This window comes from Coptis chinensis, chromosome 6, assembly GCF_015680905.1.
Source record: "Coptis chinensis isolate HL-2020 chromosome 6, ASM1568090v1, whole genome shotgun sequence".
Taxonomy (NCBI): Eukaryota; Viridiplantae; Streptophyta; class Magnoliopsida; order Ranunculales; family Ranunculaceae; genus Coptis; species Coptis chinensis.
The window spans coordinates 69,496,219-69,640,397 of NC_141461.1; the positions used below are offsets into that span (position 1 = coordinate 69,496,219).

Here is a 144,179-nt window from a genome sequence, read left to right on the forward strand (position 1 = left end):
CCTAAACTATCCTACATATGCCTCCTCTGCCGTGAACTTTTCCTCGACTGTCCTTGTCTTTGAACTCTCCGTCATCCATCTTTGTGATGAACTCACCCTTAATGCGATCAATATGAGCACAGAACTCATCAATCTGGCGTTGCAAATCGTCATAATCCACATGAGCACAGGAAAAGAAGTCTCTCTCTCTCAACACCAGAAGCGAATACCGAGGGAGCGCAAGCCATCATTTACATGAATGCTTGTCTCATATCTCATCGTGGGTCATCCCGAAATAATTATTCATTAATAATTTATGACATTTTCATAATAAACCAAAATAATAAAACAAAACCAATAAAAATAATTACCGAGATAGATGTCCAAGCTTAGGCTCTAACCGCATCGACGCGAAAGTGACATCAATAGAAGAAATGGGTCAAAATCATCCGCCACTCGGATCGCTCAAACTGAAAACCCAAGGCCACTCGACCGAGGGGATCCGGCTTTGAACAAATGTGTGCCGAGTCCGGCTGAAACGCCGTCCGGGACGGGCCGTGGAATTCATGTCTGACACCCAAATTGCTAACCGTATGAATGTTGCCTGTACGACCTACAGCTGGGAGCAAATGACCAATAGACACCCTAAACCAGTAACGGTAGTACTGCTCATAAGTTTGCAATGTAACTAGGTCAGAAGCCTGTAGCCAAGTCCAATGCACGTTACTCTTGATGACTTGCTCTAAGATCATGTCCTTAGCCTCTGATACATGGGTAGGCGGATCAGGAGGGATACCAAAGCATGGTGTGAGCTGTCTGTAACATCTATCCCTTAAATACCACTCTATATCACTCCCACAAGTGAATACCATCCTCCTATGAGAAATGAACAATGCATATCTACAGTCATTCGCGCCGATGTGCACAGATGTCCTCCAAGGCCTCCAAACAATAGAAGCCTGTGTGCTAAGCTCGATTTGGGTTCGGACAGAAGTTATGTTATGACTGATCTCACTGGTCAGACAAGCTCGACAAGGTCCGTGCCAAGCCCTTAGCCTAGGCCTCTCATCGGTATACTCTGTGAGGATAGGATTTGCAGCACGGAAATACTCATAAAACCATACCTCTAAGAGAATGACAAACCCTCCCATCTGAGGACTACTGACAACACCAGTCTGTCGAGAAGCCCTATCTAAACAACGCAACAAATGACAGTAAATGGCTCCACCAAAATCAATACCGCCCAACTCATGCAAGTGCTCAAAGTTAGCTAGATATCCCAAGAGAAGACACCCATCAAATCCATACAGAAAGCTCTTACATACTCATCAACATGTGCTTGACCATCATCGGAATCAAGTGACAAATAATCTATCAAAAACTGCAATCCTGAATCAGTAGTCAACGGTGTAATGTATGCAGCCTTGATACCAAAATCCTAACACCAGCACTGTCATATGACTCCTCGGTCAGACAAGGAAAGAAAATCATCATTTGGGCACAACTTTGGAATTCAATGCTACATCTCAACGGATTACCTAATCCTATACTCAAACCAGATATCATGCAAAAATCTAATGGAGTGAAGCCCAACTCTCCCTGAGGGAAGTGAAAAGTATGCGTACTATCCCACCATCTCTCAACTAAACCATTAATAACTCCCTGAATGTCAGTCTTATTGTAAGGGATGTCAACTAGATGAGCAAAGGGAGTCGCTAAAATTGCATCTCTAACATGGTCAAGTGCACCGACTTTCTTAATATCATCCCACTACGTCTTAAGCGCATGTGGAGTGCACCGAACCCGATACATAACACATCTCGATGCGCAAAAATGAAACTAAAATTAAAAAATAAAAATAAAAATATCGTATTGAACTACTAAAATTAACTACTACTACTACTAATTTATGAAATTAAAATACATACACATTGTTCAAGAACAACTCTTGAGACATGCCTATCATGAAACCTCTTAGACACCGGCTTAAGATGGTTTGAAATCAATAGCCTCCGCAGAAATTCAAAATCGACTTGCTAATATTGAAGCAAAGAATGGATCGTCGACCTCGGCTCCTTGATTTCCAAAACGGAAGTGGTTGGTTCATCATCTAGATCACCACTGGGATTATCCCAAACGATGCATTTTTCTTCTTCCTCACCCACCACCACTCCATCGTGTTTGGTTATTATAGATTTAATTAAAAAACGAACTAATTTTTTCCTATTAACTAGAGTGACCGAGTTGAAAAAAATTTGTAAAATGACAAAAGTCCGATCGTCGCGACATTATATAAAAAACATAGCACGACATTATTTAGGCTTGGCCAATACCAATCAATACCAAATAATGTCGCAGGTGGGTCTACAATGAATTTTGCGACCACGAATCTGCGACCACCTAGAGTTGGTCGAAATTTGCTACCAGATTCTGTGATTGCATTCTTCAAATTTAAAGAGTATGCTACCACCACCTAGAGATGTTCTAAGTATATAACACACACTACATACTTAATCGGGACGGGGTCGGATAGGAGACCCAATCTCCGTTCCTTCCCCATACCTGCTTGTGAGGAGTCGGAGATTTTCCATACCCGTTGCCATCCCTATTTAACCCCCGTAGGATCGGGACTCAATGGAGCCCCCTCCCAAAGAGTCCATGGATGAGAAACTCTTGGTTAAAAAAATATAATAATTGACCAGAAAGAAGATTCACCTTGAAGATTATTATTGCTAAAAGAAATTGAAGACAAGACCGAGAAAGTTGAAATCCTTCTTCTATTGGTAAATTGACAAACGTGCAATAAAATGGAGATCTTAACATTTTTCTTTGTTCCGTTTCAGTTGTCCTTCAAAGGACCCCTCCAATTCAGGTGAATTGTTATTCTATATATCGTTTTAAAACCATGTGTCGCTACTTTATAAGATGTGTGTAAGAACTTCGTCACCAAAACTCATGCTCCTATCTGTATAACATACAAAATTCAAAACAGACTTCGAGAAATAAAATATGAAAAAGAATAGTTCATGATAATGTAGGTGCAAACTTCTATATAAGGACTATTAAAAGTTATCATTGAAACGAAAAAAAATCAACTTCTACGTACTTTATCAGTTTATCTTATGGAGGTGCAAACGAAATCAACCTTTTTTTCCTTTTTCTTTTTTCGATGATAGAAATCCTCTTTTACAAATGTATCTTACATGTGCGCACTGATCTATTTTACAAATGCGCATGTCATTAAGCATCCAATTTGAAGCCCAGTTGGCAAGAAAAACAGACCGTAGTCATATACTTTGTCTTGAAATTATAATTTACTATTAACAGTTCAGCAGAAAAACAAATCAGCAAATTATTAATGTAATGCTCTAAATTTTAACTAGTGGTGAACATCAGTTGCCAATTGTTCCATTCATGCATGGATATAAAAATACATTACATGGATACCGTTCACAAAAAATAAAATAAAACAAAACAAAGCAAAACAGAGAACAAGTTAAGGTGTCAATTATGCCACTTAGTTGATTACCAAAAAAAAAAAATAATATCACCTAGTCACCTTCACCAAAGAAAATTTACATATAAAATATAGCCAAAGAAGTACAGATACATCGTTGCTCATGCATCTCTCTAAGTAGTTTGTTAACACTTAATTAACAGTTACTAAACAAACATTTATGATTTATAAAATTATTAGTTAAATATAAAACTTAAAAACATTATTCTAAAGTGATTTAATTTAACACATTATTCTAAAGTAAATTAAATATTTAAATATAAAATTTCAACATGTGCATGGTAACTGATATATTAAAGAAATGAAATACCATCATGTCTCTTTTGGAATAGAGAAATAGTTTTAGAAGGTAAGAAGTAGCCAGGAAACGGATTATGATTGTGGATTTGGAGTCACTCCTTATCCAACTAGCAATAGTAACACACAAGACAACAAAACAAGGGCACTTCCTTCTTCATTCATAGAACAATCCTGAGAACCTCACTTTTTTTCATTTCAACTTGGACCAAATACTGAACTACCTCTCTATATATCTCCTCTTTTCTCACTTGTTTTTCCACACTATCATTCAAACTGCAACTTCTAATTCAAACTTCAAACCTTCCCTCTTTAGAACATACTTCACTTCATCTCATGGCTACCCCTTATGAAGCTTCAACTATTGATCTTATAAGAGAACATTTACTTGGTGACTTTGCTTCCTTAGAAACTTTTCTCAATGAATTCTCTTTCTGTAATCCAAAAGTCTCTGAAAATAGCTTACTTGGCGAAGAGAAACGTGATCTTTTGCGATCTCAGTCTGCACCAATTTACTCTCAAGCATCACAGCAGTCTCTGTTTAAGGCTACTACTACTACTACAACAACAACAACAACAACAACAACATCTTCTTCTGATTCATCAGTTGTTACAGAACCAGAAGCTGAAACAAACAATTATTGGAATCATCAAAATGATTTCTTTCAAGTTTGTCCTAGTTATGAGAATGAGAAGTCTGCTAACAGCCTCCCTTCTTCAACTTCTAGTCTTCAAACTAGTTCTTTCAAGAAACGTCGACCTTCGTTAAAGAAACTATCTGTTCCTGATGTCAAGCCAATTGTGCAACAAGTTCAAGTATGTGCTGCATCGAAACCAGTAGATTCTGGGATTGACAAGAAGCATTATAGAGGTGTAAGACAACGTCCTTGGGGAAAATTTGCAGCAGAGATTCGAGACCCAAGTAGAAAAGGAGCTAGAGTTTGGTTAGGAACATTTGAAACTGCTATTGAAGCAGCCAGAGCTTATGATCGTGCTGCTTTCAAGATGCGTGGAAGTAAAGCTATTCTTAACTTTCCTCTTGAGATTGGAAACAATTCATATGAAGTGAACACACAACCAACAACGACAAGTAGTTATAGAAAGAGAAGCAGAGTTGAGCCAGAGATAGAAGAAGCTAAAATTGAAATTGTGGAGAAGAAGGTGATCAAGAAAGAGAAAATAATGGAAGATGAGAACAGTCTTGTTCCTCCTCCATTAACACCGTCGAGTTGGATGAATGTTTGGGAAGGTTTTGATAATGGTAATGGTGTGTTTGCCGTTCCTCCACTGTCCCCGTTATCTCCTCATCTACTTATGGTGATTTGAAGGTTTAAAATTGATTGGTTATGGATCATGTTACTTTGTGTTCTGTTCTTGAAATATTTGGAGTGGCCTAGTAAGAAATTTTTGGTCTAAAATGTACAGAGTTTATTTAAGTAAATGAATTCGTTCGTTCTTTCAAATGATTTTTTATGCATACTTCCCTCTAGTATATCTGAAATTTTTAGACTCCTAATAAATTCAACTGGAGTGTTATATATATCCAGAAAGTTCAAGGTTAAAATCCAAACACCCACAAGTGCTTGATACATGGAGTCATGGACTTGGGGACTTGGAGGATTCCAACTAGGTAAAACAAACGAATTTTCTCGCCCAACAGCGTCTAGGCAACAACCTCACTGTCGTGAGCTGCTAGGGCCATTTGATACCTAACTCAAACGGAGACATCCTACAAATTTGTTCGTTCATAGAGGCACCCTGTCACCCCAACGCCCAACGCCCAGGTAAGCCTAGGTTTTCGCATTTTGGCCTTAATTTGGCACAGCACCATGTTCCTCGCAAAATTCCAAGCCTCCTTGCTATGTTCAATGAAAACCAACTATTAATGATTATCTAGCATTAGCTATATACACCTGAAATGTGGTTTCAGCATTTTGTCTACACCTCAAACTGGTAGAAAAGTTCTTACTTCAGGGGAACAGACACGAACGATTATAATTAGCTGTGACTAATTGGGATTCATATATATAGGAGCACAATAATCTCATAAATCCAACAAACGGTCTGAGATCGACAAAGAGTGTGGTCATGTATGATGAATATATTCAAAGCCTTTGAGCAAGGGGAGTCTTTGCTCCTTAGCCGTAAGGAACAAACCTCGAGTTTAGCAATTCTTCAATGGCACTTCATGTCGTGCCCTTGCAAGAAAACATGGAAAGTTTCATATGTATTGAGATATTATTTTCATATAGTCTAATGTCATAAATATTTCATACTTCATTTGGTTTGATCGAAATAAACTTGTCCATCATTCTAACTTTAATGCTTTACCTATCTCGACCATTCTGTCCAATGCCAAACATTCCTTTCTACCAAAAGAACCCATTACTCCCATCAAATATTTCGTACCCTCACACCTAATTACAGATATGTACTCCATACGAAATGTTGTTGTTTCTGATGGAGGTTTCAATCCAATAACTCATGCAGCAGGCATTGGGTTTGCAATTAACAAATGGAATGAAAACTTATTGTTTGTAGGAAGCAAGCAATGCGTAGCAAATGGAGCCAAGGATGAAGGATCCGAAGCGGAGTTTCTTCCCACTTCTTGCCACAAGGTGGGCATTACAAAAAGCCTATCAGGAAGGAATTAAAAATATCTTAGTTTGCTGTGATTGTTGAAGTCTAGTCAAAAGTCTGAATGGTTGCACTGAAGATCTCCAGTCGGCAGCTTGAGTCTTATCCAGTTAGAGTTGCTGCAGTTGAAGAGTCTTTTGCTTTCTGTCAAGTAGTCTTTTGCCCTAGAGAGGTTGTCCCAGCACGCTCACTTGCTGGCTGATTTTGGGAAATCAAATATCGATATGGGTTGTAATAATTCTATTCCTATGTCTGTGTCTGTTACTCTTTCGTTTGATAGAGTCAAAGGCAAGTTGTATGAACTCTTTGCAGTATGTTAATAAATTTGGTTTGGTTTGTGGTAAAAAAAATGGAATTCAGTGCTTTGAAATTAAAGGAATTTCAAGCTAGTGAAGGTGTACTGTAGTGCTCGATCTAACAGTCTAGCTTCATGTAAATCATGAGATAAGTCGACCAAATCAGGGACATGATGAAAATTATGTAGACCAACTATAGGGATGAAAATTGGGATCTCATGTCTAACTTTGAATGTAGTGTTACTTGAGATCTTGAGTATGGGATAGAGCTGAGGGGTCGTTATAGGAGTTAATCATAGTATGGGCATTACGTTTGCATCAATGATTTACTGATCTCGTTTAAAAATAGACTTACCGATAAAAAAAAAAAAAAAAAATCGTAGTATGGGCATTGCGTTTTTGGGAGGTGTCTGGCTTCCCAATGCGTAACGTACTGTTGGTACATGTAAGTGAGTTTCTCTCTCACAGTTGTCATCTTTTTACATCTTAATCAATAAAAAAAATGTCTTAGTGTTTATCAAAATTTGATATTGAACACTACTCTTTTGTAATACTCTATCCATATACGTACGAGGTGATAAGTGGACAACAATATCTTGATGCACATTTAACAGAAAAAGATAAAAAAAAAATGAAGGAAATATTATTCGTGTAAAACAACATATTCATCGATCAGAGTCATGGGGCAAGGCTATGAAATGTATAAGTCAATGGGCAATGAACTCTTTGCAATTTGCTTTGGACGAGGGAGACACTTTCTTTGTCAATTACTCTATTGTACCTACGTCAGTATATTTCAAACTCTTGACCGGAAAAGTTTCCCATATATGACTGCGTTCTTCCATTTCATTGTATTCTATCCATTTCAATGACACAATAATGGAGCAATAATGTTGCGGCTGATTGTTTCGGATTGTTTAACGATTTCGTCACAATTTTTCAGCACTCTTGACTTTGATATTGACGATTTCAAATCAATAAAATTAATTAGCTCAATCATAGTTTAGCTGATTCAACACACACGTCTCTGGAATGCTTGTACGAAATGTGCGTCTAATATGACTATTGTTGACGTCTATAGTTCTAGACATAAAGGCCCGACCACGTGTGGTGGACTCAAACCATGAAATGGTCTTGTCATCTTGTGAAAACATAGTACAAAATATCACTATATATCGTGATATATCACAATATCTATTGAGATTTCAGTCATAGATATAAAAATGTTACGATATATATTTTTACTACATAATAAAGAGATTTTGCCAAGCTAGCTGGATAAGCTGTCATGGTGTCCGCACTTTTTGTCTCTCTCTGTTTTGTTTTTTTGTTATTTTTTTTGTTTTCTTCAGTTTTAATATTGGTTTTGTCTCTCCGCCCAGGTAACACGTACTTAATGCTAGTAGAGATATATGAGACTACAAGTATAAGTGATATTTCGACCATATTTGGAGATGTATTGTGATATTTGATGATATTTGATGATATTTTGTATAGGTAATAATTTTATTTAATATTTATTATTATATTTCAAATAAATACAAAAGATATATATGATATATTTATAATATCTTTGATATTTTTTGATATTTTGAATATATCCACAATATTTGCATGTGAAATAATGTAAAATATCGATAAAAAAAAATATATATCCACGTTACATATAAAAAAATTGAGTATCAATAAATATTCATATCCCGATATTTTGTACTATGTGTGAAAGTTCTACAATCTAAACGTCCAACTACATATTTTTCTTCGGATTTGGCTCAAGGATGTAGATGGGCGCCTACCAAAGTGATATGTACCCAGTGTCAGAGTATATGTATATCCTCAGTATTTTGGTTGACAGTATCCTTGTTTAGTTGACTGAGGCTTTAATTATCAAACATTTGGAAAAACCTTTAGCAGAAAAGAAAATAAATATAAACTCCAAACCAGTTTTTTTTCTTTTATTTACGTATTTCGTTCAGATATTGTTCACTCCATGCTAAAGCTTTGATGAAACGTAAAAATTAGAAAAATTAAGAGCATCTCTAGGTGGTGGTAGCATACTCTTCATATTTGAAGAATGCTACCACAGAAACTGGTCCCAAATTTCTACCAACTCTAGGTGGTCGCAAATTTCGACCGCAAAATTGATTGTAGGGCCACCACCACACGCCATTAGAAATCTTGGCGCCCGATCTCACTGGAAGATGTCGTCGCGCCCGTTAGTGCTGTCGTCATCGCAGCCGTCTAATAATGGCGCGTGTGGTCTAATTCCAAAACAACCCACGCGACATTAAGAGTGGCGCGCAACCATTCCAAAAGTAACCCACGCGACATTAGGAGTGGCGGCAACAAGATACACCGGCGTGGTCTTCCGGGTCAAAGTCAAAAAAGTGGGGCGACATTTGCAATGGCGCGCGACATTACTAATGTCGCTCCGCATCCGCATCCAAATTGCCAAATTTGCGAACAAAAATCTGAAACAAACAAAAGCGATGCGACCACAAATACTACCACCTAGAGATGGAATTTCGGCAAATTCCGACGCATTCCTTCAAATTTGAAGGATGCGACCAAATATAAAGCCACCTAGAGATGCTCTAAGGTATTTTATTTATTTTTATTCAATAGCCAAAAATATTCAAAAAATGCTCTAAAACAATCTCCAGTAGCTGCAGCTCACACAATTAATGGGCTCGATTTACCAGTAGGCGCCCAAAACCCGTATCCGGCCCAATAAGTTGCTCTACTGTCAAAAAAAACTTTCCTTGTCCTCAAAACAGAGAATAATTTCTCTCTAAAACTCAATTTTGGGTTGCAGAGAGTGAAAACTGCATTGATGGCTTCGGGGAAGGTAAGTTGTGACCTTTTAAATTAGTAAAGTATATATCTTTTTTTCAGTATTTGTTTTATAATCGAGTTTTATTCTCTTTTTTTTGCTGTAGGTTGATAATCGTAGTGCTTTTGGAACTAAAAGATCTCGTAATGACCGTAAGTAATTTTTTTTTTTTAGTTTTTGGTCAATTAGTTAATTTTTTGTGACATTGGAAGTATGTGCTTTTACTATAGTTGGCAGGAAAGACATGAAAGTGATGTTATTTAGAATGAGTTAATGTTGAAGGGGAATGTTTAGAGAGTATGAACAATATATTTACACATGGAAATGTGTACCCTTGTGTGAGTTGTGGGATGCAGTTGGACAAGCATTTGAAGAAGGCCAGACATGGTTTTTTGCAAGTGTCGTGGTATGCGTTTTTTTTTCAAGATCCTGCTGTCCGTTGACAATGCTTTGTGGGTCGTACATGTGGGCGTATATAGGATAGTCAAGAGAGAGGAGTAGAGAATGTAAGGTTTGACCATTCTTTCGTTGTATGGGGAAAGTATGTTGGTGTAGGGTATAGAATGTCCACTTAAAGAAAAACTTGGCAGATAACAAGCCAAAAATAAAAGAAGACTTGTGCTGGATTGAGTTTAGGCTAGATGATAACACATATTTGCGTCAGCTTTTTGATATGCAAATGATATGGATTGTCAAACTTTGTGGACGACTAACTTTAATAAAATGTGGTCCTCTTCCTCTCCGTTTCTATGCCTTTTCCTTGTTATCTAGTTAATAGGCAGCCACTCGAGGGAGAGATAACCAAAGGTGAGGCCAGGAGATGGTAAATTAGCAAAACATAGCCAAGGATCTAGGTGAAGTTAGAGCCTATCCTAGAGCTGACCTTGATTGACTCATAGAGCCAAAGCCTGCAGCCCAGGAAATGGTTTTCTACGCCGAGGTGCCTCTGTTTGTATGCCAGAGTTGTTTAAGATCTACTTTTCTTTGTTATGACGAAATGCAATTATATATCCTTTAACCCTTTCTGATCTGCACTTTGTTATGGATCCTTAACGGCCAAATTAGAAAAAAGGTTGCCAAGGCGCCTCTGTTTGTATGCTAGAGTTGTTTAAGATCTACTTTTCTTTGTTATCACGAAATGCAATTATATATCCTTTAACCCTTTCTGATCTGCACTTGGTTATGAATCCTTAATGGCCAAATTAGAAAAAAGGTTAAGCTTGTTTCAGTTATGTTTTTCTAGCCTCTGCTAAATATATCTCAATCCTCCTAGCTACATTTTGTCCTTGTTACTTTATTAGTATTTATTCCAGCCAATTCTGGCTGGAAAGCACGTGTTCGAAAAGTACGGATTCATAAAAAAAACTAGAAAAAACTTTAATTAGGAGTCCAGGATCAACCGAAAAGATTCAATAAAGAAATTGAAGGCCTGATGAAAATTGACTATAGTGATACTGGTCGTCATACAAAAGTTGCAACTACTATTTGAATTGGGCTCTTGGAGAAGGCTGCTAACTCATCAAATAGTTAGCATTACTCAATATTCTTTTGACTCCATTAGTATAGTTATGTTCCCCCTAAGTCACCACTTATTCAAAATGTAAGGAGATCCAACTGGCTATATATAATCCACATGCAAGTAATAGGATTGAAGTGCACAACATCTCTACCAAATTATAAGATCAAAAGAAATATAATTTGAAAAAGAAGACTATATTACACAGGAAGGAGAGAATGAGATAGTTGGGAGTTGCACATTACTTGGGTTGTACAAATTTGGGCAATTGATTAGATAAAGTATGACTGCATTGGAAGTATGTTTCTTTAACATATAATTAGTACATGGAATTAAAGTTATAGAGAGTAACAAAACCTGGGCTCTAAATAAAAACACAGGCACATGTCCACTGAATCTAATTGGAAGGCATAGAGACGCTCAACAAATTTGATGTAGTTCCTTGTATTTTCTGCATGCATCTCCTGCTTCAGAAATACATCTTCATATAGTTTTCATCTTATCTAGTCTTTTGGCATATTAGATTTACAGAAAGAATTTGAATATCTAATTATCTATGACTAAAGACAGATAACACGGATATTTCCACCCGTGCTAGTATTGTTGTCACTTCAGATTCATGGAGATATAGAGTTTGAATAGTTTTGTATCCCCCTCTGGAGATCTCTCTCTCTCCCCCCAACACCAAATAGTCAATGTTATTATCGCCTATTTCTACTTGTAATTTTATCTGTTGTGCATATTGTACTGCAATAAAATTGAGCTGTTCGTAAAAGAGAATACTAATAGTTTTTCATGCCAGCTTCACGAAGTGAAGGAGATTGGACCTGCCCGCAGTGTGGAAATGTGAACTTTGGGTTCAGAAATGTTTGTAATCGTGGAAAGTGTGGTGCTGCTCGGCCACAAAGAACTCCGGTATGACATAATGGCCCTTCTCTGTTGCTAGTTCTAGATATTGTAAAGGGATGTCAAGTCCAAAATGATAAATGATAACAGTGAATCTAACCATTAATGAGGGTGGCTTTAAGATTTAGCAGTCTGTCGATCTAGTGTTCCTAGCCTTTTCGTTCCCGAATAAGTACATATTATTTAAAGTTGTTCCTACTGAAGTTTCTTGAGTTTTGGGCTTCATCAAGATGCTTCCTTCCGATGATCACCTCAGGGTGTGTCATGGGGACTGTTTATAAAGCCCATAGTTCATTGTGTTGAAACTCTTTCTTAATTTTTCCATACTTCATCGTGTTGCACATCATGGACCGTTTGAAAGTGGAGAGACTCCACAGCTATATCTACAGATCATGTTATGTTTCTCTATCAATATCAGAGCTGTTTGTATTCAATGGACCTCTATTTTAGATTGTCACCCATCCGAGCATCCTATCACTCCATTAGCATGTTTGCTTGGAATTTTCACTGTTACTTTTGCTATTTCACATTTTGGTAATGGTATGATTTGGATATAGTACGTCGTGAATTATTATCAAGGACAGGAACCATAGTTATAATGCTTCTGTAGTTGTGTGTTCGTATTCAGTAACAGTAACAGTAGACACATATTATTGTCATCACTCATCACAATGCTGGCATCATAATTCTTCATCTTCCATAAGTACAGAGGCACATACTACCTAAAAGCATACTAAAATAGTGTGTCCATCTGATCTTTTGTTTTTAGTTTGTGTTTCAAGCATTAGGCTTATGAAAAATTGAATTAATGGTTTGTGAATCACTGATTGACTGATAAAGTAAGCAGTCTTTTGAAAAAAAAAGTCTAATTGTTAATGATAGCATTGAGATGATAATGATGTTTATGCATAAAAGTTTTGTGTAAACCCTGTGACAAAAATAAATGAAGAATTAAGCCTGTTTATTAGTTACATTATTTTAATTTTAGATAGTACGGGGTATGTTTTTATTAACAGATAAAGATTTTATCTGTGATATGTTTTTCGTTCAGAGCTTTTATATCACCCAAATTTGGGTGGATTCTCTTTCAGTTCCAAATAGGCCAGAAGTTTTTCAAATCGACACTAGTTGTTATAAAACTGGTTGTTTATCTATTATTATTTTTCAAAACTTGATAAAGACTATATAGCTTGGAAACCATTGATTTAAAAGAAAAACCATCTGGAGCACCATTTTCAGATGTGCTTTAAGCAAAATGTTTGTCTTCGTGATCAGGCTGGGTGAGTTTGACATGAAGCACCAGGAATATTTCCTGCAAAGTCGTCAGTGTGAGAAATAAGTTGTATTGCCTTTTGACAATTGACAAGTTTTCTCTCTTTATTATCTTGCACTCTACATAGAAGTATGGATATCAGTGTTGTGACTTGTGACCTTTCATTAGGAGAAAAGAGAGTAGGGGAGAGGAACCTTCTTGTTATGTGAGTTGGAGAGATGACTTTTTTAGAAAGGGCCACTTGTCAAGCCTTGGGAGGTTGCCAGGTTGGGCCCAAGGTCATGGCTTCCATTCCCACCTTCACTGTGGAAGAAGGGATGTAAGGGGTTAGACAATAAAGTACTGAGTATCAAAGAAATAAAAATTTGTCTAGCAAACCTGCTATTGCTCTACATAGAACAATACGTAACATCAAGAAGATTTATTCTGTCCAAAGTCCAAGCCTCAAATTTGTACCAAGACATCTTTCAGCAGGCTGGTTGGTTTTAGAAGTTCAAATCTTTCAAAATGTGCCATTACTTCTTAAAAAATTTAACTTAACATTACAAAGTTTGAATTATTGAAAATTGACATTGCAACTCTTGGATAAGATTGGTGTCCTTGGTCCGCTAGGCAACAGGTCGTTTGTGTTTTGGCCTTAGGAAATTCTGTGTTGAACATTTCCATTGTTTTAAATATCTTTTTCTCATACCTACTTTTATTGTCCCTCATTTGCTTTTGGGTTTTGTTCTCTTTCCTGAAAGATTGTTAACATGCATTTATGGTAACGCTTTGCCTCTTTGGCTCTCCTTGTCCAATGACATTTTGACCTTATCTTGGTGTGGTGCTACTACCCTTTTGTATGTAATTTAGTGTCTAGGGAAATTCTGCTGTATAGGTTTTTTGGTTTGGAGAAGATTAGTCGGAAACTAGAGCCTAGAAGGAACCTGAGTGCGTCTTATGACATCATCATGTTTTCAGTGGCCTAATATGTCATTTATCTAGGAGAAATATTTGAATGCAGTCAATGCACATATGAGGCCATTTAGAATGACAAGTTTTGATGGTTTTATGTTTTTTATGATTTCCTCTTCCCCGAGGGAGGGGCAGTAGTTTGTCTCGTGTGGTTTTTAATTCTTCTAGTAAGACTCCCAACCTATTGTACTCTGCACCTGTTTTTTTTACTATGGTCTTGCTTTGGCATTTTAAAAAATAGAAGTTCAATGTATTTCATTTTCAGTTTGAAAGATGCCGACTTTCCAATTTCTTTTGTAGCAGAGAATGGGATCCGTCCCTCCACCTGGGCCTTTTGATCATCCTCCTCCCTTTTATGTCGGGGGTGTCGCGGCTCCTCCTGTACCACAAGTAATGCCTAATGGCTATGGTCCCCCATATTCAGTCTCTGGGATGCGTTATAACTATGGAGCTGCAGTGCATGCTCCTGCACCCTATGGCTTTCTATCTTCTTATCCTGGACCCATTGGTGGTACTATCAACATATTTGAATCCAGTATTTATTTATACAATCGCATATTGCCTTTATATTTTTCTAATATTTGCTAATGAAGCAGGTGTCGGATATGGTCCAAGGCCTATGGATGGCTATGGGTTTGCATTTCAGGGGACTCCGTTACCGGTATGCTTTCAAACATCAACTTATACTGGGTTCATCTTTTATATATACTTTTTACTATTTAGGCTGTGTGCCGCTAAGCTGAATTATTAAGAAGCTATATTTTCTTTTAGTTCATAGGCCATTCCACATTGCACCATCTTAGTTCTTAGTTTAAACATGCATAATTGTCGTATAAGTTATTAGCAGTCAAAAGACAGATTCGGCAAATAACTATTTAGGAGCTAAGGCCACAACTAGTACATGCTATACGTTTATATGCAGATATGGTGTATTCAGTAGATATTTTTTGTCCTTTTGAAAGGATATTGTAGTTATACCTCAATAAACTTTGATTTAATGGAAGCACAATAACTCTTGTCGAATTCGGCAACAACCCTCCCCCCCCCCCACCACACCAAAAAAAAAACTCTTTCTCTGTTTTGAATTATGAAATTGATTTCTTTTATCTGCTTATTTATATTTTGGGCTGCTCACTGCCCATGTTGGAAAAGAATCTCTCGTACTTTTCGATGTAATCTGATATTTTGTTTTTGCTGTGTTAACCAAGATGTCAGGTCCATGGTCTGGAGGAGCTATAGCCGATAACAATGCTTCTCGGAAACGTCGTGGAGGTGATTAACTTAGTGTGTGTGTACTGGTGTGTGTTTGTGTGTTTTCTATACTTGAGTGTCCATTTTTCCATTACAGACATTTTATAATATCTGTTAACGAAGTAACATTGTCACGAGTATGTGGATTGGTGCCTGAAAAATTTATAAGTTACGTTGACACGGACACAGTGAAAACCCAAAATTTGAGTATATCACATACAATATGTCATGTCCGGCGCGGATATGTGGACACGTATCTGGCATGTACTATTTTAATATATTGCTTGTCCATGTAGCATAGAAAAATTTGTATGAGGTGTTGGACACATACGTTCTGGAAAAACCTCAAAGGCGACAATAGGGCTTGGCATGTATGCTATTAGTATTCTTTCACTTGTATTGCAGTCTTTTCATTGACTACACATTTTCAAGAGTTATGAAAGAGTAAAAAAAGCACATTTGGGACTTTGGAGCACTTTAACCCTACTTTTACGTAAATAGACTTAGGATCCTCTCTAACTCCTCACGTAAAGGATATGGTGGAGTGATTCCGTTTTTCGTATAGAGTGGCGTTCTTTTGTTGAGCAGCTTTTTGAGGAGGATATAAACAATAAATCTGGAGTCCAGACGTCTTCCTCTCTTTGTGGTGGGTCGGGGGAAAGTGTGGATTAATTGGTATTCGGTAGTGCCCTTTTAGATTGTTCTCAACAATTGTCTTATAAGTTACAGCGGTACCAATTTCGTCTTGGGAAGATATTTGGGTGGGATAGGCCTTTGAAGAAGCAATGCAGTGACATGTATATGTTAGCCAGTAGTAGAAACACAAAGGTGTTGGATTATGTGTAGAGAGCACGGAGTAGTATGGAATGTGAGTATGTGACACTCAGAAGGACTTGGAATGATTGAAAAGTTGAATCCTATGAATTGCTCATGGTTACCATTTTATCAAGAGGGAAGGAAGTTTGGCGAGTGTGATAGGAGGAGATGGTTTTGGGACAATAAAGAAGAGTTCTCAGTACGATCATTCTACCAAAATTGGGCAAGGAGTATGCTTTGCAAACACTTTTAAGTAGTGGAGTTGGTTCCTAGTTTTCCGTATGAGCAGATATGGATGTATACCATTCCATTCAAAGTGGCTTCCTTTTGCTGGCTTGCCTCCATGGGTAGAAGTTAAACCATCAACGTCTTTGAATGGTAGAGGTATGGAGTTCGAGAACATATATTCACTTTGTAAAGAGGAAGAAGAGAGTTTGGATCATATTCTTCTTGAATGATATCTGGGAGCTATTATTTTCAATTTTGGAGGACGCTTAATATCATTAGGGAGGCGCTTGGTAGTAAGTTAATCTGTGAGCCAAGTGAGCTCTTGACTTTGGGGTTTGGGGGGGGAAGAGAGAGAGATATAATCACATGGAAACATTACAATGAATGTGCCCGTCTTACCCCTTCTCTCTCTATTCCCAGAGCCTCGTTCGCAATTTCTTTTTTCTACTGTTATTTCTGTTTCGATTTTTTGTCTCGCTTGATATTATTTCCATACGTACTCTGCTCTTGCTATTTTCCTCCACAATCATCGCTGTCGATTACTTCTCCTTCTCGATCCTATTGTTTTTCTCCTTCTCCTTCGCCATCTCGTGATTTCTCTACTGCTTCGCTACACTGCATCACAGTATACTAGTACTAATAACTATCATTGCCTGCTAGCTCCACAACATGACTTGCAGAGCATCTCCCAAAGGCAATTGTTTGGATTGTGTGGAAAGAAAGGAATACGAGGATTTTGAGCAAGAAGAAAAGGAAATTCAGAGGTAGTGGATGGGATGAAGGAGGAGCTTTACAATGGGGCACATATTAAAGGGTGTGACCTACCAAGATTATATGTGTGTTGGGATACTCATGTAAGGTAATGAGGGTGTAATTGGGTATGGGGATACTTGTCGAAGGTCTAGTAGCTTCTTGCTACAAGACTTGTTGTAACTTATTGGAACTCTTGGATGCCAATGAAAAATATGACTTTATCGATAGAAACCATATAACTTATAAGTTTTAATATAATAAGTTGAAAAAGATTCAGTTTGCTGAAAATCAGGAATATTCCATACATTTAGGTTAATGTTTTTTTTGTTTTGTTTTGTTTTGATTATTTTCCCCTTCTTATAGATGAGAGTCAGTACATAGATCTAATCAAAGTTCGATTACATCAGCACCTAGAGATTAGCTATAGGACCAAAAATGAAGGAGAAAATGAAAGAAAAAAAAACAGAAAAGAGAAACCTAAATACATCAGAACAGAAGGCAAGTCTTCCACAACCAAAAAGCAAGTCATAGAACCAAAATAATCATCCTTTACCTTCTACAACTCGTACTGCTCAGCTGCCCCAACTTTCACAGAAAGGTTAGATTAATGCTTTGCATATGTCAGCCTGAAAGTATGAAAAACAATTTGAATGTCAAGTTGATTCTTTTGTGATTGTCCCGATTCTTCAATGTTTGTACAGTAGGGTCTCAGCTTCAAGGTGCTTCAGCGCTGGGTTTGAGGCATAATTATCAAGGCTATAATCTTAATATAAAAGGTCGTACTTGGTAAGATTATGTAAAATTCAAGGTTGTAGGTTCGAGGTGTAAGTGTTGAGGTTAATGCTTCAATAAACATGATTGAGGCTCGCTCTAGCATGGAGGCTTATTGATGTAGTATATAGCCTTACAGCGATCTCTTTCCACTATGACTTTTTTTTCTATGGTGTATATCAAAATTTAGAATTGTTTATTGCCAAGAAATGTGAATGATTAGTATCTTGTCAAGAAAAGTGAATGGGTTTCGAAAGGATTTTGGCTACATGATTTTAGTGAGCTGACATTAGAATGTATGCTGGAGAATACCTAGGCTTGGTAAACTTAGATTTTTAGTTCTCGAAACAGTTCCCCACCGGCCATTTCATCAGAACAAAAGGTTCCGTCTTTATCATTCTTAATTTTCATTTTTCTTTGTTCAACATAAGCCCACCTGTCCACCCCCCCTGAAAATCTTCTTTATATTCCTTATCCTTCTAGAATGACGGCATGACTATATTCATTTTCATGCATGTAGCTAACCAGCTGTTTTCTCCATTTTGCAGGACCAGATGGGTCGTCCGAAGGGGATTGGATGTGTCCGAAATGTGACAATGTTAATTTTGCATTTAGAACCACCTGCAATATGAAGAAATGTGGAACTCCCAGGCCTTCATCTGTATGTCTCTCTTATTTTAATTAGGTTCTTCATCTGTGTTATCAACCTAATCGTATAAACTATAAAGCTAAGTTACATTGACACGGACACGTGTGTCCATATCCGATACGGCGAAATATCAAAAAGTAAGGTATATCACACACAATATGTGTCCGTGTGTGTATGATACGGACACGCGGATATGTATCCGACACATATTATTTTTGAAATATGGTGTGTCCATGTAACATAGCTATAAAGTGAGTGTGAGTGGGTGAACAATCCATTAATAAAAAAGAAAAAGAAAATTAAAGGTGGAATCATAAATTGTCCATGTAAAGAAAGGGCTGGGTTTCTCCAAATATGACAAGCATAATCTCTCTAATACAGAACGCAACAGCCCAATATTTAGTAACTTCCCGAATGTGATATCATATCCACAAAAAATCACCCCATCTCAAGGCATCTAGAGTTCTAGGTATCTCATTGAATGAGACAATAAATTTCATGAGTACCTGGATCCCAACGCAGTCTATAATGAGTACCAATGTCTGACACATGTCTCGCCAATGTCCTTCTGAAACAGCACTTCATGATAACCTAGCCGAGTTGGTCAAAGTGCATGGCTCTTTCAAGGTGGTCTAAAGTTTGATTCTTTAAACAAAAAATCACACTGCCTTTGGAAAAAGAAAAGAAAGAAAGAATTGGATGATATTTCTTGGCAAAGGTTTTTGCACCCTCTAAAAAAAAAAGAAAAAAGAAAAAGTGAACAAATACATGCCAAACTTCATCAAGCACACATATAGTCGAGAACTCGAGATCATGGTTTTATGTGACTGGTCCTCTTGGGTGGGCAAAATAACAAATAAATGTCAACCTCTAGATCTGTTTTATATTGCTGCCTGTCTGAAATGCTGAAATCTTCTCCTAAAAGATGAAAAAGTTCTATTTTGTGGATCCCCTCAACCTCACTCTATATGAAAAGAAAATTTAAGAGTATTAGATCTTTAATATAAATGCTGTTGGATGTAGTTTTAGATTCATGTCTTCACTCTTCATATCTTCTGTAGGGTCCTAATTTATTTAAATTTATTATTTTCAATTTATTTATTTTCAATTAAGCTTTCTTTTACTTAATTTATTTATTATTTTAAATTTATTTATTTTCAATTAAGCTTTCTTTTGCTTCTTCTGTAGGGTCCTAATCAGTCATCAGGCCTCCCAGAAGGCAGCTGGACATGCAGCAAATGTGAGAATATCAATTACCCTTTCCGAACAGTCTGTAATAGGAAAGGATGTGGGAATGAGAAACCCACATCTGACCAGTAGACAGTAGTAGACGAGCGTAGTAGTTTCACCTTTGGCAATACATCTCCTCTAGTGCGTTTTATGATGCAGCGGTTGGAGGGTAGGGAATAGATATGAGATACATGGTATGATTGCTAGAGATGTATAAATTGTACTGTTACTGATGTACCTAGCAGTAGGCATCTTTACTAAAAATCACCAGATTTTTTGGCAGTGGATTTTTGTTGAGAATTGGTCTGATTCTGTTCGAACTGCATCACATTTTTCACATTTTATTTTGTAGAAACTCAAAACTCTTGCTTGATGGGAAGTTTGGCGGTTTGTGCACTACTCCCATCGGACTCCCATCAATCAATTTTGCCAGGGGGGATGGGATTAGATTTTCAGCTATTGTAATGGTGTTGTGACTTGGCAATGGCTGCAAAATTTAGCTCAAGTCCCCAGTTGACGTTTTTGCTAGCTGTAGGGCTATAGTTGCATTGTGAAGGGGGAAGGACTGAAGGCCTATTGGCTGTCTACATTGGGAACTCCAGTTGGCATAAAACAATTCCTCTCGAGTAGAATTCGTGCTGGATGTGTAGCGAAGTTTACAATTCTGAACTTTCCAGGTGGCGTCTATCAGTAGAGAATTTTCAACATTTCGTATGTGTCAGTTATAGATTCAGCTCGCATTGCTCGACGCCTCGACTTAATTGAGAAAAATGTAGTTGTCAGTCACTCTGCCCCATCAAACCTCATGAGTTACAGTATTCAGGGTAGCAGTATGCCAGTATCACACAAATCTTAAAAGTAAGTGAAATCTTTGTATGGTCATCTGTAATCTGTTACGCTTTTTTGCATATTTTCAATCTGAATCAATCAGTTGGTCGAACATGTAAAGCTTATTGGCTGGTTACCAGTACAAGTTTTTCTCCTCGTGTAGTTATCAGGTTTGTAACAATACCTTAATATACTCCGTTCAATTAGTGTATAAAACTATCAGACACCAAAATGATAAGATACCATGTAGTGTATAGACGAGTTATATTGGTTTTTAAACACCATTGTGCACCAAACGCTGTGATACTGTGATGTATGTATTTCAATAACAACGACATCATACGCAATAATTGGATGTACCATCTGTTCTCTCCAATTGCTCCGAAGAGGAAAGATCCGATTGACATGTTGCGAAACGGGAGAAAGTCAAACTTTTATTTATTTATTTTTCTTGTTATGTTTCCTAAATCAAATAATAAAATTACAATTGATTGATGATTGAGAATAGTGTAAAAGGTTTTAAATCAAAACCATAAAAACCACCACTACAAATCGAATTTTTGACATGAAAACAACATTTTCACGTAACCAACATATTAGGGAAGAAAAAAACATAAACGTAGTACATCAAGAATAGCACTCCAAATAGTGTATTGACGCCTAAATACAGCAAAGTACAAAGTTCATATATATATTCAAGAGCCTCCGAATCAATAAAGAGGTTAATACATCATCAAATAGCCTAAAAACAAAATAAAAGACATAATGTACTTGTTACGAAAATCGTACTAAAACAGAAAACGTTAAAACTTTAACGGTAATAACTATTTTGGCGGCAAATATATAACTAACATTTGAAAACTCATTTTTTTATTATCTCACTTTGGTTTTAACATTACAGGCATTTGCTGAGTATGGCCGGCGAAAGTCACATTTTGTTTTTTGTTTTGTTTCATTTGGAAAAATTCTGTAAATGGAGCCACTTGCTCGAATTTGGGTATATCTTTCTTTTTTAGCATTGGGTTTATCTAAAATATTTTTGTTTAATCTCATTCAATGCTTTTATTTGTCCATTCCAAGATCATGCATTAATTATTTTTTTCTTGGTTATATATTCTTGGATTCGCATATCTTTACCTTACTATTACAGCATATCCAACAGGCTGAGAGTTCATTCGATTCTCTTCTTGGGGATACAAGGATTTCGGTGTTGGTATTTAAGGTATGAACTTTCATCCCTCCGTTTTCTTTTATGGAATGTTTGAGGGTGGGGGAATTTATTGTTATTTGTTACACATTTCGAATTGTATTACTATATGAACACTCCAGGGTCTACTTTACAAGTTCAAGGTTACCAAGTTGTAAATATGAGATTAATCATTATGAGCCACTAAGGGAGTTTTCCTCATTGTTAATTTGTCACATTTAGTTCTTATAGCACAAGAGTCATAATAGCTTGTAAACATAACTGATAACTGATGTGGGTAGTTTGTCCTTACAAAATGTGTCTGACAGCAAGACTGAGTTTGTGACCAAACCATGGATATAGGAGGGACAGAAAGTTCCAATTAGGTACTTTTTGGAGTTTTGAAAATTACAAGTTAAAGATATTTTTTTACTTTTGCAGATCTTCTGCTTAGGTGTGGCTGAAGGACAGCCAAAATGGATGAACGGTCGATTGCACTTGAAGCTGTCAATAAGGAAGTTGTCGATCTGGTACGTAGTTTGAGTTTTTTTTTTTCATTTTCATTTTCTCCTTCTGGATAGGTTGGATGACTCTGACCTTTTGGTTGCTGCCTGTTGCAGTATATGAAGTAAAAACATGGTATATAGGCTTGAGACATAGACTAATCATGTTAGGAATCACATCAAGGATGTAAAGATTTATACTTTTTCTTTCCCGTCAGTTAATCCTTGATATACATGACAGCATATACTATACTTTAGTGGGGGGTATTGTGGATGTTACTCTTCTTTTGAAGAGTTAATGATGATTTTCTCATCAAACATGTTTTGGCAAATGACGTTTTTTTTATTCATTCGAGGTGTTAAAATTGAGAGGTTCTTGCAGGAAAACATCCCTCTCGAGGAAGTTTTTGACAATCTCAAATGTACAAGAGAAGGACTGAATACTGATGCAGTCCAAGAACGGTTGGAACTCTTTGGATATAACAAACTTGAAGAGAAAAAGGTGTGTTGAAACATTGTTTAGCTGACCTTGTTCTCCTTGCATTTCAAATTCCCCTTTGTAAATTTTGCAACTTCTAATTTGTAGTTATTATGTGGTTACTTTTAAAGGAAAGTAAGATACTCAAATTCTTGGGCTTTATGTGGAATCCTTTGTCATGGGTCATGGAAGCAGCAGCACTAATGGCCCTTATTCTTACTCAACCCGGGGTAAGTCTAGCTTTGCTGATGATTTCTGTATGTTGACGAATTTTGAGATTAGGATAGGAAACTCAGCTTCCTAACTTATTATTATATAACTCATTGTGCTGCAGGAAGAGGATCCTGATTACCATGACTTCGTTGGCATTTTAATTCTTCTTATTATCAATTCTACTATCAGTTTTATAGAGGAAAACAATGCTGGCAACGCTGCTGCTGCACTTATGGCTCGATTGGCTCCAAAAGCCAAGGTGTTTACCATCTTAAACCTTTTGCACAAAGCACTCCATTCTGATAACATCATCTATTCAGTTGACATTAATTCTCAATTATTATTATTATTATTATTATTATTTTCATATTTCCGTCTTGTTTGTTTGCTTGTTTGTTTTTTGCTGGACTTGTCTTATAGTTGCTGACTGTTTTAAACAGGCCTTACGTGATGGAAAATGGAGTGAGGAAGATGCATCTGTGTTGGTTCCTGGAGATATAATCAGTATCAAACTTGGAGATATTGTTCCTGCCGATGCACGTCTTCTTGAAGGAGACCCTTTAAAAATTGATCAGGTATTAAGTTTTACAAGTTATGGTTAATAAACTTAGCAAATACTGTTGAATCTAAGTCTCTAACTTCTAAGGGCTAGGGATGGTCATTTCTTTCGATCAATCCAAATTCAGGCCTTGGAGGTTAAATACAACAAAATCTTTTGTAGCTTTGATGTGGCAGCACATAGTAGGTTTAATGTTGCAATATCCTTGATAGTGAGCAGTGTATTGACACACTTTGTATTTCTTCAGACGACTTTAAATATGAAAACACTTTTCAATTTCAGATGTGAACTTAGATTTTGATGTTATAACTGAAAAATAGATAATAGTGGATTTCCTTTGTTATACAGATGTACTCATTAAATTGGTCTGGTTTATTTTTATATGTTTGCAGTTTTCAATGCTTTGACGTATAACATAGTATCTTATCGCTTTCAGTCTGCTCTTACTGGAGAATCACTGCCAGTGACCAAGCACCCTGGTGATGGGGTTTATTCAGGTTCAACGTGTAAGCAAGGTGAAATAGAAGCAGTTGTCATTGCAACTGGAGTTCATACTTTCTTTGGGAAAGCAGCTCATCTTGTGGAAAACACTACACATGTTGGGCATTTTCAGCAGGTATATTGGCTTGGATGGCATTTTGTGTCTAGGAACTTCTAGTCGAATGAGCCCTGCATATAATTTTTGTCAGGTAATAATTTAACTTAATGAATTGTAGGTTCTAAGATCAATCGGAAACTTCTGTATCTGTTCAATTGCTCTCGGGATGGTTGTAGAACTCATTGTAATATATGGGATTCAAAAGAGGAAATACCGTCCTGGTATTGATGCCCTTCTTGTGCTTCTCATTGGTGGAATCCCAATTGCTATGCCAACTGTTCTTTCTGTTACCATGGCAATTGGTTCACATCGTCTATCTCAGCAGGTTTGTGAAGATAGTCTTATCATTGATCAGAGTCCAAACACATTTTCATACTTATATCGTTATGAAGGTCTTGTCAATATATTTGCACGTTTTCTTTGCAGGGTGCTATAACAAAGAGAATGACTGCTATTGAAGAAATGGCGGGGATGGATGTACTATGCAGTGATAAAACCGGCACATTGACACTTAACAAGCTAACCGTGGACAAAAATATGATTGAGGTCCTACTTTTATCTTTCATTATTACTTACATAAACTCTAAAAGAACTGTGCCGTGTTCTTGAATTCTGGGATGATGCAATTTTTTCAGAACAGTCCTCTTATGCCTTTGTTGTGGGGAACTGTTATTACAATCTGCCTCAATTTAAAAAAAAGTTCCTACCAGATTGAGCACCAGAACGATATGTCTACTCTTAAACTATGCACCAACTTAGTAATCACAAAGTATTTTTTTCTTTTGAAAGATAGTTGTCCAGAATGGGAGATCTTACAAGTTGCACATGCTAACCAGTTAGCAGTTGCTGAACTAGTGTAAAAAGGATCCCTGCTTGCTTTGAGTAAAAAGCTTAAAAAAGAAAGACAGTTCAAAACTAAATAAAAACGAAATAAAGTATTAGTTACTAATAGTCTAAGGAGTTTGCTATCTCAATTTACAAATATTGTCGTAACGTTTTTTGAAGCTATGTCATCTCTGTGACTGTAGGTTTTTGCTAAAGGTGCTGACAAGGACTTGGTCGTGCTCTTGGCTGCTAGAGCTTCAAGATTAGAGAATCAAGACGCCATTGATACGGCAATTGTTCAAATGCTGGGAGACCCCAAGGAGGTACTGGAATTACATTCTTGCACGATATTCGAGAATGTTTTGCATATGTTTAGATGGCATGTTACAAAATTTCCTTTTCAAGCTAAAGGGTTGGATACAGTGATAACTATTCTACATTCTAGTTCGGTACTATTGCAAGATTAATGAAAATAGGTTTCTTATGCCTTGTTTTCTGCTCGGAAACAACTATTTTGTTTGTTAAAAGTATTTTCTGCAACATGAACATTAGATTTATTTCCTTCTGATTATGGAGTTACCTCGAGAATCACGAATGTTCATTTTATTGTCTATAAGGCACGAGCTGGAGTCAGAGAGGTTCATTTCCTCCCATTCAATCCAACAGACAAGAGGACTGCACTCACTTACTTTGATGATGCTGGTAAAATGCATAGAGTGAGCAAAGGTGCACCTGAGCAGGTAAAAGCCGTTCCATGCAAAAGATTCACACCAATTAATCTGAAATGTTTGGTTTCATTCGTTTTTCTACTTTGTAGATTCTCAATTTAGCAGCGGACAAATCCAACATAGAAAGGAGGGTCCATGCAATAATTGACAAATTTGCAGAGCGAGGACTTCGATCACTTGCTGTTGCTCGGCAGGTAATTAAACTTCTAATCAACTGTGGACTTTCTACTTAATGATTGATCAGATGCATTTTGTTCAAGTGGAATGTTTTTTTTATTTGTACTGTTTTTAGGTGGTACCTGCTGGTACCAAAGACAGCCCTGGAGGCCCCTGGGAATTTGTTGGTCTTCTCCCACTGTTTGATCCTCCTCGCCATGATAGTGCAGAAACAATTAGAAGAGCCTTAGACCTTGGAGTGAGCGTAAAAATGATCACAGGTCTGGATTGCTGCTAATTGATATTTCTTTAAATCATTCCTCCTCCCCCCCCCCACCACCACCACCACACACACACAGACACACATCTCTTTATGTCATTACTGTTTTGTGTTGCCTTAGTTTCTATAGAATTAATTTCCGACTTCCCTTCCCTTATCCATAATGCTTTAAACGCACACAGAAACTTTCTGAGGTAGCAACTATTACACAGGCCTTTGGCATGCTGCTTATGTCTTCCTCAAGCTGCGCATTGCATGTGTTTTCAATACCAAAACATACTCTCTTCTACTTTATAAAATCTGGTATTGGTTTTTGGTCAAATTTTCAAAGTATATTGCAAGTCTCTTCAAATATACCCATTCCATCAATAAAACTCTCTGTAGTTTAACCGTTACGGTATCTTGAAGCTTAAAATGTAAAACAGTAGAAAAGTTTCTCTTTCTAATAAAAATCTCTATCCTCTACTGATTCATGTTCCCTGTTACCTTTTTCGTTTAAATATTTTTCTTCCCTTCACGTACTCTATTTTGACTTGGCCAATCTTAACGTATAAATCAGGACCATGCTCTAGAATCTCAGAATTGCTTCCAGATGTTTGTATCTATCTCTTTTGCCAGGACAACTGGAATTTTGTATAATTTACATTCTCTATGGGAAAACTCTCTTTTTTCAGTTAATTTGCTAAAGACGACATTTTCCAAAAACATAAAGCATTTTCTGTTATACTTTTCTGAAACCGGTTGTAGTATACCGACTGCTGACTCACGCCATGAAACTGTCTAGAGATCGAATTTGTTGACCAGTTGCACTTCAAACTTCAAAGCCTCTGTTTACTTCATCTAATTGATCTGAATGACAAATTGCAGGTGACCAACTGGCAATTGCTAAAGAAACAGGAAGGCGGCTTGGAATGGGGACTAACATGTATCCTTCATCAGCTTTGCTTGGCGAACACAATGGCGAGTTTACTTCCGCTATGGAAGTTGACGAGCTCATTGAGAAAGCTGATGGTTTTGCGGGAGTCTTTCCTGGTAAGTGTTAGTGTTAGAGTCTGTAATCTCTAGAAATTTGATTTTCAGGTTGTGACCCTATGCTTCCTTTCAGAGAGTAAGTATGATATTGTAAAGAAACTTCAAGCTAGAAAGCACATATGTGGAATGACGGGTGATGGGGTTAATGATGCTCCTGCATTGAAGAAGGCTGACATAGGAATTGCAGTGGCCGATGCCACAGATGCAGCTCGAAGTGCCTCTGATATAGTTCTTACTGAGCCTGGCCTGAGTGTAATCATAAGTGCTGTTTTAACAAGTCGTGCTATTTTTCAAAGAATGAAGAATTATACGGTAACCACAAGCGTCTTCTTCTTCTTCTTTTCCTAATTCAGTTACTGCTGTTTTTGTTTCTTCTCTTTTTCCTTCTTTTGTTTAAGTTGTTTTTTTTCAAGGAAAACAAGTGTTTGTTTGTGTTTAAGTGATCGTAACATCTGATAGTTCTGTCTTTTGGTCAGATATATGCTGTTTCCATCACCATACGTATTGTGGTAAGCTTCAATTAAAGTCTTGTAGTGATAGAACTTCTATTAATACCTACCCTAATTAGTCACTTATGGTGGACACTTTGCTTTTGGTTAACAGTTGGGCTTCATGTTACTCAGCATTATCTGGCAATTTGATTTCCCACCTTTCATGGTTCTTGTCATCGCTGTTCTTAATGATGGTTAGTATTACTAAAACATGTTAATAAATATTTCTCCATGCATACCTTTACCTTTGTTTTGCCAAACTTATGTTTGCTTTTTCAGGTACTATAATGACTATTTCAAAAGATAGGGTCAAGCCTTCTCAATATCCTGACAGTTGGAAGCTGAGTGAAATTTTTGCAACTGGTGTTGTTATTGGGAGTTATCTTGCTCTGATGACGGTTCTGTTTTTCTATTTAGCTTATGAGACCGACTTCTTTACAGTAAATGCCCTCTTATTTCTCACTCTAACATAGCCCTTGAAGTTGATGAATTATGAATAACTATTAATTTTGTGAAGTATGTGGATTAAATTGGAGGCAATTGATGCTTAAAGGCTACCCCTGTGCACGAGGCTTTGCCAATGCAGGGTCTGGGGAGGGTCAGATGTACCCTTACTCTTGAAAGGGCAAAGTTTCTGCAATTGACCTTGATAATGATGTTTAAGCTTGTACCAATTTTTTTGGACTCGATCAGAAGCATTCAGTTGGATTCTGATGAGTGCATTATACATTTATTTTCTTTAATTATGTTTTTTCTTTTAAATATTTTTCGTTTTGGCAGAATGTATTTGGGGTAGATACTCTTCACATGAGTGAGGCTGTTCAGAAAAATGCTGACCTTATGAAACCAATAAATCGAAAGCTGGCATCTGCTGTGTATCTTCAAGTTAGCACCATTAGCCAGGCCTTGATCTTCGTCACTCGTTCTAGAGGGTGGTCTTTCATGGAACGGCCAGGGTTTCTGCTTTCCATTGCCTTCATCATTGCTCAACTGGTATTATTTAATTCCTTCTTTCAATTTTATAATCCGTAAAGCTGTGCATCAGAGATCAAATAATCAAAATGGTTTTGAACCATCTTGAAATCTTCTACTCAAGAATATATCAGACTTGGTTGCAACAAAATCACAGCCTTTAGAGGAACTTTAAAACCTCATAGTTTCAATTGGGTTTGTCTACAATCAAAGTCAAACCAGTTCTAGATAAATCGTCTAGATTTTATCTGTACTCTATACCAATATTGGACGAACAGCCGAACGAGACATGTCAGTTAAAATATAATTAAGGTAAAAAAACGGAGAACAGTCACAATCACATGTTTCAAATTTGTTTCTAATGAAAAAAGTTAAAATAAATGCTCTAGAATATGTTTAGAGTTTTCTTCTTTCTCCATAGTAATACCTTTTTACCCTCAAAAATTTCACAATTAAGTGGTTCCATCCATTGCGTTTTAATGTCCCTCAAGAGTCATTTTTATGGTTTTCTTTGCTTCAGATATTTGATTTATAGCTTAAGTATATTCCTTTTTGCAGCTTGCAACTGCATTATCTGCCCTTGTAACGTCGGAGTTTGCTAAAATCGGAAAGATAGGTTGGGCGTGGACAGGGGTCATTTGGTTATTTAATATCGCAACTTACTTGCTACTTGATCCTATCAAGTTTGGTGTTCGATATGCACTCAGTGGAAAAGCCTGGGGCCTGGTGATGGATCAAAGGGTATGTAACACTTAACATCCTCGTGGTTTCCATTCCCCTTTGAGAGAGAAGACAAACTTCTTAGATTTTGCGTCTGTATACTCATGAATGGCATGATCTTCCATGTAAAGTCTGTTATCTTTTTGTGTCTAAGAAAATCTCTCCTATTACTATTCTGATGGCCTTTGTCCTTCTTATTTGCTCAATCAGACTGCTTTCACAAACCAAAAGGACTTCGGTAGGGAAGCTCGAGAGGCTGCCTGGGCAACTGAACAGAGAACACTGCATGGCCTTCAATCTGCGGACACAAAGATGTTTGAGAAACATGCTTTTGGAGACATTAATATCATGGCCGAAGAAGCTAAAAGGCGTGCAGAGATTACAAGGTTGGAACTGTATAATACATTTATATATCTTGTTAATATACGTAGTGGTGTGATAGGGTTTTTTTTTCTGCATCACAATTAACACTTTGTTCTCCTGAACAGGTTGAGGGAGCTTCACACTCTTAAGGGCAAGGTTGAATCTTTCGCCAAACTGAGGGGTCTAGACATTGATACTACGAACAACCACTACACCGTCTGAGGCGTTTCAAATGAGCAATTCCTCTTTTGTTTAGTGTTAATTCTATAATTACTTATTATTTGTCAGGATTTATATTTTAAGACATTTAAAGTTGCTTATCAGTATCATTGTTATGACCTTTGTTTGTAACTCTGCATGGATTTGACTCTGTATTAGGCTGAATTGTTCTATAGAGCCATTGAAAAATCAGTGGGAATGATAAAGTAAGGATCTCCTACGCATGCTGTCCTCTTTTCAAGAAGCGCAAGGACAAATACTCTTCTGGATTGTCTTACCAGATAGTTCCCTGTTAAGACAGTAGTTTTATTGTACATGTAACCGGTTGAATTCCTGACTATCCATGTGTGGGAAATGGTTTTGTAAGACATTTGAAATTTGAATTCATCCTGCTTACTCAGTTGCTCCAATGGTGTTTAAGAACTTTTATTATGATATCATCATATCAAGCTTCTTATACCTCCAGAAAAAAAAATGATCTCACCACCTCTTAGCAGAACCCTCAATTACACCTGAGTCCTGACTAAAGCTTTTAGTAGTCTTATACTCTTATGTAGTTGATGGCACAAGCATGCTTGGTTCCTGATTTCTTGTTCATGCTTCTCTTTTTGGCTACCATTACATGCCTATGGAAATGGTGGAAGTGTCAATAGATTTCGTTGTCAAGTGTGATCTGCATGACTACACTAAAGGTAACTGGCACACCCGTGTCTTTAACATGGACTCTTACAAAACAACCTTAAACTGAGCGGCCTAGTTTTGGAACTTGGCCATTTTGATTGTGGTTCCATCACGTCCATGTTTCAATTTCTTTGTTTTTTTTTTTAACACAAACCGACTGCCATTCATTTATCATGAGATTACAAAGTGTTCATAGAGGTTACACTTGACAACACTAAAAAGTAAAGCAACAGAAGTAGGCACGAAAGTACGATTACAACTTAAGTCTATGTGACTTTTGCCACCTTCAGCAAGCAGGTGCGCATGCTTAGTGACATTTCTTGAGCAAAAGACGACTCTGCAAAAGGCAAAAGATCGACTGCATGGTACGCTGAATGAACTTCTTGATAGCATCCAACTCCCAAAATGAGCATTCAGATTGACCATTAACTGTAGTGACCATAGATTGACAATCGGATATGAGAACCACCTTCTCAATACGCAGTTGCGAATCTCTTTCTAAACCCACCCCACAAAAGAGCTAGATATTCGGCTTCCTCGGCTCCAAGGATTGCACATCCCTTGCTTCCTGCATACAGAATATCATGGGACCATTTACCAATGGTATAACCAATACCGCCTGTATTTGTTAAACTGTCAAAGCCACCATCAGTTGTGATGACGAGGTAAAGGTTGTGAGTTAGGTGTTCAGGGATGTAGTGTTGGAATCTTTTGTGTATTTCTAAATACTAGTGTGTGTACAAAGTGGAGGAGATGAACAAATGGTGTTCTCTCCACTTTAGTGCATAGTAGATAGTCCCACCTTGGTTATCCACCACATCGGGTAGGGTTCGGGCTTGGGCTTGGGCTTACTGTTGTGGGTAGTGGTTTGACCAATAGCCTAAACTTGTTTTGCCTTTTTCTTGAGCAGCAAGTTTCAGTGTTCTATTAGGAGTTGGTCTCTCTTCCTCCTAACCTCTATAAATAGGACTGTGAGTCCATAAAGAGGTGTGACTTGATTAGAAACTCAACTCAGAGAAACAGAAAACTCAAACCAGTCATTTTCTTCTTCTCTTCTTCCTGTCAGCCGCCAGAGAGAGTTATATTGCTGTTCTAGAGGGTAGTCTGTTCTAGTGCAAAGTCAGGCTCATTGTTAACCATTGAATCCCCGCGGAGGAAGACGCTACTATTGCCTTTCGCACCATTGGAAGGGGTGCAATCTTTCCTTAAGGGACTGACCTAATCCGCCTTGGTTATTCTCGATTCGCCATCACCGTCCTTGTTTCTTCATTGCTACTGTTCTTTCTGTTCTACTTTAGTTGCTGTGTTCATACAACTATTCTAACAATCTTAAGGAAAGAGTTTTGTAATATAACAAAGGAGAGTGCTTTAATACGACAATCAAAAGATAAGTCTTTTACTTTGAGTTATTGTTTGTGTTATTGGGTTATGACTTTAGAAATTTTCTAATAATTTCGTTTTTGGTAGGGAAACCAATTAAAGATTGAATATTTATTGATCTTTTGTGGTTTATCAAACCCTATATGGTTGTAGACCTTTCTCCTACGTTTGTGGGAGTCAAATATGAGATTTCTATCAAGAAAAACGTCAAAATTCTTTTTTTTGACAGCTGCGTCACTCGTTACGGAAACTGCTATAACTTTCAGCTCAGAGCTCGGTTTTGCAATCCACTTCTTGTGTTGGATAGCTGATTCAAAGAGCTTTCCAGTGGTATAAGGCTTGATACCCAATTCGTCCTGAGCTGGTTTAGAATTACAGTTTTTTTGAACTGTTTTTCTAGAATGAGGAAAATATGGTAATCCGGTTTTTCAATCGGTTAGGTATCGTATTCTTTCACTCTTTGCAATTCTTTTGGTTTAATTATATGGTGATATTCTTGCCTTGAGTTGCATGCTAGTTTTCTTAGGAGGGAAATCCCTAAGTTTAACCTAAGCTTAAACTTCTTTAATAACCTAGTCAACAAATTATGTGTTTATCACTGAGGAATTAATTGGTTTGGCTAGAAGTAGTTTGATATTAATTTTCTTTGTACATATGTAGATGTATGTAGATGGTCTAAGAGAGACTTTAAGATAGTTAATATCAACCACACTCAAATCTTGGATAGTAATTATAATGTATTCAATGCATAATTGCTTACATTTATTGAGTGAACGTATTGTTAGACGATGGTTATAATTGTACTGTTGTGAAAATACATGTTAGATGAAGTAACTTGTAGCTTACATCCAATATAACATATGTTAAAGTTGTGTGGCATGCTAGTTTTAGATATTAATCATCGTGGATTTACTTTAAACTTGATAATAGTTTATTGGTAAATTTTTCTAGTTGAAGACATTAATGGGTTGAGCCATTAGATGTTGTGGTAGTACTTGAGGTCTTGTTGATAGGGTATTCTATCTTACTTGAGCTCATGTAATAAGAGGAGGTGGAGTCCTCAGTTGTTTTGCATATTCAGTGGTATACTTTTTGTTATGAGGGGTACAGTTAAAGTTTACTTTTCCTGAACCTATGATATGATATTTACCATGTTTGGCATGAATGCATTATTTAACATTGACATGAAGTTTAACCATGTCATATATTAAGTAATGAGCATCGTTGTCTATGAGAGGAAACAATATGGGAAACAATCAATATCATCTTAAACCTAATTTAGTCAAGGAGATGTAAGGTAATGGTTTGTCTTCTTAGACAATATCTTCCAGTGACTATTTTAGACAAGGAGATGTAACGCTTGTGGATTGTCTTATTAGGCATTATCCTCCTATGACTATAAATAAATAGACAAGATGATGTACAAGTGCGTGGATTGTCTCTCTATGTAAGTTGGAATGTTGAATGATGAAAAAAAAAAGAATGATAATGATATTATCTTGGGTAAAAACCTTTTTCATCTAATTATTCTATTATTTAAAATTCATTTGAATCACTTGTGGATTTCCTTTCATATAGATAGCATGAACATAATATGAATATGTTTTATATGATCCATAATCATAGACTTGAGTAAAGTATATTCTTGTCATAAGAGTGCATATTATTGTTGTTGTTTCTTTTAGTGTTTGTAGTGGTATAATGTGTTTTGCATGTAAGTTTGATTAGGTTGAGTAACCATTAAACTGTGGGGGGTGGCGACCCATATGCATGACACTGTTTTACCATAGTTCATCTCACAAGATAATTGGAAAGACACTGAACTACAAAGTATGGAAATGTCTTGTGCCTATCCAAAAATGTTTCAAAATGTGGGGGGTGTCTTGCCAAGGCTATTGTGAATGAATCTAAAAGAAATATTTTTTTGAGACCTAAAACTATCTAGTATATGTTCATTGGTGAAACTCATAATAGTGATGTTTGTTTTAGTTGTCATGTGTAATAACAATTTTGTAGATACCACACTATTATTGGATGTCTTATATGCTAATTTTATTTGAGGTTGTGCTTTCTGAGAAATTGGCATAGAGTGGTTGAATGTTCATAATGAACTACATAAGATAATCCCATTATTTCTGCACAAGAAATTTGGAAGACTATCAATGAGTATTTCCACTATTCACGGTGATGATGTTTATATATTTCTTGAGGAAGATTCATTAACCTATAAGGAAGTTGTCTGTCTATGAGAAGTGTCCTTTTTGAAGGATACAACTCCTCTAAACTGGACTCTTGATTTATTGGGGGATATATAGGTTGAATTGGATCTTCAAGAGAAAACTAAAACATGATAGTTGTATTGCAAAATACAATGCTAATAATAATAGCCAAGGGGTTTCAATCAGAGACAAGATTTATACTATTTTGAAACCTTGCTCATATAACTAGAATTTCTTCTACAGAATTCTAAAGACTCTAGTTGAGTAGTTGTCTTGGAACTACAATACCAAGTAGTACCGGTGATGAAATTTGAAGGTATACAATTTAGTTAAATCTTTGTATGAGTTAATTCAAGTGCCTATAAATGGCATGAGCAATTCAACAACATATTAGTGTCATATGGATGTCAAAGTACCGTTGTTGATAAAAAAATGTGTACTTTCTTTAGAGCAAAGCAAGACATATGTGTTAATCTCTCTTTGTTTAGATGATTTAATATCATGAGTGCTAGCATTGATAATGTGTATGAGACAGAGAAATTCCTATTTGAAACAAATCATAAACCGTCATTGAAAATAATAGTTTATTATGTTGTTAAACTCATTTCTGTAACTACTATATTCAGTTGTCAAGATGTTGACGTTTGAATATGGTTGAAGGCCACAGCGTACCTTAAACCAGACCGGCCGGATGGTATAGGGAAATTTCGGGCACTACAGAATTGAATGACTGGTGAATATAGGAATTAAAACTCATGTTAGTCTCATTATATTGTTATAGCACATAGTAGAAATATTTTTCATTGAAAAATATGGGTATTATGATAGTAAGCATGTGTTAACACCTTTTGTGGCAAATATCCATCTTATGAAAAATAATCTCCTTGTATTTTCTTATACTAAATATGTCAATATCAATGGTAGCCAATTGTACTTGATGGATAATGTATGTGAGACATGACATTGCCTACATTAATGGCATACTGAGCTAATAACCCATTGTGTCCTTATAAGGAACTTTGATGTATATTGTCAGATTATCCAAGTACTATAGCAGAGCCATTGATTATGGACTGATATTTAGTAGATTTCCATCATTGTTAGAAGGGTAATATGTTATAAACTGGATCCAGTAATATATGTTTATGTGTTTACCTTTGGTGGAAATTGAGTGTCTTGGATATCATCCAAGCTAATCGCCTTAGAAAAGGTATGTGATGATGCTGAGTGGGTTAGCAACCTCTTGGCAAATCTTCCCATTAGCTCTAAACACCTCCCCGATGTGTATATGCTTTGCAAAACTGTCTCATTGCAATAGCTAAGACATGTTATCTTATGTGCAATGGGAAAAGAATACATGTAAGTTGAGATATAACTTAATCAAGCAGCTGCTAGAGATTATGTTAGGTTGGACTTAGTTTGGCCACATGTCTAACCGCACCACTTCTTTGGAGGCAAGTGGTTATACGTCGAGGGGGATGAGACTTTTGCCCAGATATAGGGCGACACTGACGGCAACCCTACCTATGTAATTGGAGATCCCATGAAGTAGGTTCAAAGGGAAAAACAAGTCACTTCATCGTCCTGCAGTACTATCGTCTTATTTATTTATGAGACGTCCCACCCTATGACGAGATAGTACTATAGTATACTTTGTATAACTAGAATTGCAATGAGTAAGGATGAGTTATAACTCTTATTGGAATCCATAGTCCATTTTATAATGAGATAGTGTATTTTAACTGCAATGTACACTTGATGGATATCCACCTATGTGAATGTAGAACTGGGTCGGTTCTTATGAGTATACGGGCAAGTACTCTAGAGCATTCATGGAACACAGGCAGCGCAAGGGCCAAAAAGTGCAACACCGCAGAACAGACATATAATGAAAGAGCAATGTGGGTGCATGTCCTCTATTTTACTACAAGAGAATGTTGGTTCAAAGATTTTTTAATCCACCACTTTCACGTATTATAAGATATGTTACCCTATGACTGGTTCAAGCCCGTAAAGCATATCTTATGCATTGTTTTTTCAATTCTCTCTGACATTTCGTTAACCTATTTCTTTTGTAATATCCTATTCCAAAATAGTGGGGGACTATTAGTATTTTGAAATAGTGGGGGATTGTTGGAATCTCTTGTGTATTTCTAAATACTAGTGTGTGTGTACAAAGTGGAGGAGATGAACAAATGGTGTTCTCTCCACTTTAGTGCATAGTAGATAGTCCCACATTGGCTATCCACCATATCGGGTAGGGTTCGGGCTTGGGCTTGGGCTTACTGTTGTGGGTAGTGGTTTGACTAATAGCCTAAACTTGTTTTGCCTTTTTCTTGAGCAGCAAGTTTCAGTGTTCTATTAGGAGTTGGTCTCTCTTCCTCCTAACCTCTATAAATAGGACTGTGAGTCCATAGAGAGGTGTGACTTGATCAGAAACTCAACTCAGAGAAACAGAAAACTCAAACCAGTCCTTTTCTTCTTCTTCTTCTTCACATCGGCCGCCCGAGAGAGTTATATTGCTTTGTTCTAGAGGGTAGTCCGTTCTAGTGCAAAGTCAGTCATTGTTAACCATTGAATCTTGTGAGGAAGACGCCATGTTGCCTTTCTCGCACCATTGGAAGGGGCGAAATCTTTTGTTAAGACTGACCTAATCCGCTGCCTTTGGTTATTCTCGCCATCTTTGTCCTTGTTTCTTCATTGCTCTTCGTTCATACGCTTTTACTTTAGTTGCGGTGTTCATACAACTATTCTAACATGTAGTACTTAGGTGAGGGTCGAGGCTTTTGTGTAAGGATAGATGTTTGTGCTTGTGCTAAGATTTGGAGAGGTGAGCAATGTTGTTTGGAGGTTTAATTGATGAGTTGATTACAGTTAAACTAAATAAAGTAGGTAATATAATGTTGCCAAAGACTGTCAAGTTGTGAATTTTGGTTTGTTTATCATGAGGTTCAGATATGATTTGTGGGAGGATGTCTCTAGAGGAGGTTGTGTGATGTGGTCTGAGAGACAGTGAGCTACTGAACCATATGTTAGCCAGCAAAGGGCAAGTTAACAAAGCATGATCACTAGATTCCGAGATCAATATTGCATCTTGGACAAGTTGCACCATTGAGAATATGATGAGTAGTTAATAAAAGTTTAGTTGGTAAAATAGATTGTAGAACTTGCCAGAGAAAGTGTTTAATCCGTAAAGGAGAATGCATTTTCCATATTAAGTTCCAAGTGTTAGAAGTTAAAGTGGTGAGAGTGGTGTTAGTAGTGTGTAGAGCATTGGTCATATACCAATTATAAGTGGATTTAACAGAGAACTTACCATTTTTTTTCAGTGGTCCAGATCCAATTATGTATTGTATTGTCATCAGAATGTGCAAGACTAATGTGGGTTATAGCATCAGCCACTTCAAGAGTAAATAAGGAATATATAAGATCAACATTCCAGGTGTTATGATTGATTAAATCATAAACATATATAAGAAGAAAGAGGTGCAGGGCCACAAGGTTTTTATAAGGAAGAGTGGGAATCCAATTATCTTCCCATATTTTGATGTTTCGTCGTCCATGGTTAACTACAGTACAGGAGAGTAATTTAATCTCATTCTTAATTTTGATAAGTTTTTTCCACCATGAAGAATCACTAGTTTTAGCTTTGACTTTCAAGAAATCTGTAAAAGGAAAATATTTAGATTTAAGCAATTGTACCCAAAATAAATTAGGCTCAGCTATGAGTTTCCAGCAAAGCTTGGCTAGTAGGGCTTTGTTTTGATAAAAAGAATTTTTAAAGCCTAGACCACCTAGACTTTTCTTGTTACAACATTTATCCCAGTTTAAAAAGTGAGCTTTAGGAGAACCTGAATTAGTTAGACCCCACCAATAGCTTGCAACTGGTCAATCTCATTACAGTCTTCTTTGGTGAAAAGATGTGTTTGCACAGTGTTGATGGGAATAGCAGCAGTGACACTTTTAATAAGGGTATTTCGGCCAGCTTTCGAAATCAATTTGTTTTTCCAGTTTCCTAATTTTGGGGGTATGTTCTGAAGGATTTTTTTTGGTTTGAAGATATGTGGTTTGATAGGATTAAAGTCCACGCCGAGATAGGTATTTTTTTTTTTTTTTTATGTATAGGTAGGTATTTTTTTTTTATTATGTATAGGTAGGTATTTTTTATTTATTATGTATAGGTATTTTCAGAATTTTAGCGATAATTTTTTGTATACGTTTAGGTAAGTTACGGCTAAAAATGAGAGAGGACTTATCAAAGTTAATTCTCTGTCCAGAAAGAGCACAGTAGTTGTTTAAACAAGAGAGAATGTTATGAATTTCATCTAGCTAGGCTGGTTTTAGCAAAAATGAAACAATCATTAGCAAACATTAAATTAGTCATAGAAGGAGAGTTTCAAGCAATTTTAATACCATGAAGCTTTTATTCGGTTAACAAATTATGAATAGATCTAGAAAGATATTCTGAGCATATAATAAAGAGGAAGGGAGATAGGAGATCTCCGTGTCGAATTCCTCTGGTAGAAGAGAAGTTATTGCCATTACATGTTGCCATTACAATTTCTCTGGTTCAATTTCTTTGTTGCACACATGATTGCCATTACAAGTTATTCTGTGGGATAGGGTCGATAGGCCATACAATTTTAGCCCAACAGACCAATATTTTCAACCCAATATAAAAGGAATTGCTGAAATGCTGGACCTTGGCTATTCCGAAAAGTTTGAATCAAAATCATACAGGCAATGAGGGGTCGAATTTGAGCAGAGCTTGAGTTTACTTTGAAAGTTCGTTTAGTATCTAAGCTAGATAAGTTCAGTTACTAACCCATAAAATAGCCAAGCTACTCGAGTTTAGCTCGTTTATATATTATACGAGCTGAACTTAAGTTTAAAGTTTGTTTATTAAACAAACTAAGCTGGCAAATAGGTCAATTTATTCCTTGTCCAAATTTCTTGAGGTCATTTATTATTCCTTTGTATTTGTAATAGGGATAAATTTCTGATTCGACCATGATAATGTTAATGTGTTTCCAATTCTAAGATTGTCAGTCAGTGCAAAAAATAGTTACTTGCAATTACCCGTAGTGCTTGCAATATGTGAACAAAGCGAAATTAAGGAGTCATCCAATTTTATGGTAGGGTTGGCACCGATGCAACTCTTTTAAACGGCTGAGATTCAATGATAGAAACCCAACACTCTTCATGGAGCTCAATAGAAAGAAAATGCCTTTCCCTCCTTCAAAAACCAAACACCAAAAACACCATTCCTCAAATCCACTCATTCATATTAAGAAACGGGATTGAAAATAATGTAAATATATTCACTAAGTTCATTTCCGCTTGTTGTTCTGTTCCCACTACTTGTTCATTTTCGGGTGTTCGATATGCGCGGAGAGTGTTTGATCAAAGAACTGAAAGAGATGATAGTTATCTTTGTAATTCTATGATTAAAGGGTATGTTGATGTTTATTTGTTTAAGGAGTCTATGACCCTTTATAGGGATTTAAAGAGGGGTACTTGTTTTTCTCCTGATAACTTTACTTTTCCGTCTTTGTTGAAGTCTTGTGGTTTGAATTTGGGTTTTAATGAAGGTTTTCAGCTTCATGGTGAAGTTATTAAGATGGGGTTTTGTTATAATTTGTTTATATCTACCACATTGGTTGATATGTATGTGAAATTTGGAAATATGGTGTCGTCTAGAAAAGTATTCGATGAAATGCCTTTTAGGAATCAAGTTTCTTGGACGGCGGTGGTTGTTGGGTATGCTAGATGTGGGGATACTTGTATGTCGAAGGAATTGTTTGATTGTATGCCAGAGAAGGATTCTGCTGCTTATAATGCTATGATTGATGCTTATGTTAAATCAGGAAATATGAGTTTTGCGAAGGAATTGTTTGATCAGATTCCGGAAAAAAACATTGTCTCTTGGAGTACTTTGATTGATGGTTATTGCAAAAATGGTGATCTTGGTGCTGCGAGGTTGTTTTTTGATGCAATGCCCGAAAAAAACCTGGTCTCGTGGAATACGATGATTAGTGGGTATTCCCAAAATAAGCAACCATGTCAAGCATTGGAGTTGTTTCGTGAAATGCAATCGAGTTCGATGTTCCAACCAGATAATGTGACAGTTGTAAGCATTCTTCCTGCAATTGCTGATTTAGGTGCTCTAGATTTTGGGTGTTGGGTTCATGGTTATGTCCAAAGGAAGGGACTCAATAGAGCTAGCAATGTTTGCACTGCACTAATAGACATGTTTGCCAAATGTGGCGAGACTGTGAAAGCAAAACAAGTTTTTGGTAGGATACACAATAGAGAAACACCTTCTTGGAATGCCATGATTAATGGGTTCGCCCTTAATGGACATGCTAAGGAAGCACTAGAGGTGTTTTCGGAGATGCTAAAAGAAGGTGTTAAGCCAAATGAGATAACAATGATAGGGGTATTGTCTGCTTGTAATCATGCTGGTCTAGTGGACGAAGGAAAGAAGTGGTTTAAATTAATGGAAAACTATGGGATCATCCCAAGGATTGAGCATTATGGTTGTATGGTGGATATCTTGGGCAGAGCAGGACGTGTAGAGGAAGCCGAAGAATTAATGATGAACATGCCTTATGAGCTGAATAGTATTGTCTTGAGTTCATTTCTGTTTGCTTGTGGATGTCGCGGGGATGTTATGAGAGCAGAGAAGTTTATAAGAAAGGCATTTGATATTGAACCGTGGAATGATGGGAACTACATCATGATGAGGAACTTATATGCTGGGGAGAAGAGATGGAAGGAAGTTGAAGAGATAAAAGGATTGATGAGGAAATATAGAGCCAAGAAAGAGGTTGGTTGTAGTGTTATTGAAGTTAATAACGGAGTTTGGGAGTTTGTAGCAGGAGACAGGGCGCATCCGCAGTGGGAGGGGATGCATCTGGTGTTAAGACAGTTGTGGTTACACATGAAAGGAGAAGTGACTTGTTCTGTTTCCAGTTCCAAACCTACCTGCCACTTCTGTTAATTCTTCTTCCAGACCTGAAACAGGATCTTCCTCTCCCGTCCTTTGTGGGCCCTCTTTTTGAGTCGATCTCTCATATGGTTGATGGTTCTTATGTAGAAAATAGAAAAGGAAAGAAAATACGATCCCCAATCCGAATCTGCACACTGAAAGGAATGTAGAACAATGTAGGGTGATAGTTTGTGAGTTTTTCCAGGAATTACTGAAAAAAAATGCAGTGTGTCGATCCTTTTTCCAGATTTCCATGGCATCAAGTTTTCCCTTTGAAACAATGCAATCTGCTGACACAGGCAAAATATCCATGGTGTTTTTTTGTTTTAGAGACGGAAGAAGGGGGCTTAATCGCTGATGAAAGACTACATTGTCTCATTTTGTGAACGGTGACAATCTCAAATGTACAAGAGAAGGACTGAATACTGATGCAGTTCAAGAACGGTTGGAACTCTTTGGATATAACAAACTTGAAGAGAAAAAGGTCTGTTGAGACATCGTTTAGCTGACCGTGTTCTCCTTGCATTTCAAATTCTCTTTTGTAAATTTTGCAACTTTTAATCTTTAGTTATTATGTGATTACTTTTACAGGAAAGTAAGATACTCAAATTCTTGGGCTTTATGTGGAATCCTTTGTCATGGGTCATGGAAGCAGCAGCACTAATGGTCCTTATTCTTACTCAACCAGGGGTAAGTCTAGCTTCGCTGATGATTTCTGTATGTTGATGAATTTTGAGATTACGATACGAACCTCAGCTTCCTAACTTACTGTTATTGTTCCTGCTGATGCACGTCTTCTTGAAGGAGACCCTTTAAAAACTGACCAGGTATTAAGTTTTACAAGTTATGGTTAATAAACTTAGCAAATACTGCTGAATCTAAGTCTCTAACTTCTAGGGACTAGGGATGGTCATTTCTTTCAATCAATCCAAATTCAGGTCACGGAGGTTAAATACAGCAAAATCTTTTGTAGGTTTGATGTGGTAGCATATGTTAGGTTTTATGTTGCAATATCCTTAATAGTGAGCAGTGTATTGACACACTTTGTATTTCATGGGACAACTTTAAATATGAAAACACTTTTGATTTTCAGATATGAACGTAGATTTTGATGTTATAACTGAAAAATAGATAATAGTGGATTTCTTTGCTATACAGATGTACTCAGTAAATTAGTCTGGTTTCTTTTTATATTTTTGCATTTTTCAATGCTTTGAAGTATAACATAGTCTACGTTATTATTGCAGTTTTGCATATGTTATCGCTTTCAGTCTGCTCTTACTAGAGAATCACTGCCAGTGACGAAGCACCCTAATAGTGGGGTTTATTAAGGTTCAACGTGTAAGCAAGGTGAAATAGAAGCAGTTGTCATTGCCACTGGAGTTCATACTTTCTTTTGGAAAGCAGCTCATCTTGTGAAAAACATTACACATGTTGGGAATTTTCAGCAGGTATATTGGCTTGGATGGCATTTTGTGTCTAGGAACTTCTAGTCGAATGAGCCCTTCACCTAATTTTTGACGAGTGATAGTTTAACTTAATGAATTGTAGGTTCTAAGATCAATCGGAAAGTTCTGTATCTGTTCAATTGCTCTTGGGATGCTTGTTGAACTCATTGTAATATATGGGATTCAAAAGAGGAAATACCGTCCTGGTATCGACACCCTTCTCGTGCTTCTCATTGGTGGAATCCCGATTGCTATGCCAACTGTTCTTTCTGTTACCATGGCAATTGGTTCGCATTGTCTATCTCAGCAGGTTTGTGAAGATAGTCTTATCATTGATCAGAGTCCAAACACATTTTCATACTTATATCGTTATGAAGGTCTTGTCAATATATTTGCACGTTTTCTTTGCAGGGTGCTATAACAAAGAGAATGACTGCTATTGAGGAAATGGCGGGGATGGATGTACTATGCAGTGATAAAACCGGCACATTGACACTTAACAAGCTAACCGTGGACAAAAATATGATTGAAGTCCTACTCTGAGTTTTCATTATTACTTACATAACCTCTAAATGAACTGTGTCATTGTTCTTGAATTCTGGGCTGATGAATGTTTTTCAGAACAGTCCTCTTATGCCTTTGTTGTGGGGAACTGTTATTACAATCTGCCCCAATTTTAAAAATGTTGCTCCCAGATTGAGCCCAGAATGGTATGTCTACTCTTCAACTATGCACCAACTTAGTGACCACAAAGTATTTTTTTCTTTAGAAAGATATTTGTTCAGAATGGGAGATCTTACAAGTTGCACATGCTAACCTGTTGCTGAACTAGTGAATGAATTTATTCCATATTAGTGGCACATGCTAACCACATGCTAACCCCTGCTTGCTTTTAGTAAAAGCTTCAAAAAGAAAGACAATTCAAGACTAAATAAAAATGAAATTAAGTATTAGTTAGTAATAGTCTAAGGAGTTTGCTATCTCAATTCACAAAAATTGTCTTAACGTTTTTTGAAGCTATGTCATCTCTGTCACCGTAGGTTTTTGCTAAAGGTGCTGACAAGGACTTGGTCGTGCTCTTGGCTGCTAGAGCTTCAAGATTAGAGAATCAAGACGCCATTGATACGGCAATTGTTCAAATGCTGGGAGACCACAAAGAGGTACTGGAATTGCAATTTTGCACAATATTTGAGAATGTTTTGCATATGTTTAGATGGCATGTTGTGAAATTTGCTTTTCGAGCTAAAGGGTTTGATACAGTAATTAGTGGGGTACTATTGCAAGATTAATGAAAATAGGTTTCTTGTGCCTTATTTTGCACTTCAACAAAGTTCTTTCTGCAACATGAACATTTAGATTTATTTCCTTCTGATTATGGAGTTACCTCGAGAATCCCGAATGTTCATTTTATTGTCTATAAGGTATGAGCTGGAGTCAGAGTGGTCATTTCCTCCCATTCAATCCAACAGACAAGAGGACTGCACTCCCTTACTTTGACGATTTGCATAGAGTGAGCAAAGGTACACCTGAGCAGGTAAAAGCCGTTCCATGCAAAAGATTCACACCAATTAATCTGAATATTATTTAAAATGATTGGTTTCATTCGTTTTTCTACTTTGTAGATTCTTAATTTAGCAGTGGACAAATCCGATATAGAAAGGAGGGTTTCATTCAATAATTGACAAATTTGCAGAGTGAGGACTACGATCCCTTGTGGTTGCTCGCCAGGTAATTAAACTTCTAATCAACTGTGGACTTTCTACGTAATGATTGATCGGATGCATTTTGTTCAAGTGGAATGCTTTTTCTACTTTTTTTAGGCGGTACCTGCTAGTACCAAAGACAGCCCTGGAGGCCCCTGGGAATTTGTTGACCTTCTTCCACTGTTTGATCCTCCTTGCCATGATAGCGCAGGAACAATTAGAAGAGCCTTAGACCTTGGAGTGAGCGTAAACATGATCAGAGGTGTGGATTGCTGCTAATTGATATTTCTTTAAATCGTTCTCTTTCTACTAAAAATCTCTATCCTCTACTGATTCATGTTCCCTGTTACCTTTTTCGTTTAAATATTTTTCTTCCCTTCACGTACTTTATTTTGACTTGGCCAATCTTAACGTATAAATCAGGACCATGCTCTAGAATCTCAGAATTGCTTCCAGATGTTTGTATCTATAATTTACATTCTCTAAGGTAAAATTCACTTTTTTCAGTTAATTTGCTAAAGATGGCATTTTCCAACCGGTTGTAGTAGACTGACTGCTGACTCACGCAACTTTCTAGAGATTGAATTCGTTGACCGGTTGCACTTCAAAGCCTCTGTTTATATGCAGGTGACCAACAGGCAAGCTATGAAGCACGGATACGTCTATATGGGTGAAATATCCGTGTCCGATATGTATCCGACACGGATACGCCCTGATACGCCTCGGATACGCGATTTGGAGTATCCGATTTTTTAATTTCCGATACGCGGGGGACACGCAGGAATAGTAATCTCACAAATTTTTTTTGGAACTTCAACAAAAAAAAACAAGTGAAATAAAATCCAAGATAAGAAGAGATGCAAGAGAATAAAGATGAAGTGAATTAAGATGTAGAAGATGACATAGTTGAAGTTGGACAACTTGATTGACAAATCCATTGTATTGTTTTGAATTTTTTTGTTGGCATTTGCTTGCAGTGTTATACACTTATACAAAGTTGCTGTTTAATGTGTTTGAATTGGTCATTTTATGAAGTAGAATTGCCATTTTAATTTGAATTTGGTGAAAAATGCTTAATTATATAATATTTATATATATATTATTCAAACGTATCCATGACGTATCCGTATCCTATATTTTTGAAAAATGTCGTGTCCGCGTGTCCGTATCCGTGCTTTCTAGCAGACAAGTGCTAAGGAAACAGGGAGGTGACTTGGAATGAGGACTAACATGTATCCTTCATTAGCTTTGCTTGGCGAACACAACGGTGAGTTTACTTCAGCTATGGAAGTCGACGAGCTCATATATGGCCTGGGATCAAGTTGGGGTGTTGCAAGAAGTAGAACCAAGATCTGAATGGTTAGCAGGAACAGGTCCGAGGATTGACTGCCAATGGACAATCCATACTACTGCAGCTTTCCAACGAACAGTTGAAGGAATTTAGTGCTAAATTATCTCAAGTGCTACATGATTGTGACTGGAGAATGCCAACTTTGCTGAAACAACTTCTAACAGAAAATAAAGTTGCAATTGAAACATTCCAAAAGCCTATTGCGCACATTGGAAGATCTCAAAGTTCAGATGCCTGATATAAAATGTTGTCTTTCTGTTTCTTCAACCCAAGTCAGGGGCAAGAGAGAAGTCGTTGGCTGGAATAAATGGATATGGAGATACTACATCCACCCTACAGATTCTGCTCTAGCATGGAAATTATATCCTAGATGTGCAGCTACTCAAACTAACATACGAAAAAGGGGATACACCTAACAATCAAGTACTTTGTGTGCAAAACTGCAGGTGAAGATGTTGAGCACCTACTATGGGAATGTCCTATGGGGTGTACAACATAGGTGTAGGAGTGGCCACAAACAAGTTAATTTGATGACAGTCTTACCATTTTAGAAGGTGTTAAAGGGGCAATACAATGAGGATGGACATGGCTTTGGGTGGAATTGTATTCGTTAGCTGCACTCAAGACCTCCAAATCAGGTGCAACGCTATGGATAGTCTGATCAAGATGGGAATGCAAAAAAAGTCTGCGCTGCCTAATAGTCTCATGCACTAGGAGACATATGATATTGTAGCAGATTTTGGTGTAAGAATGTAAGATTACATGTTGATGACACTTTTTTGTATGGAAGGACCCCCATGGTTATATAAATGGGAGGTCCGAGACCAGGTCTACGGACGTAGATTGAAGATCAAGCTCACAATGTCCAGAGGTGACCACCATGATATTGCTTTCCTCTGTAGCCTTATTTTACTAGAAATATGAAACTTTGCAATTATAAAACAATATATATATATATATATAACTCTACCCGTCAATTGAAGAAGCGTTTCTAGAGTGTCCACGTGTCATGACTAATTAAGAAAAAGTAGGAGATAAAATAGGAAACAAATATTTATCTTTATCTTTAGATATATATTATAGTTATACCCTCATAAACTCTATTACGAAATATAAAAAAGTAGGATATAAATAAGGTTTATATATATATTATAGCTCTACCCTCTTCAATTGAGGAAGCGTTTCTAAAGTGCCCACGTGTCATGACTAATTAAGAAAAAGTAGGAAATAAAATAGGATTTATCTTTATGTATATATTATAGCTCTATTCTCTTCAATTGAGGAAGCGTTTCTAGGGTGTCCACGTGTCATGGCTAATTAAGAAAAAGTATGAGATAAAATAGGAAACAAATATTTATCTTTATTTTTAGATATATATTATAGTTATACCCTTATAGAAACTCCAGTTTTTCCTAAACTCTGAGTTTCATAGACTTGCTCTCCAATTTTTCCTAAACACTATAGCTAATTACGAAAAAACAATAAACAATTCCATCTAGAGTTTCACAGAATCTCCAACTTTTCATAAACAATATAGCTAATTACGAAAAAAAATAGGAGACAAAAAATTGAATTGCTAAAAACAATAATTTTCACCGAAAACGATTTTCCTAAAACCCTTTCGATTTGATGCGTCATCCACTGTGTGATTTAGACATTTATTCAGTTAAGAATTAAAAAAATCACAATTTACGACCACAATAATTACAACATATTCCAATTCCTTAGATATATATTATAGTTATACCCTCACCAATCTATTTTTTGGAACACTTGCAGGGATTTCAGTTTTTTTTAAACTCTATTACTACTTATAAAAAACAATCTCATCTAAAGTTTCAGAGAGTCTCTAATTTTTCCTAAACACTATAACTAATTACGAAAAAATAATCTCATCTAGAGTTTCACAGAGTCTCCAATTTTTCCTAAACAATATAGCTAATTACGAAAAAAAAAATATGAGATAAAAAACTAAATTGCTAAAAACAATAGTTTCCACCGAAAATGATTTTCCTAAAACCCTTTCGATTTGATGCGCCATCCACAATGAGATTTAAACATTTATTCATAGTTAAGGATTCCAAAAATCACAATAATTATGACATATTCTAATTAAATTTATAAATTTATAAATTTTCAACAATATATATATATATATATATATATATATATATATATATATATATATATATATATATATATATATATATATATTTTTTAGAGAATTACCGATATATATATATATATCAAGAATTCTCTAAAAAGTAATTCTCTAAAAAGTAACTACTTAAGTTAACTTAAAATAAGTACGTATGTAAAATTTCACCTACAAAATGAATTCAAACCTAATTTTTTGTAGTTATGAACCATTCACTATAATGATTATCTTCCCAAAATTTCAGTTCATTTGGGAAGATAATTCTGCAGAATAATGAGATTCAATTAAAGTGAACGTTGGGCTTAAATAAATTATATACCAAACCAAAACAAATTACATGTGAAAAATTAAATTATACAAAAAATAACATCACAAAATATATAATAAAAAATAATAATAAAAAATAACGGCAAAGCAATAATGACAAATATTTTAAAACATATATAATACTAAATGAAACTAACGTCAAAGAACAATTAATGAGGAACTGAAAACTGGATGCAAATGCATCGAACTAACCTCAGATAATATTTAACGAGAAATCGGAAACTGGATGTAAATACAAGCATTAAACTAATCTTAAAAAATAATTAATAGAAAATCGGAATATCATCCATCGAACTAACCTCAGATAATATTTAACGAGAAATCGGAAACTGGACGTAAATGCAAGCATTAAACTAATCTTAAAAAATAATTAATAGAAAATCGGAATATGGATACAACTGTATTAAACTAACCTCAAAGAATAATTAACGGAAAATCAAAACTTGGAAGCAAATACATCAAACTAATATCAAAAAATAATTGTCGGGAAATCAGAAACTGGATGCAAATGCATTGAACTAACCTTCAAAGATTAAATTAACGGAAAATAAAAACTGGATACAACTGCATTGAACTAACCTCAAATAAAAATTAATTATAAATTGGAAACATGATACAAATGCATGGAACTAATCTTAAAGAATAATTAACGGGAAATCAGAAACTGGATGCAAATGCATTGAACTAACCTTCAAAGATTAAATTAACGGAAAATCGAAAACTGGATACAACTACATTGAACTAACCTCAAATAAAAATTAATTATAAATTGGAAACATGATACAAATACGTGGAACTAATCTTAAAGAATAATTAACAGGAAATCAGAAACCGGATGCAATTGCACTGAACTAATCTTAAAAAATAAACTGGATGCAAATGCATTGAACTAACCTCAAGAAATACTTAATGGGAAATTGGAAACTGGATGCAAATTCATTGAATTAACCTCAAACAATAATTAACATGAAATCGGAAGCTAGATGCAAATGCAACCTTATTAAATAATAAACGAGAAATCGAAAACTGTATGCAAATGCATTAAACTAATCTCACAGAATAATTAATCGGAAATCAGAAATGCAAATGTATTGAACTTATCTCAAAGAACAATTAACATGAAATTGAAAATTGGATGGAAATGTATTGAACTAACCACAAATAATTAACGAGAAATCAGAAATTAGATGCAACCGTATTGAACGTACTAACCTAAAAAAAATAACGGGAATCGGAAATTGGATTCAACTGCATTGAACTAACCTCAAAATTTAAATAACGGAAAATCAGAAACTGGATGCAAATGCATTGAACTAACCTCAAAACATAGTTGGATTATATGTTGTGTTTTGTATTTAAAATTGTGTTTATCTTATCTCTTTCTGTATGATTAGTAAGTCTTTGCTATTCAAGTAGCTTCAATATATACGAACTTCGCCTTATTAGGCAATCTCACAAAACTCCAGTCAAACTTCTATTATTAAACAACCAAATGAAGTTGAAGGATTTTATCAAATGTGAGTTTTTCTTTAATAGAGAGTGAGATTTTCACATTATAAAAAATTTGGATGAGTGACCAATACAATATTAATATATAATAGTTATGCATATTTGCAAATATTTTTTAGAATAATTAATATAACAACACCCGTTCGTAGATAATCTTTGTAGATTTCACATAATAAGTCATGCATAATTTAAAGAATAATTAACGGTAAATCGGGAACTGGATAATCTTTGATGATCCAATATAGTAAATCAAACATAATTTATTTTTTATGTCATGTTTGCAAGGACACTACAGATGGATCAATAGAAGTTTGTATTACACACCACATTGGATAATTAAAAGGAAATCGAAAACTAGATTCAAATACATAACTAAGCTAAAAAAGTAATTAACGGGAAATAGAAAATTTTATGCAAATGCAATAAACTAAACTCAAAAAGTAATTAACTAGAAATCGAAAACTGGATGCAATTGCATTAAACTAACGTTAGAGAATAAGTAACAGAAAATTAGAAATTGGATGCAAATTCTTGAAAAATATTTAATGAGAAATCTTAAACGGTATGCAAATATATTAAACAAACCTCAAATAATAATTAATGGGAAACCAAAAACTGGATGCAAATACATTGAATTAAACTCAAAAAATAATTAACAGAAAATCAAAAACCGAATGTAACTGCATTGAACTAACCTAATAGAATAATTGGTGGGAATCAGAAATTAAATGCAAATATGCATGGAAATAACCTCAAAGAATAGTTAACGGGAAATCAGAAACCGGATGTAATTGCATCGAACTAACCTTAAAGCATAAATAATAAATTGGATGCAAATACATTGAACTAACCTCAAGAAATAATTAACGAAAAATCAGAAACTGGATGCAAATTCATTGAACTAACCTCAAATAATAATTAACTGGAAATCGGGAACTAGATACAAATGCAATCTTATCAAATAATAAACGAAAATTGGAAACTGGACGAAATGCATTAAACTAATCTCACGAGAATAATTAATCGAAAATCGAACCGGATGCAAATGCATTGAACTTATCTCAAAGAACAATTAACATGAAATTGAAAATTGGATGCAAATGTATTGAACTAACCACAAATAATAATTAACGAGAAATCGGAAGCTGGATACAACTGCATTGAACTAACCTCAAAAATTAAATAACTGAAATTGGAAATTAGATACAACTGCATTCAACTAACCTCAAAATATAAATAACAGAAAATCAGAAACTGGATGCAGATGTATTGAATTAATCTCAAAGAATAATTAACGGGAGATTGAAACCTGGATGCAAATGCATTGAACTAATCTCAAAGACTAATTAACAAAACATAAAAAATTAGATGCAATTGTACTGAATTAACCTTAATGAATAACTAACAAGAAATTATAAAGTGGATGCAATTACACTGAACTAACCTCAAATAATAATTAACGGGAAATCGGAAACTTGATGCAACTGCATTGAACTAACCTCAAAGAATAATTAATGAGAAATTGGAAATTGAATCCAATGTACTACATTGAACTAACCTCAAAGAATAATTAATGGAAAATCATAAACTTGATGCAAATGCATTGAACTAATAACCCTAAAACATGTTTGTATTATATATAGGGGGAATAAATGTCTCGACAAATATAGTTTTGCATTTTAAGTAGTGTTTATCATAATTTTGTTCTTATGATTAAGAATGTCTTGCTATTCAAGTAGCTTCAATCAAACTTCTATTATTAAATCTAACAACAAAAAGAAGTCGATGAGTTTTATCAAAGTTTGATGCTTCCTTTTTATAAAGAGTGGTGCATTAAATTTGAATGACTGATTAATATAATTTTCATATCTCATAGCTATGCATAATTTCTAATATTTTTTTATAATAATTTAATATAACGGCACCCGTTCGTAGGACGGGTTCGAAAGCTAGTATATATATTATATAGCTCTACCCGTCAATTGAAGAAGCGTTTCTAGAGTGTCCACGTGTCATGACTAATTAAGAAAAAAGTAGGAGATAAAATAGGAAACAAATATTTATCTTTATCTTTAGATATATATTATAGTTATACCCTCATAAACTCTATTACTAAATATAAAAAAGTATGATATAAATAAGAAAACAATCCCATCTCGAGTTTCACAGACTAGCTCTCCAACTTTTCCTGAACATTATAGCTAATTACGAAAAAACAATCTCATTTAGAGTTTCACAGAATCTCCAACTTTTCCTAAACAATATAGTTAATTACGAAAAAAAATAGGAGACAAAAAATTAAATTGCTAAAAACAATAATTTCCACCGAAAACGATTTTCCTAAAACCCTTTCGATTTGATGCGTCATCCACTGTGTGATTTAGACATTTAATCAGTTAAAGATTCAAAAAATCACAATTACGACCACAATAATTACGACATATTCCAATTCCTTATATATATATTATAGTTACCCTCACCAATCTATTTTTTGGAACACTCGGAGGGACTCCAATTTTTTCTAAACTCTATTACTACTTATAAAAAAGTAGAATATAAATAAGAAAACAATCCCATCTAAAGTTTTAGAGAGTCTCTAACTTTTCCTAAACACTATAACTAATTACGAAAAAATAATCTCATCTAGAGTTTCACAGAGTCTCCAACTTTTCCTAAACAATATAGCTAATTACGAAAAAAAAAAAGAGACAAAAAACTAAATTGCTAAAAACAATAGTTTTCATCGAAAACGATTTTCCTAAAATCCTTTCGAGTTGATGTGCTATCCACAATGAGATTTAAACATTTCTTCATAGTTAAGGATTCCAAAAATCACAATAATTATGACATATATATATATATATATATCACAATTCTGGCGCATCAAAATGAATTATCTAAAAAGTAACTACTTGAGTTAACTTAAAATAAGTACGTACGTAAAACTTCACCTACAAAATAAATTCAAACCTAATTTTTTGTGGTTATGAAGCACTCACTATAACCAAACCAAAACAAATTACATGTGGAAAATTAAATTATACAAAAAATAACATCACAAAATATATAATAGAAAATGAAAAAAAAATAACGGCAAAGCAATAATAACAAATATTTTAAAACATATATAATACTGAATGAAAGTAACTTCAAAGAATAATTAATGGGGAACCGAAAACTGGATGCAAATGCATCGAACTAACCTCAGATAATATTTAACGAGAAATCGAAAACTGGATGTAAATGCAAGCATTAAACTAATCTTAAAAAATAATTAATAGAAAATCGGAATATAGATACAACTGCATTAAACTAACCTCAAAGAATAATTAACGGAAAATCAAAACTTGGAAGCAAATATATCAAACTAATATAAAAAAATAATTGTCAGGAAATCAGAAACTGGATGCAAATGCATTAAACTAACCCTCAAAGATTAAATTAACGGGAAATCGAAAACTGAATGCAACTGCATTGAACTAACCTCAAAGAAAAATTAATTATAAATTGGAAACATGATACAAATGCATGGAACTAATCTTAAAGAATAATTAACGGGAAATCAGAAACCGGATGCAATTGCACTAAACTAATCTTAAAAAATAAACTGGATGCAAATGCATTGATCTAACCTCAAGAAATACTTAACGGGAAATTGGAAATGGGATGCAAATTCATTGAATTAATCTCAAACAATAATTAACAGGAAATCGGAAACTAGATGCAAATGCAACCTTATCAAATAATAAATGAGAAATCGAAAACTGTATGCAAATGCATTAAACTAATCTCACAGAATAATTAATCGGAAATCAGAAACTGGATGCAAACGCATTGAATTTATCTCAAAGAACAATTAACATGAAATTGAAAATTGGATGCAAATGTATTGAACTAACCACAAATAATAATTAACGAGAAATCGGAAACTAGATGCAACCGCATTAAACGTACTAACTTAAAAAAAAATAACAGGAATCGGAAATTGGATTCAACTGCATTGAACTAACCTCAAAATATAAATAATGGAAAATCAGAAACTTGATGCAAATGCATTGAACTAACCTCAAAACATAGTTGGATTATATGTTGTGTTTTGCATTTAAAATTGTGTTTATCTTATCTCTTTCTGTTTGATTGGTAAGTCCTTGCTATTCAAGTAGCTTTAATATATACGAATCTTCGTCTTATTAGGCAATCTCACAAAACTTCAATCAAACTTCTATTATTAAACAACCAAATGAAGTTGAAGGGTTTTATCAAATGTGAGTTTTTCTTTAATAGAGAGTGAGGTTTTCATATTATAAGAAATTTGGATGAGTGATCAATATAATATTAATATATAATAGTTTTGTATATTTGCAAATATTTTTTAGAATAATTAATATAACAATACCCGTTCGTAGATAATCTTTGCAGATTTCACATAGTAAGTCATGCATAATTTAAAGAATAATTAACGGAAAATCGGGAACTGGATAATCTTTGATGATCCAATATAGTAAATCAAACAAAATTTATTTTTTATGTCATGTTTGCAAGGACACTACAGATGGATGAATAGAAATTTGTATTACACACCACATTGGATAATTAAACGGAATCGAAAACTAGATTCAAATACATAACTAAGCTAAAAAAGTAATTAATGGGAAATCGAAAATTTTATGCAAATACAATAAACTAAACTCAAAAAGTAATTAACTAGAAATCGAAAACTGGATGCAATTGCATTAAACTAACGTCAGAGAATAACTAACGAAAAATTAGAAATTGGATGCAAATCCTTGAAAAATATTTAATGGGAAATCTTAACGGTATGCAAATATATTAAACAAACCTCAAATAATAATTATTGGGAAACCAAAAACTGGATGCAAACGCATTGAATTAAACTCAAAAAATAATTAACATAAAATCAAAAACCAAATGTAACTGCATTGAACTAACCTCATAGAATAATTGGTGGGAAATCAGAAACTAAATGCAAATATGCATTGAAATAATCTTAAAGAATAGTTAACGGGAAATCAGAAACCGGATGTAATTGCATCGAGCTAACCTCAAAGCATAAATAATAAATTGGATACAAATGGATTGAACTAACCTCAAGAAATAATTAACGGAAAATCGGAAACTGGATGCAAATTTATTGAACTAACCTCAAACAATAATTAACTAGAAATCGGGAACTAGATACAAATGCAATCTTATCAAATAATAAACGAGAAATCGGAAACTAGAAACTGGATGCAAATGCATTAAACTAATCTCACAGAATAATTAATCGGAAATCAGAAACTGGATGCAAAATGCATTGAACTTATCTCAAAGAACAATTAACATTAAATTGAAAATTGGATGCAAATGTATTTAACTAACCACAAATAATAATTAATGAGAAATCGGAAGCTGGATGCAACTGCATTGAACTAATCTCAAAAATTAAATAACGGGAATTGGAAATTGGATACAATTGCATTCAACTAACCTCAAAATATAAATAACGGAAAATCAGAAACTTGATGCAGATGTATTGAACTAATCTCAAAAAGTAATTAACAGCGAGTAGTGACCGAGTAGCGATTTAACTGCACAGTTAATCATAAGCGAGTAGCGAGTAGGTGTAATCGGTCAGGGATTAATCGGAATTAATCGGACGATTTTTCATAACACTATATTTCTTTACTAATAATTATTAAATATATTTAACTTTGAAATACCAACATAATGAAGCCAATTAAGAACCCAATTAATCAATAGACAATTAAAACACTCAATCAACTAAAATAAATATGATTAAAATGTAGAACTTTACAGAATCGAGGGTTGGCAAATCGGCGAAATGTCGAGTTCAATGTTTAACATTGAAATAGTGAACACAATTACTAGGCTAATCGGGCCTAATCGGCCGAGTACTCGGGGACTTTTTGAGCCCGATTGTAATCGGGGATTAAATTGTTAGTCGGGTCGGCTAAACAGCGAGTAGCGAGTACTCATTGATTACTCGGGGAGTACTCAACGATTTAATAGCCCAGATGATTAAGAATGTCATGCTATTTAAGTAACTTCAATATTATCTTCGTCACATTGAGAATTCTCACAAAATTTCAATTAAACTTCTATTATTAAATCTAACAACAAAAAGAAGTCGATGAGTTTTATCAAGGTTTGATGCTTTCTTTTTATAGAGAGTGGTGCAAGAAATTTAAATGATTGATTAATATAATTTTCATATCTCATAGCTATTCATAGTTGCTAATATTTTTTACAATAATTTAATATAACGGCACCCGTTCGTAAGACGGGTTCGAAAGCTTTTATATATATATATATATCTCTTATGCCGAGTTTTCAGGGTTGAATATTTGATTTTTGATTTTGATTTTTTTTGGCATGAAAAAAACTTCAGATGAAATCCAAAGGAATTGGTTACTCAGTACCTCCAGTCAAAAAAAACAAAACTAACACTTTGTCAGCTGAAGCCGTGATGAATATGCAATTGTTATACAAGTATAACATATCCAAATTAACCACATCAGGTAAAAAACATCATAGATGGTGACACCCGTTCTATAGGAGAATTCAAACTTCTTGGTAGTCCTCACGCTGCCGGAGTTAAAATTATCTTTTCATTGCAGCTGTTTGTGCTCTAGAAATGCGTGGCCTCCAAAGAGGCGTGTTGCGTACATATAATCCAACTCCTAGGAGTACAAGACCTTAGGGATATAAATAAGGGAAAACCTTAGGAGAATAGATTCCTTACTTGAAAATCACTCCAAAAAACATACAAGCCATTCCATGCCTAGAAATGTTTCCTTCTTCCATGATCTAAAGAGAATCTCACATGTTTCTATTTATAAGACCACCCATGCTTACTCTATTTGGACCTTCACATCTTCTGTTCATTTCAAATGGGATTGCTAATGAGCTATATGAATAAAGGTCAGTAAGCGTTGTCTCCACGTCATTTTCTGTTATCATGTTATCTTTTCTCTATATTCCTAGACTGATTTTTCCCATATTAAAGCTGTTGATATTAATAAAGGTTATACTACATCTTCTAGGAAATTAAGCTCATGTTATATTCTGGCGTAAAAGTTTAATATATTTATTTATTCTATTAATAGGCTACCAGATTTGCATACAATGAGCACTTCTTTACCTCTCTTTTCTTTCTTTTATGTACAGGGGTACCCTCTGTGCAGGTGTTGAATTTGTTAACAGATACAGTCTACAAGCAATTTATTACGAAAGACATAAAGAATTTTGACGAATTCCACATTGCTATGCTTGATATCTTTATGTAAGCTATCGATGATGAAGTTTACTTTCTTTCTAATGTTGTTTCAGTTTACACTAGTAGTCTAGTATAATCATACGGATATCTAGTTAACTATTAAAATCTTGGAAATGACTATTGCGGAGACTCTAGAAAAGCCAAAAAGTCCGTCAATAAAACTGTACAGGCTGTTTCAGATTTTGTTGCCTCTTCTGATACTAGGAAATTTTACAAATTTTGTAATATTGAGCATCTGCCAATGTTTGTATTGATAATAACGATCTGGTGCCTATATGACTTGTGTAACCGTCTCATAAAAATTGAAATTGACGGTCGTTCTTGTTACTTACTAGACTAATTAGTTCATATTTTCCAAAACTGTTGGTGAGTTTCGCTAAAATCTCCGCATTTTTACCTAGGCGCTATGTTAATTTATATGTCTTAGATCCACTACAACCATACCTTACGGTTGATTTCCTACCATGGCAGCACATTCAACTCGGCATTACCTGGTATGCATTATGATGTACCTCAGCGCGAAGATGTGGAGGTAAGTTGGCTCTATTTCATTTTATTTTTTCAATTGGCATTTTTTATTTCGTTCGCTGTCAAGTAAACCAATTCGGATACCATTTGAAATCTGATCTGTTAAAAGATAATGTAGGAATGTTTTCGAAAATGGCAAGAGTCTACTGCAGAGCAGAAGAAAAAGGTCATAGAAGATTTCATGGTGAAATTTGTTAACCTTAGCAAATTAGACGATTACACCATGATAACAGGACTGGTAACACCTCCAGCTGCCATGGCCTTAAAGAGAGCTGGGGAGAATGTCCCACAACTTAATAAGATAAAGATTATTCCTGACGTTGTTTTTGTCCCAACTGCTACACTCTTGGCTCTAATTACAGTGAAGCTCACCAGAAGGCTATCACTAAGGAAGCACATTGCATAATAAGCAGCGGTTAGCAGAAGAGATCCGATCAATATTGTTCAAATTAATTTGCATAGTAAACATGCACTTTTCAGGTGTTTAATATCTACCGAAAATTGTATGCACTTGGTAGAAATGTATCAAAAAAGCAGATATCGTGCTCATGTCAAAAACGATATAATATATTTACCTTCAATTGTGATAGTATGCCGCGCCCGCGATGAGTGCGCAACCCTTTCGATGAATAGGTGCAATTAATGGGGCCACCTCCATGTAAAATGTCGCGTGGGGGCGTATTTTCGTTTTCTTTTTCAATATAGAGTTAACTAGTATTACTCTCTACTAGATGAGCCAATTAGGATTTTCCCTTACTAGATGAGGAAATTAGGATCTGCCCCCTAAATACACAAAAAAAAAAAAGTCAACTTGGATTTACCGTGTTTTTTTGTGTGTATTGGGGGGAGGCCCTAATTTCCCATCTAATGGGAGGAAATCCTAATTGGCTCATCTAGTGGGGGGTAATATTGGTTAACCATTCAATATAATCACTTAGATGAATAAAAACGCCTTCATTTTGTAAAGAGCAATGTTTTACAAAGCTATTTTTGGTTTTTAGTGTACAAAGCCAGGAAGGTGACCTATGGACTCAAAAGGTGGGGAACCCAGCGGAGTCCTAAATCAGTAACTAGACAGAATTACAGAAACACATTCCTTATAGCCCATTAAGAGCCAACTGGAGCTGAACAATAAGAAATTGGTCAAAAAGACCTACTCCGGGTTAAAGTCACTCTCTAGGGCAATCCGGTTTCGAAATTACTCAAAAAAGGCGCACTTGAAATGCAAATAACCCAAACAGTCATGATGTTTTGGGTGAAAAATAACTTATAAGGACAAATAGCCCAGATTTAAAAATAAGTTTTTTCGGGTATGCACATTCATTGTATGTGCATATATCTCTACACGTTGTTTATTTGTTTGTTTGTGCATATCTAAATTCTGGCAAAAAAGAAAATGGTTACATATCACATATTCCATATCTTGCATTGTATGCACATTGTCTGTGTGTACTTGAGACATACTCGACATGCCATTTGTACATTGTTTGCATACGCCAATAGGTATGCACACTTTGTACATTGTTTGCGTACGCCAATAGGTATGCACACTTAATCCGCATACCCCATTAGGTCAAGCCAACCGATTTGTTGCGCATATTTAATGTGTAGTTTACTGAATTATGCACACCAATTGTGCATACCTATTTTAGGCATGCAAACTGATTGTTTGGCACATTGTACATTGTTTGTGCATTACCCCAATAGGTATGCACATTGAATTTGCAAACCCCATTAGGTTATAATGTGAGAAACAATTCGCTTCCACGCGCTTAAAAGCGACAAATCTCATAAACACATCTCCACCAACATATCTACCATTTTTTCAACTATTGATTAACTCTAATTAATACAAATCTAAAGCAAAGATTTATCTCATTCTCTCTCCAAATAATCATTCAAATTTTTTTCCACAAATGTTTACTTGTTTTTGTTTCCAAAAAAGAAAAACATATATGGTGAGACCATGAGACTCCAAATATATTCTTCTATCCCTCATATTTATTTACGTCTTTTTTTTTTAGCTTTAATTTGGTGAAAAAGAAAGGGGTATTTAGACTTTGGTCCTAACCATAGTTGGTTTATTAGAGTTTGGTATAGAAAAGCTTGAATATTAGGGTATAGTCCTAGTTTTGGTTTTTGACCGCCAGTCAACTAAGGTGACCGTGGTCAATCTGCTTATATTTTTGAAATGACAATAATACCCCTCGAGTGCAACATCACGTGAATAACTAAAATAGCCGTTGGAATCTCGCTCAAATTGACTTAATTGCCACGTGTGACAAATCTAACTGACAAATAAATCAATGGCCAAAACAATAGATCCGTTGGTGATCCTCTGTATAAGAGAAACCAATCATCCTTTGCAATTCGAAAAAGGGCAAACAAGAAATTAAACAAACCATTCATCCTTTGCAAATCTCACTTAGAAGGAAATATAGGGGGAGCCTCTATCAGCACTTTTGTGGCGCCACAGGTACACTTTTCCTACCTCTCCACCTTACTTCAAAATTCTAATGGCTAACAAGTAGGACTAAATTCTAATTTATCAAGTAATAGTAGGGACCAAGTCCTAAAAGATGGCCTTATTTCTTGTATCAAAGTCTAACTTATATAATCTTGGTTTTCACAGATATGTTAGCTATGTTTCCAAGAAGACCACACAACTCGTAAGTGTCCATACCTGGAAAAGAGATGCAATATGGAAAACTGTAGAGACATTATGGATTTGGTCAAGTATGAAGATAAATCTGGCAAAGTACATGAGTTGTGGCTCCACTGTGATTGGGTTGGATATTTCAATAAGGTTCAACTAACTACTGCTGACAACCAGCTTCTTCTGCCCATTGAGAAAAAGGTCACACTTGTCATTAATTGTGATGTTTGTGGGCATGAGTGTTGTTGCGTTGTGGGGTACCCATAGGGTTTGTTTTGTCTTTGTCATTTTGTATTTTGAAGGAAACATGTCTGGCAGTAGGATACTATATCAGTTTGTCTACATTTTGTTGCAGACGTTTGCATTGCACTATTGTGTCACATGTTTCTTTATTTAGTTTAATTTAATTTAGAGTCCCCTTTAATTTATTGATTGCATTGCACTGTGGTTTCATATGTTTCCAAAGTCACAGAAGCAATATAATTTCCAATAATGTGGCCTTTCATACTTTACCAACATAGTTCTATAAAATGCGTCAAGCAGCTTCTCTCATACCATTTCTAATAGTTACTCTTACAAGCATACAATCAATCATGGATAGGGCAAAGGGCAATGGGAAGACATCAGAAGCAGTTGGTCGTGCAAAGAAGAAGAAGGAAAAAGAAGATAAACCAAGAAAACACAGTGCAAACAAGAAAGAAAATTCATCAAAAAAAGCAGCAACAGTTTCTCAGTTCACTATCACGATTAGGGGAATGATGAAGTTGACCAAATGAATTTTTTAGAGCACATGAAAGAGATATTATCTCAGGCAAATGATGAATGTGAGGAAGGTGTGTGTTTCTGATAGTGTTAGGAGTTCTTGAGATATAATGATGATGGTGTTAATATTTAGTATGTTAATGTTGATGGTGTTGGGAGTTCTTTATATCCGTTATTAGTATGTATGTTAATGTTCTTCAAGTGTTTTTAATTTCAAGTCCATATCCCAGTCTTGTCGTTGTTGCTTCATGTTTGTTAATCTACTTATCTAATCTATTATTGTTGTTGGTACTCCAAATTATAACATAACATTCACAAATTTACAAAACATAGGACAATTAAACTGAAAAATTTCATACCAATATAGCATTACAAATCGAAAAGTACATCTAATCCCAAAATATAGCATTACAAATCCAAAAGTACACCAGACCAATAGCTTAAGTACCAAAATGTAACTAAAACTAAAAACTGAAATGATAAAGAGTTTGTTTTCACATCAACATTCAGTCTTGGATTTGCTTTCACTGTGTCTGACTAAGTGGCTGCCACTGCAGCTCTCTGACTTAAATTTATTAGAGGTTTTGAAGGTGTTGGTACATTGTCATCTCCAAACATTAGCCTATATAAACCCCTTGTCCTCACTCCTGTGCCTGGTGTTGGTCCTCTTGGCCTTCTACTTCCTCCTATGGATTCTTCATCTTGTGGTGGTGGTGCTTGTTGCATTGGAGGTAGGTGTGTTGCTCTTCCTCCTCTTAGCCTTGTGCTCCTTGCTCTAACTTCTCCTTCTGGTGCTTGTTGTTGTTGTTTCATGTTGAACTTTTATTGCTAGTGCTATTCCTCCTCTTGGCCTTGTGCTCCTTTCTCTAACTCCTCCTTCTGTTGCTGCTGCTTCTGCTTCATGTTCAACTTCTGTTGCTGGTGCTCTTCCTCCTCTTGGCCTTGTGCTCCTTGCTCTAACTCCTCCTTCTAGTGCTCTTGATGCTTCATGTTGAACTTTTGCTTCTAGTGCTCTTCCTCCTCTTGGCCTTCTTCCACCTCCTCCTTCAACTACTTGTGGTGCTTCATGTTCCACTTGTTGTGGTGCATGTTACGCTTGTTCTTGTTGTAGTGGAGCACTCTTTCTTTTCCTCCCTCCTCTCTTATTGGCTTCTTCAAGTGGAAGCATGTTGCTCTGGTGCTTGTTGTTAAGATGCTTCTTGTTGAGATGTTGCTTCATTATGGTCTTGTCCACCTTCAACTAAATCATTACTCATTAGTTAACTACCATTACTAACTTTAATTACTCATTAGTTAACTATGAAGTGTTACCTTGGCCTTTACCCTTCCCTCTCTTGCCATGAACCCCTTTCTTTCTTGCGTCACAAGTTAAGGTATTATGACCAGGTGTTCCACACTTTGCACATTTTCTATGAGTCTTAAGTGGTTCATCTTCACTCCTAATTCTCTATTTTTTTGGTCTTCCAGCCTTTCTAGTGTGTTCAAGAGGCAGAACAAACTTTGATGGGTTTTCATGTATATAGTAAGCAATAAATTATTAAGTTAGGGTTTATAGTTATTAAGAAACAAGTTAGGAAGTTATTAAAGTTCCCTACTAGTATGAACTTACTATTTATGGCTAGTCCTTAACATTATCAAGTGGATAAAGATAATTTGCATAAGTTGCTCTAAATACTTCCACACTAAAATATGGACTGCAATACCTGTAAAAAAAAAATGGACTTAATTAATAACAAAATCAAAACAAATTAAAACAATATGCAATGAAGTAAATTACTTAATTACCTTGCCTATTGGGGCCTCCTTGGTGTAAGGACTGCAACAGCATGTGCACAAGGCACTCCTGACATTTTCCACTCAATGCAAGAGCATTGAAGTTTGCCAATATCAACATTGTACTTAGTCCCAGTCTTGGTGTTGATTGCTAAGTATTCAACATCTGATACACCCTTTATCTTATACCAATTGTATCTCAACTCCCTCTTTTTTATCATGAACAACACATTTAGTACAACTTCACCAGGCATCAATGACAATGACAATTCCCTTCAATCATAAATCATTTGCAACAAATTTAGGTTGTACTTATCTATAAAATGGACTAATGGTTTATCTCTGATGCGCAATATCCAGGAATTGAAGCTTTCACTGAAATTATATTGGTTAACTCATCACACTTTGATATCCAGTCAAAGTGTGCCCTAGCCCAGCAACTCCTTGGCTCAGTGTCTAACCAATCCAAAGCTTTACTATCTGTTTTGTTGATAACACCCAATATTTTTATCAGTTCTTGTTGCTTGTATGCCTTAACTGGACCCCAAGCTAAATTCTCCCATAATTCACCACTAAAATTCTTTTTGAAGTTCTTATACATATGTCTCAAGCAATACCTAGAACAAAAAACATATACATATTATCATTATGACTAAAATTTGACAAATGCTTAATATTCAACAACATCACTTATTAGTCATATGCTTAATATTGTCATTACCTGTGATTTGAATATGAAAATTAAGTACTTATCAACAACACTTATTAGTCCTTTTTGTCTGTCACTGATGAAGGTAAGTTTGTCTTTATGCATGTCGAGAAATGGCTTCATCTCACATACGAACTGCCTCCATATATCCCCATTCTCCCTTTTGTATATGTAAAAACCAAGAGGGACTATCCCATTCATGGCATCCAGTCCAATAATAGTTAAACAACACCCACCATACTTGCCTTTGAGAAAACAGCCATCCGGACCTAAAATTGGTCTACAACCATTCAACCATCCATCAAGTGATGACTTGAATGCAATAACACCAATGAAACTTTGATTCTTTTCATTCACAAAATGCTTGGCAAGGCTACCAGGGTTAGACTTTATAATCTGCCTACACATCTCTGGGACTAGTCTATAACCCTCCTCACAATTGCCATTGATCACTTCAAGCATCAATGTCCTAGCATTCCAACCAATCCAATAGGATATGCTAACTCCATACTGAAAAAACATCTCTGCTTGTATATCCTTAGATCTGTGATCTGGATGATCTCTCATCTTATTTTCAAGTGCTTGAGTTACCCATGGTGCTCTAGCTTGTGTAAACCTGTTCTTCACACTAGCTTCACATGTATGTTCATCATTATAGTTTCTATGAACAAAAGTGTGCATGTCTTTTCTTGTAAGAGTAGCAGTTATAGTCCATTCACAGCTAGGATCTTTGCATGCCAAAATGTATCTCTCTCTGTCATTTCTCACTTGTTGTGTACTAAACTTGTGCTTAATTGCCATTGTCTGGAAGAACTCTCTACAATCCTCTACAGTTGCCCATGTCATTTTAGGCTTCAAGTCACATATGCCAAACCTTTTAGAAGTTTCAACAGGGTCAGAAACCTTAGCCATCTCCTCAAACTTGAAAACATTTGTTGTTCCCATGGACCAATTTCCCAAAATAGTGCCTTGTAATTCTTCTTCTAAATTGTGGACTTCTTCATCAACCATCATTGGATTAATATCATCATCTAACTCATTCTCAGAATAAGCACTACCTGTAGGACAATACTCTTCATCACTATCTTCTTCAGTGCTATCATACCCTGCATCTAGCCAAGTACCAAAAACTAGCCCAAAAGTTTGACCATACTAATACAAAGGCTCTTTAGTATCCCTTTTATCATGATTCAAATCCTCTAACACATCAACAATTTCAGCATGAGTACCATTATGATTCAATTCCTCTAACATATTAACAACTTCACCATGACTACCACAAGATTTCAATTCCTCTAACACATTAATAACTTCAACATGAGTACCTTCAGGTTCATTCAATTATATTCATCTAGAAACTCATTAATATTATGAGTATAGAAATCATCATCAACAAGATCTAATTGAGACAAGTGCATATCATTCCCAGATGGCTGAACACCATTGTCCCCCTCAAACACATTCTCAGTCACCTCCTCTCTTATTTGTGGCTCACCAGTTTCTTCATCATCAGAAATGTCCAAGACCAATGGCTCTCCATTGGGACCTACAAGTGGTTTAGTTTTCAGTATGTTAAGCTTGTTGGACTTTCTTATAGGTGTCATTGGTTTAGGTTTTTGAGTGGGAATTGGTTTAGGTTTTTGAGTGGGAACTGGTTTAGGTTTTTGAGTGGGAACTTCAATGGGAACTGGATTAATATTATTGAATCAGCTATGTGATCTTCTAACACTTTCAGTGACTTGTATAGGTTTCTTGGGTGTTGTGGGCAGTTGTGTTGGGGTGGAGTCAAGTGGTGGGGGAGAGTTATGAGCAATGCTACTGGAGTACGTCAAGTGGTGGGGGAAAGTTATGAGCAGTTGGTGGAGGTGGGAGGACAAATAGGTGGTATTGTTTAAGTGTAAGCTTACCCCACATATCCATAAGATGTTTGTCTTTTGTTATGCTACATAACTTCCCTTCAATCAAACTTGCAATCTCAAACTTAACTCCTTCACCAACCAGTTTCTGCAAATCCTTTTGCAAATCTAGCAGAAATATCTCATCCCCATCATATTTCACACACTCTCTCTTACCACCCTTGTATTGACTAGCTTTTATCTTCCCAGGGATAGTTCTCCCCCACTTACCACCATAATATATCCCAAATTTTTTTACGTACACCTAGCAAATTAAGGATTGGGCATTCTTCCTCTATCCACAAACATACAAGCAACATATAGGATAAATCAGTTAATAAATTCAAACAAGGGGACCCTTCTCACAATTACATTCAATCAATTTAATGCAAGACAAATATAAATCATAGATCATTCAAATGCATATAATTTCAAACATTTACAACATGCATATCCGACTCTCAGACAACAGAAGAAAAGACCCCAAATTGCACATGTCCACATATAGAGTTAAGTGCATGTTATTACTTCCTAATAATATAATAATAGTCTTACTAAATAGTTAAAAATTAGTTTTTAGTCCATGTTTTCTAAAGTGTATGGCAACAGACTAAACCATGCAATATAACAAACCACCATTTTAATTCACGCTTCACTGGAAAATAACAATAACGTTATAAGAAGCATACGAGAAAGCCACCAATTTTCCAACAGATCAAGCTAACACTTTCATGTTTATCATACAACCTTATATAAAAATTATATTTTTACTATGAAGAACATAAAAAACTAACATTTAAGCAACAACCTTCAATTTTATGATGACAACAGATGATGATGACCTCAAATCAACGATTATGACCTCACAACAACTTCAAAACGGTACTAGAAAACAACAACGATCAATAGGTACACTTCATGAAAATCATAAAAAAAAACACGATCACCAGCTCCAATGGAAGTTCTTCATATTTCGTGGTTAGAGAAGAAGAGGGGTTGGTTTTGGTGTTTGGGTTTGTATATAAGTGTTAAACTTGGTGTTTTCACAAATGAGAGCTACGATTTCGGTGAGAGAGGTAGAGACACTACACCATAACAGGCTATTTGCAACGGCAAAAAAGCGTTGCTAATAATTTTCGCAACGCTTTTTAAGCGTTGCAATAATAATTTGCAACACTTTTTATAAATATTTTGTACACAAATTTAAAACATTTGCAACGATTTTTTAATTTCACAAACGCTTTTTAAGCGTTGGTAATTTGTAATGGTTATTAACCATTGCAAAGTTGTTAGTTAATTTAAAAAAAAAATTAATTTAAAAATCATTTGTAACGGTTATGAACCGTTGCTGATGGGTTGCTGATAAAAAAAAATAATTTCTCATATTTTGTAGCGACTAGCTAAACCTACAAAAAGATGCCCCCTCTTGCGCCATATACATAAATCAACAATTCTTATTTAAACTAAATTTATCCTGTACACAATACATTTTCATACTATTTTACAAAGAAACCATAATATATATGGGAAAAAAAACTGATAAAGTACAAAACTAATCCAACCATATACATTTACAACTTTGAGCGATTTTCTAAACCTCACAAACTTATTGTTGAACTATCACCACAAAAAAAGTTTTCATACTATGATCCTAAACAAGAGATAACAGCTTGCGTTGTGGAAAACCCTACGCCCATTTACTTCCACAAATGCTCCAAAAGAGATCCTAGCATTAAGATAAAATAGTCGACCAAGAAAAGATCATGAAGCAGACAATAAGGGGATCAAGACCAATTCAAACGCTAAATACTGATAATCTAAGGTATAGTGGATTGAGCTTAACAGTAAAGAAGGACTAGGGATTCTCACCTTTGCATCAAAACCCAAATGGAGATTCATGAAAGATTCACATTATCAAGCACGAACTTATCTCTCAGCAACAATGTCTGGAACCGGTTAATACCCTACAATTGTAGATGATAGAGCTACAATATTTTGCTTCTTACCAGTGGATACGCCAAGATTAGCAGCTAAAGACTGGATTATAAGCGCAAAGATCAATCCAATGAGAATTACCCATAAAAGCTGGCGCAATGGAGCAAAATATAATGTTATCGTAACTTTAATAATATTTCAACAATTAAAAGCAAAACTTTGTTTAATCTTATAGTATATTACCTCATATCTGTGTTTAGCTCCAGCTTGTAAATCAGTTTCCACTGTAATCAAGAAGGCTTCACTAAATCAAAAAGAAAACTGGGCTGAAGGCTCACCAATTTCCCAGTCAACTAATTAAATTATGATAGACAGGGCAACCTCTTTTTTAATAAAGGAAACATGTTTGGCCAATTTCACGTCTCGTGTAACTTGAAAACAGGCATTACCACGTCGCCGGCCTCTTTACCGACATTAAAGAGGTTTTGGGTCATTTTACATGCTTTCATACAAAGTAAAAAGTCGTTGTGAAGATTGATTTTACAGTAGGAAAAACTGTTAAGTGCTAACTCTACTTTACAGTGGGAGTTTGGACTGCGAATTCTACTTTACTATAGAATTTCGGACTACAAACCCAAGCTTACAGTGTCAAAACTTGATCCTGGCGTGGCCAAAAGTGATTGCGCTTTAGAATCATCTAATCAGGCGACCAGAGCTAGAAAGGGTGAAATGCATGCTGTATTTGCAAGCAGCACAATTTACAATGTGATAAGAAACCTAAAGGAAGGGGTAATGGTTTAGGTATTTATTACATGTGGCAATATGCCAGGCACTATCAAAAGCAAGCGATGGAAATCAAATAAGGTATCCAAAATATAAAACAAGGGAACCAGACGCCATCTACCAAAAGCATGACTGAAACTGAGCCAAACATAGGCCTATATCCTATAATAAGATACTAGGTTTTCAGTGATCAAACAATAGAAAAATCATTACATGGGGCAATAGGAAGATCCTTTTTCCAGAATCAGCAATGAGCACATTGTAAAAAATGTTGTTTTCTTGAAGGCAAATGGACGAATCCGATCAAAGAATAGATAAATCTTCAATAGAATTCCCGCTCTCAAAGACAAGATCTCCGACAGATAATTTAGCAGTTCAGAAATTTTCACCCCGCCACCATTTATGGTTATTTTTCGGTAGGAGCCTTCTCAATAGGGAAGGGGAACCGACAAGTAATAAGCCTTGTTGTCATTGACTAGGTTAGTCTTCCCACTACAAACTGATTACAATTTTTTTTTTTGAATTGACCGAGAGCAAGAAATACAAACCTGAAATGGAGGTGATTGATTGTTGCAAATGCTTGCCCTGTTGTAACCCAATCGGCATGGGTTTCCTCTTCGCAGCCATGTTCGAGCAAGTAAGAAGCTCGACGAAATAATCCTTTGAGGAAAGCCCAGAATTTTAGGGATCGAGGAAGTACATGTCCATATTCAATGGGACTCACCTAAGAAATTAAGTAAAACATGATCAAACACTTGTCGCAATCTCACATAAAGCTTAATAAGAATCCTCCAAGATAATCACAAGACATTACCAAAATGTAATATACATATCCAAAGAGTTCATCAGAAAGGAAAAGATGCATTGCAGGCTTTTATATATAACATTTCAAGAACCTCAGAGAAGAGGTCGCTCCTTACCGTAGTTTGTAGTTCTTCAAAAAGCGAAATTTCTAGCTACCTGCTTCTACAACTTGGGTTTATTTTTACTTTTATTTCCATCATTTTTTATTGAGTTCTTATTTAAGAACTCCACCCATACCTTGCATGAGCGAGTAACCGTTTAACTTATTAACGTTAAATATAAAGTAAACTTCACTTATTTACTGTAAGGAAGCTTACATTAATAGCAACAACATTTGGGGAATCTTCAGTATCAATTGGAGCACTTGGGAAAAACTGAGTTTCATCAGTGTCACTCTCTTCAAACTGGAAGAGCACCTCCTCTTGACCAACCTTGGTAAAATTGAACTTGTTCTCGTCAAATGGTTGGAGGACCTTATCAACCTGAAACTCAGTAGGCCTCTTCTTAAGGTGGTGACCTTCGTTCAACTGGGCAATGAAACCATATTCCCCAGGAATCACCTGCACAGAATGCAAAGCAGTTTTAGAACAATGGCATGGTTCACATTTTTATCTCTCGACACCCCGAGGTCATTTCTCATCCCGACAAAAAATGCCCATGAAGGATCTACGACAAAAACAAAAACGGGAAGGAATCTGATCAAACCTTAGTCTCACAAGTAGTGACATCGTAGCGGAAGATCCCTCTCTGCACACGATCTTCCCACTGCAATCAAGTACTACATGTTAGCTGTATTATAGTTAAAAGTTTATCTTGAATATTAATAGTGCAAATTTTATCAAGCCCCTTTACCTCTCCGAGAAGAAGTGAATCCAGAAAGGCAACTGGAGACTCTTTCATCTCGCCAACAGATTCCTTTTCGTTCATTCTGTTCTTCATCCTCTTAAATGTATACAAAGGGAGTTTTGCCCCTGTTCAAGAGAAACATATATCAAAATGAGAAATACCCAAATTCCAAAAATCAAGAAAGCTAAAGTAGAGCAAAACAACAACACTTACACATCAAAGATACTAGAATTACGTATCTATCACGCCAAACTCACGTATATAACAGGTAAGTGACAAATACCCAAAGATCAAATAAGCTAAGGTTTACCGAATATAGTAAATTCACGACTACCAAAACATGAAAGATTCGTAAGGCATGTCAAATAGAGCAAGTTGACTAACACCCAACGATCACAGATGCTAATAATAAGTTTACGTGATAAATGTTAAAAGTCACTATTACGAAAACATGAAAGGATTCTCAAGGATGTCAACTATAGCAAATTGACTAATAATAATCATCCAAAAAAAAAAAAAAAAAAAAAAAAAAAAAAGACTAATTATGCCAAAATCAGTGAATCAACTAATACCTAAACATCAAAGATGCTACAAGTAGATATTCTAAAGTGTTGAAACAAACAAACATATATCATGCCACAATCAATAATTGACTAGTACCTAAACATGAAATATGGCAAATTTAAGAATAATACCTTGAACACAACAATTCTTGAAACAATTACGCCCACAGCCCGGTAATAGGAGCTTCCTCCTAATCTTTCCGTAATTACAAGTGGTGAATTAATCAACTTTTGTCCTTAGTCTCTTACAATGAGGGAAAAGATTCAACACAGACCTGTGTCTAGTCTCTACCAGAGTTGGTTTTAGACTAAACGTCTAAACTTAGAGGCGAGATACTAGCTCCTTTCCTTTACGGTAAATATTCTTACCGTGTAACTCTTTTGGGGTGGCAGTACTGTTGGTGGTTTTAGTTGAAAAAACAAAAGGTACTTAAAACAGATTTTTTTTTTCTAGACTAACGAATTGGTCCAAATGAAGGTATTTTATAACAAACTTACCAAACAAAGAAAAACGTTGCAAGATAATAGACAATATTAAGAAGCCCATACGACAAGATTCCCGAAATTCCATATTTCCTCAACCTCTCCAACAACCTGCGAAATTCCAAACAAGTATGTGGTCCATTGAAAACAAGATATTTAGGCATACAATGCAAAGGAGTACACTTAAATCAAGTGAAGACAAAGGGTTCATAGGCCGCAAGGTTGAGAAAAGACACACAACTCTACGTGAAACATGGATTATATTTGTCATATGAGCAAAAGGAATGGTATGATAATACTTGATAAGTAAAATGAGTTGTAAATTCTAACATTTAAAACAGTACACACAAATGGCAGTTTTTGAACTTATATAATAGTAAGATTGACCATGATTAAGTTATGCACAAAAATCAGTGGCTTTTTATTCGAACAAGAAGAACACAAATGGTCTAGAGTAAGTACTTGTTGGACGAAACGTCTTTAGATTGCCGGCATCCATCATTTACTTCTGAGCCTAGAAAAAGTCACATGTGAGAGAAACACCAAGGATAGAATGAAATCTACATATACTAGGTATATTAGAGGCTTACTTACCATCATGGTCTAGAAAGTCTCGAAAGTTGGAAATATCATGAGCCTAACCTTGAAAAACGAAGCAAAAAAGGAGCAACAAATGTGATGGGAAAAGATGAAAATGTAACATTTAAAAAGAAGAAAAAGAAATGGATACGCATACAAGTTGCTAAAAGACAAACTAAATTATATGATATGCATACCTAAAGACAAACTAAATTATATGCTACGAATACCTAAGACTCCATGATTAGTTGTTGATGCTTCCCAATTTGGTCTCTTCTTGTCCAGCTATCAAGCAATACGAATAGCACTACTCATATATGGCATTCGTCTATTCGGTTCTTATGTAGCTGAAAAGCTGGATTCACCCATGAACCACAACTGCATTGCATACCTGCCCAGTTAAAGGAACCTAGCCTTGCCTTGCAACCCAAGCACTGAAACTTCTCTTCCACTGTACCTTCTTCCACTGCAGCACAGAACAACAAAGGTTAACAATTTAAAAATTAAGTTAACAAGTATAAAAATATAAATAGGCTGGGTTAAAATATAACCTGCTTGCATCCACTTCATGGGCTCAACAAATATAGAGGAGCACTCAGGTGGTTCCTTCTCCGTGTCCCACGAATCACTTCTCTTCTTCCATTTAAAACATCTCTCCCCCTCTCCCCGCTTGTGGTCAACCACATTCTCTTGAGATGCAACGATTCTCAGGCACTTCTTACAATGGTATATTAATTGCGTTTGCAAGTCTGTTCCCACATCAGACTTTTTTTCTTCTTCCATTATGGTATTAGTATCAGATATATCCTTATATCCTGTCACAAATTAATAACAAATAAAAACAGCTCACCTTAAGAGCTTCAACTTGAGATCCAATCTTCGAAATCTGCTCTTGAATCAAACAAATCCTACCCTGAAAAAATCAACAAACTAATGAGTAACAAAAAAAGAAACCCTAACATTCCGTACAAAAATTGAAAAAACAAATTTGGGGAAATAAAACCTGTTGAGCTAGAATAGAAGAATCATTTAGCAACAATTGATTATTAAAATCAATTGAACAAGAAGAAAAGAAAAAAGAAAAAAGATGAAGTTACGATTTAAATTACCTCGAGATTTCTCAGTAGTGAAATCACGAATTAGGTTTTCTGGTGGTGGGCGATAACCTAAAAATCAAAATCCGAAATCAAAGCTTTGAACTTTATTTGGTTTTTTCTGTAATGGGGGGATTGAGAGAAGAGAAGGGAGCGGAAGACAGAGGGTTTTTTATCTGTTATGTTTTATGTTATTTATGTTTCGACGAAATAACGAGCGGGATTTTATTTTGTTTCGCTCTTTCGCCCAGAATTTCAAATTTCTAACACTTACCCTACGGTTTGCTATACTTTGAAAGTGTTAGCAATTAATTCTTGAAATTCCTCCGAATTAAACCAACAGTTATCAACATTCGCAATGCTTATATAGCGTAGGCAACTTACCAACGCTAAAAAAGTGTTACAAAGCAAAAAAGGTGTGTGTTGCAAATAACCTGTTATGGTGTAGTGAGAGCTAGGGTTTCTGTGAGAGAAGTCTAGAGAGAGAGTGAGTGATAACGTGTCCAAATGTGAAAATTTCCCTCCTTATTTCACCTGTATTCTCGAGATGCCCAAATTTGAGATCTGACGGCCACATCGAAATGCGAAGTCAGATATCGACATGTGTCGAATAAATTTGATAAAATGGAAGCACATAATATTGCACATGAGGGGTATTATTGCCATTTTGAAAATACAAGCAGATTGACCACAATCAACAACCAAAACTAGGACTAAAGTCTAATATTTAAGCTTTTCTGGATCAAACCCTAATAGACCAACTATTGTTAGGACCAAAGTCTAAAAAACCCAAAAGAAAAAGGGAAAAAATATTGCAAAAAAATAAATTTACAAATTTTGGTTTCATTATAAGTGGTCATTGTAGTTATAGCAATTGTATGGGTGTAAGGAGTGGGTGGTTCCTTGCATTGCTACTATCTAGCAAGTGGAGTAGTGGTTTATGGCTATAACTTACAGGAATTTGTATTTAAGCTTGTGAGTGAATAAAGAATGTAGGCTGATTATTATTTGATTGACACATTGTGTTTATCATGGAGGCATTGGTTCCCTCAATAGAACCATTAGGAGGTCTCAGGTTTCCTCGAATTAACCAATACCTCCAGCTAGAGAAGAATACACTGAATTATGTTTCTCTTCATTCATTCATCAATTAAGTTAAGCCAATAATAATCAATATGATAATGACCTTTAATGTATGGAAGTTTGATCTTTGGATGGAGTTGAAAACCATTGCATTGATCTTCCCCGTGATCATGAACAAGATCTCCATGTAAATAGGGTTGAATGACAAGAGCAATAAAAATCTTGATGTCACCCTTAGTATATCTCAAATAATTAGAGTGTGATAAATAATGGGTAGGAGATAATTGTGTAGTGAAAGAAGAACTCCTCTCTTTTTGTGTTTTTTTGCTAAACTCGAAATTAGTCCAAATTTGACACCTTGAACAAAAATTGATACCTTGAACAAAAATTGATGTATCTCTCTCAAGAAAACTCCAAACGATGCGCCGTCAGTTGGGTATATATATATATATATATATATAAATATTCACTTTGTTATTGTTTAGGAATTCTGGCTGTGACAATGTCTGTATGGACGTCTGTTTATATATATATATATATATATATATATATATATATATATAGTTTACATTTTCAGCATGACATGAGAATAAGATATTGAAGACTTTTATTCTTAGAGTTTGTTTGATGTTTTATTTGTATGGAAGATAGTTTAATAAAGTGATGGTGGAAAATTATGGGGATTGTGCAGTTTAAGTTGATTCTTTTATGATATGGCTTTTAGGGTTTTGTATGTGTTGTATCCACCCCGTCATAGTCTCGGTTTTTTAACAGGTGAACATATATATATATATATATATATATATATATATATATATATATAAACAGATGTCCATACAGACATTGTCACAGCCAGAATTCCTAAACAATAACAAAGTGAATATTTGAAATATAAATATCTCAAACATCACTATGTTCACCTGTTAAAAAACCGAGACTATGACGGGGTGGATACAACACATACAAAACCCTAAAAGCCATATCATAAAAGAATCAACTTAAACTGCACAATCCCCATAATTTTCCACCATCACTTTATTAAACTATCTTCCATACAAATAAAACATCAAACAAACTCTAAGAATAAAAGTCTTCAATATCTTATTCTCATGTCATGCTGAAAATGTAAACTATGTTATTACATCCTTCCAATAAGAATCGGACCTAATAAAAGAACTAACTGACTGCTCCAGGCAAGAATCCAAATCACACGCCGCGGTTCCACTGCCTTCCACCTATGTTCCCAAGAACACACCCACGTTGCCAAAACAAAGCAAACATGGGTCAGCAAAATGGAATTTGCTGGTATGAGTAGACTAACCACATATAAACATTTCCAGTCTTTACTTATCAAACTAACACTTTCTATATATCATAAATTAAACATTCTCAGCTTGGAAGACAGGTAGTTCCGTCATTTCAACCGGCATAGTTTCTTCCCAAACAAGACTTCCATTTTATTAACTCATTATAATAACTTGTTTTAATAACTAAGTAATTGAATTAAAACTTACCGATATCCATTTCTTTGTATAAAGGGTAGGATCAAGCGCCCTCTGCACAAAAATATTATTAAGTCCTACCCTTCTGCAAAAGAAAGTTAGAAATTGTATATAACATATGTAGATATCCTATAGGTATTCAAATGTAAGCCCAAACACACTTGCATAATCAAATCAATATCTCTTATCAATTAATCAATTACTTTTCTTATACACTCATCCTTTAGTACTTACTCCACGATTTGCACTCCACACATTTGCCAAATCACACATTCCTGTGTGCCTCTCTCCCACCAAATACCACAATATCATAGCCATCTCTGGGCTTTCATACACATATTTCACAGCCTCTTCGGGCACAAAAACTCAGGTCATTCATGGCACATTCAATGAATACCTTAGGTCATTTCTGCCACATTTAAAGAATACCTATCATATCACTGACGGGCCATTCATGGAACATTCAATAAATGGCCTGGGTTATTCCCGCCACATTCAAGGAATACCCAACCCTACATTCCCGTACACTCAAGGAATACAACTAACCCGCAAGGCGAATACCTTAGTTCCTCTCTAGGGCAGTCCAAACAATCTGGTCATTCATGGCACATTCAATGAATACCCGGGTCATTCATGGCACATTCAATGAATACCTTTATAACGCTAACGGGCCATTTATGGCACATTTAATAAATGCCCACCTAACATATGACATCATCAGTCATAAAACTCATTTCTAAAACTTGAGGCATGGAGAGTTCTAAAAGGGTGTAGTAAATTTGTTTACACATTATTGAACTTTATTGCATATATTATTTCAGAGAACGAAGGAGTATCTTATTTCTTGTATTTTTGGTTTACGCGTTATTAATTATATGGATGTCTAAGTGTCATAGCGTCGTATGTAAAATTAAAATATCACATAGTAGTTAATACACGTACACACATATATATAAAGGTCTTAGCCTAAAGCCAAGCACGCTAATAGCCCTAAACCTATCATAATAGACCTAATCTTAGTCAAGTTAAAGGTCAAATTGGGGTCAACTGGTCAAAGTCAACCTTGGTCAACAGTCAAAGTCAACCTGCCAAAGGTCAACAACAGTCAACCAGCCAGGTCAACAGCAGTCAACCAGCCCCAAACTCCTCTAACCCAAAAGCCCAAAGTCAAAGGCCCAAAGTCTAAAACTTAAACCCAAAATGAAATCTAAAAGTTTAAAACACTCAGGCCCACCCACTGATTCGGCCCAAGCCCAATCCAACCCAACACTCACGCATCGTTTCACACCTTCTTCTTCCTCACAAAAGACTCCCTCCACCACCAGCCACCACCGGCCATCTAACACCACTATTAAACCCAGCGGTTTGGTTCCTTTTGAAAAACCAAAACTGCCGATACCCAAAAATCCCAATTCCCTTATACTGCGAAAATCTCAAATCGACGCCATTAATGTTCTGCTAAAGCTTCACTTGCCGGACCACCACTCACCTATAAACCTAACCGAAAATGACCTAAACTAAAACCCCTACTACTTTAGTTAATACAAAACCCAAATCATTGTTTCACCAATTCCTCCCTCAAAACTGGATCGATATTGACCTCCATTAATGTGCTTGTTCCAAAGCTTCCCCTCACACTCTCCAGCACCCAATCAAACCAAACACCAATTCAATACCCAACACTTCACCACCACAACCAAACATCATCAATCATAACCACAACAGTTTAACATCACCACAAAATCAAATAAAACACATCATTCAAACACAACAAAGAATAAGACGATTTGGTTATGATAGCGACGCCATTAACAACTGGTGTCAAGGCTTCGACAGATCAATTCTAAAATTCGTCAGAATTTTTACATACTGTAGTACTTCGAAATTTTATCTAACAGCCGACACCATTAACAGAGTTTACAAGATATTAAATAAGGAAACCACTATTACGGATATGATTAGCAGAAACAAATATATAAAAAAAACATCTTCAGACTACTCACAGTTTATAAACCGAATAGCTAGATTCCGAAAGCGGAAAAACCCTGAAAGACCGAAGTCGACTGTCACGCGAAAAAGACGATCTTCCTTGTTCAAAACCTTTTCTTCTTTCAATAAAACTCCATTTTTTTTTCTAAAAGTCTCGCTGTGTTTTTCCCTCAAAAACTCTACGTGAGAATCCCCTTTTAGTTTTAAAAAAACTCACTGAAAAACAAGGATAAAACTTATCTATTTACTTATGGGACTTTTATCCTTAACTGATAGTTATCATATGTTTAGTTTTATCTATCATTATTATTATTATTATTATTACTAGTAAACGGGCACGTGCGTTGCATGTGCTAGGAAAGTAAATTGGGGTGGAGAAAATTAAAGGAATGAACACATGTATAGGGTTTAGATTAATATAGGACTGTGCAGTTAAATCGCTAATCGCTACTCGGTCGCTATAGGGTTCAAACGAGTAGCGAGTAGGTGTAATCGGTCGGGGATTAATCAGGATTAATCGGATGATTTTTCATAACACTATATTTTTTTACAAATAATTATTAAATATATTTAACTTTGAAATACCAACATAATGAAGCCAATTAAGAACCCAATCAATCAATAAACAATTACAACACTCAATCGACTAAACTAAATATAATTAAAGTGTAGAACTTTACATAATCGAGGGTTGGTCGAATCGGCGAAATGTCGAGTTCAATGTTGAACATTGAAATAGTTGAAATAGTGAACACAATTACTGGGTTAATTAGCTAATCGGCCGAGTACTCGGGGAGTTTTTGAGCCCGATTGTGATCGGGGATTAAATTGTTAGTCGGGTCGGCTAAGCAGCGAGTACTCAATGATTTAATAGCCCAGATATAGGTCAAGGTCTAACAAAAAACTTCAATAAGAAAAAAAAAAGCACTTCAATACACTAGTTGTATTTTTTGTACGATTCGATATTTGATGCTCTTGTATGTTGCGAATAAATATATTCGAAGAGGTATTTAACTGTTTGTAATTTAGTCAATATATAGTTATTAGAAAAAAATACATTGGGCACTGTTAATATTTGTTTTATAGATCTATTAAGTCGGATATAATAGGTGGAGTGAATTGAATGTGTCAATAATAGATTTTCTGGAGATGGCTATGTGGCAAGATAACCATTTCAAAGCTATCCATATAATGTGTATCTTATTTTATGTGTATGGAGATTGAATGATTCAAATGATGGAGTGTTGTTTTTTTCAAACCATCTGTATGGAGGTTGCATCACTGAATTACATATGTTTCACCCTATTGTTAGTCGCACATTCCTTTGATGTACATGCTAACTTTGGTAGGTTTCGGGTTTCCATTTGATTAAGATAATGAAGAAGGTGCAGAGTGCATGTTGAAGGAGTGCAGTTTGTCAAGCGGCTATGCTATTCCTAGATGAACAGCTGATGCAAAGTAAGCAAATAGAAAAACCATCATTAAAGAGCAATAAGTGAATATCTGTGTGGATTTTATCATTTTCTTTCTCAATTTCAAGCATTTCATGAATAACTATAGTCAACGGTTTTCATTTGTATAATTGTATGCCTCCCTAGTCTCTAGATTGGATAAATTGGATCAGCTTGCCTTGCAGTCCTGCACATCCCATTTTACGCACCTTTTTCAAAATAATAATCAGTTGGTCCACCATATATTAAGCATTTCAGGATGAACTGGGTTGGGCCATTTTATATATTGTTCTGGGATTGAGTATTGTAAAACAATGAGTTGGTTTGGGCCATTATGTACTAACTCATTATTGAAAGATTGCTCACCAATGGCAGGACATATTCGATTCATGGAATCATGGATTGCTATGGATGCTGAACTCTAGCTTGAAGACTTTGCAATTGGGTGTTCGTTTGAACTTTGAAACATGGAATGGAATGTTTATTAAAAATCATTATAAACAATAATAGGCAAGGCAAACAACAGCCCGTATAGCTCACTGGTAGAGCGTCAGTCTTGTAAACTGAAGGTCTGTAGTTCAATCTTGCATGGGGGCATGTCAATACACTATATTTTTATAGTATTAAACACGATTAAAAAGCTGGTTGCTTTTTTGGGTAATCATAAGGCATAAGCATTTGTAAAATGTTTGAGAAAACCTAAAAGACATCCAAAAAGAGGAGTTGGTTCTAGTGTCACATTCTCTTCTATTAAAGTAAATTTTCAAAAATATAGGGTTAAGCTAGATCACCTTAGAGTCTACTTAACAGGTACCTTTCTACATCCACTATCTTTTTCATTCATAAAAACTCAAATTGTTATTGTTGATAGTGTTCATTTAGTAGGTACTGTTGATAGTTTGTTTAACATTAACGATCTTATATCTTAATAAAAGTATAGATGTAGGAAGAACTTCGATTCTCTCCTAGTGGTGTGGACCAGAGGTTCATATAACAACCAAGTCGCATAGTCCCCTCTCTGAAACACATACATTAGTTTTATAATATCTAGTGCAATATCAAAAGCACGGTTAGATAATTAGTCTAGTTAATAGCACATTGTACTCCTGAATCCTGAAGGTTGTTGAAATGATACAAAGTTTTCTTGAATTGATATCAAAATACAAAACTTGGATTTACCAAAAACATATAAGATGTCAGAAATGTTTTAGTAGTTCTCATTCTCATCTAGCTAACTAACACAAAGCTACATTTTTCATTCATATATATTTACCAAAAATAATTGAGAGGGATAAATTAAAATGAAAGGGCAAAGAAAGTATGATATACTTGTAATCCAAATTTTAGCAACTTGCAAAGTCGCTAACTGAAAATCGGTTATTCTCTGGGAGTTTTCCGTTGTGTTGAAGTCCTAGATTAAGCGACACATCACTGGTACTGATTCCAAATCTTTCAAGTGAGGACTCAATATCTGTATCAGCACCAGTGGTTCCAAAATCAACTTGAACAGTACTGCCACGCTGGTACCTGTCGTCAACTGCCATTTGGTGGTGACGCTGTGACTTGGTTGGTGACATGTCATTGTACTTGGTAGTGGTGGCTTTGTTTTCCAAGGAGCATTGTGTATTGATTGCATTGGATGAATGGTCGTTTTATGTAGCATTGATTTCAGATCTTTTGCCTATTGATTGCATTGGATAAATGGTGTTTGTGTAGGTCTCTTGACATGGGCTTACTGTAGCATGGTTCATTGCAAGGATGCAGAGAATTATATAAATATTGACCTAAATGGTAGTCTCGTGGAACATTTTCGTCAAGAGAATGGTTGGCAAATATTAGCTTTTCCCTTAACATTACCATTTATAGTGAAAGGGATCTTTGTTCTAGTAATAAAGTATGGCCTGACATTGTTCCCTACTTGGTAATCGTTTGGTTTCATGCCATTTATGAGTACCTAATCCTTCATTCCTAAAACTTTTGAATTCCTCTTAGCCATTTTGCTTCGAGCTACCTAGGCATGACATACCCTACAAAAGCTTGAACTGCAAGTTGATTGTGAATCAGGTTAAATACATACATCATTTCCAATGTACAGGAACTATAGCCATGCATTCTCAATGTACACCATGAACTATAGCCATTCCTTCAGTTCTGAAATCATTCCATGAGTGATGGTTCTCCAAAGTAAGCCTGCTCCGGCCAGGATTTGATGGTCAACTGGGAAGTCCTATGGTACTAACATAGTTGGAGGTCAGGTGTTATGTCTGTTGGTTTGGCTTGGATGAAAATCTATCTAAGTTGGACTTTCTGTCAGACTCTGTTATGCATCACTTGATTACAGCTTATTTAGGAAGGCCACTAAGCTAACCTTATCCCTCACTGAGAATTTTTGACATCAAGGAAAGATGCTCAGCTTACCAGTTAGGCTGTTTTATAGAACAACTATTTACGTAAATCATGTCGCATCACTGTTACATGGCAAAACAAATCTAATAGCCATTAATAACATCACTGTTGCATTACAAATCAAATTCCAAAAAAAAAAAAAAAAATCTAATAACCACATATAGTCATAAAGTAGAGTCTAAATGAGTTGATGCCGTCACCATAATTAGTAATACACAATTGACCATAGTAAAAAAGGAATGAAAAATACATACCTCAACACTTGAGAAATAATTCGAATCCGTTCTCAGAGTTTGATAAAGGGAAAATTATAACCTATACCTACTAATTTCTGCGTACCTATTTAATGTCTATCACATCATTTACCATGTTATCTACTCACTTATCAGGCTTAGAGAAAACAAAGCTGAAGATGAAAAATTAAGATTTCTTATAGTAAAGAATGTGGCGATCAGAATTTAATTAGCACTTAATCAATATCTAATACTCGAAATCCTGGAATGTCTGTTTCAGGTAGTTCGCCATGTTGACAAGATCAACTCATTCTAGATGTTACCTGATCAATTAATATTGCCAAAGACCTTTGAATACTATAGTCAGCCGCTTAATTAAGTTTCATTAAGTTAGAATCGAAAATTGGTAAATGCTTGCAACATCTGGGATCACTGCCTCTAGTATGATATCACCCTCTTTATAAGCAGATTATATGTAAATTCCATCATATACCAACACTGTTTATTTTATGAAAATCACAGGCTTTGAATTACATTTATCATCTGTTATTTCTCAAAACTAATGGTTGTAGTTTTGCTCTATTGAGTCTTTTAATACATCTATCAGAACTTACCTACAACTGCCAAAGATGAGTCTAATACTTTAATTGTACATTTGTCATGAACGAACTTTTCTAAAATTCTGCTTTAATACTATTTAACTTTTGTGCCATGAGGCAAATTCTTGTGTAATTTACGACTCTAGGTCTAGAATTATCAATCGGGTTGATTTTCATATAGGGTTTCGTGAAAATCTGCTCGGAGGGGTAAACGTAAAGTATATACTTACTTCAATTAGGGGAGACCTGCAAGGCTGCAACCCTGAGCTACAACCCAGTAATGAAACTGACTGACAATTTGACATTCCATGTGATGCCTGATTGGTCAAAGCTCAGAGGGGATCATTTGATTATTTGAAAGGCACCTAGCTAGTCAATTGGAATGTGACTGTAGTTCCAACATTTTATAAACACCAGTTGGAAGAAGTTTGTCCTAGATCCTGGCATATTCAATACTTGTGCTCGATTTTTTTTTTTGCAGGTAATGTGCAGCCCTATGAAGGTAATGTGCAGCCCTATGAGTTCATCCTTCCACCCTGCTTGGAAGCAGACACGTATAGCCAATATACTCTCTGGGAACTATTGCCAACCCAAGTGCGCATAGCCTTGGGTGGAAGTCAGATTTGAAAATGATAAGCAAGGCAAAGTTCAGGTGGTGGCTTCTCCACTGATACGCTTGACCAACAAACCCAATGCCACTATTGAAAATATTGGCAGCCCTGAAAAGATTATTGCCTCCTTAGGCCCCTTTGTCACTGGAAACACGCTTGATCCTGATGAGGTCCTTGAGACTTCAGTTGAAAAGCGTGGTGACCAGACTGTAGTGTTCTAAGAAATTGATCACTATTAACAGTAATAAATTGCTAAGATGAAAGATCAAGATTGAAATCGAGTTGAAATAATATTTGTTTTTGAGTAATAATATCGGTTACAGTATTATCTCTTTTTCTCTCTCTTACTTTTAGTTTTTCATTTTGTTGTAATGATCCCCAATGAATTAATCTTTTTCTTGCTAGTCTATTTATAGTTCTTTTAGAATAGCTTGGACCAATCCCCTCTTGACATGTGTCCATCCTCTCCTTCTTCCTTCCTTTTCCCGCTTTCCTGCAATATATCAATTGTAATACAAAATATCGATAATAACCGCCGAAATATCGAATTGACGATATTTGCCCACGACATTGCCCCCTCTCGAAACTTTCAAATTTCAACCTGCAAAATTTGAATACTTTGAGAATCTATCAGAATATAAACAGTTTCAAATTTTAAAAATTTCAAAAAATCAGGCGGTTACACCTAGAAATCTGAACAGTTATCACGAAATATTCACTATAAAAAGAGTTTCACTGCTTTCTCTCTCTTCACTTTCTCCCAAAAAGCTTTATCTTTCCAAACCCCACCACCATTATTGTCTTCAGAAAAGCTTCATTTTGTCTGTACTTGCTGTTACTTTCAACAAATTCTTCTGCACAATATCAGGTTAGTACTACAAAGTAACTTAACATGTTATTGCTTATTCCGATTCCATAGTTTCTTGAAAATATTTTAACTGATCTCACCATCTTCTTTTTTCTAGATTATGTTACTTAGCGGTTAGGCTTTGAATACTTGAATATTACCTGTGTACCCTTATACTAACTAGATTTTTAACACCAATATTTGACAGTATGGCTAGGAGAAAAACTTGTGTTAACTTTATACGTACTCTCTCAAAACAATCCTGACTTCGACATCAAGAATGTATGCGTTTGAGACACACCTCTTCACCTCGAAACCCGACATTATCATCTCGAGACACCGACACGTGCTTATTACATAATATATTATATACTTAAACTATATATAGCGATAGTAGCTCAGATAAAGGATATAATTCTAATAAAAAATTTACTGTTTTTAGTGATACCACCATGTCGAACGAAAGTACTGAGTCTGTAACTCGCATCAACTCGTCTGCTTCTGCTTAGTCATCCTAACGAATCGAAATCTGCGCGAACCGTAATGGCATGCCTCCTATTTGGCTGATGGTTTACCCTGCCATCCATTCGAGACTGTTGATTCTGACACCGATCGCGAGATTATTGATGACCAGAGTATTTGGAGTGGCGGCTTGAACCCCACCCTTGTTTTCTAGAAAGACCCAACTTACATCTAGTTAGAGCTGCCTATCAAATTCCAGACTGCGACCACCTTCGACACTATGCTGGAAGTAAAAAAGGAACTCAATGCCAAAGTGGTGAGCTCAACACCACCATTATCACTGTTGGACAATTGGTTGCCGGCTTACGCCTTCCCCTTTCTACCCTTGACCGAGAAGTACTGAACTATCTGGCCATCTCTCCTGGTCAAGGCAAAGGCAACTTCTGGAGATTGTTGTACATTTACAACTTCTACAATTCTCATCTTGAACTCGATGTCCGGTATTTGAAGAGAATTCGTCTTATCGATATCCAAAAACACTATTCCTTTCTTGAACGTTACGAGAAAAATAACCATGATACGAAAGTACCCAGTGGTTATTTTTATCCTAAGAAATGAATTGGCCGTGTTGGTATTATAAGGATAAACCGAGATAATGACTTCTGATGGCCATTATACCCTATCATTGTTTCTGGTCGGTGGGAATCACTTGAACTAATAGCAGTTCCATCTTTGGCGCACCCTATTTTTAACCTCAATGGTATGTTATCTTTCGATATCCTCTCCTTCTTTATCTTGAGCCTTGATTCTGACTTATCTACTATTGCGAGCTTATTTCAGTTCCTAAACCATCTTTGATGAGAAGTCTTGGGGAATCTGCTAGAGTAACAGATCTTCTAAAAGGCACTGATAAAGAGATCAATGTTCGAACTGGCGCTGATATTTATGGCAACCCAAAACTGATTGTCGAACTCATTGATATCGCCAACTATGTTGCTCCTTTATACTGCTTAAAGAATTCCGTTCTTCGAACTCAAGATTCCTTACTGTTTCGACCCCCACCTATGTGGCAAACGTCCATTAGTAGGAGTCTCTATTTTATTCATTTAATCGACAGGGCTAAAACCCAATTCTCAATATCATGGATCAAAGTACAGGCCCATTAACTCATGTTTCTAAAGGCTGAACCTTAGTCACATGTCTTGCCATTAATGTACGTTGATTTATGTCCAGATTCGTTCCTTATCAAAGAGATAATTATCAATTTGATTTATATTCTATCACAATTACTCAAGCTACAAGAATACTTGAGCTACAAGGATTCTCTACTCTATCTATATAAATACCAAACTATTTTTCATACAGAACTACGTTCTTGAGACTTGATCCCATTGATAATTTGGGTACGTAGGCAACCACAAGGTACAGTCTCATCATTCCCCCGATCGCCATCATTTTTCCAATTACTTTTCTACGTTCTTCGTCTCTTTTATCAACACTTGATGTTTTGATCATATCTGGTCGAAATATAATTGGCGCCGTCTGCGGTTCTTATGCAAAACCGACGATCACGTTCTATAAAAGTTATGACGAATACTCGACGAGCCTAAGTTCTCGATGCACTTACTGACGATCATCACGAATGTGTGGTTCCAGGTCAACCTGGCGGTATCGAACTATTCCCTCCTATTCCTTTTCAACATCCGATTGCATACGACCCGGCTACCGTTCCACCGATGCGCCAAATTATTCAGCACAAAGTTATTGCCTCTGATGATTCTTCGTCATCTGTTGCGGATAATGTCCGTCATATGTCTCGAGGCATTCTTGTATTGAAAATATTACACTGGCCTTGTTTCATGCTGTCAGACGTCTTAAGCTTATTTCAAAGAAGGAATAGTCGAAGTTTATACTTGTCGAATATCTGCTGCGCAAGTTTTTTCGTAACGTCTACGGATCGAGTCGCAGAATGGAAAAGTTACCTTAGCGTTTACAACATTGTCTCTGACACTCATATAATTAAACAGAGACAAACTTTGGTTTTGCTAATGACTGATTTTCTTATTGAAGATATTCCTATGTCGAAAGCATTACTCGATGAGGAAAACGTCGATCTCTAATTGTCATTACCTCCCGGGGGCGATGACTTGAAATATTTATCGGATATATCAGATACTTGCTAGATTTACACCGATAGTTCGCATAATAAGTCTGCCTCTGGTCTTGTTTGTGTCATCTTGAAGCTGAATGAAGACATAATTGAGAGGTCTCTACATTGGGGATTTGACGCGTCAAATAATATGGCCGAGTCCGAAACTGTCATTTGTGGTATGCGCACAACTCTTCAGCTGGGGGCGACTAAGTTACGATTAATTATTCTAAGCTAGTCATTAGCCAATTTGAATGATAATATGCGGCTCGTAATGATAGAATGGATGTTTATTTAGACTTCGTTCAACGAATTGCATGAAATTTTACATCTATCATTACTGTACAGTATCCGCGTTATGATGTAAGGCATCCTGATTCTATCGCATACTTATCCGTGGAAAATCAAGTCGTCACTGTTATGACAACACCGGATTAACCACTTATCTTTGTAAGATGATTCCAACGAGCTTGGCACTGATAATGTCTCGGTATCTACCGACGACGATCATGCAGCTGACGATGCTCAGGAATTCCTGATGACTAAAAGACTCTATCACAGCAGCACAAGTCTCAATCCTATCCTTCGTTGTTTGGGTAGAATGAACAATTTACTAGGCCTCGAAGGAATTAATTCAGACTATGTGAACACCTCCTCCGGGGAAGTCTCACTCACATAGCAATGACCCAATGGTATTGGTGGCCATACATGCCAAATGATGTTAAGCGTTTGTCCGAGAAGTGTGTGCCTTGTCAAACACATGATATATGATATGGGTCAACTTCCCGCGACGAAGCGTCATCCAATCCATAAACCTTGGTCATTTGCAAAATGGGGCCTTGACATTGTTGGTTTATTTTCGGCGACCCACGGCGATGTTAAGTTTCGCTCGTCGCAACAAATTATTTTACTAAATGAGCGGACAAAATTAACAAGTTGAACGAAAAACCTGAGTTCTAATGTTATAATTTTGTTTCCATGGCAACGTTACTATCGCCCCGACAAAATCTGACGAAATTACAACGTTTAATTTAGTCAGTCTAAGTTGAACGCTTTTACGCTCGCTTAGTCGTTATTATCGCTACAACAAAATCTGACGAAATTACCACGTTTGATTTCGTCAGTCTAAGATGAACGCTGTTACGCTCGCTTAGTCGTTACTATCACTACAACAAAATCTGGAGAAATTACCACGTTTAATTTCGTCGACCTAAGTTGAACGCTTTTACGCCGCTTTAGTTACTATCGCTCCGACAAAAATCGGCCAAAATTACCACGCTTAATTTCGTCGGTCTAAGTTGAACGCTTTTACACTTTCGCTTAGTCGTTACTATCACTACAACAAAATCTGGCGAAATTACCACGCGTTTAATTTCGCCGGGTAAAATGAACGCTTTTATTTCGCTTAGTCGTTACTATTGCTCGACAAAATCGGGCGAAAATTACCATGTTTAATTTCGTGGGTCTAAAGATGAATGATTTTACGCCGCTTAGTCATTACTATCGCTCGACAAAATCGAAAATTACCACGCGTTTAATTTCGATGGAGTCTAAGTTGAACGCTTTTTTCCGCTTAGTCGTTTACTTATCGCTATAACAAAATCTCGGCGAAATTACCACGCGTTTAATTTAATGGGTCTAAGTTGAACGCTTTTACGTTCGCTTAGTCGTTACTATCGCTACAATAAAATCTGGCTAAATTACCACGTTTAATTTCGTCAGTTTAAGTTGAACGCTTTTACGCTCGCTTAGTCGTTACTATCACTACAACAAAATCTGGCGAAATTACCACGTTTAATTTCGGCAGTCTAACTTGAACGCTGTTACACTCTCTTAGTCGTATTATCGTTACGACAAAATCTGACGAACTTACCACATTTAATTTCGTCAGTCTAAATTGAACGATTTTACGCTCGCTTAGTCGGTTACTCGCGCTATGTCAACATCTGATGAAGTTACCCCGTTTCGTTTCGTCAGTTCTGCGTCGGAGCATTTTTTCGCTCAATCTAATTTTGCAAGCTTAAAGTTAGTATTAGGGGAGTTTCATTCTATTTCGTGTCATCTATATAAATCAACAACATTGTCAGTTTTACACAAGTATGTTATCAGACATCGCAACTATATTCAATTGCCAAAACATACTTTATTTTTATTTTTCATCAAAAGAAGTTTTAGCTCTATGGTATTACATTCACACAATTACCTAATCAATTGTCTCTGTCAATTGTCTTACGATTGTTCGATTAAATCTTCATTTTCTTCTTCGAAATCTGCATTCGCATCGGTTAACTATTTTCCGCAGTCATTTTTTTTTCTAAGGAATTATGCCGATCTTTCTACGAAAAATTTTCCGAGCGAAAATTTTCGTCAGCGTCATTATTTTTTCTAAGGCATTTTGCCGATCTTTCTACGAGAAATTTACCAAGTGAATTTTTTTGACAACTTCATTATTTTTTCTAAGGCATTAAGTCGAACTTTCTGAGCGAAACTTTCCAAGGCTCGTACAACCGTCGTTTCTCTGTGCGGCAAAAATTCGCTTTACGTTAACTTTGTAAGCGAAAATTTTATTCAGCTTATTTATTTATTTCTCTACGGCATTGTGATCTTTCCGTTCGAAATTTTTCGTCAATATCTTTTGCTTGTAATTCCGCCATTTCAACCTGCGAAGAAAATACAAATATTTTCGTTAGTCTTTCAGACTTAACCAAAATTTGAAGCTAAATGGAAAAAAATACTGACATACCTGTTTCATGTTGTCGAATTTTTTTGCCACCGCTTTGTCATATTCTCCGAACTTTTCTCCGTCTTCTTTGGCAGCCCAAAATAACTCAATAATTGCGCAATTTCTTTGTTTAACGGAATTGCACTCCCGCAACTTAATTGTGAGTAAGCCATTACTACTTCATCTTCTTCGACTTTCGTTTCAAATGCATACACTTCGTCCATCTCAAATCTCTCGAGTACTAGTATTTTCCGTAGTTCTTTAAGTGACCATCGCCGTGGCATTGTGCGTTCGTTGTATCTGTCACATTCTTTCCACCTCACCAAATCTACGATCGTCATCGCGTCTTCTTCTTCTCGATTATATTTCGCCCGTATAGTACAGTCGTTTCTACCTGCAAAAAAAAAAACCGGGTCAGATTGTTCAAAAACCGAATTTGTTAACTTCAGTGAACCGGGTTAGTTTAAGGCAAAACAGGTACGGTGCCCCCCCTTCCTAGCGCTGCACTGTATCTTGTTTGGTTGTAACATGAACTTCTATATACTGGCGCCATCAGTATCGCCACCTCACCATCTTCTCCACCAGCTGATCTTCAGAGGGTCACTGCAAACAAACCAAAGTTAGTATTCTTTTGTTGAGGAACTTGTGTATACATGCCTGTCACATCTTGCTGTTTCAGGCAAGATGCAAAACGTTTTTTTTACAGCATTCAAGTAACAAGTGTGAAGCGAAGGACTTGAGCCTGATGGACAGTGGTGTCTTATATGTTTGGTTGAAAAAGTTTTTGAAGGCGTCCCGGATTGCAAGGAGTACCAAGGTCATGGAATCCTCAACATTATTTCTGACGTCCAACAAGTGCAGTCTATATTTTTTGACTATATTATTGTGGGTGGAGGCACTAGTGGTGGCCCCCTTGCAGCAACATTGTCCAAAAGATACACAGTGCTTTTAGTCGAGAGAGGTGGGTCACCATTTGAGGACCCCTTCATAATGGAAAAGAAGAACTTCTTGCGTGCTGCATCACAGGTCAATGAATTCACTTTGATAAAATACAAAAATTTGAATCAGAGGTGGGAGTAGCTAACTATAGAGTTAGAACATGTAGAAGGAACAAAAATAACAGGTACCTTATTTGATGAGAATGAGATAAAACATTGCTCTGCTCATCTGCTAGAGGCTGGAGATCCAAAAAGGCTTACTGTTCTTTTGAACGCGACCGTTATAAACATCATCTTCTCCCAAGGTAAATGAAAAGAAACCAAGAGAGAGAACAGAATCCGAAAATCTGCTAAAAGGAAAGTTATTTGTACATGGTCGGGGCTCTGTAGATTTTCTAAAGCTGAGATTGAGCATGCGATGAATTTTAGTAGGCACAAGGTCAGCTTTGGCGGTGGTAATACTGGACACGTCTACAAAGGAATTCTTCCCAGTGGGCAGGTTGTTGTAATAAAGCATATATTCAGGAAGTTCTTTGGCGTTGGTGGTGAAAATTCATAGTCTTTCTTCAATGTCTTCAGCGATGAGATGAAGCCCCATTTAATACTGAAGAGGGAAAACTAGATAAGTGTTCAGACTTATACTGTGGGTCAAATATTCTAGGCCACGTAAACTTGCTATTCAATTCCAACTTATCTTATATTGGACATAAACTCTAATTCTTCTCCAACTCCAACTTCATCTCTACTCTCAATTTTTATCTCTTCCGAACACTTTGAGTCCGATTAGTGTTTAACTTCCTTGTATTACTATTATTACTATATTTCCCCTACGTATATTTTCAACGGTGTAATACTAGTATCGCTATTCCGCTGGCATGCGTCGTCAAAATCAACTTTCATATTGTTACGTCATGCGTTTGGTACATTTTCGGCACTTAATTTCTTTTAAATTTTTTTTCTGTGCATCTTTTATTTTTTCGGTGCATTTTTCAACCATTTTTTTAACTACATTGCGTCCTGTATACGTTAATTTGACATTATGTCGTTTCCGATAAATTCACGAATTTTTTCCGATAGTCCATTTTCCTATCGTTTACGTTCACACGACACTTTCGTATATGTTAATTTGACATTATTTCGTTTCCGATAATTCACGAATTTTTTCCGATTGTCCATTTTCCTATCGTTTACGTTCACACAACACTTTCGTATACGTTAATTTGACATTATTTCGTTTTCGATAATTCACGAATTTTTTCCGATTGTCCATTTTCCTATCGTTTACGTTAACACGACACTTTGTTATACATTCCGCTTACTCTTTTCTTATTCCAAGTTTTCCTTGATTTTTCTTCTCTTCTTTGCCATGTGAACTTCGTTCGCATGCCAAAGAGGGGGCGGTGTTTCGACCCCCACCTACGTGGCAAACGTCCATTAGTAGGAGTCTCTATTTTATTCATTTAATCGATAGGGCTAAAGCCCAATTCGCAATATCATGGATCAAAGTACAGGCCCATTAACTCATGTGTCTAAAGGCTGAACCTTAGCCACATGGCTTGCCACTAATGTACGTTGATTTATGTCCAGATTCGTTCCTTATCAAAGAGACAATTATCAGTTAGATTTATATTCTATCACAATTACTCAAGCTACAAGAATACTTGAGCTACAAGGATTCTCTACTCTACCTATATAAATACCAAACTATTTTTCATACAGAACTACGTTCTTGAGACTTGATCCCATTGATAATTTGGGTACGTAGGCAACCGCAAGGTACAGTCTCATCATTCCCCCGATCGCCATCATTTTTCCAATTACTTTTCTACGTTATTCGTCTCTTTTATCAACACTTGATGTTTTGATCATATATGGTCGAAACACTTACCTTCCAAACCCTATCCCTTACAACCTTGTTCTTCTGAACAAACGTTACGAATGACTTTCAACTTTACTGAACTACCTGTTAATACTCCCCCATGTTATTTTACATATATGCAAACTGGTTTTAAAATTACTGCAGATCTTTTCCCTCAAATCAAACAAGAAATTCCTGACTTCTATAATTATCCTCTTTTGAATGACATATTTGATCAGCATTGTTTATGTTTCACAGATATGGCATCTCGTATTCCACAAGTCCCTGTCAAATCCTCAAAATTATTAGATAAGATTTTGAGCAAAAAGAAAACCACGGATGGCAGTTCTTCCCAAGCTCCTACTTCTTCCCGAGATAAAAATGTCAATCCCATTCATCATTCGAAGAAAAGAAAAGAACCATCCAATCCTTTGGCTCCACCAGCCTCTAAAATAAGCAAACCCATCAGACCTACTAACACTGCATCTATTACTTTACCTTCGAAAACTTCCACCCTTCCACCTAACACAAACCCCATTGCTTCTGCCTCTTCTTCGCCCTCCAGTGACTTTGAAGTTAAACTCGTTATGCGAGATCAAACCAACATCCAAAACAATGCTTCTCTGTTATCTGAACCTGCAGTACCCGGTCTTGGGGAAGCTCTTGTGACAAATACTATACTTCCTCGAGATAGGCGAGCAATTGCTGCAATCAGCTCCGATGAACGATTTCAACTTCTGTGTTCTTCTATTGAAAAAGTAAGTTTATATGATTTCCATTATTCTTATCTACTTATTTATTATTCATAAATCATATATTCTCCTTCTCAGGTCAAAATTGCTGTGGTGGGGCAATTTGATTATGAAATGTCTTGCTTTCATCGATATAAAGAAGAAAATGCTCAACTGAAGAAAGATAAACATCATCTTGAGCAAACTCTCGAGACCGAAAAACAACATTCTGCCAAGTTGAAGAAGTTTTTTGACGACACCTCAGCTATGAATGAGAAATTGTCCGCTTCTTATCAGTCTATGGAGAAAGAACTTACTCAAACCAAAACCTCCTTTGCTACTGAAAAAACTGCCTGGACGACTCGACAAAACAATCTCAAAGTTGAATTGGAAAAAGCCCATGCCCAAGTTGCTTCATATGCTGCCAATATGGAATATGTGGCTGAGACCATGAGAAGCTTACGGAGATACATTCCTGACGATGTTGCCGAAGAGAAAGGGCTAGATTCTGACACTGAAATCGAGTTGCCCTCCGAACCTGCTGATACCGATGCTGTAGATTCTACCCTTCATGTAAATGATGCTGTTAGGACTGGAGACCCAGAGATATCTACTCCACCTTTTAATCCTGACACTTTCATTAGTACTCCTAGTGCTGATCTCGACATCCTTCTTGGAGCAAAGAAAGCTGATTTGAACCCCAACGAGGATCTTACTCCACTTTAATTTGTTGTCTTATTACTCTGTCACTATAATCTTGATACAATGATCCATTTATTTTGTGTCCACGATCCCGATGACAAGCTTTAAATGCTGATTCTGATTTAAACCTTCTTTTGTAATCTTTCTAAAGCTCCTTTTGATATGTGAACAAAATATCTTTTTGCTTTCTATAGATTCCTCTTGCATATAACAGTTATGATATTTACCACCTTTAAACAGTAAATAAACTCCTTTTCTCTAACATGTATATAAATTTTAAACCAAGTTTCAATACCCCTCCAACTAAAAGAAGTATCGATACTTATCATATAATTATATATTTTTAAAACGAGTTTCGATACCCCTCAAACTAAAAGAAGTATCGATACTTATCATATATTTATATATTTAAAACGAGTTTCGACACCCCTCCAACTAAAAGAAGTATCGATACTTATTATATACTTATATTTTTAAAACGAATTTCGATACCCCTCCAACTAAAAGTAGTATCGATACTTATCGTATACTTAAAATTTTAAAATGAGTTTCGATACTACTCCCACTAAAAGTAGTATCGATACTTATCATATACTGAAATTTTTCAAACGAGTTTCGATACCACTCCCACTAAAAGTAGTATCGATACTTATCATATAATATTATTCTTTGGCATGCATTTATTATAACAATTAAATATTCTATTGACTCACACAGTACAGGCTCTGATAAGCACCCAAAACTGTAATATGAAACCCCATTGAGACATATAAATTTGGTTACTTATGTGTTTAATAATCATGAAATAAATATATTTTCGTACTTTTGCAGGTATTCGCAGTAAATATGAAAATATTGGTTAAACCTGCTTTAAAGCACAGGGAACGACGTATATATGAATTCTTCCAAATCAGTCATGTAAAGCCCAACAAATCCGTACAGAAGCATCAAACTTCCGAAGCTCTTACCTCTTGAACCAGGATTCCGAATGTGACAAGTGAGCTGCTCAGACAATCAAGGCGATGAACTCTACGCATATGCAGAAAGTTGTAAAATTGCCAAAAGACCGGACCGCCACTGGGCTGCACGTGGACCCACTATACGGGCCCGCAAGATTTGATGAGTCATCAATCATGGAGCATGTCAAGACAAAAATGCCAAATTATTGGTGCAAAGTTGACACATTGCATGTAATTAATTAGATTAGGTGTTAATAGTGAAAAAAATGCAAGGTGTCACTTTGTTTTAATGTGGTGGATAAAAAGGAAGTAAATGTGATTTGATGTTTCACGTGGGAGGAAATGAGATTTCTCTCAAATGGAGAAGAAAACAAAATAAGGGGGGGACACTCCATTTACTTCCTTGACTTATTTTCCTTTACCATGTATTATTTTAGTTCCTTAGTTTTAGATAGTTTTTAGTTTTTGGTTTTGGAAAAAAAAAAGCTTGTAATAGTTTTAATGGAAGAAACCTTGAGTTCCTCTTGAAATATTCTCACTTCTTCATGCAAGTGAGTTTATAAATATATATTTTCTTCTTCTTTTAGTTCTCTCTCTTTTTACATTGCCACTTGTTTTAGTTAGCCCAAGGATCACGAGCTAAACCTTCCCTTTGTGGGGAGTTAATAACACTCATGTGAGGGAAAAGTCTTGTTATTTGGTTTAGTAAGTGTTTAGGAATAACAACTAGGCCTACATCCTATCCCAAAATGATAGTTGGTGTAGAGTCTAGTTAGGGATTAAGTGATGAGCTTAGAGATAAGTCATTGCTTGGTTCCACATGTTAGCATGTATGAGCTTAGAGATGAGTCATATTTGTTAGGGATCAAGTTTTCTTTTAGTAGAACTTGTCTATGAGTTCTAGGAAGATTTTAATACACTTATAAAAATCAAATAACAAAAGTAATCTTCACATGAGGAGAATTAACTCTCCACTTTTGTTTTAGTAAAATTTTATTGTGTCTTAGTTGTATGATTTTGTAACTTAATGTTTTTAATTTTTTTGTAGTAAAGAAACCAAATATTTAGTATTAATATAATCATATTTAAACTTACTCACTAGTTCCCTAAAAGAGTAAAAACCAAGTTGTAAGTGGTCTTCGAATTTAGGTTGGTTCGAATCCTTACTCCAAACTATATGAACACGAAGATCGTGAGTAAGGAAAATCTTTGAATTCGCACTTTCGCCAAAGAAGAGATTCAAATCTCTTACGTAACAAAAGGTGAATATCAAAATGGCGCCGCGGCCATTCTAAAAAGACGAAGGGCTTGTGCTACAGACTGGAAATTGCTCCAAGGGGAACCCCCACTCTCATCCTTCTTTCTTTTTCATTTTTTTTTTTTACGTTTTTGTTTTATTTTCGTATTTTTGTCTCGCAATAGACCTGACCTCTCTCGAATTTTTTGTTGTATTTCAAGGGACAAAAAGTTAGGATCGGGAAAGTAAACTACACAAGATTCTATGGTTTCTGTGAAAATTTGAACTCATTGTGACATAATCGACACGCGTGCACAGTACTGGACTCGCGTCCGCAGGTGTAACCCGCGTCCGTGGGTGTATTTTCTCTTTTGCTGCTCCTGTTCTACCTCTAGCATCCACTGATAAATCCTGATCCATATCCAGGCCTAACTCTCTGGAACTGTGACATAAAATTCGAATATCTTCTGGGATTAATTACGTCGACGGATTGAAACGTCTGTTTTATTTCTTTGGTGGACTTGCGGGAAGCAACAGGTTCCAAATTTTTACTGTTTTTGCATGAATGCCATGTACGTAGTTATTATGTGCTAATTTATGGATTATTATTTACGTGTTAGCCTATAAATATGCATGAATCATATTCATATACCTGTAAATAATTATATACGATTAACTGGGCATGAATTGCATCTTAATGTATATATACATATAAATGGTACTGTTTTGCATGGTTATCTGTCTTTCTACGTATAAGTGTCTATTGTTGCATGTTTAGTATTTCTCTATGTATAAGTACATGTATTGTATAATACTTCGATTTTGTCAAGAAAGAGGAGAACATTCCAACGAGGGTTAAAATCTGAGTTGGGTAAGTTGTTTCTAAACCCTACGGGGTGAAGCTGCTCTCTATATGACACTCGTAATCTCAATGAGTATTGCCGAAATTGATTTATTATGCAATACAAGAGTCGTATTTTAGTATATGTATAATACGTTGCATGTTTAGTTTTAGCATTGTCGTATTTATATGCGTACGTATACTATATTCGCATGATACTGTATTTAGATACGTATGAGTGATTCAAATTTGCCTGTTACTGTTGATATATGTCTACGTAATATCGATCTACAAATTAGCGTACATATACGTATTACTGATGTATATTTGCCTGTACGTATGGAAATATTTACCGATGATACAACCTTGCCTATTCGTATAGCTATACGTATGAATAGAGTATCTTCACATTCTACTGCATCTAGTATTGTATGAGTAGATCGTATTTGCATTCTTATACTTTCATCCTTGCATAAATCTTTAAAAAAAAAAAAAAAAAAAAAATTAAGAACGACTTTGCATAAATTTTAATTCCAATCTTAATCATATTCCAACGGTGTCTAGGAAACTTGAAAGATTGAGGTTACTTAATTAGAACCGTGCTTGCACGGAAAGCCTCCCTTATATCTCTCTTGTAACCTGGCCATTGGTTTATACACACGTATTCCTTGCTTCACTGCTACATTAGCAGCAGCTTAGGCCTACATTGTTAAACTCCAAAATCTTTAAGAGAATCATAAAATTCAAGTAATAATAAGTTCTTTCTGTCAATTAGATCTAATTTTATGCTTGCATGAGATTAATGTCTGGTTCCACTAAAGAATTTGAACATACCTATCGTTGAAAAAAATACAATAAGCAACTGCGTAAGTTCTCACCTAAAAATTGTTCTCCTTCTGTTAATTACCTTAATCAAGTTCTTTCGTCGCCATTAAATTCTGCAGTTATGGCTGACGATCCTCCACCCGAGAAAGCCCCTGCCGGACTTCTATAATTGCATTCTGAAAGGACCTTTTTCCTGCATCAAACTTGAGGACATTGTCGGTGATTTTCGTATCCCACCAAACGTTTTTAGTTTGTTACCTGTGTACCATGGTTTGGATCACGAAAAAACGTACAATCATCTTCGTAGGCTTCAATAAGTGGCCACAACATTTCACCATCCAGCTGTCTCTAAGGAACAACTCTTGCTTCGGCTATTTCCATTCACCTTAGCAGAAAAAACGTCAATTTAGCTTGCAGGACAACAGCCACAATCCATAGACACATGGAATAAACTTGTTCAAGCTTTCATGCTTCAATTTTACACTCAAAAGAAAACTACTGAAATGCTTCAGAAAATTCAATTCTTTCGTCAAAATCCTCATGAATCGTTTACGGAAGCATGGAGTCGCTTTACTGATCTTCTTTTAGAATGTCCTCATCACCAACTAGACAAAGCCGTCCTTGTCCGTTCCTTCTTTAATGGACTTTCTGATCATCAAAAAGAAACTCTTGATATAATGAACGGAGGTTGCTTCATGGACAAAGGAGCTACTGACGCATATACTTTTCTTGAAAAATAAGCGAAAAAAGGTACACACTGGGGTAACACTGAGCCGTCTAGATCATCAAAGGATACGGTAACAAAGGCTACATCTATTTTTGAGGTAAAACCCGATCCCGAATTAAAAAATTTGATAAAATCCCTAACTAAAAAAGTAGATGCCCTTGCAGTTCAAGTAAACGATCAACTCCCAAAACAGGTCATGAACGTTGACACATCCCCATGTGTTCTTTGTCTCAGTCTTGACCATCCTGATGCTTATTGTCCCTTGTTATATGCCTCCCCTTCTCAACCATCAGAAGAGGCATGTGCATTCAACATTCCAAATGCACCTTGGCGACAAAGATCCGAATTTAAACGCTTGGCGGAATAACCAACGGTAGGGGGGCTCCTCCAGTTTTTAAGCTAATCCACTGTTCGACCAACCAACAACTTTATTCCATACTACCAAGGCAATAATCAACAATACCAACAAAGTCAGAATCAATTTCAAAATACTTCGGATGCTAACTATCAAACCAACCGTAGCCTTGTTCCAACCAATCCAAATCCCAACTATAATCAACAATTTCTCAGCAATAATCGTGATCTAGTACTTGTTACACAACCTGCGCCACTCGTTACGGATAGGACAAGTGAGACTTTCTTAGCTTACATGAACCAACAATTACAATTTTAACGTTTATCCAACAATCACTTCAACAATTGGCGCAAGAAAAGAGTCAGAAAGGCGTGTTTCCTGGACAAGCAGTTCCAAACCCTAAGCCAGCAAACACTGCCTTTGAACTCACCAATGCACCTGGTACAAGTAATCCCAACCAAGGTGAGGTGCACGCAATCACTACTCTTCGATCTGGAAAAATTGTAGACAATCAAATATGTATGCCAAATGATCAACCAAAGGAATCCGACGGTTCAAATGAATCTATTTCCAATAATGAACCTACGGAGGATTCACCAAATACAACAAAGTCAACATCTCAGAATTTAGGATACAAGCAAGCGGACCCCTTTGCCAAATTCCGCTTTAAGGCACCGTTTCTGCAGCAAGCAAAGAATAAACCCGATGAGAATTTTCTTTGAAATTCGAGACTTTTCAGAATTTGACAATCAACTTACCTTTTCTCGACGCCTTAAAGCTATTGCCAAAACATGCAAAATTTCTGAAAGATATGTGCACCACAAAAAGGAGAACTAATGTTCCTCAACAAGCGTTCCTCACCGAACAGTTTCCATCCATCACCGAACACAATGGTATAGTCAAATACAAGGACCCTGGTAGACTAACGGTTCCATGCACCTTAGGTGACAAATATACGGTTACTGCACTACTAGACCTAGGAGCTAGTGTGAACTTAATTCCATATTACTTATTTAAATAACTAGGTCTTCATGAGCTGAGACCCACCACCATGACTCTATAGTTAGCCGATCGTTCCATTAAGTATCCAAAAGGAATTGTGGAAAATGTCCTTGTAAAAGTCCAAGACTTTTTCTATCCTGTCGACTTTGTTATTTTGGATACTGAAGTTGCATGTGATTCCATTCCTATCATCTTAGGACGTCCGTTCCTAGCAACTGCTAATGCTCTTATTAACTGTAGGGATGGTTCCATGACCATGTCCTTCGAAAACCTTTCGGTCGAGGTAAATGTGTTCAAGATGATGAAACAAATTCCAGAGCCTGACATTGATGGTGAGGTAAACAGGGTTGATAGCATTGTGAAAGAGTATTTAACAAACACTTTTCCTTAAGATGAAATATACCAATTTCTTTCCTTTAGCGATTCTGAATTTGAGGATGATGATTATACACAAGAAGTAAACGAATTATTAGAGTCAATACCATTATTTGGCCCTACGACTGTGATGTCCAACGAATTGGATGAACATCAATCTGTTTACTCTATGGCCGATGACTTTCCTCAAAAATCTTTAATACCCACTCCACCCGCCCCTGACTTAAAACCCCTTCCTTCGGAATTAAAATACGTACATCTTGATCCAGATGGTAGTCATCCAATTATTATATCATCTCAATTGACTGATGATCAAGAATCCCGTTTAATAGATGTCATTCAACAATACCGTTCTGCTATTGGATGGTCCCTCGATGACATTAAGGGCATTGACCCTAATGTATGCACCCATCGCATACATCTTGAAGAAAATGCTAAGACGTCGCATGAACCGCAGCATCATTTAAACCCAACCATGAAAGATGTGGTACGGGAGGAAGTTTTAAGATTACTCGATGCAGGTATTATTTACCATATATCCGATAGTATTTGGGTGAGTCCAGTACACGTTATTCCAAAGAAATTTGGCATTACAGTTGTGCGCAATGATAAAGATGAATGCATCTCCACTCGTATTCCAATGAAATGGCGAATATGCATTAACTATCGCAAACTTAATGCAGTAACTCGTAAGGATCACTTTTCACTGCCCTTCATCGATCAGATGCTTGAATGGTAAGCCAGTCATGCGTATTACTGTTTTCTTGATGGTTATTTAGGATATTTTCAAATAGTCATAGATCCTGCTGATCAAGAAAAGACTATGTTCACCTGTCCTTTTGGTACATTTGCATATAAACGAATGCCTTTCGGCCTTTGCAATGCACCTGGTACTTTCCAACGCTGCATGCTTCACATTTTCAATGATATGGTTGAACGTTTTATGAAAGTATTCATGGACGACTTCTCAATATATGGAGATTCTTTCGATAGTTGTCTATCAAATCTTGAAAAGGTCTTTACACGTTGTGAAGAGAAAAACCTTATTCTTAATTGGGAAAAATGTCATTTCATGGTTAAAAAAGGAATAGTTTTAGTACATATCGTTTCAAAAGACGGAATCGAAGTCGACAAAGCTAAGATAGAAAAAATTGCTTCACTTCCTATACCAAAAATAGTTCACAACATTCGCGTATTTTTAGGACACGCAGGTTTCTATAGGAGATTTATTCAAGGTTTCTCAAAGGTTGCTCGACCTTTAACCAATCTCTTGCTTAAAGATGCCATTTTTGACTTCAGTTTCAATTGCAAACAAGCTTTTGAGACTTTAAAATCCGCCTTAACTACCGCTCCCATAATTAAACCACCTGATTGGTCTAAACCTTTTGAATTAATGTGTGACGCGAGTGACTATGCTATTGGAGCTGTACTAGGGCAACGCCGAGAAGATAAGCCAATTGTCATTTACTACGCGAGTAAAACCCTTAATGAAACTCAACATAACTATATAACCACTGAGAAAGAGTTTCTCGCCGTTGTATATGCCTTGGATAAGTTTCGTCCTTACCTAGTGGGTTCTTCCACAATTGTCTACACTGACCATGCGGCGCTTCATTACCTATTAGCGAAAAAAGATGCAAAACAGAGGTTGATTCGATGGATTCTCCTTTTGCAAGAGTTTACTCTAGAAATTAGAGATAAAAAAGGTTGCAAAAATATGGTTGCAGACCATTTATCAAGACTTGTCAGTTATGTTGATACTGATACAGAACCTATCTGTGATTCCTTTTTGGATGAACACTTATATTCCATTTTTTTGTCACCTTGGTACGCTGACATAGTAAATTACCTAGTTACCGAGGAAGTCCCTTCATCTTGGTCTCGTAATGACCGAAAAAAGTTCTTATCCACTGTGAAATTTTATTTCTGGGATGATCCCTACCTCTTCAAGTATTGTTCTGACCAACTAATCCGTCGTTGTATTCCCGACTGGGAACACAATGGCGTGTTATCCTTCTGCCATGAACAATCTTGTGGTGGTCATTTTAGTGGTAAGAAAACAGCGACCAAGGTTCTACAATGTGGATTTTATTGGCCAACACTGTTTAGAGATGCACATGAGCATTGCAAAGCATGCAACCATTTGCCGGCAGCTTAGGGCGATTACTCAACGTAATATGATGCCCTTAAATCCCATTTTAATTGTGGAAATCTTTGATGTATGGGGCATCGACTTCATGGGTCCCTTTCCAAATCCTCATGGTTTCCGTTACATACTGGTAGTAGTCGACTACATGTCAAAATGGATTGAGGCATTGGCATGTCGTGCTAATGATCATAAAACTGTCGTTTTTTTCATAAAAGAAAATATTTTCTCTCGATTTGGCGTTCCAAAAGCTATTATTAGTGATGGGGGAAAACATTTCTGTAATAAAATTTTTGAATCATTAGTAAAGAAATATGGAGTCACGCACAAAGTGGCAACTCCGTATCATCCTCAAACCAGTGGCCAAGTAGAAGTCTCTAATAGAGAGATCAAATCCATTTTGGAAAAAATTGGTCTCTACGATAATCTGATGCCTTGTGGGCATACAGAATAGCTTTTAAGACACCTATAGGGATGTCTCCTTATCGCCTCGTTTTTGGAAAACCTTGTCACTTGCCGGTTGAACTTGAGCATCGTGCTCTATGGGCCATCAAAAGCCTCAATTATAATACTAATGCGGCAGGCGCAAAGAGAAAATTGCAGTTAAATGAGCTCGAGGAAATTCAGAGTGATGCCTATGATCTCTCAAAATCTTATAAAGCCAACATGAAAAGAGTGCATGACAAGCACATATTGAGAAAAGATTTCAAAGTTGGTCAAAAAGTTTTGTTGTACAACTCAAGATTACACATTTTTCTAGGAAAATTAAAAACTCGATGGTTTTGTCCTTTCATTGTCTCTGCTGTCACCCCTTATGGGGCTATATCTTTGAAAAACAAAAATGATGAAAGTGAATTTTAAGTAAATGGCCAACGTGTAAAACATTATCATGAGTTGTGCTCTACAGATGTCGAAGAGACTCTTCTCAAAGATCCAGTCTACACAGACTAATAGATTCAATGGTGTACTTCTTTCCATGTGATATAAACAGGGAAAGTATGCCATTAGGGTAGCCGGACCCTCTTCTATTTTCTTTTCTAAAAATCCCTAGAGTGTGTGGTTGCAAGCGCCGGAACCTTAGTCCACAAAAACTCTATTCAGAACTGAGTATAAATGTCTTCTGTTAATCGAGCAAATGTGCATTCTAGTAAACAATGGGTACCAAAAATTTCAACTCCTTCCTTCTCTTCCCTTTTCTATTCTCTTCCTCTCGAACTTCAGCTCATCATTTGGTGTAAATCTCACCCATCTCGAATAGGTAATGGTCGTAGTACTTTTGCTCAAAAGCGACGGGCGAAAAGGATGGGGTGGTGTATGAATTGTCAAACACCTTTCTGTCTAGGTCTTGATCTACTATCCGATATGAGCCGGTATAAGGTATATTATTGTCTGACACCAGCTCATCGTCGTCTCGTTGCTCCACAGGTTGGGATTCGTCTTGAGGATCTGACGTTAAAAGACTCAACTTGTTTATACTCGTGTCTTTTATTTTCACCTTTGCACTAAGTGTTGTGCACAAAGAGAGACGTGATAGGCAACATCGGATGGTCCCTCGTTCGCACGGGCAATGGATTTCACCATGCCAACCCTGAATAGTTTTCTATTTGATGACAATTCGGGGCGGTTTGAGGCTATACCATATGTACTAAGGGTAATATTATTATTAGACCATTGCACATTGGTCAGGGATGGTACCGTCCTGAACCCTAGGCCCCCAAAACATAAAGGTTAAGCCACACCGGGCGGATTGGGTTCATCCCATAAAGCCATATGATGATTGCTTTGATTTTACAAAGATAATGATTTTCTTTTTGAAATCCGGTGTTGTTAACACGTTCATCTCCCCTTGTACATTTATATATAAAATTTGTAAATAAATAAACTTCCTTAAAAAAAAAAAAAAAAAAAAAAAAAAAAAAAAAAAAAAAAAAATTTTTACAAGATTCAAACCCCAAATAAAAAAAAAAAAAAAAAAAAAAAAGGTTTGATTGTGATTATGCCATATTCCAGTGGATGGCATTTTTAATGCCGATCGTTTTGATATCTCATTCATTCAATTTGGAGTTAAAACGAATCGAAATTCTACGTTTGAAATTTCAGAACATTTCGGGACATAAGGGGAATTTCTGGAAATCATTTGGGCTTGGGCCAAAAATTGAACTTGATCCAAAATCACGGATCCAATCACAAAAAACAACCCGCGAGCCACACCACGCGTCAGCCCCTCACTTTTCTTCCCCCCCAAAATCCGGATCTTGGTCCCCCTCCCACTCAACTCACGCACGCGGCTTCCCAGGCCTGATTTTCACCAGTGCACGCGGTCACAACTCCACCAATTCAAACCTCCTTGCTCCAGCACCATCTCCTCCAACACTCCTAGCAATTTCCACCCTCAGAAAATCATCTAGACCTCTCTATGGCAGCACGAAGACGAATCACAGTTGAGAGGAATTTCAAAAATCTATTCGATTTGGGTATGTTTCATCCCTTTTTCGATGAAGAAATTGCAAATAGGGAGTGGGAGTATCTGTTGCACAAGGTGCCGGCTAATTACTCGGAAGATTTGGTTTTAAAGTTTTACAACAATGGTGGTTTCTGGGGTGATGAATTTTGGATTACGGCGGATGGGTTGGAACGTGAACTCACGCTGGAGTTAATATCGAATACAACACAGATTCTGATTAACTCAGATAGTCTGACCTTGTTGTTATCAGAGTATCCGACTATGATGGACTTAATGTTTGACACGCTTCTCGAGGGAGAGTACAATAATGGCTCGAACTGTGTGTACCAAAGACTCATTCGATGAAACCAACTAGTCGCCACTCAATGGCAGGCTTACAACGTTATTGGAACTTCAAAGACGCCGTCGGCGTGAACAAGACATTCTTGCACCCTCTTGTGGATCCTCCAGAGAAGAAGAATACTTTCGTATGGTCCATTTCCCCGGGCCATGTTCTTCGACCGCTGCGTCAAACAGGTCACTCCTCTTCTTCAGTACTTGTTACTTTCGGCTTATGCTTAACTTAGGATTCCAGTCTGCTACTCCTTTCATTCCAACAAGGTCTTTCGAGAATTTTGGAATTTTCGAGACTTGTGTTCTAGACCACTGGGACCCAGTAGCTAGAGATGATATTGAGCGTGATAACGTACCTCCTCCTCCTCCTTCACCACCCAACTATTTTAATGAGGATATCATGCGCCGAATCAGCACTCCCATGGAAGCTTTAAGACACATGAATACCAGCATGCACAGGATGTTTTTTCGTCAGGAAGAGATGCTTACTTCCCAAAATGACTTCCAGCAAGAAATGCGCAATCGCCAAGGCCGTTTCCAGAGAATGATTGATGGCAAATCAGCAACAATTCCAAGATTAACTGCTACAGTCTTTGGGCCACATTCCGGACCGATCATTTCGGCCGGGGAGTTAGTTTGTAGCCCGGCGGTAGAAACCCTAGTTCATCTTCTGCTAACCCTAAGGATTCCCAGTAGCTGTTTATTTCCATTGGCTTATAAATGACTATGTCATTTATTTCCCTTATGCATTGCATTTTTATTTTTCTAGTGATAAAAAATTATATATCGTTTGATTTCTCATAATTTTGTATCTCCAAACGGTTTGAATGAGAAATTATTTATGTTATGCAATTATTGTAGTTCTTAATATATTAGTTTGTTCCTTGATGCATTGGGCCTACTCTCAAAGCCCAACGGTCAGAACCCAACGGACTTATCCAAACGGTCAGATGCCCAACGGTCAGAATTCTAATTATAAATACAACTCTCCTTTTCCACTTTCACTCATCCACTTCTCTCACTCTTCACAAATTCTCATTTTCTTGAATATAATGAATCCAATCGAGCGATGGGAAAAGGAGCAACGCGAATGGGCTATCACAGTATTCGTGATAACAATGTTTATCATTGTTCTATTGTCACTCATGCATAACATGATCCAGAACATCTAGATCTATGTAACCGACATCTCTCTTTCCATCTGTCGTTTTGTATATTAGTATGGTGTGTTAAATAATTCTCACACATTTGTACGGGTTACGTATTAAATGGAGAAGTTTCGTATTAAATATTTGTGTATATTAGTTGTCTTTTCCTCTATAATAAAATAATAATAATAATAAAACAAACCATAACAAAGAAAACACCATCCAAAACTCACCAAAATAATTAAACCGATACTCATGGTGTTCAGAGAAGATCGCACACACTATAAGGTACGCATAACACTTGTCACACATGCAGCTCGATTATTCTATCCATATGCTATTACTGAGGTCTGATCATCATTTCTAAAATTACGTGTAAGTCTAACTACCCTGTGAAACTTTCCTCTGTGTTTTCTAACATTGAAACATCTCATTAATTGTTTTTGGAAATCTGACATGACAAGACTTACTATTGCTGTTCATAATCACATGGGTCATTAACTACACTTGGAATCCAGATTGGTACAGACTCATAGATTGGCTATAAATCTCTTCTTTTCAGCCATTCTCATTTCAAACAATTTTTACTATCCTTCCCTCCGTAAAAGTACCAAATGGATCAACCAAGAAAAATAATGCCTGAGAAAGACTACCTAAAAGTTTTTGAAGATGGCCGGTTTTCTCCTTATTTTGACACCGAAATTGTACGTCGGGGATGGACGCCTCTTCTATATCATTCAGCAGCTGGTTATTCCCGAGAATTGGTTTTGATGTTTTACCAATTTATAGGACATGAGAATGGAAAATTCTACTTCAATGCTTATGGACGATGATTGGAATTGACTAGGGAAATTATCTCCGACATACTTCAGATCCCAATGAATTCCCAGGAGTTCCTTTTTCCAGAGTCATCATTTGATTCCATCAAAACTTTACGAAGAGCTACCATATCTAATGGCGAAGTGAGAAATAGACATCACGTTGTTCTTCAACGCTCTTTGAAACAGAATCAACGAGTTGTGCTCCACTGGTTGGGACACAATGTGATAGGTACATCTCACCAATAAGAAGTTACAAAGTTTCAACTTCACCTACTTTGGGTTTTGCAGACTCAAAGGGATGATTTTTGTCTAATCCAACACCTCTGGAACGTGATTACCAGGAAAACAAGAAAGTCAGCCCCTCTACCTCTACCTACTTTAGTCACGCAAATTATGATGCGTTGGGGTTATCCAGTAATTTCTCCAGAAACATCACTTCAAAGAGCACATATTAGTGTACTCCAAACAGACTACTCCATTGGTTTTTGGACTCCTGATATTTTGACAGATGAACAGAACGACCCAAGCTCAAACCCTGACCATTTCTTTGATGAAAATGCCATGATAAACATTTTTAATCCCATGGAAGGCATTCAATTCTTCATCACAGCATGCGGGAAATATACGCTCGTTAGAATATCATCATTACAACTCTTAAGGAATTCCAAGAACGTCAAGCAATGCATGATGTTGAACAGGAGGAAATCTTGAAAAATCACGCTCTCCTAATGGAGAATCAAACTACACTTTCTGCTAGCCAAGGGGACATTCAGATGCAGCTCAGACAACAAATTGAAGAACTAAACACAATGGTGCACGATATGCGTCTCCAGTAGCATCATAATAATCCATGATTTTCTTATTGAATAAAAATGGGATAATAATACTAAGTGAATAAATAAATAATCGTATATATTATTACGTTTTTCGTCGCATTATTAATTTTGTTCTTATCTTTGTGTCATCTTTTGTAAGAAATGCTTGCTAGAATCATTTACGTTGTGACTAACTAATTTTAACATGTGATTTTCAATGTCATTACAGGAGGGTTTATTTTCCTACATACTCATTTATCCATCCAGTTGCCTTTCTCATTGCCCATTTCTTTACTTCATCCATCATGGCATCTTCATCAAACATTGCATCTTCATCAAACATGACACCTCCAAAACTCATTCCTGAGCAATCCTTTTAGTCTATGATAGATTCCAATACTTATGGTCATCTCTTCCGTAACTACATCACTAACATTGGGTGGTCTTCCCTAGTTCTTCAACCTGACCAAACTTATTCTCTGAGTTTGGCCACATACTTTTATGCTAATATGGAGGACACACCAGCATTCAATCATGCACATGGCTTCTACTTAGACGGGTTCACAATCCTAGTTGGTGACACACATCATATTTTTTCTGAACAACAGCTTGCCCTAACTTTGGATCTTCTATATCACGAATCGGCCGCATCATGGCATTACATTTATCATAATTCTTACCGTTCCTTTCAGTGGCAACTGTTTCACGAAACTTACGGTGATGGTCTTGAGATTAAATGAGAAGGAGCTGGCCATGTGCCGTGGCGCGACATCACCATTCCCTTAGCAAGCATGACCATGAACATGGGGACTGCGATGCTATTTGTATTCCTGAACATCATAGGAGATTGGTATTTTTCTACTGCCAATGAGGCTGCTTGCGTAGTATTCAGTGCACTAGCTCAAGGTCATACATTATTTAACATCTTAGGTTGTGTTATCTCCAACCTGAAATGAGCTTGCACTTTTCAGGATCAGTATATTCTTTTACCTGTAACCGCTTGCCGAATCATGAAGATACATTTTCCACAGTTTGCAGCTACTTTTCATGACTGGGTCAAGGTAGATTCTATGTGCCTAGCAAACAGAATCATTCGTTCATTAAGGTTTAGGCAATGGAAGCGTCCCGCTCGGTACCTGAGGCATGTTCGTTGTTACCCGAAGGATGAAAATATGAAAAACCATTTGAGGAAATCCGGAGACAAAGAATGGGCAGAAATTTGGCAGACTATTATCTTTTGGCGCGATGCTAAGGAAATGCATTTCCTTATTGAGGACGCCGATCCACATCCCTTTGGATGGTAAATTTGAGCTTGTCATTGTACATATATCTAGCTAAAAATTATGTTTCGTGTGCTATTGTCTTTCATTATTCCGTGTGCTATGTTTCGTGTGCTATTGAACATTTTATTATTTCCTTCTGAATAATATATTATGTTATCCAACCTTTCTGTTCCAGCAATCTAGCCCTAATTTTGCTCACGGTTCTCAGGTAATTTCTCTCTTTATTTATTGATACTTCGAGGACTAAGAATCATTCAGTTTGGGGGTGCTTTTAAACCTGTAGCAAAAATTAAGCATATTGTAAACTGTATATAGTTTTTATTTTCTAGTTAATAATTGTACTTAGTGACAAAGTCTTGTTTCCTTTTCAATGATGAAAATTGTCTAGAAATCTCACATTAGGATCCGAATTAGGATTTGTTTTAAGAAACTTAAGATAATACGTATGCAATAGTTTATACAGCTTTTCATGAACATTCATGCACTGAGTATCATCGATTGTACATAACAGTAAGTTTCTGGAACCAATGGTTAGTTACTTAAACTATAAATCCTATGAGAATCTAACCAAAAGCCTTGACATGAGTGATTTGTGTGTGATGACAGAGAGGAATAGTTTTTCTGATTAGAGAAAATTATACGTCTACTTGATCACCACCTGAACCCTAGGCGAGAATTTAGGCCTTCTTTGGATCGACATAGCTAAAAATTCTTACCTGTTACAAATTTTACCGCTAGTCACTCCACTGAACCTTTCACTTCCACCAAAAATTCCTTATCCATCTATTAAACTAAATAAAAGAACCTACATAAGTGATGAGTATAAGAAATAGGATGAAATGTGGAAAAATAAAGAGAAAGACTTGTCCCAAATAAAAGTCAGTTACTTGCTTGAGGAAAGAAAAATAGAATCATGTTCTTAAGCAATAAAAAAAAAAAAAAAAAAAAAAAAAAATCAGTATCCAGAGGCTTAAAAACAAGGTTGGAAAACTCAGTTAGAAGAAGGAAAGAAAACAAGGAATTCTCTAGTATAAATATCTTAAAGACCCTATTCTCTCATACTCGTAAATTTTGATTATCCATTTCCATTTTCTTGTACACCATCACCTATGCCCCACAATACCTAATAAAGACCTCTAGCTCAATTAGGAGTAGGGTGGTGTAATAATAAGTAGTAGACGTGATTGATCGACATCGGCTCCTTTGACTGTCATGAAGATGTGAGGAAACGTGTGCCCACTGCACACTGGAGTTAACAAAACCTGAGTGGTAAAATTTTGAGTGGAATTATGTTTCGACACATACCTGTGAGAACCTATTTAGGTACGCTCTCCAAAGGATCCAGAAACGGCCCTGCTAGTACATTTCAATGCAAAGTTCACTGTATGCATTATCATGTGTAGATGTTTTAATTATTGAATGCATATTAACTTGAGTTTCAAAGAAATCAATCCTCGTTCCCTGCTAAGGAGATGTATGGATATCTGAGATTAATTTAGAAAACGAGTTTTTGTCACTGAGTCGTTGTAGTATAAATGAAGTTTGTGAGTATCTTCTCTGGAAAATTCTCACGAGGCTATAACTCGTCCACTAGGGAATTCCTAGTGGTTTAAGGCCTTGTTGCATATGGTCAATGCAACCGCACTCTGCAAAACGAGAATTATTTAGGACTACACATTTTGGCCACTTATCTGTTTTAATGTCTCTTCTTTGCTTGAGGACAAGCAAAGTGCTGTTTGGGGGTAGTGTGATAAGCGCCCAAAACTGTAATATGAAACCCCATTGAGATATATAAATTTGGTTACTTATGTGTTTATTAATCATGAAATAAATATATTTTCGTACTTTTGCAAGTATTCGCAGTAAACATGAAAATATTAGTTAAACCTGCGTTAAAGCACGGGGAACGACGTATATATGAATTCTTCCAAATCAGTCATGTAAAGCCCAACAAATCCGCACAGAAGCATCAAACTTCTGAAGCTCTTACCTCTTGAACCAGGATTCCAAATGCGACAAGTGAGCTGCTCAGACAATCAGGGCGATGAACTCTACACATAGGCGGGAAGTTGTAAAATTGCCAAAAGACTAGACCGCCACTGGACTACACGTGGACCCACTATACGGGACCACAAGATTTGATAAGTCATCAATCATGGAGCATGTCAAGACAAAAATGCCAAATTATTGGTACAAAGTTGACACCTTGCATATAATTAATTAGATTAGATGTTAATAGTGAAAAAAGGCAAGGTGTCACTTTGTTTTAATGTGGTGGATAAAAAGGAAGTAAATGTGGTTTGATGTTTCACGTGGGAGGAAATGAGATTTCCCTCAAATGGAGAAGAAAACAAAACAAAGGGGGGACACTCCATTTACTCCCTTGACTTATTTTCCTTTACCATGTATTATTTTAGTTCCTTTGTTTTAGATAGTTTTTAGTTTTTGGTTTTGGAAAAAAAAGCTTGTAATAGTTTTAATGGAGGAAACCTTGAGTTCCTCTTGAACAATTCTCACTTCTTCATGCAAGTGAGTTCATAAATATATATTTTCTTATTCTTTAGTTCTCTCTCTTTTTACATTCCCACTTGTTTTAGTTATCCCAATGATCATGAGCTAAACCTTCCCTTTGTGGGGAGTTAATAACACTCATGTGAGGGAAAAGTCTTGTTATTTGGTTTAGTAAGTGTTTAGGAATAACAACTAGGCCTACATCCTATCCCAAAATGATAGTTTGTGTAGAGTCTAGTTAGGGATTAAGTGATGAGCTTAGAGATAAGTCATTTCTTGGTTCCACATGCTAGCATGTATGGGCTTAGAGATGAGTCATATTTGTTAGGGATCAAGTTTTCTTTTAGTAGAACTTGTCTATGAGTTCTAGGAAGATTTTAATACACTTATAAAAATCAAATAACAAAAGTAATCTTCACATGAGGAGAATTAACTCTCCACTTTTGTCTTAGTAAAATTTTATTGTGTCTTAGTTGCATGATTTTGTAACTTAATGTTTTTAATTTTTGTGTAGTAAAGAAACCAAATATTTAGTATTAATATAATCATATTTAAACTTACTCACTAGTTCCCTAAAAGAGTAAAAACCAAGTTGTAAGTGGTCCTAGAATTTAGGTTGGTTCGAATCCTTACTCTAAACTATATGAACACGAAGATCGTGAGTAAGGAAAATCTTTGAATTCGCACTTTCGCCAAAGAAGAGATTCAAATCTCTTACGTAACAAAAGGTGAATATCAGGCTCAAATACCAATACTAATTGTACTAAACCACGTTATTAAACTTTACACAAACATCTCTCAAACCTCTGACTGTCCCATGCACATGCAACGAATAAAACAGCTTTTTCGTACCTCTTCCTCATTTTCATGCCCACCTACCATTAGTACTTCTCTTTTTCTTATCAAATCCTTAATAAACAAACTTTTTCATCCTACTATTTCTTCTATAAAACGCCTTACAATCTTTGCATTTTAACATACAACTTTCACACTCTTCACTAATTTTCTTACAAATAACACCATGACTGCCCATTCTTTCTTCCTTATTATTCTGNGCCATTACTATGGTTTTACCCAATCATCCTGACCCCTCTCCCTCTTCCCCAGAACGCTGGTCTGATTGCAACACCACTGACCTTTCTGATGAGGAAGAACAGTCAGAAGAAGAGCCTAAAGAAGGAGAAAAAAACAAAAATGAAGAAACTAATGAGGAAGAAAATGAAAATGCCCCTAGCGATGAATAGTTGAAAGATCCCCATTGTAATGACTATGCCAAAGATAACGAGATGATAATGAAGAAACTCCCAATATTCACTCTGATGAAGATGATGGTGAAAATGGTGATGATGAAGATGAAGATGAAGATGCATGACGATGAAAATTATGATTAACTTTGTTTCTTACATTTTATCTTCTATTGTAACCTATGATAAGCTGTTTCGCTTACCCTTACTCTCTTTCTAATGAAATATTATTGCACTATCTCTGATACTAGCTTCCTTAATTACTAATATCTGTTTCTGTTTTTGACATAAAAATAAATGTATGTCGATATTCGACACTCGACATCCACATTATATTTAAATATTATTCCTAAAAACATACCTTACTTCATCGTATTCTGGCATCGATCAATCAACCCCATGTATTCCATATCTCCTCCATTCACCTTTATGCTAAAATTTAGATTTTATTGACCTGAACATGCATGTATGCCAAGAACAGGGTTTTATTGACCTGGTATCGAGATGAGGATCTACAGCTCACCAGGATTTTATTGACCTAAACTCGCATTTCTGCTAAGAACAGGATTTTATTGACCTGGTATCAAGATGAGGATCTACAGATCACCAGGATTTTATTGACCTGAACTCGCATTTATGCCAGGAATAGGATTTTATTTACCTGAACTCATATTGCTGCCAAGAACATGATTTTATTGACCTAGTATCGAGATAAGGATCTACAGATCACCAGGATTTTATTGACCTGAACTCGCATTTCTGTCAAGAACATGATTTTATTGACCTGGTATCAAGATGAGGATTTACAGATCACCAGGATTTTATTGACCTGAACGCGCATTTCTGCCAAGAACAGGATTTTATTGACCTGGTATCGAGATGAGGATCTACAGATTACCAGGATTTTATTGACCTGAACTCGCATTTCTGCCAAGAACAAGATTTTATTGACCTGCAATCAATCATATAACTCCATATATACAAATATTTATTATGACAATATCTTTATTGAATGTATAACCTTGATACCAAATATTACATCATGATACTTGAAATATCCTTTATTGGTAAAATGCTTTCAAATTGCTTACATTTTGAGGCTTTGGTAATATTACACCTTCAGCCGTTTTTAAGTAATAAGCTCCATTTACTCCAACCTTGTGAATGATATAAGGCCCCTCCCAGCTTGCCGCTAGTTTGCCAGCCCCTTTTTCTTTAGTTGCTTGAGTGACCTCTTTCAATACCAAGTTACCCTCCTGAAAATGCCTTTCTCTAACTTTCTTGTTGAAAGCTTTTCTCAGCTGCCTATGATAGGAATCGAGTTTTACCCTTGCTTGATCCCTTGTCTCCTCGAGACTAAGCACTTCTGAAGCCATTTTTTCATTATTCTGACCGTTCTCTATCATCCTTGTTTTTTATGTCGATACCACCATTTCAGCTGGCGTTACCGCCTCCATACCATATGCCAAAGTGAAAGGCGACTCCCCCGTGGCTGTTCGAGGTGTTGTTCTATAAGCCCACAAAACGCTATTTAGCTGATCCACCCAAAGACCCTTCTTGTCTTCTAGTTTTTTCTTGATATTATCCATAATGGTCTTATTTGTTGCCTCTGCTTGCCCGTTACCCTGAGCATAGTATGGCGCTGATGTGAAATGCTTAACCTTGTCAGATTCCAAAAAAACTTTCACCTTTCCTCCTTCAAACTGCAGCCTATTATATGATATAATAGCATATGGCAATCCATATCGACATATGACTCGTTTAAAAAGGAAATTTATGACATCCTTTTCTTTGATATGCTACAGAGCTATGGCTTCAACCCACTTCGTAAAATAATCTGTGACTGCTAATATGAACCTTCTTTTACCTCTCCTTGGTGTAAGCGGTCCTACAATATCCATCCCCCATAAAGCAAAAGGCCATGGGTTTGAAACATAATGTAACTCTTCAGCCGGAACATGTATGGCTTTCCCATGAATTTGGCATTTTACACACTTTTTTGCATATCGAAGGCAATCCCTTCGCATTTGAGGCCAGAAATATCCCTGTCTTGTGATTTTATTTGCCAACGATCTACCAGCTGAATGGTTTCCACACTCGCCTTCGTGAAGCTCCTCAATGATTAGCTGCGCCTCCTCATACGATATGCATTTCAAATGTGGCCCTCTAGGATTCTTTCGATATAACTCATTATCAACCAATACATATCTTTGGGCACCCGACTTAATTCTTCTAGCCTCATTTTTATTCTCCACTACTTTTCCCTCCGCTAGATATGAAATATATGCTTCCATCCATGACGCCCCCAGTGTATCGATTTCCATAACTTCTTGCTGGTCGATGTCGATGCTAGGCTTTTGTTGCACTCCGATATGCAGAGTACGACCCTCCGTGTTTTCTAGCATCGCTGCCACATATGCTAAGGCATCCGCATGCCTATTCTCATTTCTGTTGAGATGTTGAAATCTTATTTTACTGAAATACTTCAACTTGGATATTATAAAATTCAAATAATCCACCATATTTTCACATCTTGCTGAGTATCCCCCATTGATCTGACTGACCACGAGCATCGAGTCACTAAAAATTGACAATTCTTTAACATTGAGAGACTTAGCCATCTCGAGCCCAGCTATTAAAGCTTCATATTCAGCCTCATTGTTGGATGCATGAAAACGCAACGTTATTGCTGTCTCAAGCCTTTGATTTTCAGGAGTAACTAACACCACTCCGATGCCACAACCTTTTCCTCCAGAGGATCCATCGACAAATAGTCTCCAAACATTCGTTCCAGCCTATGGATCATCTGCATCGATAACATCTTCAGGCTCTTGCAGCATTGCAAATTCCTCTTCTTCCATGCCCCAACTGGCATCCTCAGATGGAAAATCAGCCAGGAAATCAGCTAATATCTGACTCTTTTCTGATACACGGTTTTGATATTCGACTCCAAATTCATTTATGAGTACAGACCATTTAGACATCCTTCCTGACTTCGCTGTCCTTGCCAGAATTTGCTTTAATGGAAGATTCGTCATCACTATTACTGAATGTGCTTGAAAATATGGTTTTAACCTCTAAGATGAGAATAATAGCGGCAGTGCATATTTTTCTAGCATTGAATATCGAGTCTCAGCCTCGAGCATTGTTTTACTTTGAAAATACACTGGTCTTTCCAACCCACCTTCAACTTTCACCAAGACAGAACTTATAGCAAAATCTGATACAGCCAAATAAAGGAGCAAACTTTCTCCCTCCTCTGGCTTTGTTAGAGTCCGTACTTCTTGGAGATATTTCTTTAATTCAGAAAATGCTTCTTCACACTCTTCATTCCAACAAAATTTGACATTCTTTTTGAGCAACTTAAAAAGTGGCTTACAGCGATCAGAAGTTCTGGAGATGAACCTATTTAGCGCCGCTATCCTTCCCGTCAACCTTTGTATTTGCTTTCGGGTTGTTGGTGACGGCATTTGCTGAAGTGCTCGTATTTGATCAGGATTAGCATCGATACCCCGCTTCGTAACGATATAACCTAAAACTTGCTCGAGCTGACCTCGAATGTACATTTTTCCAGATTAAGATTCATATTAAACTCTCTCAGTATTCTGAATACAGTACTGAGGTCCTTTATATGATCTCCCGCTTTCATAGACTTAATGACCATGTCATCGATATAGACCACGACAATACGTTTGATGAGTTTTTTGAACATCTTCTCCACTAATCTTTGGTACGTGGCTCCAGCATTCTTTAAACCAAATGGCATTCTGATTAAACAATATATTCCTCCATTGACCACGAATGCCGTTTTTAACTGATCTAGTACAGCCATTAGAATTTGAAAATATCCTGAATAACCATCACAAAAACTAATTAACTACTCGAAACCAGAAGTTCGGTCCACCAACTCGTCAATTCGAGGCATAGGATAATGATCCTTTGGACACTTTCTATTTACATCAGTAAAGTCGACACAGATCCGAACTCTACCATCTTTCTTGGGCACAACCACTATATTTGCTACCCATTCAAAATGCTCGACTTCTTTGATGATGTTATTATCTAACATCTTTTGTATCTCTGCTTGCACCGCTTCTTCGTATATTGGTCTCACCTTTCTGTGCTTTTGATGTATTGGAGTTGCATTTTCTTCCATATTTAACTTGTGCGTACAGATATCTGGATCAATACCAGTAAGATCCGACATCGACCATGCAAAAACATCCTGATTCTCCTTTAAAAAGACTACCAACTCCTTTCTTATATTTTTATCCATTTCTGTACCAATGAACGTCTGACGTTCACTTTCTCCTATCCCGATATTAATCCTTTCCACCACTTCTATTGTTTTTCTTTCCCATGGTTGCTCTTTATGTTGTTTCAGCTCTTGAGTGAACTTTACCTGCTCCTGTATCTGCATATTGATGTCGGCAGGTGAAGTTTGTTGTAACTGCTATGTAGAGTTTTCCACGACGCCCCCAGTATCTTGGGCTTTACCCTTCATCATTCCCTTTACTGTAACAAAATTACACTTTTCTGATTCTGACTGATCACCCCTAATCTCATGTAAACCAGATATGGTTGGGAATCTTAAAACTTGATAAAATGTACTAGGAACAGCACGCATTTTATGTATCCATTTCCTTCCTAATATAGCATTATGATCAGATTGGTGCTTGATGACCACAAATTTTGTCATCACCGTTTGAGGCCCCGCTCTTTCTGGCAATTTTATCTCTCCAGCTGGTCTGGTACACGTTCCATTAAACCTATACAAAATGAACTTCGGGGGCTTTAAATGTGACTCATCGAAACCAATTCAGCTAAATGCCTTCCAAAATAGAATATTAACTGAACTACCACAGTCCACTAATATCTTCTGTACATCATAACCCGAAATACGCAAAGTGATTAGCAAAGCATTATCATGTGGTAACATTACCTTGGACAAATCTTCCGGTACGAACATGATTGCCCCTGGAACACTAGCCGATATCAGTTGCTAGCTCACTAGTACTGGCTCGATATTGACCTCGAACACTTCTTTGACCGTTGAGATCTTCCTTATCTTATCTCGAACAATCTTTTTCTGAGGAATTTCCCCCCGATAAATCATGTTTATTACCCCCAAAGGCTTCTCTCGTATCATTGTCGTCTCTGCTGGCTTGATATCTGCCCGAAACTCTCTCAACTTTCCATCTTTCATTAGCCTGTCTATTTCCTTAACTAACTGGAGACATCTATTTGTCTCATGGTTCTCGACCTTGTGAAACAGATAATACGGCTTCCCCTTTATTTCTCTTAGAGTGTATTTCAGCCACACAACAAAATCTTCCTTTTCTATTCTTCGCAAAATATCTTCTAGGGTAGAATTCAGAGCTATAAAGTTACTAGGATCGAGTTCCTCTCCCAAAGTCTTATCATATTTCCGTCTCTGCTGTGGCTGATTATCTTGATTAGAGTAATTGTCTTGAGGACTCTTATTTTCTGATCTCGAGGAATCTCGTCCTTCATGGCAATCCTTATTATCCTTTTCTTTTTCCCCCGCATCGGTTACTTGTAAAACTGCCTGCGCATTGGCAGTTCTCAACCCCTCTTCTACTAATATATCTCTATCGACCTTGTCATACAACTCCTTCAATGTTTTAACCTGTTTTCTTAGTAAATACTTATGCATAAAAGATCCTGGCATTAATCCTGCTTGAAACGCTATGACAGCTGTCATTTCCGATCATCTAACCTTTCCACCGACTGTGTCTCAGCCTTGAACCTTGTTCAGAAATCCTTCATAGATTCTTTCTTTGCTTGCTTTAACTGAAACAAAGCCGACACCTGCTTAAGTTTCACCCTCTAGTGACTGTAATTAGTTAGGAACCTTTCTTCAATTTCTCTAAAGCCTGAGATTGACCCCTCTGGAATTATACAGAACTACTTTAAAGCTTTGCCCTTTAAGCTTGACGAAAAAGATCGACATAGTACAGTATCTCAATATTCGGTACCCTGATATATTGAGAACTGATGTCGGTAACTAAAAAGATGGTCCATTAGATCCGTAGCTCCTTCATATTGGCTTAATTTTGGATTCTTAAACTTCGGAGGTAACGAAGCCCTCTCTATCTCTTTATTTAATGAATTTCTACCGACATCATCTGCTAGCTTCCTTATCGATGCTGATACTTTTTCTAACAACTGATCCCCTAACTGCTTCGACATCATTTCTTGCACCATTTCCTTTGTAACTAGTACTTTTCCTTCTTCCTCTTGGGCTACTGTCGGTGTTGTTCTTGCCACCGATTGTGCTTCTCCAATATGACTCCTTCTTCTCTCCTCTAAATAACTTTTTCGCACTATTGGAGTTCCTGAACTCGATTCTTCATCACCCTTCTCATACCTAGCATCTTCAGCACGCTTCTCCTTCTCTTCCCTTATTAGTTTATTCTCAGCCATTAACATCTGATTCTGCTTTTCTAAATCATTCATCCTTCTCAACAAATCTTTCAATGACACTTCTTTCTCTTGTATCTCCTTTGCTTCTTCTATCATCTTACTAGTGGATCTTCGAGTTCTTCTCTCCTCATTCTTAGATATAGCCTGAGAAATGCTTCCCTCATTAACCATCGTTGCCTTATTTGCTGTAGCACGCTTTGGAGGCATTCTGATTACTCTTTCTAACCAAAAACTTCAATTAATGGATTCAACCAAAGAAAAAGACAACGAGAAATCACAGTCACGATCTTTGTCTTTGAACCCAGACGGCGCCAATGTAGTGCTCTAAGAAATTGATCACTATTAATAGTAATGAATTGCTAAGATGAAAGATCAAGATTGAAATCGAGTTGAAATAATATTTGTTCTTGAGTAATAATATCGGTTACAGTATTCCCTCTTTTTCTCTCTCTTACTTTCAGTTTTCCATTTTGTTGTAATGATCCCCAATGAATTAATCTTTTCCTTGCTAGTCTATTTATAGTTCTTTTAGAATAGCTTGGACCAATCCTTTCTTGACATGTGCCCATCCTCTCCTTTTTCCTTCCTTTTTCCTTCAACATATCAATTGTAATACAAAATATCGATAATAACCGCCGAAATATCAAATTGACGATATTTGCCCACGACACAGACAATATTGTTCCTCTTGCTCTCATTTGTTTTCCATTTTTCTTTTATGTTTCTTTTTTCGCTGGTCATGGAATAGAAAAGGATTCGTTACATTATACATAACATCAGAAAGTTTATATGAGGTGAAACATTCAAACACGCAGTTGATATAATTTTACAATAGGTGTGTGTATATGAAATTGAGTGTTGCAAAGACCAACATTATTCAGGTCTTGTTCAATCCAATTTTTTTGTCAATGACTATGTGCTCATTATTTAGCACCAATAGTTCTTCCTTGTTTGCTCATAACATTCTCAGCAAATCAAAATACTTTGAAGGAGCTTAGGACTAGTGTCTTCTTAGTTTCTGATTTCAGTTCAGATTAGTCTAGTTCTCTTGGTATTTAGCAACCGCTAAATGATGCGTTTAAGGGTTATGTAGGCATCTACCACAGTCAGCTGATAGTGAGGATCTGGATCTCTCTCATTTATTTACCTCTTTTCACCAATTCCCTTCAGTTATCCTGTAGAAGTTTTCTGTGGTTGACCGGGCTGCCCCAAGTGAGCAACGACTGGGGTAAGTGGGTTATCTACAGAATGAGACATGCTATATATACTCTTTTGGGAACGATCATGTCACTTCACTCAACCCACTCCCACCCCCCTATCACCACCAATTGGAAACTGTATCCAATTGCAATATTGGATTTTGCAATCTTCTAGGACAAATGTCCCAAAATACATAAACGGTTCCAAGAATAATAAACTCAAGAAGATGATCGACATGTGAAAATTTTAAAAACAAACGAAACATGTGCCACACGGGCGTGCATATAACTACAATTGCATTGCAAAAGAGAACTCCTAGATGGGAAACGAAAACACTAATACACACTATTATAGCAATGTCAGTAAGTCCACCAGCCATTGGGAAGAAAAATAATATAAACAAAACAATATCTAGGATTGGAACAAAAATATAACATGCTCCAGAATGTACCGACAGTTCGATGACAACCTAAAATTTAAGTACTCTCATACAGATTGTTACACAGATAATTGCCCAGTCTCCTAGTAGTTTTGGGAGTAATCAAGACTCAGTGGCTGGTGATAGAATGGAGCCTGCATGACACAAACAATGACGTAAACACAATCAGAAAAGATAAATAACTTACAAATGGAAGCCATCCACAATCATATAATATACATGGTAAAAACCTTTTTTTATCATTATTACGGTTCTTTTTACTACTATTTTTCTTTACACAGGCCTACATTAGGCACCTCATTATTCCAATTTTTTTTCCTTTTAACCACAACAAATCTAGTCCTTGAAGATGTCCATCTAATGACATCTCACGCTTAATCCGTCCAAACGATGGAGAGACAACACTCTTATTGTCTTTCTCAGCAAAAAAAAAAACCAAAATTGATCCTATTCTGCCAGATTAGGTGGCTTACACACCATCTGATCTAGTTTATGATTAAGATATAAAAAATGGACAAATCAAATGGAAAATGCACCATTTGCATACTTGAGTTGTTATCTTAAACTAAATGTACACACGAAACTCTACAACTCAGTCCTACCTGGAAAATAGCATGTCGAACTTGTTCATACGACTGAGCTGTGTACATCATTGCGAGAAATCTGATTTACTCCAACAGTACCAAATGGGCTCATATTCAGAGTAGAAGACCTGTAGCTAAGCGATGCTTGAGACCTTGGCAACATGCCATGTTGCGAAAAACCAACCTCATAGTGCACAAACGGAGGTCGAAAACTGTGTACTATAAGGCCCCAAGCTGAAACTCTGATTGGGTACATAGTAGGCATTTGACATACCTGTTGCAATTTAAACAGTCCATTAATAACATGGCAAGTTGTAAACTCCGACTTAGAGATATAAGATAGAAGTAATTACCTTCCATAACTGCGGTCGTAGTCTGAGTCACTACGATCCTTTTCCCTGTCTCTGAGAATTGCAACTCTAGACGTGCTGTCATCCCTGGTGATAGGAGTCTTCTCTATTTCATTGATAGAAATCTTGGATCCTTCATTCACATCTCTGCTCAAAGAAAAAATTCTTTCGTCAAGTGAACCCTGAGAAGGTATTGCTTGAGCTATTGAAAATGCGATCCCGTGCTTTGTCATACTCCTCTTTCCTCTCTTCCATAGTTTTCAATGTGCTGTGTTTATTTCCTGCACCAGTTCCCCAATCAAAAAAGTATTATGTGTCCTCTGCTTAAATAATCATCTATTTCAAAAACATTGATAGCAAACTTGAGCAACAAATCAAGAATAGGTGCACTGAACCAATTAGACCATCTACTTCTTAACCACCATTCAACCATTTATTAAGACATGTTTCGAGAAGTATACATAAACCCCATAAAGAAATTTGAAGAAAATATATGTAACATAATGACATTTTTCCGGATATGAAATAATAATAATTTCTAACACATTAGAAATTCAGAGCCTAAAGAAACTAAAACTAATATCTATATATTAATTAAATACAACTATTCTAAGTGTATGAGCAACACATTATCACATAAAGAAAAAAAATAAGAGTACCATACATCTTTCATAAGAATAAATTCATACAAATTCCTTGGAAGGCAAGTAAAGTTTTGAAAAAAATATATATATAAGATTGATATCTTCTTTTAGAAATAACTTTCCAATAAAATGTGAAGAACTTATGATAAGACTGAAATTCTTCTTAACGTGTGAGGTAAGAAACCCTTCATATATATAAAAGTTGGACAACAATTTATACCATTTTTAAGTTATTCATGTAACTTATAAAAAGAAAGAGCAAGAAGTATCAATGACCCGCACATGACTGTGATCAAATAAAATAGGCGTATACCATTGTATAATTATAATATAAAATGTAATACCTCCAGTTACTAATTACTAACCTTTTATCACTTAGATCTCCATGGACCAACTTTTTCACACTTAAACTACTGCAAAAGTCTAACCTGCTAAATGAAGGAGGAACAATGTACTCAAGCCGAGTTGAAGAGTACCAATTCATAGAGTAAACTAAAAGAATTAAAACCATAAGTTTTGCAACATCTGGCTAACACATTAACTTCTTCTTCACTTGATATAATGCGTGGACATCACAAAGAAATAAAAATCAACTATTGAAAAAAGTGCTTATTCTAATAATTTGTCTGTAGGTTGGTATTAGGCAATAACAATGATCCCTCACATTTGATTGCTTCAATTCAGAGAGGGGAATCCAAGTTCCCACTGTGAGCATCTAAGCGAATTAATATAACAGACAAAATATAAAGTTATGGTTTGTATTTAGAATGAGCATGTCGTGGCATTTGTATTGTTGGTGATGCTATTGACGACAGTTCAAATGAATTGGATATAGTAAAAATTCATAAACCACTCGTACCTATTGCCTATTCAAGTCCCATGACCATGGATGCCTTGATGAATTGTTGCATGCCTGCAGAGATAAGATACATTAAAATTAATGAGATGATGAAAAAGAGAAGGAAAGAAAGATGAAATATGACAATGGTGAAGAAGTGGAATAGAATGACAATGGTGTGAACAAATAGGCAAAACATGGGTTCGAAAATAGTCATCCCCATATACATTAATTACGATCTTGAACTGAAATTAAAAACCTTATAGGTCGAAAAACAAAGTTCATACTCCAACATTATCAGACAGGTCTTGGTGATTGATACACAAATATTATTCGAACATTCCCACAAAATAATTGTTCGAACTATTGAATAAAAAAAAAAGGATATCAAAGTTGCAGGCAATAGATAAGATTAATTTGAATTCAAAAATAAGATTAATTGAAGACAACATCAGAAAGAAAACAGTACATTGAATCCGAAGAACCATTGCCAGCAATCAAGAAAATTTCGGCGAGTTTTGGTGGGAAGAAAGTAGAATGTGAAAACTCGAAATAAGGAATTTCGATTTTAACGAAATAAGGAATTTCAATTTTAAAGTTAATTTGGAAATGGGAGAGTGGGGTATTGGTCAGGAAGGAGAGTGAAACGGGGAAACGGTGTCTATGTCTCTATTTGCTAAAGAAGCAAAACGAAAGTGGATGTCCAACTTTCTTTGATTAAAAACGTTGGCATAAAATCGGAAATACATGAACTAATTGAAAAGGCAAGTTTCGGCATTATATATAAAAAATACTAATGTCTACTTGCACGAAATTACAGAAAGTGCTTATAAAAAAAATACTTACTAAAACATACCAGTAAATCCAACAAATTTGTTCAGATTAATGAACTTCGAAACGAGATTTGGTATTGCAGTTATTCTTGAAACGAATCTATCTCAAAGAATCGCCTTTTTGATGCATCAATCGATTATCAGGAAAAAAAAGTGTAAAGGCCCAAAAATAGAGAGTTGAGAAAGAGATTGGTTTATAGAAGATGACCAAACAATTATTTTTTCTAATTTTGGTAAACTGCTCGAAGTGGTGCATCTGTTTGGGTTATTTTTCGGGTGACAGGCTAATTACAAATGTACCCTTTTATAGAAAGCAAAAAGAGAAGTGGTTGTCCATCTTTCCGGTACCCTTTTAATTAAAAACTTTGTGTTAAAACTGAGAATACGGATACTAATTGAAAAATCCAGTATCCGCTTTATATATAAGATTATTATTATAGAAAATAAAAAAATAAAAAGACGGGGTGTTATAGACATGTTATATAGTGTCTTGCGCAGCTTATATAATGTTTTGCACATCTTATATAGTGTCATATATAAGCATAAATTAAAAAGTTAATAAACGTAAATTAAAAAAGTTGTTTAAGACACTATATAAGCTATTCACGAAACTATATAAGATGTTCAAGACACATTTCCGTAAACAGCCTAGTCCGTTTAAGAGCCTGTATATAATCTGATTCAAAGTATTTCGATCTGGAGAAGTTTTGCAAGATAACGTGTTTTTTTTTATTATTATTATTATATATTTTAATAAAAATGGTGGTGATGATGTGGTGGACGAAATTCTTTTGGAGTTTGGAGTTGAAGGTGAAAGTGAGCAAAATCGATTTGATGATGAAAAAAACTTGATGTGATGATATGGCGGGAAAATAAAAATAAATAAATAAATAAATAGTGGGATTGCTTTCTAGATATAAATCTAGAAAGTGTAGGTACAAATTGACGTAGCGGAAACAATATTAAAAAGTTCAATAGAACACAAAAGTGATAATTTATATTGATTTTAAAGTAAGGCAACACTTGGCATTACTTTGAAACAAACATATACGGTGCATATGACCTTTACTTTACAAGGCACTACTCGTCTTTTCTTTTTATCTTCACATAAATTTAATTTGTCTAGTTGAAAATATCATCCAAAGAGATTGAACCCTCAGAAGATATCGAAGATGAATCACACCTGTTGAAAAAGAGGAGAACTGAAGAGATTGATGAAACGGAATAACATGAAAAACTTTCTTCTATGGTCGCGGTATTGATACCCCATTTTATGGGATTAGCACCCCTTTGACCAATTCCAAGGTATTGACACCCCTCCATTAATCATATAAAAAAATCACTCGCAGCAAGAAGTTGCCGCAAAAAGGTAATTCCCACAACAAGGAGTCGCCGCGAGATGGCAAATCCATGGAAGGTACGGTTATTGCCGTTAGTCCTTTTTTGTTTAATTTTTTTTATATAGTCATTGCAAAAAAAGTTAGTTGCCCGCGAGATGGTTATGTTCACCAAAATATAGTCTTTACTTGCATTAATTAACAAAACTCTTCTTTATCAACTTAATCACAAGTTTTTTTTTAGAGCGTATGAAAAAAATTTGTCGTGAGATAGCAATTCTATGCCTCGATTATACATTTTTTTTCATAGGTTTGGTGTTGTTCTTGGAGTGTATGAAGAAGCTCTAAAGAAGAAGATGAGGTATCTATATGCCGTGTGTGTTCAAAATTTGAAGTGAAAAAAAAAAAAAAATAACGAAAAAATTTTCCGCAACAACCCGATGCCGTGTAATGTGGGATGACAACCCGATGCCATGGATTGTAGGATCTCGCGGCAACTCGATGCCATGGAATGTGAGATCTCGCAGCAACTCACTACAGTGAAACTATCGGGCATGTGGGGGTATAAAAGGACATATAGGAAATAACCATTATTCATGTACCCTTTTGCCAAAAGGGTGCCAATCCCATTGAGTGGGCTGTCAATACCGCGACCCTTCTTCTGACCTTCAGGAAACCTTAGGCCAGGTCAGAACTTAACATAAGAGAGCTTACATAAATTCTATTAAAATACTCACAGTGTGTTTCTTATGTGTTTTATATGTAGTAGTAAGGAACAAAAAGTTACTCCAAGCCCATACTTCTTTTTTCACAAACTTCACATCGTTTGTTATAGAAAATTATATGGAGCAAAAATTGTACTATTAGGAAAATCAAGAACATTAGCTAGGTTTTGATCACAAGTCAGTGGGGGTGTTTGTTCACACCTCAATTTAGGTTGAGAAACCATCTCCTTATTATCCTCAGGTGCATCAATACCACTAATTAATCGGAATCAAATTTATCCTATAACTTCTCACGCAGTTATGCTGTGGTAATTTTTTTTTATGCTTGTTTAGAAGCTGAAGCTTCAACTGAAAATTATAGTATCTAACAATGTTTTGGCCATGGATGACAAGATTAATGAACTGAGGAAAACATACATCTTTGAGACGTCTGACTCTGAGCAAGGGATATATTCTTACACTCAGGCCTATTTAAAGTTTTATCACTCCTTGTAATTTTGCTGCCATGATGATTGACACTTGGCATGTATTTTACAACCAGTGCAGCGGCACTGAAAGCCTAATTATGGACTATGGATCGGACCCTTCAATGAGTACGATGAGAGCAGTGCAGATGAGGATATTCATTTCGATGGCCCCAACCATGATATACCCTATGTGGTAATGGATGATTCTGCTGTCTGAACTTTTTTGGGGTTTATTCTACTTTTTTTTTTCAAATACCCAAGGTCCGAGAAAAGAATCAACAAAAATGAAGGAGACGACAGAAGGACTTTCAGTGTTCAAATGCTCATTCCAAATTGTAAGTGCTACTTGTCATGAGTTTGTTTTCCCTTGTGGAAAATATTTCCAGTCTTATTTTTGCTTTTGCCTCCTAGTGAAGTCGGGAAGGATTTCTTGCAATTACGGATATCAACACTTATGTTGCCAGAAACTTCCAAATTGTCTACAACGTTCTGTGGTCAAAGATAGGGGTAGACAGGGCTTCTGCATGGTGATAATAGTACAGTGGTAATTTGTGGAGTGATCCTTATAATCATAGATGGATATAGGGGGGGGGGGGGGGTGTGGGGCGGTTGCACCCCGTGAGATTAGAAAAACTCCACTACCACATAACTAATTGCCTAAAAAAATCTTCAAACTATAAGGGCTTGCACCCCCAATTTTTTTTTGCAAACTTCAACTACCGCACTCCCAAAATTTTCACAACTATAGTGAGATTATAATCAACAAAAAAAAAATAGTATAAAAAAAAACTAATAAAAAAACATTCCAATAAGCCAACGTTTTTTTTTACTTCTCTTTTTGCCCTTACAAAATTATCATTTATCATTTATTCTGAGTCCAAAACCATTAAAGATGGACAAATGTATATTTGAATGCTTAATGGGTTTATGAGACTAAAACAAATAGCCAAAGGCCCAAAATCCAACCGATCAGTTTGTATAATTCTAATCACCCATAACAAACCCCGTAAGCTCTCTTTCTTTTCTTTCACTCTCAATTGTTGAACAGACGTCAGACCTCAACTAAAAAAAAAATCATAAAGGACTTGCGGCGCAACTTGTTGCACGCTTGTTCTAATTATTTGTAAAACTCGTTATCATTATCAATAAAATTTCTACTTAAAAAAATAACTTTTTACTTTCAATATTAATCTTTTATAGTTTTCTCCACATAATAGTAGAGTTATAGACTTATAGCATTATAGGAAGTTAATAATTTGTTGAATTGTTGTAAACTTGTGGACTATAATATATATGTAGATATATAGACATATATTAAAAGTGTAAGACATAGTGTATCAATTAATGACTTAAGTAGTTAACTTCGTCAATCTATATTAAATTTTTAGTAGTCAACGCACTCCAGTTTTGTGAATTGAAATAAATACATAATTTTGTTGATCTTTATTGTTTATACATTTTTTTTAGGGCGGGAGGGGGGTTGTGTGCACATAATCTCGCACCTCTTGGCTTAGAATCCTAGCTTCATCCCTGCTTATAATTCAATGCTTAGTAGAAAGTTATAGAGCTAAGATGAACTTGTGTGATGAGGCATGACATATCACTGAATTATTTCTCCTTACAATGACATGAAATAAGCTAAAATAATATAGGGAAGAGGGCATTCATGGATTGTGATAATTTTACATGCTCTTTACATGCATCAAATACAACTATACAAGGTGTCCAGTGGCAAGCTGGTCATGCATATGGTCTTACCTTTATCTATGTGGGTGGGCTGGTGGGGATAAGATGTTTTTTGTTTTGAAATAGTGGCAGCCCTGAACATGCCAAGTATTGTGAAAATTTAACCTAGTAACTTATTCTCGGTTCATAATGTTTTGAGGCATTGTTAACTTGGAACTTCTAATTTCTAAACCTAGTAACCTCTTTGAAGTAGGAGTACTTAGTAATCATGCACTGGTGTAATAGCAAGGAGGAAAATGTGGAAAGATTGGGACTCTATGCTTGCATCCTCATGCAACACATCTGGAAACAAAGGAATGAGATTAAGTTTGGGGAAGGAAAAGCTAGTAGAGAAGCCATACTCAGAGCAACAGCGTGTACCCGGGAAAGAAGCAATGAGGCCTTTGGTGTTAGTTAAGAAGACAGTCACCAGGGCAGTCAGGGAGTATCTCTTAACACTTTATCTTTGGTTTCTCACTGTGGTAATGTTGAAAATAGAACTGTACAGGATAATAACACTATGAATCTATCAGATAGAGGGGGTACTAGTAGCAGTAGAACTAATATAAGTTATAATATGCCTTGTGTTTGCTTTGATGCTGCCTTTAACATGGATAGTGGAGAAGCAGCTGGAGCAATAGTTCTTAGGAATGAGCAGGGCAGATTTTGGGAGCAGCATATAGAAGGTTCAAAGCTAAGGATATGATGGAAGCTGAAAGTAAAGTAGCAGAAGTTGTAGCTTTGTTGGTAACCAGACTTGGAGTGGCAAGAATGGAGTTTTGTGGAGACAACAAACAAGTCGTGAAAGCTTTGAAGGAACCGTAGGAGGATTTCTGTTGGAGTCTGTCACCCATTAGAGACTTTATTTTAGATATCCTATCTAGAAGTATATGTCGTTTCCAGTGGATTAGTAGTTTGTTAAATTCTATAGCACATGATTTGGCAAGATGGGCATTGCATGACAGCCTAGGCCATTACCAAATCTTTTCTCCGACTGTAATGAACTAGTTTTCCCTATTTAAAGTAATATATGGTACGTGGCTATCGAAAAAAAATAGTAACCTCTTCTAATAGTATTTCAGCTCATATCCTAACTATGCCTTATCTTCATCTGCAGGTCCCAACATGGCTAATTATCTTCATTTGCTGGGAGTAACTCCTAGATTAGAAACATAACTCACTTGGCTTGCAGACTAACTGGTGACTAAATTTTTGTAAATGCCTTTTGCTACAAAATTGTAATATGAATTACGGGGAATAGTTTCCATTTAGTTTGGAGAGAATATATGTCTGTTTGTCTAACCAAACTCCAAAGTAGTAATGTCTTAGAGTCATTTAAAATTACAAATTCATAAGGTAGGAAATGCTTGCTCAACGTCAGGGGCGGCTCAAGGCTATTGGGGGCCCTAAGCGAAGTTCGAATAGGGGGCCTTCTACAATTAATACCAATAAAAATTGTTTACAACTTATTGCTTTATTTATGTTATTTCATCATATGAGTGCAAACCTTCATCCTTTATCCGGGCTTGGGACCGGCAATGTATTATCAATTAAATTTCATTTTTCTTACTTTTTGAGCTGCAAAATCACTAATTAAATCTTTGTATTTAAGTTCTTCTAGAAAATCTCTTTCTATAGATAATGTAGCTAATCCACTTAATCTTTCTTGTGACATGGTTGATCTTAAGTAAGATTTAATTAACTTTAGTTTTGAAAAACTCCTTTCTGCTGAAGCAATGGTTACAGGTACTGTCAACAATATTCTATAAGCTATATAAGCATTTGGAAAAGATTGTATTCTTTTTAGATAGTTCAATATTTTAATTGCGGATTCATTTTTGGTATCTAAAATTTCTCTTAGTAGTCTTAATTCTAAAAACAAATCTGTACCATCAATATCACAACTCTCTCCATGTTTCAGAAAACTTTCAAGATTAAGACAATATTCTTTTAACCTATCATCATCTATTGATTTCAATTTTTTCACGTCAAATAAAAATTCGAACGTTTCTTCAAAACTTTTTAACTGCTCAAATCTATTATTAAAAGATGATATCGGTTGATCAATTATATATAATAAAAAATTAGTTCTAAATGACTCTTCAGGTGTTTGAGTTACTTCATTGTCAACATTCTCATCAAATTGTCTCTTTCTCCGAATTACACGTTTTTCACGAAATACCGGTTCCATTTGACGTGCAATATCCATAGATGCTATTTTAGCTTTTTCAAATCCTTCTTCTCTGTACTTTTTAAAAAATGTGATTAGACCTTTTATTTGATTTATAGCCATGTCAATGGGCATATCTTTAGATTGTAAATCCTTAATAACCAAATTCACAGTAGCTAATATATCATACCAAATAACCATTCCAAACAAAAACTCATAATTTTCTAAATCATGCAATGCTAGACTTTCGGCTTCACTCTTTGTTTTTGGATCCTCGCTAATTTTTGGTAGCTCAAGTAGAGCATCCCTAATTTCTGGCGCTTGAGTAATCAATGCTTTAACACTCTCAACTCGACTTTCCCAACGTGTTGGTGACAAAGTCTTCACTGTATATTTAGTTAAATACTTACATAAAACATCCCATCGTTTTGTAGAGGAAGAAAACAAACAATAAATACGTTGCAAAATTCTAAAAAATGATATTGCCTTTGAACAAGAATTCGCCATATCACATAATACTAAGTTAGGACTATGACATCCACATGGAGAGTAAAATGCTCTAGGATTTATATCTAACAATCTTTTTTGGACGCCTTGATTTTTACCTTTCATATTTGATCAATTATCATACCCTTGACCTCTTATGTCGTTAAAATCTAATTTATATTCTTCTAAAACACGTAATAGCTCATTAAAAAATCCTTTACCCGACGTGTCTTCTACTACTATAAAGTCTAGAAAATACTCTTCGATTCTTATGAGACTTGAAGAAACATCTACACAACGTAATACGACAGTCATTTGTTCTTGGTGACTAATATCAGGAGTGTAATCAAGTATAACAGAATAATATTTTGCTTCCTTAATTTTCAGAATAATTTTATTTTTTATTTCAGATGCCAACAATTGTATCAATTCATTTTGTATATTGTGACTAAGATAATGAACCTTTAATTTATCATGTTTTATTCGCCGAAGATGTTCTTGCATAATTGGGTCAAACTCTGCAATCATTTCAATTAAGCTAAAAAACAGACCATTATTAGCTTCATAAATTTTCTCATTCTTTCCACGAAATGCCATATTGTTTTTAGAAATTGTCTTAACAACAGCAATAATTCTTAGTAGTACATTACTCCAATGTTCTTTTTCCCTATCAATTTGCTCTTGGATATGCTTATCAATTGTTGTTTTGTTGTTTAATCTTTCGCTTAACTCATCCCAAAGTGTCAAATTATCAATGTGACCAGTAGAAAGTTCATGTTTTTTAAGTTTGGTACCAATATTTTGCCAATCATCAGTCCCTTCACCGTTTAATTGAAATTGGGTGCAACTTGAGTTAAATAACTTGCAACAGAAACAAAAGACCTTATTGCAATATTTTGAATATACTAACCAATTTCTATCAAACTTCTCTCCATTTGGTGCTACTTGGGTATAAAATTTAGTTGAAAATTTTCTTTTTGTCTTCATATCAATAGGAAATTCTACGTCACTAACTCTAATTGGACCCTTCTTAACTAACAAATCTCTTAGTTTTGTATCAATTTTACCCCATTGTCCAGGGTCATAAATATCTTGAACTAAAGAGTTGGATTGTTCATTGAGTTATCAATACTAGCAAGCAAATCTTTTGTTGAGTTATCTTTTCTTTCATTTGTTTGATTTTCTTCAATGTTATCTTGAACAGAAACACTAGGAGCAAAATTTACATTAGGATCAGTATCAATGTGTTCTATATTTTCATTATTATCCACTTCTATTGGTTGGTCAGGTTGTTCATTTACTAAATTATCACTTGAACTAACCAATTCACTTTGTTTATAGTTCTTTATAAATTTAAAAATAGCTCCTCTTTAAGATTCAATCGCCTCATCTACTTTTCTCTTTTCTTGACGTTTTTTATTATCGGATTTATACTTTCGGTTCATGTCAAAACAGTAAAATAATATGCAAGCAGCAAGCAATAAGCAATAAGTCCTCACGTAGTCACATAACATACCAAAAAATAAAATAAAATGGAAACAATCACCGTGAGACAAAGCTTAATTGATAGGCAAAGTCGCGTTTGAAGTATAGGGTAAAAAAGTAGACAATCCACGAGACCACGATAATCACTTTGGCTAAGCAAGTAAGCAACTAGTCCAATTATACCTGTTAAAACCACTATCCACTATCCAAAAAAGAAAAGAATGAGTTTGAGTGGAATTAAATTAGAATTTAGAATATAACAATTTAACAATTAAAGTAAAAAAAGACACCAACCTTTTCTTTTCTTTTATCTTTCTTGAAAATAGAGAGAAGAAGAAGAATATAGAGAGTCAGAAAGAATGAGGGATTATAAAACCAAAGAAAGCAAAAAGAAGATGATAGAGGTAAGAGTGTATTGTTGGTTTTATAAAGAGATGAAGAAGAACGTTGATTAGTTATGGAGGCGCATTATTTTTTGCTTGAGAATTGAAGGCGTGGGAAATGGTGGAGAAGCTGAAAGCGAGAGAAACGAAGGGTTTGTTCTTTGTATACCATTTTTTTTTTCTTTTCCAATGTAAAAACGTTTTTTTTTCTCTTACCGATAGTGGACTAGATAGTGGACTGGACTGAAATATATTGGGGGGCCCTTGAGCTGCGGGGCCCTAAGCCGTTGCTTATTTGGCTACATGGATGAGCCGGCCCTGGATTAATGGAGGCAGTTTGGGGTCGGAAAACTATGAAGTTTTTTTTTTGCACTATCTGTTCTTTGAAAGTGACGATGAGTTTTTTTTTCTCAAAGTCAACTCACCTGGTGCAAGTGAGTTTTAAAACCGATTCCAACATAAAACCTTGTTTTTTCTTTTAAAGCCCACTAAAATAGAAATTGTGTTTTATTAAAGTATGCCCCCATAGCCCAAAGTCCAACTCGACCCATAAACTAGATTGGGCTTGGTCCGCCCATGTATGCCAGGTCTGACTTTGCAAACAAAGTTTGACTTGTGCTGACTGGGTCCGACTCATGCTGATTGGACCTAGTTTGACCCTGTTTTGGGCCTATTTGGTAATTTTTTTGGGCCCAATTAACTTATTTCAGCATATATAACTCGATTTAAGTCTGTTTTGGGCATTTGACTAGTCAAATTGAAGAGTTTTTCGGGCCCAATAAAGTAGATGGACTTAAATTTCAGTTTGATCATGTTTGGATTTATAAACTGTGCTATTGGAATTTTCTTTTCTACTATTATCATGTTATTAAATAGAATTGAATAATAGCATGTTCCAAACATTTGAAAAATTAGCAATCTAAACCATGAAATTTGGATAAGTTCAAAGTGATACGCTACCTAAGTGGCCTCTTTCATGGAAAATTTATTTGGGTTTAATGGCAAAGTTTATTGGATTGTATATGGTTGCGTCTTAATCCATGCAAGTAATAATCGGCCCAAAGAAAGTTTTTTATTTTGGCCGGATTAAAGACGGTATAAGGTAATTAATATACGAAAAATAATTTTAGGAGTTACTTATGCATTCAATAGTTGGCCCTAAGGAAGACTTATTATTTGGCCAAGCCTAACTTTGTTTTACATATGTCGATTAGCCTTATGTATTTAGAGAGAACCACTTACACGTTAAATGCTTGTCCAAAGACTTGAATTATAATAGTGTGTTAGGTTTCTCGTTAAGGCCCACTACTAAAGTTTTATAAATGTTTTCTATCTTGTCATTTGTCTACTTGATTATTAATTTTCATTTAAAATAATGAATGCATGATAATATTCCAGTTTATTATTGTCAATGCATTATAGTAGATGACATATATAGTAATGTGAGATATCTTTTGTGTTATGCTTTAAATCCTTCAATGAATGCATATTCTATATTTGCCAATTTGAATAACAGTTTAGTTCTAAGTTGTTCCAACTTTGCTAATAGCAAGAACATCTTATAATCGTTTTTGGATGTATGGTTTTGGGATTATGCCATGCATGTTGATGTGCCTCCTAAGCTTTACTGGTACTAGTTTTGCTGATGAAAGACTACCTAGGAAAAGTGGGAGCGCTATAATAGTCTTAGTCTTATGATAATAAACTACTATGTTTCTGAATTCTTTGTGCAATGCCTAAGATAGAAAATGCCAAGAAATTCTTAAGCCAAGTTGCATATCGATGTTGCATCGGAAAAGATGGAGGCAAGTATGCGTTTCAGTAAACTTGTCACCTTGCGGTATACTGGAATATGAATTTTTAGAGAGCATGTTATGGAAATGTCTAATTTTATTGCTAAATTGAGGACACTAAAGTTGGAGTTTCTGATAATCTTCATGTGCACCTTATTCTAGTTTCTCTTTTAGCACAATTTGGTCCCATTGAGATGAAGTATAATACTCAAAGGAATTTAGTGAGTTCATTGCTCAATCTGTGCAATAAGAGAAATGTTGAAACAAGATAAAACTAATAGTGCTCACTTGGCAACTTTCTGGAATGGCAACTCAGGCATTGAGAAAAGAAAATGAAATAATAAGGGTAAAAATATTGCAGATAATGTGACTTATCAAGTAAATGTACGTGCAAGATAAACATGATAAGGTTATCTTATGTTGCTTTTGCAAGAAACATGCAAGTCACATTTTATAAAGACTGTCCAAAATATCATAAGTGACTCGCAAATAAAGGTAATGAATTTAAGTTTTGTTTGTTCTAAATTTAATCGAGCTGAAGTACCATCTAAGTCATAGTGGATAGATACAGTTGCAACTATTCACATTAGTGTTTTCATGCAAAGTTGCTCAAGGAGCCAAAAGCGCAATGATACCCAAAGGTTTCATTTTCATAGGAAATGACAATAAAGATTGTGTTGAGGACATCATGGTCTTTAGATTAAAAAGTATGGTTTTTGTTTGGATTTTAATGAGACTATTAAGTAACTTCAATTTCCTCTTAGAACAAATCCAGTTATACTTGTTCTTTTGGAAAAAAGAATCTCTAGTCTCAGCAAAAATTCAAATTTTTTATAGTCCATGTTATACGGATAATCTATGTAAGTTAGACTTGGATGCCTCTCACTTAAGGTCAAAAGAAACTTTGCATGTTATTAACTATGGTATTAAGTGTAGATTAATAAATAAGAACTCCTTTACATTATGACACGAGCATTTGGGTCATATCTCTAAGTTGAGAATTGAAAAGCATGTGTCAAAATGGAGTTCTTGGTCCCCTTGTTTTTTACAAACTTTTAAAGTTTGTATTGAATGAGTAAAAGGGGAAAACAAACAAACATATGGAAGTTTGGTGCCAACAAGAGAATTTTAGGCGTCTTAGATTTGGTACGTATCTACCACTATTTGTGGTTCAGTCCCTACGGTTTCATGGAATGGTCAATGGTATTGTATCACTTTTATAGACGAATTTTTCTATGGGTATCCATGCTTAATTCGTGAAAAATTAGTCATTGGATGTGTTTAAGGCTTATAAAGTTAAACCATCAAACTGACCGAAGTGGTAAATACTATGGTGGGTATGATAAATTAGGTCAACATCCAGGACTATTTGTAAGATACTTGGTGGAATGTGATATCGTTCTTTCGTACACCATGTCAGGGACGCCGTGTCAAAATGGTGTATTTGAGATGAAATTAGACCTTAAAAGACATGGTTATTAGAATGACAAATCATATTTCTAACCAGAGTCTCTACAGGTGAAACCTTAAAGACTACAATAGACAACCTTAGTCGAGTACTTAGTAAAGTAGTAACTAAAACCCCATATGATGAACTATGGACTGGAAAGAAACCTAGTATAAGGCATTTACATATTTAGGGTTGTCCAACTAAGGCTAGGCCTTACAGGCCTAATAAAAGGAAACTGGACTCAAGAACTATTAGTTACTACTTTATTAGCTATTTGAAAAGGTACAGGGGTTTCATGTTTTATTTCCCCTGTTCAAATACCCTATTTATTTGTGACGGATAATGCCATATTTATTGAGAATGCTGAGAACAGTGGGAGTACACAACCTAGGAATTTAATGATTTGAAGAAAGAACACGATGTTCCTTTAATGGATTGATCATACCTGTCTTTGGACAGTATGCGGTTGAAAATCAACCAAGTATTCCTAAGTTGCCTCCTACTTTTATAGAAAAACCTCGACAAACTCAATTAGAAGTGTCATTAAAGAATTCACATAAAGGGGAGGAGACTAGCTATTTAAGGAAATTATATAGTGTATCTCCAAGAGCATAAATTTGATATAGGAACTGAAAATAATCCCATTATTTTCGTTCAAGCCAAACAAAGTGCTCACTCCTTAGATTGGATGAATGCCATGTTAAATGAGTTAAATGAGTTAAAGTATATGTAAAAGACAATGACGTTTGGGATCTTATCGAATTGCGTAAAGGAGTCAAACCAATTGGTTTGCTAATGGGATTGCAAAACCAATCATGACTCAAAAAGGCAACATCAAAAGATATAAAGGATATCTTGTCTCGAAAGACTTTACTCACAATGAAGGCATTTATTATAAAGAGAAGACTTATTATGGCACTTGTAGCTCATTATGATTTAGAGTTACACCAAATGGATATGAAGATTGGTTTTCTGAATGGCAACATTCAGGATACTTTCTATACGTAGCAACCTCAGGGTTTTGCGTCCAAAGACACAGAACATTTGGTTTGCAAGTTGAAGAATCCATCTATAGCTTAAAGCAGACATCTCGTCAGTGGTACTTAAAGTTTGATCACGTTATTGCCTCTTTTGGTTGTAAGTTAAATTAATGTGGATCAATGTTTATATCATAAGATCAGTGGGAGCAAATTTATTTATTATGGTAATATATGTTGATGATATTCTACTGGACCTCAACTTATACATTGTGGGTGTATTTATATTATAGCCCATCATGATAATAGAAATACGTTTAAGCCCAAAAAGTATCTGCACATATAGTTAAGCCCATACTCACTTTATACACGTGTCATGACCTGACATGTGTGATTTGAGATATGTAAATGACTCGGTCATGTTACTTTAAGTTCACGGTTTAGTGAGTCTTCCCAATGTCACACGTACGTAGTTCGACAGTTAACACTGTGTAATGTGTATGATCTATGTAGGTACACCTGAAGAGGAAAAGTTCTAATATGAGCATCCACTCTCATTTCAATTATATGCCCGACAAAGGTGCAGGATCCTTAGCCAATTTAGCCTGACGACAACTACCCCTAGGTCAATAGGCATCATAGCGCTTGCATTCCATCACTAATCATTTCTCCTTATTGTTGAATCCTAAACGAAAAGATATTATCAACCTTATTAACTAGTAAGGATGTGGCACACCAACAATTTGGTTTTGTAAGATATCATCCGCAATTAATACAATACATAACAACGGTTTACGCTCATTCATCCACAAAGTAGGCAATAAATGTAGAATAATACTCGAACAATTGCTATATGAATACATGGAAACATCAAAAATGGAGTTCAAAACCGTGAAGACATGAACTACAGGGAAAAGGATCAGCCCACAAACAGAAGACGCACAACTCAGAAGAAAATTTAACACAAAACTATATCACAAGAGCGTCACTAGACATCCCAGTTCCAATTGGCTATAATGAAACCACCATCACCATGGTAGCCTCCGAATTGACAATCATCTACAGTTCTACACTATCTACATAACCAAGCTCTACATTTTTTATGACTTGAACCAAAATTACACGTCAACTCCACCAAAGGACTACCGAAACAAGGTAGAAGGATTCCAAAAAAAAATTGTTGTTTCCCCACACAACATTTATAGGTTCATGTGCAAGGCTATTCTATAGCTCATCCACTAGTGAGTCGTAAGTTCTGGCAGTCAGCCTCTCAGATAGGAGACCAATCTACAAAGCACCTAATTGGTACTTAATAACATTCTTTAACACAAGCAGTCCCAGCATTCATCCTTGGTCTAGGCCAATCTGGAAAGGTATAAGATAATAATAATGTACTCCAAACACACCTTTTGGAGGTAAATGAAACCCAGCTGCACACGTCTACAAAGGCAGTCATCCACTAAAAGTTCCATATTTTCATACTGATACTTGTGATAGGACAACGTGAACCTTAATGGATGATGGTGCATATTCATGAAGCAATGTGAGCTTATACACAAATTCATGAGACTGATGAAATCCCCAAGATCCCAATGAAACCAGTACCTCCTACTTGGACGGTGTAGCAAACAACAACCAATCAAAGAGACAAAACACAAGATTTATAGTGGTTCGGTGCCAATGCAGCAGCCTACGTCCACGGGAGAAGAAAGGTGTTTATTGCTTGATTTTTAGGGTTCTATTACAGAGATATGTATATTCACAACACAAGTGCACAATCGTTGGTGGTGTTTCTAAAAGGGTGGAGTCTTCCCTTTATAGAAACACATAAATCCATCAAACTATAACAAACCGACTATGATGGCCAAGACGCCGCCATCATGTGCAACATAAAGCGCCAAGATGCGCTTTACGCCCTATTTCTGACTTCTCCCACACTCCCCCTCAAGTTGGTGCGAAGATATCAAGCGAGCCCAACTTGGAGAGTATATCATGGAACTTGAAAGTTGGAAGTCCCTTGGTAAAAATGTCTGTAAGTTGTTGGTCACTTCGAACAAAGGGGGTAGTGACAATGTTAGACTGCACTTTTTCACGCACAAAATGACAATCAACTTCAATATGCTTAGTTCTCTCATGGAACACCGGATTTGCAGCAATGTGCATAGCAGCTTGATTATCATAGTAAAGTGTAGTTGGCAAATGCAAAACAAAACACAAATCCTTCAGAAGAGCGTGAAGCCATATGATTTCACTGGTGGTAGAAGTCATAGCCCTATACTCACCTTCAGCACTAGAATGAGCCACTACATTCTATTTTTTGCTCTTCCAAGTGACCAAATTACCTCCCACAAAGGTACAATAACCAGAAGTAGACCGCCGAGCAACTGGACATCCCGCCTTGTCGGCATCGATATGCAAAGAATAGATATATGCCCATTTTTCCGCATCCAAATACCTCACGGTGACCGCTTTCGGATCTTTGCAGATTCTGGAAACTGCATTCATATGTGGAGTCCTTGGAGCATGCATAAAACGACTAACCAAGCTTACTGCATAAGAAATATCTGGTAGGGTAATAGTTAAATATATTAGTTTAGCAACTAATCCCTGATACTGACCAATGTCAGTAAGAAGATCACCAGTGTTGTCCAACTTGATTCCACTATCAGTTGGAGAATCAGATGGTTTTACCCCCAACTTTCCTACTTCACTCAAAAGATCCAACATATACTTTCTTTGATTAAGAAATATGTCTCTTTTTGAATAAGCAATTTCAATTCCAAGAAAGTACTTCATAATACCCAGATCCTTGATGACAAATTTCTTGTGCAGTAGATCCTTGAGCTTAGAGATTTTGATATGGTCATTACCTGTGATAACTATGTCATCAACATAAATAAGAACAACAACCAAGCCTGACCTGCTAGACTTAACAAATAAGGAAGGATCATCATCACTCCGCTTAAGACCGGTCATAGCTAGAACAGAACTGAGCTTGGCATACCACGCTCGTGGAGATTGTTTAAGTCCATAGATAACCTTTTTTAACTTACATACTAATCCAACCTTAGTCTCCTTCGGATGTTCAGGTGGGATACTCATATACACTTCTTCTTTAAGATCGCCGTGTAAGAATGCACTTTTAACATCCATCTGAAATAATTTACAGTCTTGATTTACAACTAGAGATACAAGAACTCTAAACATGTTCATCTTTGCAACTAGTGCAAAAGTCTCATTGTAGTCCTGACCATATGTTTGGGTGAATCCCCTTGCAACGAGTCGAGCTTTAGGCTTCTCTAAGGAACCATCACTGTTGAACTTGTTTTTGAACACCCAACGGCAATCAATTGTTTTCTTTCTGTAAGGTAGCATAACAATCTCCCAAGTTTTATTCTCGTCTAGAGCACGAAGTTCTTCTTGTATCGCCTTTCTCCATACTGGACGGGAGTTAGCTTCTCTAAAGTTCTTGGGTTCTTGCACATCATCGATTGTACTCAAGAAAGCATGATGAGATGAAGTGATATTGGCATACGTTATATACTCTTGTAGAAGATATGAAACGTCACGCAATGAATAAAAATTCCTGTGAATCACTGGAGGATGCAGTTCTCTATCAGATTTATAGTAATCCTTGAGAGTTACTGGAGGTCGTCTCTCTCATTTAGATTGTCGAGAAATTGGAGGGGTTGGAGGAGCTGGAGGAGATAGAGCGCACGCCCCCCTTAGTTGCTCATTCTGTGAGCGCGCCCGCGCCTCTGTTTCTATAAAGTCGTTAGTAGTGAGAGGACGCGCGCCCCTTAGTTGCTCATTCTGTGAGTGCGCCCGCGCCCTTTCTTCTGTAGAACCCATAACTTCAGTAGGTTCAATAAGTTCTGCGGTAGGAACTATATCTTCACCAACCGCTGGGACAGGAACCATACCTTCACCAACTGCTGGGAGAGATGCCAAATCTGCCAAACACTCCCCTTGGGATTGATTTCCAGGCACAGCTGAATCTTGAAAGAAAGCTTCAGATTCCACAAATCGTACATCATGAGAGACAACCAATTTTCTTGTCGTTGGATTGTAACATATATAGCCTTTCTGTGTGGTAGAATAACCAACAAAAATACATCGAGTAGTCCGAGCATTAAATTTATCTCGATGAATAGTTTGCTGATGCACATAACAAACAAACCCAAAAACTCGCAGATGAGAGAGATCCAGTGGCCTAGATTTGAGCACTTCCAATGGGGATTTAAAACCAAGAACCCGACTGGGAAGACGATTAATCAAATAAGCAGCAGTTAAGACGCCATGAGACCAGTATTGCTTAGGAACATTCATGCCCAACATAAGAGCACGAGTGGTCTCCAAAAGGTGTCTGTTTTTCCTTTCAGCCACGCCATTCTGTTGAGGTGTGCCAACACAACTAGTTTGATGAATTATCCCCTGGCTACGAAGGTACTCAGGTAACAGACCTTTGCAAAACTCAGTGTCATTGTCAGATCTAAACATCTTGATTTTTGCACCAAATTGATTAGTAATCATATTATGAAAATCTTTGAAAACATCCACAACCTCAATCTTCGATTTCAACAAATATAACCATGTAGCACGAGATTTATCATCAATAAACGACACAAAATAATTATAGCCATCATAAGAATTAACGGGAGCAGGTCCCCATAAATCAGAGTGGATTAACTCAAACAAATTATTAGATAGTATACGAGTTTGGAAAAGGTAAACGAGTTTGTTTAGAAAATTGACAAACATCACAAACATCATCAAAGTTTATAGAAACATGCAGAAACAAATTTGACATGACATGACTAGATGGATGCCCAAGTCTTTTAAGCAAAATGTGACTCTCAAGTAAACCACTAGCTTGACACACCTTCTTATACGACTTCAACAAATAGAGCCCATTGGAATAAATTCCTTCACCAATCATCCTCTTTGACTTTTGATCCTGAAAGACGACAGAGTTAGGAGAAAAACTGACATCACAATTTAAAGAATTTGTAAGTTTGCTAACAGATAGAAATTGGATAGGGAAGGAAGGAACAACTAGAGCGTCACTCTTGAGACTTTGATTAAAAAATCCACTTGACCACTACCTAGAATGGGGACGGTGGATCAATTGGCTATGGAAATATTATGTTTTTCGGTTTTGGACACAAAATTGTGGACAAAGGCAGGGCAATTAGCCATATGATTAGTAGCCCCCGAATCAATTATCCATGAGTTACTATTTTCTGGCATAGTAAAATAGGCATGTAATTACCTGACACATGAATTGAGACATACTGACCTTTGCTAGATGGCATGGACTTATTGAGTTGTTGGAGAATTTGACTCAACTGATGACTAATATCTGAGTTGGAAATTGATGTCTCAGCTACTGTGGCATGATCTTTCTTGGACAGTTCCTTTTTAAGATGCGGATGTAATTCCCAACAACGGTCCTTAGTGTGCCAATTTTTTCCACAATGATCACAGTGAGACAGTTCCCTTTTTCCCTTACCTTTTTCGAATCCTGTGACTTCTTTCAAAAATCATTTTCTGCATGTAATACAGTAGATTCAGAGATTGAAGATTTCACCTCGGAGTTCTTGGTTTTTTTCTTTGTTTCCTCTCTCTGAATAGTTGCACAAACAGCAGCAAGTGATGGAAGAGTGCTTTCTATTAGAATGTTGCTTTTTCAGATTTTCATATTCTGGTTTAAGACTACGAAATACTGTGAAGATTTTATCCTCTTCAACCTGTTTCAAAAGAGTCTTAGCATCTGTGGTGTGTGGATGATATATGTTTAACTCATCCCACAATTTTTTTAGATTCCCAAGGTGTTCTGTAAAAGTCTTCTCACTTTGTTGCAAAACACCGATTGCAAGTTGAGGTTCAAAAACATGGGTAGAATTATTCTGGTTTCCATATAAATCTTTAATTGAATCCCACATCTCCTTTGCAAAATCAGAGAAAGTAAAAATTCCAACAATAGTTGACTCCATCGAATTGAGTAACCAAGATCGAACAAGCTGATCATTGGAAACCCAATTCTCGTATTCGGCATCATCAATGGCAGGACACACCTTTACACCATTTATGAACCCTAATTTCCTCTTGCCACCCAGAGATAGAGAAACATCCCTAGACCAAGGTATATAGTTTGTTCCATTCAAAAAAATTGATGACAGCTTCCAACCGGGATTAGAATCAGCCTCTGTTGTTACAGCAAACTTTGGGTTTGGTTTTGGATCTGTCATAGTGTTTTGTGTTTATTTAAGTTGATTTAGAGAAGAGATTAAGCGCTCCGCTCTGATACTATGTAGCAAACAACAACCAATCAAAGAGACAAAACACAAGATTTATAGTGGTTCGGTGACAATGTGGCAGCCTACGTCCACAAGAGAAGAAAGGTGTTTATTGCTCTATTTTTAGGGTTATATATATATATATATATATATATATATATATATATATACACAATACAAGTGCATAATCGTCGGTGGTGTTTCTAAAAAGGTGGAGTCTTCCTTTTATAGAAACACACAAATCCATCGAATTGTAACAAACCGACTATGAGCGCGCATGCGCCTTCATCATGTGCAACACAAGCGCGCACGCGCCTATGCGCCTGTTTCTGACTTCTCTCACAGATGACCAAGGAAACACTCAAATGCATGATGCACATCTGCAAAGCAGCCTCAATGTATGCATTACGCGTTAACAAGCTTTAGCTAATCTGTACGGTACTCATGTGCAAAAATCTCCATCTCAATACAGTGTTCTAAAAAAAAAGAGCCTACGCAGTTGTCTAGGCCTAAAATCCACCGGTTCACAAAATGGTTGCCTGATTATAGATGAACCGAATAGTCAAGCTAGGCGAACTAAGCGGCCTCTAGGTGGTCTTGTCTGTTTTGATTATTTTTTTATTAAACTGTCCACAAGAAAACCAAGAAGGCTTGAGATTTGAATTTGGGATTAAAAGGCTAATGCCCAATCAAACTTAAAAGAAAAAAAGGCCTTTGCAAGTTGTTAAAAGATAAAAAGAGAATATGTTTCACTTCATCCCTCCCTCCAAAAGTAGATCGTATTCTTCAAGTCCTCTCTTCTCTCTGTTCAACTCGAGCAGTTCACTTGCCATGAGCAATTCTTATGCCTTTTTTAAGAAGTATTTTTGTTTATGTTTAACATTTCAATTATTGTAAATATGGAAAGTTTGATAAATAGTGGGTGTTTGTGACTATAAGTAGTATATTAGGAAAAAAAACCGCCTAACGCCTAGCCTGTCTAGGTGCGGCGGTGGGAATCTAGTGTTTTTTAGAACACTGTCCATACAACAATACCAACACTCAAAAACTCAACAATCAACCTAATAAGCACAACAATGAGCCATCAATCTCCACCGAGGATAGAGGAAGAAATTCACAAGTTTGATAGGAAGATCCAACCCCACAACCATTTCAACCCATATGGCCATATATATGCCTTTTCACTAAGTTTCACTTCTACTGCATGTAAAGAATCTACGTTGATTTTAGCAGCTTGTCAAATATACGTTGATTTTAGTAGTTTGTCAAATGTTGGTTTACAGTCTGTTTGTAAGAAATTAAATATATATATAAAGATAGTACAAATAGGACAAGATGGACTATAATTAGCATATTAAACATGAGTAACCTAAATTAACTCTCTAGTCTATAGATGCCACAACCACACAACAAAACAAAAAAAACACCAAATTTTTGAACTAAACCAAACACCAAACCAAAAAAACACCAACCAACTTCAGGAGAAATATAAAATATTCAACATCAAATAATGTGGTTTTAGATAAACCGCGCCATATATCCTATGCGGCTTTTCAAAACCGCGCCACTAAAACCCATCTTAAAAGCCCAAGCCCATGCGATTTTTCAGAAACCACGCGATGTGTCGCACATCACCTTTTTTCT

The 144,179-nt window shown here is 36.1% G+C and overlaps 8 protein-coding genes, 1 long non-coding RNA gene, 1 other non-coding gene and 2 pseudogenes across 18 annotated transcripts in view; 8 read left to right on the forward strand and 4 right to left on the reverse strand.

The window, feature by feature from the left end:
• The first annotated feature begins 3,777 nt into the window (after positions 1–3,777).
• Positions 3,778–5,256, forward strand: LOC147494182 (ethylene-responsive transcription factor ERF105-like). Its single transcript, XM_086566631.1, has one exon. It carries the CDS (start codon positions 4,130–4,132, stop codon positions 5,117–5,119), a length of 990 nt encoding a protein of 329 aa, XP_086422757.1. The 5' UTR covers positions 3,778–4,129; the 3' UTR covers positions 5,120–5,256.
• Positions 5,257–8,582: 3,326 nt separating this feature from the next.
• Positions 8,583–20,188, forward strand: LOC147494183 (ranBP2-type zinc finger protein At1g67325-like). 4 transcript variants are annotated; one of them, XM_086566633.1, is made up of 9 exons: positions 8,583–8,759; positions 9,326–9,574; positions 9,666–9,711; positions 11,878–11,990; positions 14,509–14,719; positions 14,805–14,869; positions 15,417–15,480; positions 18,576–18,688; positions 19,865–20,188. In XM_086566633.1, exons 2-9 carry the CDS (start codon positions 9,560–9,562, stop codon positions 19,994–19,996), a joined length of 759 nt encoding a protein of 252 aa, XP_086422759.1. In that variant the 5' UTR covers positions 8,583–8,759; positions 9,326–9,559; the 3' UTR covers positions 19,997–20,188. The 4 variants fall into 4 exon arrangements, with proteins under 4 accessions (XP_086422759.1, XP_086422760.1, XP_086422761.1 ...); XM_086566634.1 differs by having other exon boundaries at positions 14,512–14,719; XM_086566635.1 differs by having other exon boundaries at positions 8,586–8,759; positions 14,509–14,716.
• A 1,539-nt stretch (positions 20,189–21,727) lies between these two features.
• LOC147494184 (plasma membrane ATPase 1-like) lies at positions 21,728–30,467 on the forward strand. Its single transcript, XM_086566632.1, has 22 exons — positions 21,728–21,956; positions 22,362–22,450; positions 22,806–22,925; positions 23,033–23,131; positions 23,236–23,373; positions 23,555–23,689; positions 24,110–24,289; positions 24,390–24,596; positions 24,698–24,817; positions 25,300–25,419; positions 25,714–25,836; positions 25,914–26,018; positions 26,117–26,261; positions 27,128–27,292; positions 27,366–27,604; positions 27,769–27,801; positions 27,896–27,977; positions 28,063–28,223; positions 28,564–28,776; positions 29,314–29,496; positions 29,686–29,861; positions 29,964–30,467. The coding sequence occupies exons 2-22, from the start codon at positions 22,397–22,399 to the stop codon at positions 30,058–30,060; spliced, it is 2,895 nt and encodes a 964-aa protein (XP_086422758.1). The 5' UTR covers positions 21,728–21,956; positions 22,362–22,396; the 3' UTR covers positions 30,061–30,467.
• Positions 30,468–39,516: 9,049 nt separating this feature from the next.
• Positions 39,517–41,457, forward strand: AHG11 (Pentatricopeptide repeat (PPR-like) superfamily protein). Its single transcript, XM_086566641.1, has one exon. The coding sequence runs from the start codon at positions 39,517–39,519 to the stop codon at positions 41,338–41,340; it is 1,824 nt and encodes a 607-aa protein (XP_086422767.1). The 3' UTR covers positions 41,341–41,457.
• A 317-nt stretch (positions 41,458–41,774) lies between these two features.
• On the forward strand, positions 41,775–45,537 carry LOC147494186 (ATPase 11, plasma membrane-type-like). 2 transcript variants are annotated; one of them, XM_086566642.1, is made up of 11 exons: positions 41,775–41,812; positions 41,920–42,018; positions 42,661–42,779; positions 42,880–43,086; positions 43,188–43,486; positions 43,817–43,936; positions 44,198–44,310; positions 44,399–44,504; positions 44,597–44,741; positions 44,903–44,966; positions 45,107–45,537. In XM_086566642.1, the coding sequence occupies exons 2-5, from the start codon at positions 41,967–41,969 to the stop codon at positions 43,317–43,319; spliced, it is 510 nt and encodes a 169-aa protein (XP_086422768.1). In that variant the 5' UTR covers positions 41,775–41,812; positions 41,920–41,966; the 3' UTR covers positions 43,320–43,486; positions 43,817–43,936; positions 44,198–44,310; positions 44,399–44,504; positions 44,597–44,741; positions 44,903–44,966; positions 45,107–45,537. The 2 variants fall into 2 exon arrangements, with proteins under 2 accessions (XP_086422768.1, XP_086422769.1); XM_086566643.1 differs by lacking the exon at positions 44,903–44,966 and having other exon boundaries at positions 44,987–45,537.
• LOC147494187 (plasma membrane ATPase 2-like) lies at positions 43,383–44,758 on the forward strand. Its single transcript, XM_086568065.1, has 4 exons — positions 43,383–43,529; positions 43,817–43,936; positions 44,215–44,310; positions 44,597–44,758. The coding sequence occupies exons 1-4, from the start codon at positions 43,383–43,385 to the stop codon at positions 44,756–44,758; spliced, it is 525 nt and encodes a 174-aa protein (XP_086424191.1).
• Positions 45,538–56,376: 10,839 nt separating the features above from the next.
• On the forward strand, positions 56,377–58,236 carry LOC147494188 (calcium ion-binding protein). The gene is made up of 4 exons (XM_086565984.1): positions 56,377–56,769; positions 57,016–57,130; positions 57,596–57,656; positions 57,771–58,236. Exons 1-4 carry the CDS (start codon positions 56,739–56,741, stop codon positions 58,056–58,058), a joined length of 495 nt encoding a protein of 164 aa, XP_086422110.1. The 5' UTR covers positions 56,377–56,738; the 3' UTR covers positions 58,059–58,236.
• An 8,691-nt stretch (positions 58,237–66,927) lies between these two features.
• LOC147494189 (GDP-L-galactose phosphorylase 2-like) lies at positions 66,928–70,544 on the reverse strand (annotated as a pseudogene). The gene is made up of 8 exons (XR_015198648.1): positions 70,511–70,544; positions 69,822–69,940; positions 69,675–69,734; positions 69,287–69,529; positions 68,710–68,889; positions 68,379–68,626; positions 67,626–67,666; positions 66,928–67,532 (listed from the first exon to the last, which is right to left on the reverse strand). The product of XR_015198648.1 is annotated as a GDP-L-galactose phosphorylase 2-like (transcript).
• A 1,090-nt stretch (positions 70,545–71,634) lies between these two features.
• LOC147494190 (putative inactive dual specificity protein phosphatase-like At4g18593) lies at positions 71,635–72,250 on the reverse strand. 4 transcript variants are annotated; one of them, XR_015199167.1, is made up of 3 exons: positions 71,992–72,121; positions 71,832–71,897; positions 71,647–71,725 (listed from the first exon to the last, which is right to left on the reverse strand). XR_015199167.1 is itself a non-coding variant. In XM_086566661.1 (3 exons), exons 1-3 carry the CDS (start codon positions 72,221–72,223, stop codon positions 71,685–71,687), a joined length of 348 nt encoding a protein of 115 aa, XP_086422787.1. In that variant the 5' UTR covers positions 72,224–72,250; the 3' UTR covers positions 71,647–71,684. The 4 variants fall into 4 exon arrangements, 2 of the variants coding, with proteins under 2 accessions (XP_086422786.1, XP_086422787.1); XM_086566661.1 differs by having other exon boundaries at positions 71,832–71,906; positions 71,992–72,250; XR_015199166.1 differs by having other exon boundaries at positions 71,656–71,725; positions 71,832–71,900; positions 71,992–72,130.
• A 6,834-nt stretch (positions 72,251–79,084) lies between these two features.
• Positions 79,085–79,156, forward strand: TRNAT-UGU (transfer RNA threonine (anticodon UGU)). Its single transcript has one exon. It is a non-coding gene; the product is annotated as a tRNA-Thr (tRNA).
• Positions 79,157–120,834: 41,678 nt separating this feature from the next.
• Positions 120,835–121,226, reverse strand: LOC147494192 (uncharacterized; annotated as a pseudogene).
• Positions 121,227–140,993: 19,767 nt separating this feature from the next.
• The window catches only part of LOC147494193 (uncharacterized), a 5,623-nt gene continuing 2,437 nt past the window's right edge, over positions 140,994–144,179 (reverse strand). The window contains exons 2-3 of the long non-coding RNA XR_015199754.1: positions 141,536–144,179; positions 140,994–141,193 (exon numbers count right to left, since the gene is read on the reverse strand). The exon at positions 141,536–144,179 is cut by the window's right edge and continues 527 nt beyond it. This is a non-coding gene — a long non-coding RNA (uncharacterized LOC147494193). The remainder of the gene's footprint in view (positions 141,194–141,535) is intronic.

Bases quoted from the DNA above. Each gene is read 5' to 3' on its own strand.
- LOC147494182 (XM_086566631.1), top strand. From the start codon at position 4,130: ATGGCTACCCCTTATGAAGCTTCAACTATTGATCTTATAAGAGAACAT.
- LOC147494183 (XM_086566633.1), top strand. The intron at 11,991-14,508 runs GTATGACATAAT...TTTCTTTTGTAG, and splicing joins CTCGGCCACAAAGAACTCCG to CAGAGAATGGGATCCGTCCC. The intron at 14,720-14,804 runs GTACTATCAACA...CTAATGAAGCAG, and splicing joins TTATCCTGGACCCATTGGTG to GTGTCGGATATGGTCCAAGG.
- LOC147494184 (XM_086566632.1), top strand. From the start codon at position 22,397: ATGGATGAACGGTCGATTGCACTTGAAGCTGTCAATAAGGAAGTTGTC. The intron at 24,290-24,389 runs GTATATTGGCTT...AATGAATTGTAG, and splicing joins ATGTTGGGCATTTTCAGCAG to GTTCTAAGATCAATCGGAAA. The intron at 25,420-25,713 runs GTACTGGAATTA...ATTGTCTATAAG, and splicing joins TGCTGGGAGACCCCAAGGAG to GCACGAGCTGGAGTCAGAGA.
- AHG11 (XM_086566641.1), top strand. From the start codon at position 39,517: ATGATAGAAACCCAACACTCTTCATGGAGCTCAATAGAAAGAAAATGC.
- LOC147494186 (XM_086566642.1), top strand. From the start codon at position 41,967: ATGGGTCATGGAAGCAGCAGCACTAATGGTCCTTATTCTTACTCAACC. The intron at 42,019-42,660 runs GTAAGTCTAGCT...GGGTTTATTAAG, and splicing joins TTATTCTTACTCAACCAGGG to GTTCAACGTGTAAGCAAGGT. The intron at 42,780-42,879 runs GTATATTGGCTT...AATGAATTGTAG, and splicing joins ATGTTGGGAATTTTCAGCAG to GTTCTAAGATCAATCGGAAA.
- LOC147494187 (XM_086568065.1), top strand. From the start codon at position 43,383: ATGAATGTTTTTCAGAACAGTCCTCTTATGCCTTTGTTGTGGGGAACT. The intron at 43,530-43,816 runs GTATTTTTTTCT...CTGTCACCGTAG, and splicing joins ACCAACTTAGTGACCACAAA to GTTTTTGCTAAAGGTGCTGA. The intron at 44,311-44,596 runs GTAAAAGCCGTT...TACTTTTTTTAG, and splicing joins GCAAAGGTACACCTGAGCAG to GCGGTACCTGCTAGTACCAA.
- LOC147494188 (XM_086565984.1), top strand. From the start codon at position 56,739: ATGGGATTGCTAATGAGCTATATGAATAAAG. The intron at 56,770-57,015 runs GTCAGTAAGCGT...TTTTATGTACAG, and splicing joins AATGAGCTATATGAATAAAG to GGGTACCCTCTGTGCAGGTG. The intron at 57,657-57,770 runs GTAAGTTGGCTC...AAGATAATGTAG, and splicing joins CTCAGCGCGAAGATGTGGAG to GAATGTTTTCGAAAATGGCA.
- LOC147494190 (XM_086566660.1), bottom strand. From the start codon at position 72,223: ATGGAAGAAGAAAAAAAGTCTGATGTGGGAACAGACTTGCAAACGCAA. The intron at 71,907-71,991 runs GTTATATTTTAA...TCTGTGCTGCAG, and splicing joins CATGAAGTGGATGCAAGCAG to TGGAAGAAGGTACAGTGGAA.